The 112,901-nt window shown below is 52.8% G+C and overlaps 4 protein-coding genes and 1 long non-coding RNA gene across 5 annotated transcripts; 3 read left to right on the forward strand and 2 right to left on the reverse strand.

Moving 5' to 3' along the window:
- The first annotated feature begins 7,901 nt into the window (after positions 1-7,901).
- Positions 7,902-23,235, forward strand: OPN1LW (opsin 1, long wave sensitive). The gene is made up of 6 exons (XM_033178506.1): positions 7,902-8,090; positions 13,127-13,423; positions 16,116-16,284; positions 18,062-18,227; positions 19,769-20,008; positions 22,291-23,235. The coding sequence occupies exons 1-6, from the start codon at positions 7,934-7,936 to the stop codon at positions 22,399-22,401; spliced, it is 1,140 nt and encodes a 379-aa protein (XP_033034397.1). The 5' UTR covers positions 7,902-7,933; the 3' UTR covers positions 22,402-23,235.
- Positions 22,681-47,737, reverse strand: TEX28 (testis expressed 28). Its single transcript, XM_033178443.1, is given in 6 exon segments — positions 22,681-23,201; positions 23,817-23,952; positions 39,763-40,039; positions 40,042-40,489; positions 44,102-44,201; positions 47,653-47,737. Coding segments are annotated over 5 exon segments (1,230 nt in total). The 5' UTR covers positions 44,114-44,201; positions 47,653-47,737; the 3' UTR covers positions 22,681-22,844.
- A 464-nt stretch (positions 47,738-48,201) lies between these two features.
- On the forward strand, positions 48,202-79,621 carry TKTL1 (transketolase like 1). Its single transcript, XM_033178605.1, is given in 14 exon segments — positions 48,202-48,507; positions 55,215-55,332; positions 59,228-59,325; positions 60,703-60,894; positions 60,977-61,083; positions 61,086-61,103; positions 62,445-62,638; positions 65,289-65,453; positions 70,670-70,826; positions 73,064-73,194; positions 75,150-75,233; positions 77,405-77,501; positions 77,656-77,775; positions 78,799-79,621. Coding segments are annotated over 14 exon segments (1,788 nt in total). The 5' UTR covers positions 48,202-48,373; the 3' UTR covers positions 78,972-79,621.
- A 16,193-nt stretch (positions 79,622-95,814) lies between these two features.
- Positions 95,815-112,737, reverse strand: FLNA (filamin A). The gene is given in 40 exon segments (XM_033178577.1): positions 95,815-95,842; positions 96,006-96,182; positions 96,880-97,012; positions 97,555-97,670; positions 97,858-97,994; positions 98,153-98,419; positions 98,525-98,646; positions 98,742-98,894; positions 98,971-99,174; positions 99,266-99,427; positions 99,540-99,611; positions 99,614-99,712; positions 99,899-100,027; positions 100,133-100,273; positions 100,362-100,464; positions 100,598-100,693; positions 100,807-101,054; positions 103,220-103,243; positions 103,403-103,592; positions 104,781-104,937; positions 105,025-105,148; positions 105,550-105,720; positions 105,812-105,972; positions 106,047-106,209; positions 106,295-106,468; positions 106,557-107,154; positions 107,828-108,090; positions 108,215-108,332; positions 108,523-108,692; positions 108,786-108,876; positions 108,962-109,122; positions 109,205-109,328; positions 110,291-110,434; positions 110,528-110,641; positions 110,834-111,027; positions 111,128-111,264; positions 111,435-111,558; positions 111,647-111,784; positions 112,303-112,503; positions 112,587-112,737. Coding segments are annotated over 34 exon segments (5,172 nt in total). The 5' UTR covers positions 112,385-112,503; positions 112,587-112,737; the 3' UTR covers positions 95,815-95,842; positions 96,006-96,182; positions 96,880-97,012; positions 97,555-97,670; positions 97,858-97,994; positions 98,153-98,398.
- On the forward strand, positions 99,172-112,737 carry LOC117064596. The gene is made up of 3 exons (XR_004429572.1): positions 99,172-99,197; positions 108,708-108,712; positions 111,852-112,737. It is a non-coding gene; the product is annotated as an uncharacterized LOC117064596 (long non-coding RNA).
- Positions 112,738-112,901: the final 164 nt, after the last annotated feature.

Below are 112,901 nucleotides of genomic sequence, written 5' to 3' on the forward strand. Positions count from 1 at the left end.
AAAGGGCCCCAGCGGTCCTGACCAGGATCCACCCTTTCAGGACATGGCCCAGGCCAGCGCAGGATCGCATGGGGGCAGATGCGAGCCCCAGGAGAACTCCCGGGGCCCCGCGGCGGCCGCGGGGGGCTTCCTGACGCACGAACTGTGCGGCGGCGCCAGAAGAGGGCGCCCGGGAGCCGAACAGGAGGCCAAGCTCCGGGCCTTCCCGCGTTCCCGGGGAAGGCGGGGGGGCGGTCCCCGTGCTAAGGCAGACAGAAGACGCCCACCTGTCAGCAGTGAGAACCAGAATCCACAAAGGCCAACGTGCGGCAGACACTGGGACAAAGCAAAGCGACCCACAGAACAAGAGGACCCAGCTGCCGCCGCCGCCGCTCACCGGAAAAAGCATTGCACAGGGCCCGAGGCAGGGGCTTCGCAGAGGCGTTCAGCTCCTTCCTGCTGGGAGCTGTTCTGGGTCTCCGGGTCCCACGGCCGTTTGCCCAGCCGTTTCCGAAGCCGCAGCCTTGCTCCGGATTCGCCTCACACTTTTTTTTTTTTTTTTTTGACAGTGCTAGGAAACATGCGTTTAATAAAGAAATCTAGGCATGCAGTTTTCAATTAACATGGCCCATTATTGTCTCTCTCCTTCCGCTTACACTGAAGATCAGGACCAAGAAGTGAATTTGAATTTCTTTCTTTTCTTTTCTTTTTTTCTTTTTCTTTTTCTTTTCGAGACAGGGTCTTGCTGTATGGCCCAGGCTGGAGGATCATGGCTCACTGCAGCCTCCACATCCTGGCCTCCAGCAATCCTCCCACCTCAGCCTCCTGAGTAGCTGTGACTACAGGTGTGCACCACCACGCCCAGCTAATTTTAAAATTTTGTTAGTAGAGGTGGGATCTCACTATGTTACCCAAGCTGGTCTCCAACCCCTGGGCTCAATTGATCCTCTCACTTTAGCCTCCCAAAGTGCTGGGATTACAGTCATGAACCACCGGACCCAGCCACAAATTCCTTATTTTCTTTGTCCTACAATATGAGCAACCAGTGAAAAGAGAAGCCTGCCACGGGGAGGGGAGCGCAGACCCAGCAGGCAGGCTCTCAATGGGAGGTTCAAGGCGAGTCCCGCTCCCACCCACCTGCTCCCAGCTGAGAGTCCATCTGGGCCTCTGGTGGGCAAGGACAAAAAACTCCATTTGGTTGAGAAGACATGACTGGCACTGGCTCAAAGCCAAACAAATACTTGGTGGGCCTGCTTGGAGTTTAGCTCATACTTTTTGATTTTCTATTCATTGAATTTCACTGCTGTAGGAGCCTCATATAAATGGAATCAGATAGCATTTGTTTTTTATGACAGGCTTTGGGGGATGTATCTTTTTGAAGGCTCTTTATCACTAAACACTAAATAGTTTAATTACAGTGGAAATTCTCTGGACTAGATTGTAAATGTGGATCAGATTTGGAAATAAGACTTTTTTCTTTTCTTTTTTTGAGAAGGAGTCTTGCTCTGTCGCCCAGGCTGGAGTGCAGTGGTGCGATCTCCACTCACTGCAAGCTCCGCTTCCTGGGTTCACACCATTCTCCTGCCTCAGCCTCCCGTGTAGCTGGGACTACAGGCGCCCGCCACCGCGCCCGGCTAATTTTTTTTTAATGTATTTTTAGTAGAGATGGGGTTTCACCGTGTTAGCCAGGATGGTCTCGATCTGCTGACCTCGTGATCCGCCCGTCTCGGCCTCCCAAAGTGCTGGGATTACAGGCATGAGCCACCGCGCCCGGCCAATAAGACTTTTTTCAAGTCAAAGAAGAAAAACCAATTTAAAAATACAAGGCAATGGCCAGGTGCGGTGGCTCACGCCTATAATCCCAGCACCTTGGGAGGCCAAGGCAGGTGGATCACCTGAGGTCAGAAATTCGAGACCAGCCTGGCCATGATGGTGAAAACCTGTCTCTACTAAAAATACCAGAAAAAGGAAAATATTAGCCAGGCATAGTGGTGCATGCCTGTAGTCCCAGCTACTGAGGACACTGAGGCTGAGGAGGATTGCTTGAACCGGGAGGCAGAGGTGTAGTGAGCAAAGATTCTGCCACTGCACTCCAGCCTGGGCAACAGAGTGAGACTCCACCTCAAAAAAGAAAGAAAAAAAAAAAAAGACATGTCAGAAACAAAGAAAGAAAGACACAACAGGCTCAGAATCAATGTCAACCTGGGCAAAGGTCAGAAATGGAGCAAGGACCCGTCTTTGTGAGCAGGTTGAAATGATAGGTTCAGCAACTTCAGCTCTTCTGGTCCTCTCTTTCTTCCTGAGTCCGTTTTGGTAAGTTGTGTTTTCCTGAGAGTTTGTCCACTCCATCCAAATGTTCACATTAGTCGGGATCTGTGAAGAATGTCAATGGCTGTGAGGCGAGGGCCCCTTGCCCGTCCCCATGTTCGTTATTTATGGATGCCTGATGCTCACAACCTCGACTTCTCAGCTGAGGGCAGCTCCTCCCGTCCTCTCACTGCTTCCACCTAAGCCACCAGGAAATCCTATTGGCTCCACTTACAAAAGCTCTCCAGAGTCTGCTACCTCTCACCACCCTACTGTCGCCTTCCTGACCTGGTCTCCCTGCTTCTGCCCTGGCCCCCACAGCTCGCAGACAGCTGCCAGAGGAGTCTGTCTGAATCAACTTCAGATTGCGTCACTTTTTTTTCAAAATCCGACAAAGCTCCCCATTCCATTCAGAGTGAGAAGGGCCCTGCCATGCAGCCTTTCCTCCTCCTCCTCACCAACCCCGCTCTCACTCCAGCCATCCTGATCTCCTTGCTGGTCCCGGAGCAGGCCAGCCATGCTCTTGCCCCAGGGCCTTTGCACTTGCTGCCCCTCTCCTGGGATGCCCTCCTGGATCTCTGGATGGCTCCCTCCTGCCCTCCCTCCCTCGAGTCTTTGCTCACATGTCCCCTTCTCAGAGGGGCTCACCCTGGTGCCCTTTGAAAGTGGGCATCTACCGCCTTCCCACCCTGGCACCTGCACCCTCATGTCTTCCTTTTTCTGTTCTCCATCCTACTCATCTCCCCCAACTAGAAAGGCAGCTGCAGATGTCAGAGCATGGGATCTCCATCTGTTCGCAAATGCATCCTGGGACCTAGAACAGTGCCTGGCCCACAAAAAGTACCTAATAAGTATCTGCTGAATGAATAATTGGCTGAGTTTTCTGTACCAAAGACTGAGCTAAGACTCTTTAAAAGGATGATCTTATTTAAGCCTTACAGCAAGTAAATGTTATCCCCATCTTCCTGATGAGGACACAGTGACCACCACGCTCAAGGACACAGAGGGTGGACGTGCCACATCCACACTCTTGACTTAGAGCGACTGGATGGACAGGGACTTAGGAAGCCTGCAGCAGCCAGCGTGAGATTATGAGGCTGAGCTGAGAATATCAAGACTGTACCAAGCAGGGGGCCTTGGCAAGTGCGGAGAGCCCGGCGGCTGAGGAAGAGGTCGGAGTATGGTGTGTGTTTACAGACCTCTTCAAACGAGGTAGGAAGGCCAGAAGTCAAAAAGGAAACAAGTGATATTTAGCCACATAAAAATGAAAATCCAGTGGTTGGAAATCCATTCCAAATACACAAAGGCAACGGATTAAGTGACCCAGGCCAGGCACAGAAGGCCACGCACCTGTAGGATTGCACTCTGAGCTCCCAAATGCATAGGAATAGAAGGGCAGGTGCCAGGGGCTGAGGGGTTGGGAAAGGGCACAGGTGTTTCATGGGGACAGAGCTTCCGTTTCATGAAGTGAAAAGAGTTTGGAGACAGATAGTGGTGACTGGACTGTACACTTACACATGGTAGTGATGGTACACTTTGCATTATGTATATTTTACCAAGATTTTAAAAAATGTCAAAGGCAATGACCAAATGGTTCCTGTCCTGTAGCTGTAGCAGCCATCGGCTATTAGTGACAAAGCCCCTGAGTCAAGATGACAGCAGCCCCCATAACTCCTAATCGGCTCTCCCGCGTGGAGTCATTTAGGAGTAGTCGCATTAGAGACAAGTCCGACATTTAATCTTCCACCCTGGCCAGGGCCCCAGCTGGCAGCGAGGATGGGAGACTCCGGGCAGAGCAGAGGGCACTGACAGTGGGGCCTGGCCTGGCTTGGGTCCCTCTGGCCTTTCACCAGGGGCCACCTTACTTGGGGCTTTCTTGGGTCGCCGCTGCTCCCGCTCCTCTCCCCCTATCTTACCCCTCACCCCCTCTTTCTTCACATCCTTCTCTAGCACTCCCTCCACTTTCACCCACCCTTCTGCAAGAGTGTGGGACCACAAATGAGTTTTCACCCGGCCTAGGGACAAACATGCCCCCACAGGTGCTGGGTGACTTTCCAGGACAGTAATCTGCTTTAGGCTAAAATGGGACTTGATCTTCTGTTAGCCCTAATCATCAATTAGCAGAGCCAGTGAAGGTGCAGAACCTACCACCTTTTCAGGCCTCCTCCCACCTCTGCCACCTCCACTCTCCTTCCTGGGATGTGGGGGCTGGCACACGTGTGGCCCAGGGCATTGGTGGGATTGCGCTGAGCTGGGTCATTAGCGTAATCCTGGACAAGGGCAGGCAGGGCGAGCGGAGGGCCAGCTCTGGGGCTCAGGCAAGGCTAGGGGTTTCCCTCAGACACCCCGCTCCTCCTCTGCCGGACCCCCACTTCACAGGGCACTTCGTGTTCTCAAAGGGCTTCCAACAGCATGGTGGCTTGAATGCCCAGGGAAACCTCCGAGTTGCTTATCTCCCTCTAGACAGAAGGAGAATCTGGGTCAAGAGGGAGAAGTTGCCCTGTCCAAGGTCACCCAGCCAGCTCATGGTGGTGCTGGGACAAGGCTGGCCAGCTGTCCCATGCTCAGAAGGGACCTGGTGGGGCAGGTGATCTCAGAGGAGGCCCACTTCTAGGTCTCACATTCTTGTATCCTTGGATTCTCTGACTCTGGTGGGGACAGGCAGACCAAGCTCTCTTGGACCTGGGAAGAGGGACCCTTGGAAGTCCCTTGGGATTGAGTTCTAGAGACTTGACACTGTTTCAGCAAGTGGCATTGTGAGGTCTATGCCTTGAACACACCTCAGGCATCTCATCCACAGAACAGGGACAATGACCATTCCATCTTGCCAAGGAGTGGGGGCACACACCATACTGCTGGCAGCCAGAGTAGAAAGTCAAGGGGTCCCAGCTGAAGCACCGCCACAGAGGGGACTTCAGATCAGGGACCCAAGGCCAAGGCATCAGGGAGGTCTTTCTGCAGGGGGGATCTCTTTAGGAGTTGGGCCCTAAAAACAAATAAGAGGAGGAAAGGCACTTGGTGGTTTTGGTTTATTCACGGTGCTGTGTAGCCATCACCACCATCCAGCCACAGAACTCGTTCATCTTCCCAAACTGAAGCTCTGGCCCCGTTCAACCCCAATTCCCCACCCCCCAGCCCCTGGCACCCACCCTTCCACTGTCCGTCTCTATGGAGTTGACCACTCTAGGCCCCTCGTATAAGTGGTAATTTTACAGTATTTGCCCTCCTGTGACTGGCTCATTTCACTGAGCAATGTCCTTAACAGTCGTCCATGTTTGAGCATGTGTCAAATTTCATTTCTTGTTAAGGGTGAATCATATTCCATTGTCTGTATAGACCACAATTTGTTTATCTAATCATTCATTGATGTTTGTTTCTTTGTTTGTTTGCTTTGAGACAGAGTCTTGCTCTGTCACTCAGGCTGGAGTACCCTGGCGCCATCACAGCTCACTGCAGCCTCAACCCCCAGGCTCAGGCAATCCTTCTACCTCTCCACCTCCCAAGTAGCTGCAACTGCAGGCGCCTGCCACTGTGCCCGGCTAATTTTTGTATTTTTTGTAGAGACAGGGTCTCACTATGTGGCCCAGGCTAGTCTCAAACTCCTGGGCTCAAGTGATCCTCTCACCTTGGCCTCCCAAAGAGCTGGAATTACAGGCATGAGCCACCATGTCCAACCCAATTGTCCGTTGATGGACACGGGTGGCTTCCATGTTTCAGCTGTTGTGAATCATTCCTGCAATCCCAGCTCTTTGGGAGGCCCTTTCAGACCCTGCTTTCCACTCCTCTGGGCCTATACCCAGCAGTGCGGTTGCTGGGCCCTATGAGAGTTCTAGGTGTAACTTTTGGAGGAGCTGCCAAACTGTTTTCCACAGTGGCTGCACCATCACAATCCAATTTCAGAACATTTTTATCACCCATAAAGCATCCCTGTAGCCATTGAGAAGTGACCCTCCGTTTCCCTCCCTCTGCTGTCCTGACACCCATTCCTCTGCTTTCTGTGCCTCTGGATTGGCCTATCTAAGCATTTCACAGAGAGAGAGCCATGTGCTCTGTGGCCTTGTGTGTCTGGCTTCACTCACCGAGTGTGCTGTTCTTCAGGTCTGTCCACGTTGTAGCGTAGGTCAGCCCTTCATTCCCTGTTATGGCCAAATGATACTCCATTGTACGGACAGGCCACTTTTTGATTACCCACTCATCTGCTCCTGGACTTCCAGGTTGCTTCTACCATGTGGCCTGTTGGGAACAGTGCTCTGTTTGTACTCACGTATGGGTTTTCGTGTGGACACACATTTTCAAGTCTCTTGGGTACACAGGCGTAGAAGTGACGGAGTCAGGGAAAAAAGCTCACGGTGCCGCTGGGCATCGAGCCAACCTTTCTAGGCTGTGAATGGACCCTGGCAAGTCTGTGGTCAGGACTCGTCTTCTCTTCCACATGGGGCCCCTAGCTTGGCACCTAGCACGTGGCAGGCAGCGACAGACGTTAAAAGCCATTCTTGCTATGGGTAGCCAGGCTGGGGCTCCATGCAGCCCTGGCCTTCAGCTTGGCAGCCAGGGCCCCCCTGTGCCTGCAGCAGAGGCTATGCTGCCAGGAGTGTAAGTGTGAGCCAGGAATGCTGGAGAATCATGGCTCCGAGAACAGGGACAGGAGGCCACAAGCTCACATCTTGGCTTTCCTGAGCTTAAGGAATAAACCCAAAAGGAGGTAACTGAAGGGAGCTGGATTTCGGGGCTGAGCTGGGAGCTGGTGTAAGCTGTGAAAGGGGATGTGCTCCGCTGGGGAGCGCTGGGATGGGTGGGCTGTGGAGAGGACAGGGCCCCTTGGTAGGAAACTGAGGCAAGGCTACGAAGTTGGGCACTAACAGGTCATCTGTGCCCCTGCCAAGCAGGTGACAGAGGGACAGCAGACACAGCCTGTCTGAATACTCTGTCAACAGGGGGCCTGTGGTTGGTAAAGCCCAAGGCAAGCCTCTGAACTCAGGGCAAGGGAGACCTGAGCAGGCGCTGCCCTGGGCTGGTGGGGGCACTGCATGAGCACCCTGATGGCTGAAGGACCTGCAGCTCATGGGGGGAAAGGGGGAGGAGGGAAGCCAAGAGCAGGATGCGCGCAGTCAGCCTGCACCATCCCCCACCCTGGAGGAGGAACCCCCACTGGCACAAATCTCGCCCGTTTGGGCCCACGGAGATGGCCAGCCTCGCAAGGAGGATCTGGTTCCAGGCCTCGACCCTGAAAAGTCTCCCTGGGCTTTCAAGAGAACCACATGAGAAAGGAGGATGCAGGCTCTGGGCAGCCTCACCACCCACCCCCCACTCTGTAAATCCTGACCCTTGAGTCCACCTGCCCCAAAGCGGGCACAAGACAGTAAGGGGAACAGAGGACACATAACACAGAGAGGGCCACAGAGGCTCCCACAGTCACCTCCACCTGCCTGGCGGGGATGGGTGGGGCGTCTGAGTTTGGTTCCCAGCAAATCCCTCTGAGCCGCCCTTGCGGGCTCGCCTCAGGAGCAGGGGAGCAAGAGGTGGGAGGAGGAGGTCTAAGTCCCAGGCCCAATTAAGAGATCAGGTAGTGTAGGGTTTGGGAGCTTTTAAGGTGAAGAGGCCCGGGCTGATCCCACAGGCCAGTATAAAGCGCCGTGACCCTCAGGTGATGCGCCAGGGCTGGCTGCCGTCAGGGACAGGGCTCTCCATAGCCATGGCCCAGCAGTGGAGCCTCCAAAGGCTCGCAGGCCGCCATCCGCAGGACAGCTATGAGGACAGCACCCAGTCCAGCATCTTCACCTACACCAACAGCAACTCCACCAGAGGTGAGCCAGCAGGCCCGTGGAGGCTGGGTGGCTGCACTGGGGGCCACCGGCCACCCACCTGCCCCGCCCAAGGGAATCTCTCTTCTGCACATCCCCACCAGCAGAGGCTTTCTCCCATAGCTTTTCAGACGACATGAATCCAGGGGTCCTCTCCGAATCTAGAAGGACACCATAATATCGAATATGCATTCGCAAGCCACACAGGCTTCCCAGCCTCTTTGAGAATCCATGGCTGGGGAAGAATTTATGTGCTGTTTCTTTCTGGCCCGTAGATGAGTGTGTTCACTGCTAGCAAGTAACCTCTCATTCCACGGAGTCCCTCAGCTTCCTGGGGAAGAGTCGGGTCTGTCTTTACATTTGAAGCCAAAGGGAGGCAACATACTGACACACCAAGGGAGGCGGGAGGGTGGGGAAGACAGCAGCAGAGGGCAAGAAACTTCTAGAACTTCAGGGTCGGCAGAGATTGTAGCAGTCATTTTGTTGAACTCTATGATGGGGCCACACAGCTTCTGGCTGCACACCTCTGGGGGAAGAGGCTAGATTGGCGCCCAGGGCCACCTTTCCGTTTGGAGCAGTCCTGGCAGAGAGGGCTCAGGCCCAATAGAAAGCTGAAAGCTCTCATCAGGGCAGCCCGAGTTCTCCCATTGGCGGTTGCCCAATCCAGAAGCTGCGCGCAGGCCCTCAAAGAAGCTGAGGACGCCAGTGACCTCCCTACTCCTGGCCCTCTCCCCTGGCTCCTCCTCTAAACCAAATTCCTTTGGTGCCTTCAAGAACATCGTGAAGGCAGGGCGCGGTGGCTCACGCCTGTAATCCCAGCACTTTGAGAGGCGCAGGCGGGCGGCTCACGAGGTCAAGAGATAGAGACCATCCTGGCCAACATAGTGAAACCCCGTCTCTACTAAAATTACAAAAATTAGCTGGGCTTCATGGCACACACCTGTAGTCTCAGCTACTCGGGAGGCTGAGGCAGGAGAATCGTTGAACCCGGGAGGCGGAGGTTGTGGTGAGCCAAGATCGTGCCACTGCACTCCAATCTGGTGACAGAGCGAGACTCCGTCTCAAAAAAAAGAACATCATGCAGGCTAGGGGGCTGTGGTTTCCAGAAACCACGCCAGCTCCTTGGTTGCCAATAAATATCCCACTGTGGGGTGGCCAGGACCGAGTGCCAATTAGTGACAGAGTGCCCAGACAAAATCGGCTGAGGATCTTGCAGTTGTTTGACCTCAACGTGACTGTGCCCAGAATTTCCTTGGTGGCAATGCAACAGTCTCTTCCTAGATGTCCCCAGACTTCATCAATGCATGATGCTTCAATGCACTCTTTTCAAATGTCCGGGTGGGTTTTTTTTTTTTTTTCCACAAAACTTCAAGCATCTACTAAAGTAGAAGGAAGAGTGTAATAGAGCGTAATGAACCCCGGTACCCATTACTCAACTTCCACAGTTTCATCTCATTTCATCTGTAACCCCTCCACCACCCTTTCTTCCTGATTCTTGGAAGCAAATCCAAGCCCTCACACCCTTCCCTCTGTAAATCTTTACTATGTTCCTCTAGGAGAAAAGGGATCTTCTCAATACATAACCACAAGTCATCATCACACTGACGAGTGTAACAATATTTCCTGAATAGCTTCAAATACCTAATAGTGCTCAAAAAATGTCATACGTGTTTTCAGTTTGCTTGAACCAGGGCTCAAATGAGGTCCACACATTCAGACTGATTGATAGGCCTTTGACTATCTTTGAATCTAGAGGTTCCCTCTCTATCTCCCTGCAATTTATTTCTGGAAGAAAGCAAGTCGTTCATGACGTAGCCTGACAGGCTCCTCTGACGTCGTTCATTATGATTTTTCTGTAAACTGGTAGTTGATCTGAGGGTCTGACCAGAGGCAGGTTGGATTTGTTGGTGTGTCTTGGCAAGGAGAGTGTCTCTTTTCAGGGGTGTTGGCGGCTAGTGAAACTCAACGCCCAGACCAATTAAACCACTGCAGTGCGGATGGGAAATGATGGCATTCGGACACCTTACCCTGTCTTCACCTATTGGTGACCAAAACGTTCACATCTTCACAGGTCTTCTTCCCGGGAGGGTATATGCCACTAGGTCGTGTAGTAAACCAGTGTATTTCAAGTCCCTTAGAACAGTCGTTCTCTAAGTGATATGCCACTCAGTGGATATGCATTTAGCTTCATTTCTTTTGTTGCTGATTTTCAGAGATTGGTCTTTCAATTTAAATTTTTATTTTATTTTATTTTATTTTATTTTATTTTATTTTATTTTTTCAAGACACTCTCACTCTGTCGCTCAGGCTGGAGTGCAGTGGCGTGATGTCAGCTCACTGCAACCTCCACCTCCTGGGTTCAAGCGATTCTCCTGCCTCAGGCTCCCGAGGAACTGGGACTACAGGTGCCTACCACCACGTCCAGCTAATTTTTTTATTTTCAGTAGAGACAGGGTTTCACCATGTTGGCCAGGCTGGTCTCAAACTGCTGACCTCAAGTCATCCGCCCACCTCAGCTTCCCAAAGTGCTGGGATTACAGATGTGAGCCACCGACCCCAGCCACTTAAATTTTGTTTTATAATTATGTAATAAAACAGTTAAAAGTTTCAAATTAAAATCTAGAAAAGAAGGTGTACTTGAAGAAGTCTGGCTTCTCTGCGCCTCTGCGTTCCCCTCTCCCCCCGCTGCCGCCTTCCCTCTCTCCCTGTATTTCCTCGAATCACTTTGCCTGGGAGTTGACTTTGATTCTCTTGCTCGTTGCTTCACGAAATCAGTTCCAGAACTTTCACGAGGGCGAGGCAGGCCATTACACCAGCTCTAGTTGCACTGGTGGCAGCTCCTGTCCCCTCCCCCACTGCTGCTGGGACCTGTTCTCTCCTTTGCCTCCTTGTCCCTGCACTGCCCAATTTGGACCGCAAGGGTTGCCAGGGAAGAGAACTGGCTGCCTTGTTTTGAGAGGTCACAGCACCTAGATTGCTGCAGCCCCTTGCACTTGCCTACAGGCCAGAGTGTCCCAAACCCTCCCAGTCTCAGCTGCTCTTCCCCAGTTCACCCCAGGTACTTCCCAGGGAACAGCTGCCGACAGTTTGGGGGTTCTCTGTTCTTAGGTCCATCAGCAACCCCATTGTTTCCCTCTGCTTCCTTCTGCACGGAGACTGACACCACGAAGGCCTTCAATTGTCAATGGTCTGTCCCTACTGCTCATACTGGGGGTTCCTGGGGAGCCAGTGCCAGGTATCAGGATTGCAGACATTGTCAGTGGGTTTCTGGAAGCTCCTTGTGTTACGAACAAATGGGGCCCGTGCACAGAGGGCAGCAGAGGCCTTGTGGGATCCAGCTGTGCTAGGGGTGAGATTTATCTGTCTCTCCTGGCCGGAGCCAGGAAATCCCCATTTTCCTTAAGCTAGCTTGAGTTGGACTTTTCTAACACACAACTAAAGAATCTCTTGATAAATCTTGGGACTCTCCATGGGGCCTTATATAGCAGCAGGTCTGTGGCTTGCAATCCCTTCAAGTAATCTACCAAAAACAATGTTACGACAAAGGTCCTTCCAACAAAAAAGGTGTAGAGCCCTAGCAAACTCCTACAAATAAAAAGGAGAAGTAATGCATTTGTAGTCCCAGCTACTTGGGAGGCCGAGGTGGGCGGGTCACTTGAAGTCAGGAGTTCGAGACCAGCCTAGGCAATATAGCCAGACCCCATCTCTACAGAAATAAAAAAAATTAGCCATTGCGGTAATGCGCACCTGGTAGTCCCAGATACCTGAGGGCCTGAGGCAGGAGAATCACTTGAACCCGGGAGACAGAGGTTGCAGTGAACCAAGATCACACCACTGCACTCGAGCCCGGGCGACAGAGCAAGACTCTGTCTCATAAAACAAAAAACAAAACAAAAAAAGAAAAGAAAAGAATAAAAGAGGAATGACCATAGATTGGGTGGCTTTTAAATGACAAATTTATTTCTCACAGCTCTGGAGGCTGGAAGTCAGGGTGCCAGCGTGGTGGGCTCTGGCGAGGAACCTCTTCCTGGCCACAGATTGCCAACAGCTTGTTGTATCCTCACAGGGTAGAAAGACAGCTAGAAAGTGCTCTAGGGACTCTTTCAAAAAAATTAAAAAGTTTTAATTAAAAAAAATTTTTTTTTACATGAGGTGTTGCCATGTTGCCCCGGTTGGATTTGAACTCCTGGGCTCAAGAGACACTCCTGCCTCAGCCTCCCAAAGTGCTGGGATTACAGGCATGAGCCACCATTCCCAGCTAATTTGGACTGTTCCCAAAGGCTCAAGTGATCCTTCCATGTTGGCCTGCTGAGTGGCTGGGGTTACAGGCCTGAGCCACCATGCCCAGCTTCTAGGGCCCCTTTTATAAGGGCACTAATCCCATTCATGAGGGCCCCACTCGCTCTGCACACATGAACTGAATGACCTGCCAAAGGCCCCACCTCCTAATACCGTCACCTTAGGGTTAGGGATTTCAACACAGGAATTTATGGGGGACACGCACATTCAGATCATCATGAACAGTAACTCCTATATGTGACAGAAGGTGACAGAGGTGGGTAGTGGTCTTCCCCTCAAGGGGGTGAGTTACCACTAGTTGGGGAATCTGGAAAGGCTTCTAGAAGGCAAATGCATCTGAGCTGGGCTTTACACGAGGAAAGCGTCTGTCTGTGGAAGGGCAGAGGACTCTGGGAGGTAGGAGGTGGAGCTGAGGCGAAGGGGAGAGGGGAGCAGGGAAGCGGGGTGACTGCACACTGGGAGCAGGGAATCAGATGGGGGAGATGACGAGGAGTTCCGTTAAGTTCAAGGTGCCAGTGCCGGTGACCAGCAGGCGATGGTCTCTGGCTTGAGCGACAGGATGGAGGGGAGGCTGTCGGTCTAAGGATGGGCAAAGCTGGAGGGAAAGAGCCAATTGCAAAAGCAGGGGGGTGGAGGGGGAGGGGAGGCCTTGATGGGGCAGGAAGAGGTGAGATCGGCATTGGTATAGACAGGCGGGGCTGCCCCCCAGCTCCTCTCTCTCCTCTGCCTCCTGCCGCCAGGCCCCTTTGAAGGCCCCAACTACCACATCGCTCCCAGATGGGTGTACCACCTCACCAGTGTCTGGATGATCTTTGTGGTCACCGCATCCGTCTTCACAAATGGGCTTGTGCTGGCTGCCACCATGAAGTTCAAGAAGTTGCGCCACCCGCTGAACTGGATCCTGGTGAACCTGGCGGTTGCTGACCTAGCAGAGACCGTCATCGCCAGCACTATCAGTGTTGTGAACCAGGTCTCTGGCTACTTCGTGCTGGGCCATCCTATGTGTGTCCTGGAAGGCTTCACCGTCTCCCTGTGTGGTAAGCCAGTCGGGGCCCAAGCTCAGCAGAAACCATTCATTCACTCTGCAAGCCCCTCCAACCACCTCATGATGAGCTGGGCCCAGCTTCTCCTGTGGGTCTGTTTCCCTCCACATCTGTGCCTCACATCCATATAATGAAGGGTTCTGGAGGTTTCTATCCGGACAGTCACATTAAATTCAGCTCCCTTCAGTCCAACATACCCTGAGTTCCTACTCTTGAGTCAGGCTCTGCCCGAGAACAGCCAGTTTGGAGCTATGGGGTTGGTGTGGGGGGAGACAGATACAGAGCTAGACAACTCCAGAACAGTAGGGGAGTGGGGACTCTGGGCACCCTGGACAGAACTCCCCTGCAGTTAGGGATGCCTGCCATTTCAGCTCACCGGCATCTGCTTTTCCTGGAGGAGACACAATTCTCAGATCCTCTCCCCATCCCCATCACTAATATATCTGTGGGCCACGATTCCGCTCAGGTCAGCAGACAGTGGCCGAGAGGTACCAGTGTGCCAGGCTCTGTGCTAAGAAGAGGGCCCTACACCCAGACCGCGACCACACAGTACTGTCATCAGTCCTCTCAGACAAGAAGGGGCATGGGGCAGGTGGTGGAGGAGCGAGTGGGAGCAGTTGGTGGTTCTAGTGGGCAGAGTACCACCAAGCAGCCGTGGCTGCCAGACACAAGGTGGCCAGGCCCAGGTCTTGGAGGCCTCAGAGGTCACACCCAGCCGCTGGAACTTTATTTCAGGAGGACGAGACCCCACATCCAACAGGAGCAGCTCCTGCTCTTGCCTCCCCTCCTCTCTCTTAGCAGCCTCCCCACCCCGTTAACTGCCTTGAATTGTACCCACGATGGCCCAGACCAGAGAGGGCGCTTGTCCAAGTCCCGGCACTACCCTGACAGTCTAGAAGGGGAGCCAAGGGAAGGTCAGGCAGAGAAGGTCCATCCTCAGGTCCAGTGCTCTCTGCAGCAGGCATGGCCTCGGTGGTCACACGACCCTTCCTGAGTGCCCCCCTGCATCGCCGCCCACGTCTGTCTCTGTTTCTGCCAGGGTCTCCCGCTCACCCTTGCCTCTGCTCATGGTCTGTTCCTGGGTGAGTCAGGTGCCAAGCAGCCAGCACCTCCCCACCAGTTTTGGTCCACGGATGACCTTGGCCATCTGGGAAGCCTATGGACCCCATCTCAGAGGAATTTTTGCAAACACATAAAATGAGACCCCTAGGATTACAAAGGCAGCAAATTATATCGAAAACCAGTTATCAAAGTATTAAACATTCATCAGTAGCACAGTCTTTCGTTAAAAGCATTTATTGGCCAGGCTCATGCCTGTAATCCCAGCACTTTGGGAGGCTGAGGTAGGAGGACTGCTTGCCTCCAGGAGTTTGAGACCAGCCTGGGCAACATAGTGAGACCTCTTCTCTACAACAAATAAAAACAGCTGGGCGTGGTGGCACACCAGTAGTCCCAGGACTACTCAGGAGGCTGAGGTGGGAGGATCACTTGAGCTCTGGAGGTCAAGACTTCAGTGAGCTGTGATGGCAGCACTGCACTCAGCCTGGGCAACAGAGTGAGATTCTGTCTCAAAAAGTAAATAAAAATAAAAGCATGTATTAAACGTATTAGTGACACCACTCAGTACTAAAGTATTAAATAACAGGATCCCGCCTGACAACCACTGTTATTTCAGAGTAGTGATGAACATAAGTGATGTTCGAACTGTCTGCCACCTCTATGAATTGACAGAAAAACATCTGTGACCTCTCTCGCTGACCGAGTCACGGGTACTGCTAATACTGTCACGTTCATAATGGAAGGAAATGCCCAGTGTCTGTTCGAGGTAGATGGAAAGAAAGATGTCGTTTTTTCCACCTCAGTTTGTGGAGCCCTGAATTCTGTGTGCACACGTTTGGGGTCTAAGCAGGACAGTGGGAAGCTGTCTCCACCTACTGCAGAGAGGGAGCCGGGGAGAATCTAAGGCCTTTACAAACGCCTAAAGGAACATGGGTGTGTACCGGAAGGAGGAACGCCGGGTTCTACACAGGGCCTGATTCCTTGCTCTTGGCTGGGACAACAGCACCTCAGTGTGGCTATGCTGCTCTGGACGTGGCCATCAAGAGTTCTGTCATTAGAGGAAGGGCTGGTGGCCAAGAGGGCAAGAAGTGGTAACAGGGCTCCTGTGGGTGAACAGGCACCGGCCACTGCGTCTGTGGCTCTGGCTTCCCTTTTGGTGCTGGATGTGTGGAGGTTGAGGACAGAGCTCCCTGAGTTCTGTTCCCAGATTCGAGATTCTAAGACTGGGTTGGCAAGAAACCCACTGGCCAAACTGGGAGCTCTAAGCTCCTGCTCCAGAGGGAGAGCAACAGAGGTTTAAGAGGAAAGAAAGAAAGTGGGGAGGAGAGGAGGAGAACAGAGGAGTGGAGAGTAAGGCACTGGGGTCAGTGGGGAAGCAAGGCGGGAGGAGAGGCTGACTGAGATGGGGAAGGAAGTGGAAAGCAGGAGTTAGGGAAACAAGCTGACCCAGAGGCCTGCTCACCCTGGACCTGAAAACACTCTTTGGAGACTTAGGTTTTACAGCTGGGTGGGAGGACACCTCCTGATTTTGAAAGCTTTCGGCTGGTCGGGGAAGGGAGCAGTGACATTGAAGGCTGTTCCACCGCTGCTTCCGCACAAAGCCCTCATCTGTCTGGTCTCCCTGTAGGAATCACAGGTCTCTGGTCCCTGGCCATCATCTCCTGGGAGAGGTGGCTGGTGGTCTGCAAGCCCTTTGGCAACGTGAGATTTGACGCCAAGCTCGCCATCGTGGGCATTGCCTTCTCCTGGATCTGGTCTGCTGTGTGGACGGCCCCGCCCATCTTTGGTTGGAGCAGGTAAGGGTGCAAGGGTGCAAGATGGAGTGGGCAGGGTCAGACTCTGTGACCTTAAGGCAAATCACTTCCTTTCTCTGGGCACCTCTGAGCGTGCAAGGTCTATCAACGTATGAATGTGGCTGCAACATAGAAATGGATCTGTGGTCCCCGAACCTCTGGAAACATATTTGTCCCAAGCACGATCGGGTCACAGGAGCACACGGAGCTCGGGCCATCGACACAGCTGTCAGTGAACAGACAGTGTGTTTGCATTCCAGGTCTCTTTCTTGCATATGCTGCCCCCCCGCCCCCCACCTTTCAGAGGCTGCTTGGGTCATAGATCCATCTGGGCGTGCAGAGGACATGTCCTGGCCAGGCCAAGCAAGTGGCTCAAAGGTTTGATTGGGAGGGACTGGATGGGACAGCATTTCACTGTTTTATCAACAAGCTCGTGAATAAGTTCTCGTGGTGTTTGGAGAGCGAACGTTCTTTCTTTGGGAACGTTCCATCAATTCTGGGAAACAAACGTTGTGAAAGCCTGTCTCTGTCTCCCACCCTCCTCATGCCGCCATGCCCCACACAGTTGCCTGTTATCAAACATGTGTGGCGAGCTGACCCTGGTGGAGGCTCTCCCGCGGGTTATCTCATTTAATCCTTCAGGCCACCCAGTGAGCAGGGCCTTTTATTTCAGTCATGGCCTAGCTGACCTCAGATAAAAGACTCAGCTCTTCACGGGTGTTCTCAGAAGGTCAGGGCAAGATGGAACCTCACACTCCGTTTGTAAAAAGGGGGAGTGATTGGGTAGATGAAAATGTTCTGGAAGCAGATAGTGGAGATGTTTGCACAGCATCGTGCATCGTGAATGTACCAAAGGTCATAAAGGTACTTTTTTTTTTTTTTTTTCAGACAGGGTCTCACTCTGTCACCCAGGCTGGCACAGTGCAGTGGTGTAATTATGGCTCACTGCACCGTCGACCTCCTGGGCTCAAGTGATCCTCCCACCTCAGCCTCCTGATGAGCTGGGACTACAGGTGCACCACTTTACCCGGCTAATTTTTTTATTTTTTGTAGAGACAAGATCTCACTGCGTGTTCCAGGCTAGTCTTGAACTCCTGGGCTCAAGCAATCCTCCTACCTCTGCCTCCCAATATGTTGGGATTATAGGCGTGAGCCATTGTGCCTGGCCTATAATGGTACATTTTATGTTATGTATATTTTACCAGAATTTTAAAAACAGGAAAGGCATGACATCTAAAAATGGACAAGGATTTACCAAAATCGTACCCAATGGTTTCGTTTTGGGTTGATGCAAATGTTCTGGAAGCAGAGGTGGTGACTGCCGCAGACTGACCACTTCAAATTGGGAACTTCATGCAAAGTGAATTTCACCTCAATTTAAAAAACAGGCTGGGCACAGCGGCGCAGGCCTGTAATCCCAGCACTTTGGGAGGCCGAGGCAGGCGGATCATGAGGTCAGGAGATGGAGACCATCCAGGCTAACACAGTGAAACCCTGTCTCTACTAAAAATACAAAAAATTAGCCAAGCGTGGTGGCGGGTGCCTGCAGTCCCAGCTACTCGGGAGCTGAGGAAGGAGAATGGCATGAACCCGGGAGGCAGAGCTTGCAGTGAGCCGAGATCACGCCACTGCACTCCAGCCTGAGTGACAGAGCGAGACTCCATCTCAAAAAAAAAAAGAAAAAAGAAAAAAAACCCACCCGACTCAGCACCATGCCTGGATTGGGAGTCCTGGGTCACCCTACCCTGTCTCAGGACTGGCTGCTGGCCCTTCTCTCCAGGTACTGGCCCCACGGCCTGAAGACTTCATGCGGCCCAGATGTGTTCAGTGGCAGCTCGTACCCCGGGGTGCAGTCTTACATGATTGTCCTCATGGTCACCTGCTGCATCATTCCACTGGCTATCATCGTGCTCTGCTACCTCCAAGTGTGGCTGGCCATCCGAGCGGTAAGCCCCCCGATTCCTCCTGGCCTCACCCCCTCCTGCCCCTAAGTTGCTCTGCCCCCAAATCAGTCCACTGAGACTCCTAAACTATTTTTTCAAAAATCATTAGAGAAGAGGATTCTACCCCATAAGAAAATATTAAGATCCAGCGATGAGAATCAGGCGATTCCTTTGGGGCTTTACCACTGCCTGCAGGTTCAGCCCCAGCCCCATTGTTCCTCAGCTCTGTGAGACGGAAAGCACTGCCACTCCCTCCCTGGAGGAGTCCACTAAGGGAACAGAGGTGTGTCTTTCCCCGACCCTGGACAGTTGTCCCCGGGGTGGAAAGGCTGCCTTTCCCACAGAGTAGAGTGGAGCAGCCACGTCAGCAAATGACACCTGCAAATCAAGGCATGTTTTTATGAGGCTGCCGCCGGAGTACCCTTGTCCCTTTCATAGGCTGTGGGGCCGACCAAGAAGTGGACCCGAGTGTGCCATTTGACCCCCGACCCACTCTCCACCCTCCATGTCTGGCCCTCTGCCTTGGGAAGCTGATCCTGTCCACAGCCACCACCCCGTACCCCTAGACTAGGTTACCACTGGGAGCCCCCGCGGGACATCAGGCAAGCGAGGAGAGCAAGGCTGGTTCTTTCTGTTAGCAGTGGGAGCCCTTTCAGGGTGGTGGGCTTTCCTATATGAAGCTACCTGTGCCCACAATTGGATGGGCATGCCTGCTGAGCTCTCCCTAGAGGAGTCTGTGAGCCTGTGAAAGGCCCCCTTACCCCACCACCTTGGGCTGAAGGCTCCCACATGTACCCAACCATAGCTTGGGCTGTATTAGTCTGGGATGGTGGAGCCCCAGCTCCAGAATGTGACCCCAGCGCTGCTATCTTGGCCGTCCCCGCATTCCAGCCCTCACAGTCCCTCTCTCATCCCCACTCATCTGCCTGCCATCAGTCCCCCATCCCTGGCAGCCGGTTGCTGGCCTTTGTGGCCTCCCCCACAGTGCTTCTGCCTGGAGGTCATTCGTCTCCTTCCTCCCAGGCATGAAGGTGTCACCCCACCACAGCTGCCCTCAGCCGCCTCACAATGAGTCCAGGGCAGGATTTAGCCCACAGAGGGACCAACCTGGCCTAGGAAGCCTGAGGGAAGTGTATGCATTGCTCTGAAACTCCCACTGGGCACCCCGCCAGCCACGGCTTTCGCCTCCCCCGTCATCTCCAACTTGTTAGCTCCTTCATTCTCCACACCCAGTGATCAGGTCCGGCCTCCATGCTCAGGCCTGAGCGCAGGACAGGACAGTCTGTTAAGGGATCAGGTGAAGCAAAGGAGCTTGTTAGATCCGGCTCTGAGGTCGTCTTAGGCCAGGCCTAGCTACGTGCCACCTCCAATTCTAAAACTCCCCCAGGGCCAGCCTGAGGCCACCATGTCTGCCTGGGACCGGCTTATGCAGGGCTGGAAGCTGGCTGCTGGGCTCCTCTCCTCCTCCACACAACTCCCTATGCCTGGGGCACCTGCCTCTTGCTGCTCCCCAACCCCCGACTCACTGTCCCTGTCTCCCTCAGGTGGCAAAGCAGCAGAAAGAGTCTGAATCCACCCAGAAGGCAGAGAAGGAAGTGACGCGCATGGTGATGGTGATGATCTTTGCATACTGCGTCTGCTGGGGACCCTACACCTTCTTCGCATGCTTTGCTGCTGCCAACCCTGGCTACGCCTTCCACCCTCTGATGGCTGCCCTGCCAGCCTACTTTGCCAAAAGTGCCACTATCTACAACCCCATTATCTATGTCTTTATGAACCGGCAGGTAAGCAACGCCATCAGCAGATCCCAAATACTCAAAATACTGTGTGGCCTAGAAGGACAGAGTGATGGCCCCACCTGGAATCATGTCTCTGATGAGAAGCCCGTGGAGCATCTGGGGGATCCCCCAGGGAAATGACCGGGAAAGGCTCAGCATGTGACCCAGCCCCAGTCAGAGCTCCAGCTGGCCCTTAGCAGAAGGCTTAGGTACGCCCTCTGGAATCCTTTATAGTCTCAGCCTGAGGGTGGCATTTCCCAAAGCGTCTGTGTGCCGTGTGCTCTTCCTTTCCGGTGGCCCTAGAACTATGGCTGCTGAGCTTCAGGGGCTCCCCTGGCGTTCAGACGCTCTAGGAGTTGGTGAGCCCTAGGTATATCCACCCTACGTGTGCCCCTCTTCTGTTCAGACTCAACCCTTCTCAACCCTCATCTCTCCATTTTCAAACCATAACCTCTGGAATTTGTCTTCCTATAAGAACAAAAGTCGGCCCTTCTTGGCTACACTGACCAAGAGTTCAAGAGCTTTCATGAGTTCGTGGGTTAGTTCAGTGGGGAAGTGCTGTGGTCCTGCCCAGAGGCAGACTCCTTAGCTGACATATTGGGCCTCAGCAGCAAGCTGCTCACACGCCTAAATCCCCCCACCTCCTGTAGGTTACAAGCTTCATTAAAGCGCAGCTGTGATGTGACTCGATGGTGGCCAGAAAGGTGCGCAGGGGCCTCCCATTTCATCCCTTCCAGTCCATCCCTTCCACGCGGCTCTTCCTTGCTCCTCCATCTGAGAGCCACTCAACGGCTCCAGCCCCTTTGGCTCGGCTTTGACTCATACAAGCCAAGTCTGCAGAGTTCATTAAGGGTTCATTCTCTCTGGTAACTTTTAAACAGTAAGTAGGCCCAGGCCTGCAGTGGATTTCCGGGAACTCGCTGTAGCACACTGATGCCCAGAGTGTAGTTCTATCCCTGACCCCCGTTTCCTGACTTTCATGAGGATCTTTTCTAGGTTTCTGGAATCCTAAACTATCTTGCAAAGTACTGTCTTTACTGGATTATTTCCATTCTCCCTTCCAGAACTCCCCCCTCCTAGACAGATGTCGGCACTTCTGGACCTCACCAGGCCCCCAACTTTGCTTTCACCCTTTCCACATAATTATCCTGTCCTGCCACATTCTGAGAGAATTTTCTGGAGCGCAGTTCCAAGAAGACAGGAAATTATGCTGAGGACAGAGTCTGGCACACAGTGGGTGCTCAAGCAGCAGCTGCTGGACGGACTCCTCAGCCCTATCTCCCAGCTCTTCAGTGGAGCTGATTCTGCTGTTCATCCCATGTCTTATGTTATTAATTTCAACCATTATATTTTTTTAATTTTGAGAGTTTTGATGATAGAGGGAGGTAGAGCTAGTCAAGAGGAGGCCTGAAAGAGTTAGAAAATGCCTTTGGTCTGGGTCCTCAAAGCATTGCGGTTACTTCAGTGATGACACAGGACATGATTTGAGACATTCATATGGCCCAGATCTCTTTGGGGTGAAGCAGCAAAGACAGACCCCCTCCTGGTCCCGGAAGACGCTTGCCTGGAGAGATGAGGTAGGGGCTAGATTGTCATTACCTAAGCCTCACCTTGCCCCAGATCCATGGACTGGAAAAAACATGACAACCACATGTCTTTTCATTAACATTCCTCTGAGCCGCTCACCAGACAGTCTGGGGACAGGTCACCACTGCCCCTTAGCTGTCACTGTGGATGACTGTCCTGGGGCTGCCGTCACAAACTACCACAAACTCGGTGGCTTCAAACCACAGAAGTGGATTCTCTCACGGTTCTGGAAATCATGAGTCTGAAATCAGGGTGTTGGCAAATGGAAAGGTTTCCCATGGAGGCCGAGAGGGAGAAACAGCTGCAGGGCTGCCGGCAGTCCTTGGCGCTCCTTGACTCCAAGGTGTGTCGCCCCAGTCTCTGCCTTCATCTTCACATGGCCATCTTCCCTCTGTCTGCGTGTCCGTGTCTAAGCGTTCCTTTTCTTATGAGGACACCAGTCACTGGATTAGGGCCCACCCGGCTCCAGTGTGACCTCGTCTTAACCTGAACACATCTTTTGGGGGACACACTTCAACCCAGTGTAGTCACCATCAACTGCTAAGTCGGATGACATCCCGGCGTGTGAGGGAGAAATAACCCAAGCCTTCCTCCATCCCCCATGGCGTTCGGAATGGGTGAACGGAAGGCTCGGGCACGTATGTTCAGCACAGGGCTCCACCCTTTCCTGCTCTGCTCAATAACACTTTCTGTCCTTCCAGTTTCGAAACTGCATCTTGCAGCTTTTTGGGAAGAAGGTTGACGATGGCTCTGAACTCTCCAGCGCCTCCAAAACGGAGGTCTCATCTGTGTCCTCGGTGTCGCCTGCATGAGATCTGCCTCCTACCCATCCCGCCCACCGGGGCTTTGGCCACCTCTCCCTTCCCCTCCTTCTCCATCCCTGTGAAATAAATGTAATTTATCTTTGCCAAAACCAACAAAGTCACAGAGGCTTTCACTGCAGTTTGGGACCACCTGAGCCTCTGCATGTGCAGGCACTGGGTCTCGAGAGGGTGCAAGGGGGATAAAGAGGAGAGAGTGCTTCATAGACTTTAATCTTTCCCGAGCCTCATGTCTATCGATGGCGTGAAAGGACCCTGACAAAACGGAAGTGTGAGGCAGGTGGGCGTCTATATCCATTTCGCCAGGCTGGTGGTTACATAATCGGCAAGCAAGAGCTGTGGAGGGGCTGTCTGGGGAGGGCTTGCTGGATGCCCTCGACACCCAGGAGGAGGGAGGGAGCTAGCAAGCTAAGGCAGGTGGCCCTCCTGGCCCCTTAAGGTCCATGTGCTGGAGGCCCAGAGTTCTTGGAGTACAGTCTACACCTGGAGGAGACCCATTCCGGCCAGTCTGTGGCAGGGATGGCGTGCCGCCTCTGCCAGGCCAGTACCCCAAGCCCAATCAGCATCAGGGTGGTGCAAGCGCACAGGCGTGAGGTGATCAGTGATGAGGGGCAGGCACACAAGGTGGAGACAACGACCAAGAGGACGGTTGCCAGTGAGAGGAGCAGACTCACGAACTTGAACAACATCTTCAGGGGACGGCTTTGGAGGTGCTCTGCTGCCTCCAGTTGGGTGACTTGCTGTAGCATCTCCAGCTTGGATATCCGGCTCTTGAAGGTCTCCATGATCTCCTGCAGGAGACGAAAATGCACGCACCAGAAGTCAGCACGGAACTGTGGTCGTTTACTGAGTTCCTAGGGGTGAGCAGCAAGCACTGTGGGGTGGGTATTCGAGGAGGCAAGCAGAGAGCCTAGAGCACATCCAGGGCAGAGGGGAGGGCGCAGGCTCTCCAGCAACTGGGAAAGCTTCATCCGACCCAGCCGCACTCCCCCATCCACTGTCTCCCGAAGCTGAGGACCTGGTCAAGACACAACTACCCAGGGATGGGGGTGGGCGCTATGGAAATGGAACAGTGAGGAGAGGGAAGCCAGGTCTAAGGAGGGGTTCTGAGAGGGTGCTCCCTACACCCACAGCCACAGCAGAAGCAGCTCCACCCCAGATCTCCCGAGTCAGAGGCTCACGGGTGAGCACTGCAGCACCAGAGTGGCAAAAGCAGCTAAGCCAGATGGTGGGAAGCGGAGCGTGCGTGTAAAGGTCAGATGCTGCTAGCTCTGAAACAAATGTGTATGTGGCCATTGAACACTCAGGAGGGGGCAGCTCGAGTGTCTTGCTTTGGTTTGGGGGTATCAGAATGGATTCGCTCATCCCTCCAGTCTTCTCACAAGGCTCCCCCAGGAGGTTCGTACCCATATTTCCTTGGCTCTCTCATAGGATAGATAGGCCATTCTCTCTTCGCTGCAGGCCAGATTGTGTTTGAGGTTGTAAATCTCATTCAGGTGTCCCTGCAGGCGATCATTCACCCGTTCTTCCATCAACGCTTGTCTTGGGAGCAAAAGAGAAAGTAAGATTCCTTCAGTACCTCACCCAGAGTTCATGCCAACAGCGAGCGGCCCTGACCTAGACTAGATTCGGGTTCAGCTTCTGCCTTCCTCCTCCCCCGCCCCAGGCTCTAGGGAAAGACTGCCTCCCGCTCCAGGTCTGCCTGGGAACACCCCAAACACACACCAGCCACACGCACACCAATATTCATATATGTTTTGTATGTAGTTACTCTTTTGTAACAGCTTTACAAGAATAGCCATAGACTAGAAGTTGTAGAAATGACAGTGTGAACTATCCGTGGGTGCTCGTCAATTCCGCAAATCCCCCAGGACCAGTGTGGAGTACGAAGTTTAGCCTGCAGTTACTCTATAGAAACATGGTGACTATAAGGATTGAAAAGTCACAAAAGACCACAGATTCCAGTACGATTCCACTAATTACGAAATGTCCAGAATAGGCAAATCCATAGAGACAGAAAGCAGATTAGTGGGTGCCAGGGGCTGGGGGTGGGGGATAGGCAGTGGCTGCTAATGAGTACAGGGTTGCTTTGGGGCTGATAAAAATACTGTGGAATTAGATAGTGGTGATGGTTGAACAACTCTGTGAATATACTAAAAACCAGTGAATTGTACGCTTTAAATTGGTGAATTTTATGGGATGTGAATTATAGCTCAATAGAGCTGTTATTTAAACAAAAAGAAAAAAGTGAATCATGGCAATAGTTGCACAACTCAGTAAATTTACTAAAAACCATTGAAATGGCCGGGCGCGGTGGCTCAAGCCTGTCATTCCAGCACTTTGGGAGGCCGAGACGGGTGGATCACGAGGTCAGGAGATCGAGACCATCCTGCCTAACACGGTGAAACCCCGTCTCTACTAAAAAATACAAAAAACTAGCCGGGCGAGGTGGCGGGCGCCTGTAGTCCCAGCTACTCGGGAGGCTGAGGCAGGAGAATGGCGGGAACCTGGGAGGCGGAGCTTGCAGTGAGCTGAGATCGCGCCACTGCACTCCAGCCCGGGCGACAGAGCGAGACTCTGTCTCAAAAAAAAAAAAAGAAAGAAACCATTGAAATGTAGTTATAACGGTGCATTTTATAATATGTAAATTATATCTCAATAGAGCTGTTAAAAAAACACAAGCAGGCCAGGTACAGTGGTTCACAGTTGCAATCCCAGCACTTTGGGAGGCCAAGGCAAGAGGATTGTTTGAGGCCAGGAGGAATTCAAGACCAGCCTGGGCAACACAGTGAGACCCTGTCCCTACAAAAAAATTTTTTTAGTTGTCTGGGTGTGGTGGCACATGCCTGTAGTCCCAGCTACTCTGGAGGCTGAGGCAGGAGGATCTCTTGAGCCCAGGAGTTCGAGGCTGCAGTGAGCTGCCATCACGCCACCGCACTCCAGCTTGGGCAGCAGAGTGAGACCCCATCTCTAAAAGAAAACAATCACTACCTGTTGTGTATATAATTATATAAGTAGTAAAAGTATAAAACCATGCATGGAAAAGATAAGCACCCAAATGAGAATGGCAAGGCCGGTATAGCAAGGCCAGAATAGCAAGGAAGGAAGATGGTGCTGGAAAGGGGTAATGAGGACTTCAACTGAATATTTTCAAGTTTTATTTCCTAAAAAAAAAAGTAAGATTTGAAGTGAATATGGCAAATGTTAAGATTTCAGAAAGCTGGGGCTGTTAATTATGTTATCCTGTACATTTTCCCTGTGCTTGAAATACTTCATAATTTAAAAACTCCTTCAAAGTTCCTCTTTTGGCACCACAAAGAACAGGCCAGAAGGACAGAGGCCAGGGGGCCAGTGAGGGGGCTCTGGCACCACCGCTCACGTAGAAGAGAGAAGGCACCGGAGAGCGATGGAACCCATAGACTGGCAGGGCTGCTGCCCCAGGAGGCCCAGGAGGGTGGCGGCAGGCCTCAGGTGCAGGAGGTCTAAACGGTGGTGCTGACAGTGACGGGGAAAACGGTGATGACTTCTATTTGGTCCCACTCCAAGGACTTCACCAACACCCACACGGAGAAATCCCCTGGGCACTGAATAAGCTGGCAGCTCATTTGTTGAAAGCCAATTTGTCAAAAGCTGGCTCCTCGCAGCATTTCAAGGAATGTTCCATATGCCTCTGCCCCAGGTCCCTGTTAAGAAGAGAGTCGGTGGACAACATGGACTAGGCTACTGCTCACAGAGAGGGGGAGTGGGTCGGCAGGATGGTCACCCCGAAAATAGATTCCTCATTCCTGTCTTTCCATTTACCTGAATGATCTAGCTGCGAGAACATTCAAGATTTTAAGTGTCCTCAGGAATATGAAGTCAATCTTCATCAATGTGTAGATAAAGACACATGAAGATATTTTTGAATGCATTCCTGAATAGCCTATTCAGATGTTAATAAACAATATTTTCATAAGGATATTCTCTCAGTCTCCCCTTCTCCCTGGCCCCCATCTCCTGGCCCTCTGGCAGCCACGCTCCCTTCTCTTCCTTGGTCAAGGACCCCTCTCTCTCCAACTCCTACAGTCACAGAGGCAAATGGACAACTCTGGAGAATGCTCTTATGAAGACAAAACGATGACCAGTCAACCCAGACACCCTCAAGACAGACCAAAGGTGTTAAGACCACCCTCTCCAACAAAAAGTGTTGTAAACTTTATTTTTTTTCAAAATAGTGTATTTTTATTTTTATGTTTTCAGACGGATCTCCTTCTGTTTGCCCAGGCTGGAGTGCAGTGGCACAATCTTGGCTTACTGCAACCTCTGCCTCCCGGGTTCAAGTGATTTTCCTGCCTCGGCCTCCTGAGTAGCTGGGACTACAGGCACGCGCCATCACGCCCGGCTAATTTTTGTATTTTTAATAGAGACAGGGTTTCACCATGTTGGCCAGGCTGGTCTCCAACTCCTGACCTCTGGTGACCCGCCTGCCTCGGCCTCCCAAAGTGCTGGGATTACAGGCGTGAGCCATTGGGCCCAGCCAGAAAGAGTATATTCTTGATCATTTCTGAGAATTTGCTTTTGGCAAATTGAGCTACAACCTAATCATGGCCCGCAACTTGGAGGAAAAGTCTGAGATGGAGAAACAGCTGGAGGAGGGGTCAATAGCCCGGGGGCAATCGACGCATGTGGCCAGGATGGATGAGCTCGCTCTGAGCAAATGTGCCAAAGCAAGGGGCCCTAGGGAGCTGCGGGAGGAGCCAACAAAACAGAAGCCAAAGTGGACGGAAAATCACCAGGACGGCTCACACAGGAACCCAGGGGATGTAGGGATACAGTGGAAAGGTCGAACATACATGTAACTGGGGCCTCAGAAGGGGAGAAATGAGAGACTAGGGCAGAATAAACATTTGAAGACACAATGGCTGAAAATTTCCAAAACTGACAAAAGACATCAAGCCATAAACCCAAGTAGCAATGCGAACCCTAAGCAGGATGAATGCACAGAAAATCACACCAAGGGGAGAGTCAGCGGCACAAAACACGAGAAAGAAAATCACACCAAACATCATCGTAGCTAAACCACTAAACAACAATGAAACAGAAAAGATCTTAAAAGGAGCCTGAGGAAAACAAAACTGTGATCCGAGGAGCAACAAGAAGACTGGCAGCTGCCTTTTCAACAGAAACCATGGAAGTCAGAAGGCAATGATTTGTTCAAAATGCTTATTATTTCCAAAAATTAAGTGCCAACTTAGAATTCTATGTCCGGCAAAAAATACCCTTCAGGGCCGGGCGCGGTGGCCCACGCCTGGAACCCCAGCACTTTGGGAGGCCGAGGCGGGCAGATCACGAGGTCAGGAGTTCAAGACCTGGCCAATATGGTGAAACCCCGTCTCTACTAAAAATACAAAAATTAGCCGGGCGTGGTGGCACATGCCTGTAATCCCAGCTACTCGGGAGGCTGAGGCAGGGGAATCGCTTGAACCCGGGAGGCAGAAGTTGCAGTGAGCCAAGATCTCACCATTGCACTCCAATCTGGGCGACAGGGTGAGACTACGTCTCACCAAAAAAAAAAAAAAAAAAAAAAATTCCTTCAGAAATAAAAAGGAATGATGGCATGTGTGAGGCAATCAGGTGACAGTGACTCCATATTTAACATTGTGGACTTGTTTTAAAACATCTTTGGTATGGTATTTAGGCTACATTAACAAAATGATCCGTATTTCAGGTTCACACTGAAATATTTACAGATGAACTGATGTAATGTCTGTGCTTTGCTTCAACACAATAGGGATGAGAGGAACCAGTTCAGAGAGCAGCTCAGACCTTAGGTCAGACCTCCTCAGAGATCCAAAGATGCAGGATGCTCTGACGTGGAGGAGAAGTCGGGGGAAAAATGGAAGTTCTTGTGCCTTCAAGTTAACACGACCTGAGCCTGCAACAGAGGCCTAAGCAGATACCTTGAGGAAAGTCAGCCTGAGACTGGATCCCTGGGGCTGAGAGGTCACAGAGCAACAGTGAAGCCTCTAGTAACCGTAGCCTGTTATCTCCAAGCCTTGTCTGAAAGCAAAACATACCAGAACATTCTTGGGAGAGAGGAGCTAGGGTCTGGATGCCCGCAAGGACCTGGTGTCCGGAAGGGAAAAAAAAGCATGGAGACCTGGCATATTCACTTCAGGGCATTTTCAATATGGCAGGAGGCTATAAGAAAATTTCACGACTGCCCACTTGTGGATACAGCCAGGAATACAAAGCAAGAGTGAAACTTTTGCCTACTCGGCACCTGAGCAGCTTCTTTTTTATTCAATTTTTATTGAGGTAAATTTCATGTAACATAAAATGAATGATTTTAAGGTGAACAATTCAGGGGCATTTAGCACATGTGGTGTTGTGCAACCACCATGGCTATTAATAGTTCCAAGACATTGGCCGGCTGCAGTCACGCCTGTGATCCCAGCACTTTGAGAGGCCGAGGCGGGCGGATCATGAGGTCAAGAGATCAAGACCATCCTGGCCAACATGGTGAAACCCCGTCTCTACTGAAAATACAAAAATTAGCTGGGCATGGTGGTGCACGCCTGTAGTCCCAGCTACTCGGGAGGCTGAGGCAGGAGAATCGCTTGAACCTGGGGGCAGAGGTTGCAGTGAGCCGAGATCACGCCACTGCACTGCAGCCTGGCAACAGAGCAAGACTCCGTCTCAGAAAAAAAAAAAAAAAAAAATAGTTCCAAGACATTTTCATCACTCCCTCAAAAAAATACCGTTTAGCAGTCACTCCCCATTCCCATCACCCCAGTCCCTGGTAACCACCAATCTGCTTTCTGACTTGAGCAGCTTCTTATCTCTGAACCTCTACCAGCAACTTATGAATGAGAGATGGACAAGACCATCAGATGTGTGGAGCCGTCCTAGAGAAGCTGCTAGAAAACGACAGACAACCAGAGTAAGGGGTAGTGGGGCATTGTAATGCTGTGGAGAGGAGAGGGCAGCAGGAATGACAAGCCCAGGAGGCATTGACTCAGGGAAAGAAGAGGAAGGCAGGGTCAGGTCGAGATCTTGGCCAAATCCCCGAGCTCATCAACCTAGGGTGCTCCTTTGATGAATTTATCAAGAGTCATTGGCCGGGGAGTGGTGGCTCACGCCTGTAATCACAGCACTTTGGGAGGCCAAGGCGGGTGGATCATTTGAGATTAGGAGTTGGAGACCAGCCTGGCCAACATGATGAAACCCTGTCTCTACTAAAAAACACAAAAATTAGCTGGGCATGGTGGTGCATGCTATAATCTCAGCTACTCAAGAGGCTGAGACAGGAGAATCACTTGAATCCGGGACGCAGAGGTTGCAGTGAGCTGAGATTGAGTCACTGCACTCCCTCCAGCCTGGGCAACAGAGTAAGACACCATCTTGAAAAAAAAAAGAAAAGAAAAAAGAAAAAGCCATTAACAACTTTTTTCTTTCCTTCTTTCCTTTTTTTTTTTTTAATTGAGACAAGGTCTCACTCTGTCCTCTATCACCCAGGCTGGAGTACTGTGGCACAATCATACCTCACTGCAACATAAAACTCTCAGGCTCAAGCGAACCTCCTGTCTCAGCCTCCCAAGTAGCAGGGACTACAGGCATGTGCCACCAAGTCCAGTTAATACTTTTAAATCTTTTTGCAGAGATATGGTCTCACTTTGTTACCCAAGCTGGTCTCAAACTCCTGGGTTCAAGCAATCCTCCTGCCTCGACCTCCCAAAGCACTGGGATTGCAGTCACAAGCCACTACATCTGGCCCAATTTTTCTTTACAATCTATCAAGGACTTAGTTTGCAGATAGGAAGCAGAAAGGAATTGTAAATTCAGTTCCATCAGCATCTACTTGGGGCTTACACACAAGTATTAATTAATACTCACAACAGTTCCAACAATAGTGGGATCATTATTACCTCCATGTTACAGATATGGAAACTGAGGATTGCAAACTTGAAGCACCTCGTCCCAGGTAATTCAGGAAATACCTGGCAGAGAGGAGGCTGGGTCAGGCCTAAATCCAGAATCAGCCCTCCTGACCCTGCCCTGATGTTCCCAAGACACAGCAGATAGAGTTCTGGCATACGTGGAGGAGGAAAGCAGCCCAGAGGGCGAGCTGGGTCCCTTCAGGAAAGGAGGAAAAGAAGCACCCAGATTGATCCATGAAACAGGTACTCACAGAACAGCCATCATGTGTCAACATGTCTTTGGGCAGTCACTGGGACACACTGGCCAACCTGAATGTGCTGATATTTTGACGAGAACAATACAACACAAATGAATACCTACACAAGGGAGAGCAGTTTGGGCGGTGAGTGGTGCGAGAAAGGAAAAAGTAGGGGAGTGACAAAGGTTGGTCCAGAGTATATAAAGAGCTCTGACAACTCAACAATGAAAAAACAATCCAAGTTGAAAACAAGCCAAAGACTTGCTGGCTGATAAGCACATGAAAAGAGGTTCAGCACTATTAATCATCAGAGACAGGGTCACACCCACTAGTTTCATGGGCTAGGATAGTGGTTCTCAACCAGGGGCAATTTGCTCCCCTCCGCTCCAAGGGACATTTGGCAATCTCTGGAGAGACATTTCTGGTTGTTACAAATAGGTGGGGCATGGTAGGCTAAAATTGCCCCCCTGGGCTGGGCACGGTGGCTCACATCTGTAACTCCAGCACTTTGTGAGGCTGAGGTGGGCAGACTGCCTGAGCTCAGGAGTTCAAGACCAGCCTGGGCAACATGGTGAAATCCCGTCTCTATTAAAAATATAAAATATTAGTTGGGTGTGGTGGCACGTGCTTGTAGTCCCAGCTACTTGGGAAGCTGAGGCAGGAGAATTGCCTGAACCCAGGAGGTGGAGATTGCAGTGAGCCAAGATCGTGCCACTGCACTCCAGCCTGGGTGACAGAGCGAGACTCTGTCTAAAAAAGAAAAAAAAAAAAGGCCCCCTGCAAAAGATATCTATGTCATAATCCTTGGAAACTGTGAATGTTACCTTCTATGACCAAAAGAGGGGGCTTTCCAGAAGTGGTGAGTTTAAGGGTATTGAGATGCAAAGATTATCCCAGATTATCCTGGTGGGCCCTAAATGCAATCACATGTATGAGAGAGAGGCAAAAGGACATTAGACAGGCACAGAGGAGAATGTCATGTGAAGACAGAACACAGGTTTGAAGATGCTAGCCTTCAGGACTGGAATGATGTGACCACAAAATTAAGGAATTTGGCAGCCACCAGAAACTGGAAGAGGCAAAGATCAGTTTGTTCCCTAGAGCCTCCAATGAGAGTGTGTCCTCGCCTGATTTCAGCCCAGTGAAACTGATTTCAGCCTTCTAGCCTCCAAGACAGTGAGAGAATAACTTTCTATTATTCTAAGCCATGAAGTTGGGGGCAATTTGTCACAGCACCATCAGGAAATTAATTCACCGCACCACTGGCATCAAGTAATTGGAGACCAGGGATGCTGCTCATCATCCTAGAATATACCGGACAGCCCCGCCGAACAGAGAATCATTTGGTCCAAAATGTCAACAGTGCCAAGGTTGAGAGAACATGGGCTAGGGTGATGAAATTTTGGAGTCTAATTTCACCAAGTTGTGGCTGAACTTAAGAGGCTGAAATTTAAAAGACTGATCTTGCCAAACGTTGGCAACTGGAACTCTTACACACTCCTAGCGGGACTGTAAGATGGTATAACCATGTCGGGAAACTGTTCCTCTGGTTGTTTTTTTTTTTTTTTTTTTTTTTTTTGAGATGGAGTTTCACTCGTTGCCCAGGCTGGAGCGCAATGGCACGATCTCGGCTCGGCTCATTGCAACCTCCGCCTCCTGAGTTCAAGCGATTCTCCTGCGTCAGCCTCCCGAGTAGCTGGGATTACAGGCATGTGCCACCACGCCCGGCTACTTTTGTCTTTTTAGTAGAGACGGGGTTTCTCCATGCTGGTCAGGCTGGTCTCCAACTCCCAACCTCAGGTGATCCACCCACCTCGGCCTCCCAAAGTGCTGGGATTACAAGCGTGAGCCACCGCGCCCGGCCTTCCTCTTTCTTAAAAAGTTAAGCATACTGCTATGGTGTGCATGTTCCCCCCAAAACTCATGTTGAAATTTAATGGCCATGTGATGGTGTTAAGGGGTGGGACTGGTAAGAGGGGATTGATATTAATATTGTTATCGTGAAAGTTTGGCCCCCGCTCGCTTTCTCACGCCCTCTTGCCCTTCTGCCTTCTGCCATAGGATGATGCAGTACAAAGGTCCTCACCAGCTGCCAGCGCCTTGACATTGAACTTCCTTTCTTTATAAACTACCCAGCCTGTGGTACTCTGTTACAGCACCAGAAAGTGGGACTAAGACACATAACACTTCCCTGTCATCGAGCAATTCCATATATGAAAGCATATGTTCACAGAAAGACTTGTGCGAGAACGTTCACAGCAGCTTTATTCACTCGCCCAACTGGCAGCGGACCAGGGCATAAGCAACCTGCGGTGTCTGCATGCAATGGAATGCTGCCAAGCAATACGAAGCCATGAGCTACTCACACAGCTTGGGTGGATCTCAAAACAATTCCACGGAGCGAAAGCAGCCAGACGCAAAGCACTGCGTGCCGTGCGACTCCACTTACATGAGGTTCAAGAGGAGACCAAGCTAGAGTGACAGAAACCAGAACAGTGGCCGATTATGGGAGACGGGTGTTCACTGGAAGAGGGCGTGAGGGTACTGTCTGGGGTGGTAGCAAAGCTCTTTATCGGGATTTTAGTTGCCCAGGTGCAAACCTTTGTCAAAACTCGTTAAACTGTATGCCTAAACTTAAATGCAATTTCACTGTATAAAATTCACCTCAAAAAGGCCAGGCGCGGTGGTTCACGCCTGTCATCCCAGCACTTTGGGAGGTTGAGGCGGGTGGATCACCTGAGGTCGGGAGTTCGAGACCAGTGTGACCAACATGGAGAAACCCCATCTCTACTAAAAATACAAAATTAGCCAGGCGTGGTGGTGCATGCCTATAATCCCAGCTACTCGGGAGGCTGACGCAGGAGAATCGCTTGAACTCAGGAGGCAGAGGTTGCAGTGAGCCAAGATCGCGCCATTGCACTCCAGTCTAGGCAACAAGAGCAAAACTCCGTCAAAAAAAAAAAAAAAAAAAACTTTACTTCAAAAAACCCCACCTCCAAAAGAATAAAAGAAGAGGCCATTTGAACGTGGTAGCCTGGGAAGTCCCTTTGAGGAGAGGACATCAGAGCAGAGCCTAAAGGACAAGCTGAGTGTGGGAGTTTCCTGTGGCTGCCATCACAAAGCGTTACAAACTTTGAGTGGCTTTCCCAGCAGAGGCGGCCTCTCTCCTGGCTGGGGGTCCAGCAGTCCGAGAGGAAGGCGCAGGCGGAATTGGGCTCCTGCTGAGGACTGAGAAGGCGCCTCCACTCGGGGCCTCTGTCCCAGCTTCTGCTCTGCTGCCCATCTGCGGGCTTCCTTGGCTTCTGCCGTGGCAGGTCAGCCCCGGCCTCTGTCTCCATGTGGCGTTCTCCCTCTGCGTGTGTCCGTGTCTCCGTCTCCCTTTTTTCTTTCAGGACACAGGTCACGTTGCATTAGGGCCCGCCCTTCTGCAGAATGACCTCATCCAAATCTCACTCATCACATCCGCAACGACCCTGTTTCCAAATAAGCCAGTTCCTTGTCACCAAGAGGAGCCTACAATGAAGTGATGCCAAGGCAGGTCTAGGGAACTAGAAATGGGGTAAGAAGCAGTGTCCTCCAGCCAGGTGTGGTGGCTCACGCCTCTAACCCCAGCACTTTGGGAGGCCGAGGCGAGTGGATCACTTGAGGTCACGAGTTCGATACCAGCCTGGTCAACATGGCGAAATCCCATCTCTACTAAAAAATACAAAAAAGTAGCCAGGCATGCTGGGGGGGGCGCCTGTAATCCCAGCTACTCGGGAGGCTGAGGCAGGAGAATCGCTTGAACCAGGGAGGCAGAGATTGCAGTGAGCCGAGATCGTGCCGCTGCACTCCAGCCTGGGGGACAGAGTGAGACTCCATCTCATAAAAAAGAAAAAAAAAGAAGCAGTGTCCTCCTCACCATCGGGTTTTCTCCTGGGACCATTTTACTCATCCAACAAAGAACAAAGATGTCCCAGCAACCCATCTACCCCAGGCATTGACCACTAGGGCTACAAAGGTGAAGGAGGAGGGTGGGGCTGGGCAGGCTGGGACTGGCTATGGACCCCAGAGACTAAAGATGGTTTTGCTGGCACCACACCCCCAACTCCAGGACTTGTCCATGCCCTGTCTACGGGGCCAAGCCTGAAACCTGACTGCCTTTCACCATCAAGCAGAAGTCAGCTGCGCATCCTGCAAGAGAGGGAGAAGGACTCCCAGACCCTCCCAGAGTCCCCTGGCTCATTAGGAGGCTAGAGGGGGCCTCCTGCAACTCTCCACGCAAGGTGCCCAGATGAGACCTGGCCAGTCGAGACTTTCACTTGAAGGCTCCACATGCCTTCCTTGGGTGCCATCTCTTCTACCAGTGAACATTTTCTGAGTTTCTCAAGCCTTCTTTCCTCCTGACCCACAGAGACGCTGAGGAACCGGGGCCTTCTGGTCCCCCAGGTGACTGGCTTGTGCTGAGGAGACAGGCCACTCATTGTGCATCTTCTTGGAGATCTGAAGCTCCCCCTATTTCCACAAGAAAGAAAGAGAAGCTTGGCAAAGACCCTTCCATCCAGAATCATCAAGTTCGCGACGCCCGTGCTTCTCCTCAGCACACAGAGGGGAGAGATACCAGGGGCCTCAAGCAACTCCAGCAGAAGCAGTCACAGTCCTTCCCGGGCCCAGGAATGTCCTCTGCAAGGACCCACAAACCCAGACCTCATGAAGGAGGAGACCCCAGGGCCACTAGCCCAGCCCCAAGCCTCCTGAATCTAATTGTTGCTGTGATAGAGACCCTGCACGTTGCAGAATCAAAAAGAATATATTGTGTTGCCTTTTTTTTTTTTTTTACCACAATCAATTTTAAAAATGCATTAAAAAGTAAGAACTGGCCAGGCACAGTGGCTCACATCTGTAACCCCAGCACTTGGGGAGGCCATGGCCAGGTGTTCAAGACCAGCCTGGGCAACTTAAGCAAGATCCCATCTCTACAAATAATTTTTTAAAAGTTAGCCAGGCATGGTGGCACATGCTTTGTACTCCCAGTTACTCGGGAGGATGAAGCAGGAAGATCGTTTGAGCCCAGGAGTTCAAGGCTGCAGTGAACTATGATTGTGTCACTGCACTCCAGCCTGGGCAACAGAGACCCTGAAAAAAAAAATGAACGAAAGAAAGAAAGAGAATAAGAGAGAAAGAAAGAGTGGAAAAGAAAAAGAAAAAGAAAGAAAGAAAGAAAGAAAGAAGAAAGAAGAAAGAAGAAAGAAAGAAAGAAAGAAAGAAAGAAAGAAAGAAAGAAAGAAAGAGAAAGAAAGAAAATGAACTTTTGCCTATCCAAAGACTCAGGAAAAATAAAAAAGAAAGCCAGCCCTCATAATGAGATACCACTTCACAGTGACATCTGTTGGGGAAAAAAAAAAAAGGATAACGACAAATGTTGGCAAGGAGGTGAGGCAACTGGAAGCCTTCAGCATTGCTGGTGGGAAGGTGGAGCGGCGCGGCTGCTGTGGGAAGACTCCTCTAAACGTTACACCTGGAGTCACCACAGGGTCCAGCAATTCTACTCCTGATTATAGACCCCAAAGAATTGAAAACTGGTGTTCAAATAAGTGGCATGTATGTGAGTGTTCAGGGCAGGGCTTCTCACAATAGCCAAAAGGTAGAAACAACTCAAACCTCCATCCACCGACGGACAGATAAACAAAATGTGGTCTACCCATGGACTGGAATATAAGTCAGCCATCAAGAGAATGAAGTACTGATACATGCTACAACATGAACGAACCTTGAAAACAGTGGAAGAAGCTAGACACAAAAGCCCACATATTGCGTGGTCCCATTTATATGAAAAGTCCAGAAGAGGCAAATCCACGGAGACAGAAAGCAGATTAGGGAACGCCTGGAGCCGAGGCTAGGAGTGACTGCACAGTGAGTCTGGAGGTCTCCTTCTGGGGTGATGAAAAGGGTAGACAACTGTACAGATGTGACGGTTGGCCCACACTGCAGATGTACTTAATGCACGGAATTACATGCTTCCATATGGTTAATTTCACATTATGTGAAATTGTGTGAATTCTACATCAATTTTTTAAAGTGTTTGTCATAAACGTGTTTAATACAGTTGCTGCCTCAGCATCCAACTTTAGCAGTTGTACCCTGTCACCTTTGCCCCAGATAACACCCATCCCTCCCTACCATGTGATTGTTTGCGATATAGCCCACGTGGTCCTCACCTCACTGACCCAAAACCCCACACATTCCATGGCTGCTGACCACGATAAAACCTAATGCTCAACACCAGAGTCATGTAAATCAGTTTCCTCCTTTGCGCATGTTTTCTTTAAACCAGCCAACCACAACCCCTGCAGGAAAGCCTGTGGGATCCCTTCACACCCTGCGATCTTAATACAGGCACAGCCCCGGAAGCTCCCCCGCCCTTCGTTCTGGGCTTCGCTCTTGCACAACTGATGAGCTCAATCAGCTCCCTGCTGCATCCAGACTTCCCCTCTGCCTCCCATCAGCACACCTAACGTCTCTGCGATCTGAGTCATACATTTCTTTTTTCCGTTTTGTTTGTTTGTTTGTTTGTTTCTTTGTTTTTTGACACAGGGTCTCGCTCTGTCACCCAGGATGGAGTGCAGTGGTGCAATCATGACTCACTGCAGCCTCAACCTCCCAGGCTCAAGGGATCCCCGCTCCCGCTCAGCCTCCTGAGTAGCTGTGACTACAGGCACGCGCCATCACGCCCAGCTAATTTCTTTGAATTTTTTGTGGAGACAACGTCTCGCTATGTTGCCCAGGCTGGTCTCAAACTCCTGAGCTCAAGCAATCTGCCCACCTCAACCTCCCAAAGTGCTAGGATTACAGGCGTGAGCTCCCGCGCCCAGCCCATGTCGCTGTTTCATGCATTTTCATCTGCCTCCTCATTGTGGCTCCCCTGACACACACATCCGAACCTAACGATCCCACGGGTCAGGGATCTCCTAGAGACTGGGTATCTCGGCTATGGCCACTCTCAGTAGAGACATGCCAAGACCAAATTAAAAAGAAACCACAATGGTAAAAACCGCTACAGCCCTCTTGAAAGCAAACGGATTTAACTGTGATAAACAGCACAGGACTTGCAGTGTGGATTCTCAGTTTGTGATGCACCAGAGGGGACGCAACAGTCACAGGGGGCCTGGCTGGTTGAAACACTTCTGCATCCAGCTCATGTAAAAGTAAAATCTTGAAGAAGATTTTACGGAAGTATATGTTTTTATAATGCCATGAATTCCTGTGTCCCCTGCATCTAACTTAGCCACACAGCCAGGGTGTGGTGCAACGCTCTCAGGTCCGCTCTCACTATCCACATAGGCTGCTTGTGCCTCTGTGAGACTCTGCTTCCCCAACCATAAAGTAGGCGTCTGAGGGCCAAAGAACAATGCTGCTTAACCTGGTGCCCCAGCTCAGTTACCAGCCCGTGACAACAGTGAAAAATCATTGTCAGCCCTTTCTCCTCCTAGTAAATTTGGGCCCTGCAGACCTGCTTTTCTGCTCGCGATGAACATTAGTAAGGATAGGCTCGCTGCTGCAGCAAACAACCAGAAATCCCATGTCACAGTCCAATCGGGGGTACTGGGTCAGAAGTGCAGGCTTCTGGAATTTGCAGCAAAAGTCTGAGAGGGGGAGAGAGAGGTATTGCCCTGCTCCCCGGTAGTCACCCCTGTATCAAGAGGGGGTGAAAGACTCGGATTTGAGAGGGGTTAAGAGTTTACCCGAGCACAGCATTCTCATTGACCCATACGGTTTGGAAACATACGAGGAAGTTTGTAACTGCCACCAAACGCTGTTGTTGCTTAATAGAAAGCTGACTGGGTAAGTGTGATTTTGACAAAAGGGTCTTTAATGCTCCCAAGATTTTAGATTTGGTTGTCATGTCCTATGAAAATAACCTCCAAGAGACACCTGTGACTGACTAGTCATCTCATTGATAGTGGTTGCCCTGTAATATTCTTTGACTATCCTTTAACAGATTCTTAGGCCATGTAAACACCGGCAAAATTTCCCTGGGGAAACTAAAGAGGATGATTCCCACACGCCTCTTCCCCTGCATCAGGCACTAAAAGGACTGCGGAGTTCTTCTTTTCATGCAAATGCTGAGAATCTGGGCTCACCTAAGGGAGTCACTGCCTCCCTAGCCAGGATTCTGGAGGGACTGGCGTTAATTAGCCACAGACTGCAGCGAGGGGGACAAAATGTGGCACCCCCTGAGGGCCCATGGAAACCCAGAGAACGGTCCCAGTCGGAATGGAGAGAAGCCGTTGAGAGACTGAGTTTGCCTTTTTTTTTTTTTTTTTTTTTTTTTCCCAATTCGTAGGCCCTAGCCTTATCTTAGAGGGAAAGAAAATCGAGCTAGGGCAGGGCACGGTGGCTCACGCCTGTAATCCCAGCACTTTGGGAGGCCGAGGCAGGCGGATCACGAGGTCAAGAGATTGAGACCGTCCTGGTCAACATGGTGAAACCCCGCCTGTACTAAAAATACAACAAATAGCCGGGTGTGCTGGTGCACGCCTATAGTCCCAGCTACTCGGGAGGCTGAGGCAGGAGAATCGCTTGAACCTGGGAGGTGGAGGTTGCAGTGAGCCGAGATGGTGCCACTGCATTCCAGCCTGGCGACAGAGCGAGACTCGGTCTCAAAAAAAAAAAAGAAAAAGAAAAAGAAAATCGAGCTACTGCACGGCACAGAGAAAGCACTCACTAGAAGGCAGTCATTTTTGAAATAAGTATCTGAGACCCGACCTGTGCCCAGCTCAGCTAGGAGCACGGGTGAAGAGACCAGAGCTGGCGAGGCGACTCTGGTCCTGACTCCCACCTTCCCGGCAGACTGGGACCAGAGGACGCCACCTCCCTAACTAGTGCCAGGTGTCTACCGGACCCTTGCCACCCCCATGTTGTCTCCTGCCACCACAGAGTCAGGGCCAGCCGCTGTGCCGCTGCAACCACCTGGCAGGGGCTGTCGACCTGGAGCATTTTCGTCAGCAAGGGTCAAGGCAGGTGTGGGCCTGCAGGGAGAGGGCTGGTCGCCCCACGGCAGGGCCCGGTCGCTAAGAGAAGCCTGGACCTGCTCTTCCAGCTGGCCCCTCACCCTGGCTCTCCAGGCTCATGTCCTGGCTCCCTTTCACCCTCCCAGAGGTGGCTCCCGGGAGCGGTTCCTCCTCTGCTTCCAGTCCCCAAAGCCAAGGCCTCACCTACACTTCTCCTCCCCAAGGGACTCCAGCAACAGCTGCAGGTCAGTCAGAGACCTCTCTTTTAGGCTGTGATAGGACGCCTGGAGGCTGATGTGGAAGCTCTTGGCTTCTTCCAGCTCTTCCTTTACCTTCTGCAATAACAGGTTTTGTTGCCGGGCCACATCCTCTGTCTCTAAGCGCGTCCCCTGCTGTGAGCTCTGGAAGCGACTCTCCTCGGTGAAGGGTGTGCTGACATCGGGCAGGTTGACGGGCCTGTCTTCCCCACTCGGCATGGGTGCTCTGAAAGCAGGGCCTTTTCGCTGGGTGGCTCGCAGTTGGCTGGGTCGCTTTCTGCCATCAGCAGTAAGCCCTTGGGCCTGCAGCCTTCCTCCAGCTCCTGGAGCTGCTGGTGACACTGGCGGAGCCTGTGGTCGATCTGGGCGATGGTGGCAGAGGCGCGCTGGTTCGCCTTCTTAAAGGCCTGCCGGATGTGCGGCACCTGGTGCCGGTCTGCTTTGGACACCAGCTTGAGGTAGCTCACGGCGTTGCCATCCGGACTGGCCTTCTCCACTGTCAGCTGCTCCGAGAGGTAGAGGATGCGGTGCCTGACACTACCCTGTAAGTTGTGGGCTAGGCCCCCATCTGAGAGGCTGGAAGGGCCACTGGGGCAGTCTTCGCTGGATGGCAGGGACCGGCATGAAGGCACATTGGAGGGGAGGGTTGCGCTGGGGCTCCTGGTGTGTTCCGCCTACATTGGGAAACAAGAAATCACAATACGGTGCTCTGTGAGCCGCAAAGTGTGAGAGAATTGGACACGTTATGACTCCATAAAATACTTCCACATACGCATGGATACTTACACGCGCAAGATTTGTGCGTTCGGCCGGGCGCGGTGGCTCAAGCCTGTCATTCCAGCACTTTGGGAGGCCGAGACGGGCGGATCACGAGGTCAGGAGATCAAGACCATCCTGGCTAACACGGTGAAACCCCGTCTCTACTAAAAAATACAAAAAAACTAGCCGGGCGCGGTGGCGGGCGCCTGTAGTCCCAGCTACTCCGGAGGCTGAGGCGGGAGAATGGCGGGAACCCGGGAGGCGGAGCTTGCAGTGAGCCGAGATTGCGCCTCTGCACTCCAGCCCCGGCGACAGAGCGAGACTCCGTCTCAAAAAAAAAAAAAAAAGATTTGTGCGTTCAAGATGGGCCCGACGCAGACTGGGGAGGTGATGCTCCTCTCCCCTCCTTTTCAGCGTCTGACTCCTTGCTCTACAAGTGTGCCTCACTACGACCGACAGGTGGCCAGATTCCCTTCTACATCTGCCTGTTTTTGTACTGCACTCCTATTTTCTCTTCCAAAAATTACCAATTGTGGGTCTCACTTATAAAGAGCTGTTCTTGTAAACTATGGAATAAACTTATTCCCGTTAACCCTTACAGCTTGCTGTATTGCTACTCCCAGGGAGACGGGAAGGGTTAGGCAGAGAGATTTGCCTCCTAACAGGTTCATTCATTCATCCAATCACTCATTCAGCACATATTTTGAATGCCTACCCGGTGGTACAGAAGCCAGATACATTCCTTGATCTCATACAGCTGACAGTCTAGGGTAGAAAATTTTATTGCAACACAAAAGAATGAGTCTCTCACATGGTGAGGGGGTTAACGTTGCCTTTGACAAAGAGCCCAGTTCAAATCCTGGCTCTACCACTCTGAGACCTTGAGCAAGTTAATAAACTGCTCTGAGGCTCAGTTTTCTTACCTCTAAAACAAAGATGGCAAGAGAAGCATAGCTGGAACCCAGCCCACCAGGGCAGACTGGAGAGCAAGGAGCTAGGAGACGGAGGTGGGGGGCAGCTCAGGTGCAGCCTCTGTTCTGTTTCTACTTTTTTTTTTTTTTCTTTTTTGAGATGCAGTCTCACTCTGTCACCCAGGCTGGAGTGCAGTGGTGCAATCTCAGCTCACTACAACCTTCACCTCCCGGGTTTAAGCAATTCTCATGCCTCAGCCTCCCGAGTAGCTGGGATTACAGGTGTGCACCACCACACCCAGCTAACTTTTGTATTATTAGTAGAGACAGGGTTTCACCACGTTGACCAGGCTAGTTTCCAACTCCTGACCTCAAGCGATCCTCCCGCCTCAGCCTCCCAAAGTGCTGGGATTACAGGTGTGAGCCACCGCGTCTGGCCTATACCTCAATTTTTAAAACGCAAAGTGGTACCACTATGCACCCAGTAGATTGGTCAAACTCAGACAGACTAACAATGATGAGTGTTGGCAAGGATATAGAGCAACAGGAACTCTCAATCATTACTGGTGGGAAGCAAATTTGTACTACCACCACCTTGGAAAAGCACTTGACAGTATCACAAAGCTGAAGACATGCATACCAAATGATCCAGCAACTGCATTCGTAGGCAATATTCCCAGGAGACAAGTACACTGATGTTCCCAATATCCAACAACTAGCAACAAACCACCTGCCCAGAAAGTGTACGTAACTGTAATATATGCAACAATATACTACTGTACGGCAATGAGAATGAACTACAGCCTTGAAAAACATGAATGCATTTCACAAGCATAATGCTGAACAAAAGAAACCAAACAGAAAACCCGTACTACAAATGGTTCCATTTACACAAATTCCAAGAGCAGGCAAAACTAAACAATATTGTGTAGGGATGACTACGCAGGCAGGAAAGCATAAAGGGCAGCATGGATGCTGGCAACAGAAACCCCAGGATGGTGGTTCCCACTAGGGCGGGAGAAGGTGATTATGATGGGGGTGACAGTGGAGGCTGCGGTGCCTGGCCTGAGTAGTGGTTAAATGTGTGTTCATCTTATCGTTATTTCTCAAGACATACATCATCGTTTTCTGCACCTTTATATACATATGCCAGATTTCACAGTTTTAAAACTATTTAAATGTTCAATATAGGCCAGGTGTGGTGGCTCATGCCTGTAATCCCAGCACTTTGGGAGGCCGAGGCGGGCAGATCACTTGAGGTCAGGAGTTCAAGACCAGTCTGGCCAACAGGGTGAAACCCCATCCATTCGAAAAAAATAAAAGCCTGGCATGGTGGCTCACACCTATAATTCCAGCACTTTGGGAGGCCGAGGCAGGCGGATCACCTGAGGTCGGGAGTTCAAGACCAGCCTGACCGACATGGAGAAACCCCATCTCCACCAAAAATACAAACTTAGGTAGGTGTGGTGGCACATGCCTGTAATGCCAGCTACTCTGGAGGCTGAGGCAGGAGAATCGCTTGAACCCAGAAGGCAGAGGTTGCAGTGAGCTGAGATTGCACCACTGCATTCCAACCTGGGCAACAAGAGCAAAACTCCATCTCAGAAAGGAAGGAAGGAAGGAAGGAAGGGAGGGAGGGAGGGAGGGAGGGAGGGAGGGAGGGAGGAAGGAAGGAAGGGGTATGCAGAATGCAGCACAGAGGCACAAAGAAATAGAAAACTTGAAAAATAGAAGACATGGAAGGTAGCGTGAGTAGGTCTAACAAAAATGCAATTGTCACACCAGAGAGAGAAGACAGAGAGAATGAAGCAGCAGCAATATATATATAATTTTTTTAAATTTTTTTTATTGAAAAGGAGTCACACTCTGTCGCCTAGGCTAGAGTGCCATGGCACGATCTCGGCTCACTGCCAACCTCTGCTGCATGGGTTCAAGCAATTCTCGTGCCTCAGCCTCCCGAATAGCTGGAACTACAGGTGCGTGCCACCACGCCTAGCTAATTCGTTTGTATTTTTAGTAGAGATGGGGTTTCACCATGTTGGCAAGGCTGTTCTCGAACTCTCAAGCTCAGGTGATCCACCCACTTCGGCCTCCCAAAGTGCTGGGATTACAGGCATGAGCCACCATGACCGGCCGCAGCAGCAATATTTTAAGAGATAACTCCCTAAGAACTTTCCAGAACTGAAGAAAGACACAAATTCACAAATTCAAGAAGCCCAATAAATCCTAAGCAGGGAAGACAGAAACAGGTCCACACCTAGGCACAAGATTTTTTTTTTTTTTTTTTTTTGAAACAGAGTTTCGCTCTTGTTGCCCAGGCCGGAGTGCAGTGGTGTGATCTCGGCTCACTGCAACCTCTGCCTCCCGGGTTTAAGCGATTCTCCTGCCTCAGCCTCCCAAGTAGCTGGGATTACAGGCGCCCGCCAATATGTACAGCTAATTTTTGTATTTTTAGTACAGAGAGTGTTTCGCCATGTTGGCCAGGCTGGTCTGGAACTCCTGACCTCAAATGATCCACCCGCCGCGGCCTCCCAAAGTGCTGGGATTACAAGCATGAGCCACCGCACCCGGCCGACACAAGATGTTAAAAGCAGCCAGAGGAAAAAAGCTGATTACCTTTAAAACCATGACTTTTAGACTGCAGGCTGCCTTCTCAATAGCATCAATGCAATCCAGAAGATAGTTGACTGATACCTTCGATACGCTGAGAGAATAACTGCCAGAGAGAAAAAAATAGGTCACATTCAAAGAATCAGAAGTCAGAATGGCTTCAGACTTCAGCAACAGTATGGGGAACTAGAAGACAATGAAGTACTGGCTGGGCACGGTGGCTCACGCCTGTAATCCTAGCACTCTGGGAAGCCCAGGCAGGCAGATCACTTGAAGTCAAGAGTTGAGACCAGCCTGACCAACATGAGGAAACTCTGTCTCTGCTAAAAATACAAAAATTAGCCGGGCATGGTGGTGGGCGCCTGTAATCCCAGCTTCTCGGGAGGCTGAGGCAAGAGAATCACTTGAACCCAAGAGGCAGAGGTTGCAGTGAGCCGAGATCACGCCCCTGCACTCTAGCCTGGGCGACAGAGCAAGACTCCATCTTAAAAAAAAAAAAAAGACAATGAAGTGCTGCCTTTGAAATTCTGAGGGAAAAATGATTTCCCAGCCTAAAATTCTACACCCCAACTGTCAACTGTGGGGTTAGACTAAAGACATTTTTAGACATGAAAGAGTTCAGTACACCATTGACAAATCTAAGAATTCATTAACTGTTTAAAAACCAAGTCTTTTCAGGGCAGTGGTGTGCACCTGTGGTCCCAGTTACTCAGGATGCTGAGGCAGGAGGATCACTTGTGTCCAGCAAGTAGAGGCTAGAGTGACCTGTGACTGTGCTACTGCCCTTCAACCTGGGCAACAGAGTGAGTGAGAACTTGTCACAAAAAAAAATAAAAATAAAAAGGTAGCGGGACGTGGTGGCTCACGCCTGTAATCTCAGCACTTTGGGTGGCCAAGGCGGATGGATCACTTGAGGTCAGGAATTTGAGACCAGTATGGTCAACATTGTGAAACACTGTCCCTACTAAAAATACAAAAATTAGCTGGCCTTGGTGGCACACACCTGTAATCCCAGCTACTGGGAAGGCTGAGGCAGGAAAATTGCTTAAGCCCGGGAGACGGGGGTTGCAGTGAGCCGAGATTGCACCGCTGCCCTCCAGCCTGGCTGACAGAGTGAGATTGTCTCAAAAAAAAAAAAAAAGTAATCACTAGAAAAGAAGCTACATATGTACATAACCTCCAAATAACCAAGGGGAGAAAAAATGGGACTTGAGTAATAAAAAAAATAAAAATAAAAATAAAAAAACATGAAAGAAAGGGGAAACAAAACAAAACAAAAAAAAACAAGGGCTGGGTGTGCTGGCTCATGCCTATAATCCCAGCACTTTGGAAGCCAAGGTGGGTGGATCTCTTGAGCCCAGGAGGTCGAGACCAGCCTGGGCAACATGGCGAAACCTGTCTCTATTAAAAAATAATTAATACAAAAATTATCCTGGAGTGGTGGTGCACACCTGTAGTCCCAGCTACCCCGGAGGCTGAGACGGCAGGATCACTTGATCCCGGGGATGTCGAGGCTACCGTGATCGCACCACTGCCCTCCAGCCGGGGTGGCAGACGGAGACCCCATCTCAAAAAATAAATAAATAGGCTGGACACGGTGGCTCACGCCTATAATCCCAGCACTTCGGGAGGCCGAGACGGGCGGATCACGAGGTCAGGAGATCAAGACCATCCTGGCTAACACGGTGAAACCCCGTCTCTACTAAAAATACAAAAAATTAACTGGGCGTGGTGGCAGGCACCTGTAGTCCCAGCTACTCAGGAGGCTGAGGCAGAAGAATGGCATGAACCCGGGAGGCGGAGCTTGCAGTGAGCCGAGATCACACCACTGCACTCCAGCCTGAGTGACAGAGCGAGACTCCGTCTCAAAAAGTTAAAAATAAATAAATAAATCATAAATAAATAAAAGCAAAGAAATAAGAAAAACAAGGCTTGAAATATATCTAATAGATAAAGGGCTAATCATCACAATATATAAAGAACTGCAAATCAGTAAACTAAGAGCAAATAACCCCATATAAAGACATTAAAGGGTGGCCACGGACATCTCAGACAAGATGAAAAACGAAAGGCAGTAAAACCTATGAAAAAACGTGTAATTGCAAGGTGATCGGGGAATAGTAAATGAAAAGCAACGATTAAATACTATTTTCTCATCCACCAGAACACCAAAAATTAAAAAGCCTAACAATGTCTAGGGCTGGTGAGAATGTGGCAGAAGGCGATGTCACATACTCTGCAAGTGGGAATCTAAACAGGTTCAGGGTTTTTTTTTTTTTTATCGCAATTAGGTGGCGTGTTCAATTTTTCTCTTGAGACGGAGTTTTGCTCTTGCTGCCCAGGCTGCAGTGCAATGGCTCGATCTTGGCTCAACGCAAGCTCGACCTCCCAGATACAAGTGATTCTCCTGTCTCAGCCTCCCAAGTAGCTGGGAGTACGAGTATGCGCCACTATGCCCAGCTAATTTTTTTGTCTTTAGTAGAAATGTGGTTTCACCATGTTAGTCAGGCTGGTGGCAAACTCCTGACCTCAGGTGATCCACCCACCTTGCCTGTCTCCCAAAGTGCTGGGACTACAGGTGTGTGCCACTGTGCCCAGCCACTTTTTTTTGTTTGTTTGTTTGTTTTTTTGAGACGGAGTCTCGCTCTGTCACCCGGGCTAGAGTGCAGTGGCCGGATCTCAGCGCACTGCAAGCTCTGCCTCCCGGGTTTACGCCATTCTCCTGCCTCAGCCTCCCGAGTGGCTGGGACTACAGGCGCCCGCCACCTCGCCCGGCTAGTTTTTCGTTTTTAGTAGAGACGGGGTTTCACCGTGTTAGCCAGGATGGTCTCGATCTCCTGACCTCGTGATCCGCCCGTCTCAGCCTCCCAAAGTGCTGGGATTACAGGCTTGAGCCACCGCGCCCGGCCTTTTTTTTTTTTTTTTTCAGACGGAGTCTTGCTCTGTCGCCCAGGCTGGAGTGCAGTGGCGCCATCTTGGCTCACTGCAACTTCTGCCTTCCGGGTTCAACCCACCTCAGCCTCCCAGTAGCTGGGATTACAGGTGCCCACCACAGCCTGGTGCAGTGGCTCACACCTGTAATCCCAACACTTTGGGAGGTCGAGTTTGGCAGATCACCTGAGGTCAGGAGTTCGAGACCAACCTTGCCAACACGGTGAAAGCCCGGTCTCTACTAAAAATACAAAAATTAGTCAGGCGTGGTGGAGGGTGCCTGTAATCCCTGCTGTTCAGGAGGCTGAGGCAGGAGAATCGCTTGAACCCAGGAGGCGGAGGTTGCAATGAGCTAAGATCGAGCCACTGCACTCCAGACTCGGCGACAGGGCGGTACTCCGTCTCAAAAAAAAAAAAAAAATGTAAACGCACATTCCCTTTAACCATGGGAACCCACTGGGCATTCAGCCTGTGGCGCGACCAGGCGGCCTGACTTGAGCTCATGTAGAAATCCAGCATTTTTGAACCAACAGACAGCACTTGGGATCCCGAATGTCTGGAGTTGGGCACGGCACTCTGGAGCTGGGGCCATCGGGAGCCAGGCTAGTTCTGGGTCGGTAGGTCACCTCAGAGGTGGGGAGAAGGTTCTCTGAGACCGACATGGGGGCTAGCGCAGGCACCACCGGACATGGGGCATTTCAGACAGAGGGCGAGCACATTCCCTAGTTACCAGGATTCACTCGAGTCACAGTCACGTCACAGGCTGGCAATGGGCTAACCCCACCTCAACAATCACATGCGGCTTGCCTCACAGAATGTTCTAGAAAGAGAAAGGAGGCTGGCACAGGCACCACTGGTCTCAGAACCGTGAGCATTCCCTCCCCCCGCCCGCTCCCGCCACAGCCCGGGCTGTTGTGGGGGAGGGGTTACCATTTAAAGCAAAAAAAACTGCGCCACAGCACCTCCCCCCTTGCTTTACGGTTGCAGCTGCACGTGCCACGTGCAGCATCACCCCGTGACACATGCGGCACCACACAGCTAGTGCCGGAACTTTTTGCGCACAGAAAGAAGACCCTGCACCTGCGCGGAGGGAGCCCTTTTGACAGTGCTGTCATAAGAGAGATGAGAATGGGACTATTTTCAATAACTTTGCACATGCAAGTCACAAACATTCCAGATCTCTTGAATTGCTTGCGGAGGGAGCGGCACGCGGAGGGGGTGGCACGCAGCACGCGGAGGGAGCCACGCCGACCTCACATAAACGCGCTGGGCAGCACGCCCGCGCCATTTGCTCTTCAGACGCTGAAGGATTGGACTCGGTCTTTGGACACCTAAGGGATTGGAATAATGGCGGATGCTGAGGCGAGTGCTGAGTTGCCGGAGGAGGCCAGACCCGACGGGGGCACCTTGCAGGTGCTGAGAGATATGGCCAGCCGCTTGCGAATCCATTCCATCAGGGCTACGTGCTCCACGAGCTCCGGGTAAGTTCCCCTCATTGAAGTCTGGGTCATGCAGGGGCCATGGGCCGGTGGCCATGAGGCCGTGTGGTGAAGGGAGAGCCCTCAGAGGCGCAATGGGCTCTGTCGTAGATGCCCTGTCTTGGGCTGTTGGGGCCAGCCGAGCACCCTAGATGGCGGCGAGGCACTCTTCCCGCCAGCCCAAGGGTCAGTCGGTCGGCCACAGGCTCTGGAACCCGCCCCTCATTTACCCCCGGCCGAAGTTCTGGAGGTCCCCAAGATCCCCAGTTGGGAGACAAGGATCCAGGCTGGACCGAGGTGGCGGGGGGATATTGTTGAGATCAAATCGGGCTAGTTGTGGTTTTCATTTTAGCGGGGAGCACAGCTTCCGGTAAGCAGTTGTAGTGGATCCCCGAGGGTGAATGAGCAACCCTAACCCATTATGTGAGGAGAAAAAGCAATTAAAATTCCAGCCTGGCCAACGTGGTGAAACCCCGTCTCTTACCAAAAAGTAAAAATAAATGAGTTGGGTATGGGGTGCACGCCTGCACTTCCAGCTATTTGGGAGGCTGAGGTGGGAGGGTTGCTTTTTGTTGGGTTTACTGGTATATGCGGTTGATGGTTATTGCATCAGTTTGAGGGATATTTGTCTCTAGTTGTATTGTAGTATTTGGTTTTGATATCAAAGTGTAATGCTGGCTTCATAGGATGTTTCAAAGTGTTCATCTTAAATTTTTTGGAGTGGCCGGGTGTAGTGGCTCCCACCTGTAATCCCAAGCACTTTGGGAGGCCGAGGCAGGCGGATCGTGTGAGCGTAGAAACTAGTTCGAAATCAGCCTGGGCAAGATGGCGAGCCTCTGTACAAAATGTTACAAAAATTAGCTGGGCGTGGTGGCACGTGCCTGTAGTCCCAGCTACGCGGGAGGCTGAGAGGGTCAGGTTGCAGTGAACTGAGATTGCGCAACCGCACTCCAGCCTGGGCGAGAGCGAGACCCTGTCTCAAGGAAAAAAGGTTCAACCTAGATGAGCACGGTGGCTCAGGCCTGCAGTCTCAGTACGTGGGGCCTGAGGCAGGAGGATCGCTTGAGCCCAGGAGTTCGAATTCAGCTTGGGAAACAGTGAGACCCTGTCTCAAAAAAAAAAAAAATTAAAAGAAACTGGCAATTGAGTACAAATTGGAACAAAAATGAGTGTTGGATTTGCTAGTATGCAGTTGATGGTTTTTGCTTCACTATAAGGGATATGGTCTGTGGTTCTTTTTGTTTTGTTTTTTGTTTGTTTTGAGATGGAGTATCACTCTGTCCCCCAGGCTGGAGTTCAGTAGTGCAATCTCTGCTCACTGCAGGCTCCACCTCCCGGTTCACACTATTCTCCTGCCTCAGCCTCCTGAGTAGCTGGGACTACAGGCACCTGCCACCACGCCCGGCTAATTTTTTCTATTTTTTAGTACAGACCGGGTTTCACCGTGTTAGCCAGGATGGTCTCGATCTCCTGACCTCGTGATCCGCCCACCTCGCCTCCCAAAGTGCTGGGATTACAGGCGTGAGCCACCGCGCCGGCCTGATCTATGGTTTTATTGTAGTGTTTGCTTTCGGTATCAAAGTGTAATGCTGGCTTCATGGGATGAGTTTCAAAGTGTTCCATCTTAATTTTTTTGAAAGGTTGGGCGTGGTGGCTCCCACCTGTAATCCTAGCACTTTGGGAGGCCAAGGCAGGAGGACTGTGTGAGCCTAGAAAGTTCGAGATCAGCCTGGGCAAGATGGCAAGCCTCTGTGCAGAATGTTACAAAAATTAGCTGGGCGTAGTGGCACGTGCCTGTAGTCCCAGCTACGCGGGGGACAGAGTTTGCAGTGAACTGAGATTGCGCCACTATATAACAGCCTGGGCAATAGAGGAAGCGAGACATTGTAGAGAAAAAAAAATTTTTTTTTGAGGAGTTTGAAGAGGATTGTTGTTAATTTTTCTTTAAATGTTTGGTAGTAATTGCCAATGAGGCTTTTATTTATTGAGAGTTTTTGTTATTACTGCTTTAGTCTCCTTACTAGTTAGTTGTAGGTCTATTCAGATTTTCTTGTGCTGATTAAGTCTTGTGAGGCTTTCTGTTTCTAGGAATTTATCTATTGTAGGTTAACCCATTCGTTGGCATGCAATTATTCATAGTACACTGTCACCTTTTTTATTTCCATAGAAGCGGTATTAGTGACCCCACTTTAACTTGATGTACTTTTTTTTTTTTTTTTTTTTTTTGAGGCAGAGTCTTGCTCTTTCACCCAGGCTGGAGTGCAGTGGTGCAATCATAGTTCACTGCAGCCTCAAACTCTCCTGGGCTCAAGCGACTCTCCTGCCTCTCAGCCTCTTGAGTAGCTGGAACTACAGGTGCACACCACCGTGCCCTGCCCATCTATTAATAGCTAGTTTTGTTGACCTTTTATAAAGAACCAGCTTGGCTGGGGGAAGTGGCTCATGCCTGTAATCTCAGCACTTTAGGAGGCCAAGGCAGCTGGATCGCTTGAGCTCAAGAATTCAGGACAAGCCTGGCCAACATGGGGAAACCCCGTCTCTGCCAAAAATACAACAATTAGCTAGACATGGTGAGCACCTATAGTTCCAGCTACTTGGAAGGCTGAGGTGGAAAGATTGCTTGATGTTGCAGTGAGCCATGTTTGTGCCCTACACTCCAGCCAGGGTGACAAAGTGAGACCCTGTCTCAAAAAGAAAAGAAATATTGGTTTCATTGATTTTTTTCTATTGTTTTCTTAGTATGTTTTATTTGTGCTTTGATCTTTTTAATTTCTTTCTCCTGCTAGCTTTGAGTTTAGTTCTTAAGTTGTAAAGTTAGGTTGTTGATTTGAAGGGTTATTTATTTATTATTACTTTTTGAGACAGAGTCTTGCTGTGTCACCCAGGCTAGAGATGGAGTTTCTCCATGTTGGCCAGGCTGGTCTCGAACCCCTGGCCTCAAGTGATCTGCCTGCTTCGGCTCCCAAAGTGTTGGGATTACAGGTGTGAGCTACCACACCTGGCCAGATATGAGGGGTTTTAAAAAATGTGTTTACAGCTATAAATGTCCCACTTGGCACTGCTTTTACTGAATCCCATAGGTTTTGGTATTTTGTGCTTCTGTTTTCATTTGTCCCTAAAGGATTTTTGTTTTTGTTTTTGTTTTTGTTTTGAAACAGAGTTTTGCTTTTGTTGCCCAGGCTGGAGTGCAATGGCGCGATCTAGGCTCACCGCAACCTCTGCCTCCCAGGTTCAAGCAGTTCTCCTGCCTCGGCCTCCTGAGTAGCTGGGATTACACGCATGCGCCTCCACGCCCAGCTAATTTTGTATTTTTAGTAGAGACGGGGTTTCTCCATGTTGGTCAGGCTGGTCTCGAACTCCCGACCTCAGGTGATCCATCCACCTCGGCCTCCCAAAGTGCTGGGATTATAGGCATGAGCCACTGCACCCAGCCTTTCGTTTTCTTTTTTAAATTTTAATACTTTTAGGGGTATATGTGGTTTTTGATTATGTGAATAACTTCTATATTGGTGAATTCTGAGATTTTAATGTACCCATCACCCAAGCAGTGTACACTGTTCCCAATATGTAGTCTTCTATCCCTCACTTCCTTCCTACCCTCCCCCTTTACTCTCCTCCCCAAAGTCCATTATATCACTCCAAAGCTTAGCTCCACTTACAAGTGAAAACATACAGTATTTGGTTTTCTATTCCTGAGTTATTTCACTTAAAATAATGGCCTCCAGCTCCACCCAAGTTGCTACAGAATACATTGTTTTTTATGGCTGAGTAGTATCCATGTTGTATATATACCACATTCTTTATCCACTCATTGGTTGATGGGCACTTAGGTTGGTTCCTTATCTTTGCAGTTGTGAATTGTGCTGCCTATAAACATGTATGTGCATGTACCTTTTTCATATAATGACTTTTTTTCCTTTGGGTAGATAGCCAGTAGTGGAATTTCTGGATTGGATGGGTAGATAGATGGTAGATCTACTATTGTTCGTTTTTTTGTCTTGTTTTTTTGTTTGTTTGTTTTTGTTTTTGTTTTTGTTTTGTTTCATCTTGAGATGGAGTCTTGCTCTGTCGCCCAGCCTGGAGTGCAAGTGGCCCAATCTTGGCTCACTGCAACCTCTGCTGCCCGGGTTCAGGGGATTCTCCTGCCTTAGACTCCCAAGTAGCTGCAACTACAGGCACATGCCACCACTCCCAGCTTATTTTTGTATTTTTAGTAGAGATGGGGGTTTCACTATGTTGGCCAGGCTGGTCTCGATCTCTTGACCTTGTGATCCGCCCACCTCAGCTTCCCAAAGTGCTGGGATTACAGGCGTGAGCCACCGGGCCCAGCCCGATGGTGTATTTTGATGTGAATTGCATTAAATCTGTAGATAGCTTTGGGCAGTATTGCCATTTTCACAGTACTGATTCTTCCTATCCATGAGCGTGAGATATGTTTCTGTTTGTGTCATCTGTGATGTTTTTCAGCAGTGTTTTGTAGTTTTTCTTGTAGGTACCTTTCACCTCCTTGGTTAAGTATATTCCTAGGGTGGGTTTTGTTGTTGTTGTTGTTTACAGCTGTCGTGAAAGGGATTGAGTTCTTGATTTGATTCTCAAGCTTGATTGTTGTTGGTCTAGTAGCTACTGATTTGTGTACATTCATTTTGTGACCTGAGGCTACTGAATTTGTTTATCAGATTTAAGAGTCCTTTGGATGAGTCTTTAGGATTTTGTTTGTTTGTTTTTGACGGAGCTTCTGTCACCCAGACTGAGTGCAGTGGCACGATCTCAGCTCGCTGCAACCTCCACCACCCAGGTTCAAGCGATTCTCCTGCCTTACCCGAGTAGCTGTGACTACAGGTGTGTACCACCGCACCCAGCTAATTTTTGTATTTTTAATAGAGACAGAGTTTCACCAGACCATGGCCAGCTTGTTCTTGAACTCCTAACCTCAGGTGATCCGCCCATCTCGGCCTCTCAAAGTGCTGGAATTACAGATGTGAGCCAACTGCACCTGGCCTAGGGTTTTCTAGCTGTCTGATTGTATCATCAGTGTTACAGCACTAGTTTGACTTCCTCTTCTCCAATGTGGATGCCTTTTATTTCATCATTGCTCTTACACAACGTAAGAGTGTGTTGCTTAATTTTCACAAATTTGTGAATTTTCCAGTTTTCTATCTATTATTGATTTCTAACCTCATCCCATTGCGGTTAGAGAAAATATTTAGTACATATGTCTTTAAATATTGTTGGCCGGGTGCGGTGGCTCATGCCTGTAATCCCAGCACTTTGGGAGGCTAAGGTGGGGTCGATCACCTGAGGTCAGGAGTTTGAGACCAGCCTAGCCAACATGGTGAAACCCTGTTTCTACTAAAAATGCAAAAATTAGCCGGGCGTGGTGGTGCACGTCTGTAATTCCAGATACTTGGGAGGCTGAGGCAGGAGAATCACTTGAACGCAGAAGGTGGAGGTTGCAGTGAGCCAAGACAGCACCACTGTACTCCAGCCTGGGCAACAGAGTGAGACTGTGTCTCAAAAAATAAGTAAATAAATCTTGCTCCAGAGCCTGAGCTAGATAGTAAAAGGACAGTGTGGATGCAGTTAAAAACCGTATATTGTCTGAATTTTTTGTACATGTTCATTTTGTTCCTTCACCTTCAAAATTAGTAACAGATGGCTGCATTTTCTCGAGGGATCTGTGTGGCCTTTAAATCTAAATCATCCACTTAGAGGATGTTTGCAAAGCAAGAGGTTTTAGTCCCATTTTCTTTTTTTTTTTTTTCCGAGATGGAATTTTGCTCTCGTTGCCCAGGCTAGAGTGCAATGGCGTGATCTCGGTTCACCGCAACCTCCGCCTCCCGGGTTCAAGTGATTCTCCTGCCTCAGCCTCCCAAGTAGCTGGTATTACAGGCATGTGCCACCACACTTTTTTAGTAGAGATGGGGGTTTCTCCATGTTGGTCAGGCTGGTCTCGAACTCCCGACCTCAGGTGATCCACCCGCCTCGACCTCCCAAGGTGCTGGGATTACAGGCGTGAGCTACTGTGCCCAGCCTAAGTCCCCATTTTCTTAATGGGGACTTTCTTAGTGAGATTTGAAATGAGAGATTATTAATATGAGCTGGGCCTAACATCTTTTTTTACTTACAGTTGGGCAGAGCTCCAGGGAGTTGGTTTTCTCCCCTGCTATCTTGTCCCCTCCCCCTTTTTAATTAATTAGGACCTGGCTGGACTCACATGCAGGCCGCTTTCTAAGAGCAGCAGTTACTTTGCCAGCACTCAGAAAGGTCCTCAGTTACTCTACCATGACAAATTTCTCAGTATGTCACCATTCACTTCCTAAAAGAAATTCATTGTAGAAGGTAGAATGGGATCTTCATGGTATTTCTGGTTAGCAATGCTCCTGAAAGTTCCTCGGCATGTGGAAAGGCCACAAATGAATTTAAGCGTGTGAAAGAAGACTCATGTCAGAGGCATGAAGGAAACTTGCCCTGAGTCCACAGTGCTCTGCTGTTAGGAGCTGGCCTGGCTGTGCGCAGCGGGAGGGGTGGTGAGGCTACTGGACTTTATTTAAAGCACCCTTCCAACCCGTGAGCCCTGCATTCGCCACCCTTGGCTGGATTCTTCCTGGGCTGGGAGAAGTGACTGCTTCTATGAGGAGACCATGTGCCAATGTCATGTGTTAGGAAGTCAGTTGCTGTGAGAAATGACCAGTGTCATGTCTGTCTTTCAGCCACCCTACATCCTGTAGCAGTTCTGCCGAGATCATGTCTGTGCTGTTCTTCTACATCATGAGGTACAAGCAGTCAGATCCAGAGAATCCGGACAACGACCGATTTGTCCTCGCAAAGGTATGCCAGTGGGGAGCCCAGGGCTGCTGTGCTGCTTGCTGGTTAAGCCCAGTTTGAACAGCCACCATGTGGGAACAAGGCCTGAAATGGGCCTCGTTGATCATTTTGGTTCTTTCTTTGCGTCTTAAAGCTTTAGTGTTCTAGAGAGGGCCACTTGGAGCCCTGTGATGGCATGGTAGGAAGGGTGGCTTGGGAGAGCTGGCTGTCCTACCTTTCCTTTGGTCATACCCTACCGCGCCCCACTTAGCATGAAAGCTTCCTCCGTGGCAGGGTTATGCTGCTCCACCCTCTGTGCTGCCTGAGCAGAGGCAGGCAGCCTCAGTGAATCCCACTCACTGAGTCTGGGGGAAATTGAGCGTAACTGGGAGGGACATCCCACCCCTGTCAGTCAGCTTCCTCTTCTTCTGTGTTTCTGCAGATCTGACCTGAAACTGATGGGGCACTTCTCATTAGATTGGGCGCACTACCAGCCACCTCATGATGTTGGGGGATAGGAAAGAAAAAACCTTAAGGTCAATCTGTGTGGCTGGTTTGATGCCATGTCAAAGTACACTGTGTCCCGAAACAAATTAAAACCTGTCTAGGGGCCGGGCGCAGTGGTTCACGCCTGTAATCCCAGCACTTTGGAAGACTGAGGTGAGCGGATCACTGGAGGCCAGGAGTTCGAGACCAGCGTGGTCAACATAGCAAAACTCCGTCTCTACTTAAAAATAAATAAATAAATAAATAAATTAGCTGGGCGTGGTAGCACATGCCTCTAATCTCAGCTTTTTGGGAGGCTGAGGCACAAGAATTGTTTGAACCTGGGAGGCAGAGGTTACAGTGAGCTGAGATCGTGCCACTGCACTCCAGCCTGGGCGATAGAGCGAGACTCCATCTCAAAAGAAAAAAAAAACTCTGGCTGGGTAGAGTACTGTGTCTAAGTAGAAATGTCAGATTAGCACAGTGGAAAGTAAAGACAAAAACTGGGCGTAGTTGAGGTGCCTAAAGTTCATAATTGTGACCCTTGTCTTGGTGTCTGAACCATAATGTCAAAAGGTTTGGCAAAAAATAAATAGAATTTACATGTGTACACACATGTGTGGAGAGAGAGAGGAAGTAAATGCCTTCCATTGCTTTTAGTTGGTTATTGGAGGTAAGCAGTATACAGGAAGGAATCCATTGTGCTAGTCTTTAAACATTGTCTGTAAACTTGAACTTTTTTTACGTCTTTTTTTCTTTATTTTTGGGGGGAGATAGAGTCTCGCTTTTGCCCAGGCTTGAGTGCAGTGGCTCAGTCTCTGCAAAATGCACCCCTGACCACCTGGCCTCAAGCAGTCTTCCCACTTCAGCCTCTTGAGTAGATGGGATTACAGGCATGCACCTCCACGACCGGCTAATTCTTGTATTTTTTGTAGAGACAGGGTCTCACTGTGTTGCCCAGGCTGGCCTCAAACTCCTGGGCCCGAGCACCCACCTCTGCTTCCCAAAGTGCTGGGATTACAGGCAACAAGCCACCACTTCCAGCCCCCTTTACAATGAAAATTGAAAAAAAAAAATTAGATATATAAATGCAATATGGGTGTTTAGATTTCTGGTTTAAAATAAGGAAAGGCTGGGTACAGTGGCTCACGCAGTGCTTTGGGAGCTCTGGCAGGAGGATCTCTTGAGACCGGCCTAGGCAACATAGCAAGACCCCAATCTCTACAAAAAATACGAAAATTAGCTGGGCATGGTAATGCATGCCTGCAGCTACTCAGGAGGCTAAGGTGGGAGGATCACTTGAGCCTGGGAGACAGCGCAAGACCCTGTCTCAAAAAAAAAAAAAAAAAGGTCTAGTCATGTAACAGCTATCAGAGCCATTGGCCTTAGGGGATGAAGAGGCTTTCTATTGGGCAGCAGCACACCAGGCACTGTTCAGCTGCCAGAATTTGTGTGTTCATCAGATTTAGCTGGTAGATTAAATGGAAACAAAAGAGAAAACACGTGAAGCATTAGTCCATTGTGGTTTGCCTGGGGACGGGACAAACAGCCATCCTCCAGGCAGAGCAGATCTGTATTCCAGCCTTTCACCTCCCTGAATCGTCTACCCCCACAGCATAAGGGTTCTTAAGAAAGACAACACCCACGTGGGAGCACTTCTGCCATAACAGGCATCATACTGATGCCTCACCATTTTCTCAATCTATCCTCACTTTATCCTTAACCTCCTGTCACCTAAGGGGTCTCTGGTCTCTATTGCACCCATACAGTCTTTGAGATGGGCCCACTGGCCTCACACTTCACAGCTAGAGGGAAGCAGAGTTGGTCTGTACTGCTGAGCCCTGGCTCGGTCCATTATTTTGTAGGACTTCCAAGGCATGCAAGGCGACTGGGAGCCAGAGCTTGTTACGTGAGTGTGGTGGATGCCATAGGAAGGGAGACGTGACTGGAGACATAGTCAAAAGAGACTTGAGTTGAGTGGAACAGTTGTGCTGGGCTGGTAATGCAGAACCAAAAGGGAGTCTCTGGTGGGCACAAAGCATGCAGAGAATGCCGGAGAAGGTCAAGAGTACCCAGGGAGTAGCAGAGGGTAGGAGGCAAGAAGCAGGAGATCTAAGAATCATAAATACCATCCATCCATCTACAGTAGTGATGACCCTGCTCTTCTCTGCTTGAAAGGCACTGACGTTTGAGCAGAGGAGGGTGACAGGCAGGAAACAACTTGTAAGTCAATAGATGGAGTGTCAGGTGGGGCCAAAGCATCTGGGATCAAGTAAAAGTGGAGGAGGTAGGAGGCACTGGTTGAAAAAGAATGGTCCAGAAAGACCTCAGTGCTGACGCTTGTGTAGGGATTTGGAAGAGGCAGGAGAGTGAGCTGTGCCCACATCCAGGCACAAGCACTCCACTAGTGGGTGCCATGAGTGCTAAGGCCCTGAGGCAGGTGTATGCCCACTGTGTTCAAGGAACAGCAAGGAGGCCAGGGTGCCGGAGCAGTGGGAGGGAGAAATGGAGGTGATGGGGACTGGGGTGGGCAGACAGGTGCAAAAAGTTGAGCTCTACTTGGTCGGAGGTCGGAAGACCTTGGAAAGTTAACAGAGATGTGATCGGTCAACTTCAGTTTTAACAGGCTCCCCCTGGTGGCTAGATTGAGAATGGCTGTGCGGGAGGCTGGGAGGCCACTGCGGTGACAGAGGCAAGGGATGTTGAAGACCAGGTCGAAACGGTGGCTGCAGAAGCTGTTGGGTAAATTCAGTATGCTTGCAAGTTGGGCCTCTCCAGTCAGTGGAGCAGCTCTTTGGCTTGACCTTGTGGCCCACAGAGGGCCACATTTTCTGCTTGGGATAGTGATGGCCCTGTGCCCACTGCAAACAGAACGTTGGGGGTGGGGTAAATGCTAGTAGAAAGGGATTCATTTGTAGCATGGGCACTTCTAGATGACCACTTTAAGATCTCAGTTGACCTGAGTTTTATAAACCAGGGAACCAGAATAGTCTGCTTTCTGTTTAAGAATCCATATCCTCCATAGGATTGAACATCTGATTTGTACATGATCGGGAAAGGCCATGGGAAAATGGCAAAAATCATACTTTACGTTTTCTGCTTTGCACTTAGGCTCCAGCCACCTTTGCCATACTGTATGGATTAGCTATTGACTCCCTGGCAGGGACAGTGGATGTCTTCGCCACCTTAGTCACCTGAGTTTCCAGCCCAGGCTGAGCCCTGGGCTTGACCCACTGTCCCCTTGTAACGTTGATCGGAAGCTTGGGTTACATATGGGTGTGGGGAAGAGGAATTCACCCAGCGGGGCGGGAGGGGCCGTTTGGATGGAACACTGCTGCACAGCTGACAGGAGCAGCCTGCACTCAGTGCGTGAGTCCACCTGATACCATGTCCTGCAGCTGCATCAGGGTTCCCTGGGTCCCTTCTCTTACAGAGACTGTCGTTTGTGGATGTGGCAACAGGATGGCTTGGACAAGGACTGGGAGTTGCATGTGGAATGGCATATACTGGCAAGTACTTCGATCGGGCCAGGTAAGGCTCTTACCCAGAAGCCATTTAACTGCCCTGCGTCCCCCTTCCTAGAGTCTCGGGGACAGCCACCTATCTCCGTGAGGTGGAGAGCCCTAAAGGGCTAGTCCCCATCATATCCCGTGGTGACCCCTCTGAAAGGCTTCCCTGTGCCTTCTCCCCTCCTCGGGCGGCTGCCCCGCTTCCTATCCCACAGGTCTGTTGAAAGGTTTCAGCTGCTGTTGTCTTTCTGTTCTATAGCTTTTTAAAAACTTCCAGCACTTTAGTGGGGTCTGGGATGTGTGGTTTGTTTTTGAGACTGAGTCTCACTCTGTGGCCAGGCTGGAATGCAATGGCACGATCTCAGCTCACTGCAACCTCTGCCTCTCAGTTTCAAGTGATTCTCCTGCCTTAGTCTCCTGAGTAGCTGGGATTACAGGCATGCACCACCATGCCCAGGTAATTTTTGTATTTTTAGTAGAGATGGGGTTTCGCCATGTTGGCCAGGCTGGTCTCAAACTCCAGACCTCAAGTGATCCGCCTGCCTTGGCCTCCCAAAGTGCTGGGATTACAGGTGTGAGCCACTGTGCCTCGCCGGATGTGTTTTCTTGATGGGAACACTCACATCGTTGGCTGTGGAGGAATTTACTTCACAGCAGAACACGTTTCCAAGTGGGGTGTTTTGATTGTGATTATCGTAAATAAGTTGTAAGAACAGAACTAGAAAGTGGTGGCTGGGGGTGGTGACTCATGCCTGTAATCCCAGCACGTTGGGAGGCCGAGGTGGGCGGATCACCTGAGGTCAGGAGTTCGAGACCAGCCTGGTCAACATGGCAAACCCCCTCTCTGCTAAAAAATTCAAAAACTAGCTGGGTGTGGTGGCGTGGGCCTGTAGGCAGGAGAGTCACTTGAACCCGGGAGGTGGAGGTTGCAGTGAGCCAAGATCACGCCATTGCACTCCAGCCTGGGTGACAGACACTCCTGTCTCAAAAAAAACAAAACAAAAACAGAAACCAATTAGAAGATGGCAATGCTTTAAAAGGGAACTTACCAGGAAAATGAATGTGTAAATGTTTGGGAACTTAAGGGTGCTACTTTCTTCCCCTTCCCCTCTGGCCCTGTTTGCTTATTGATAAGGAAACGTGGCAGAAGAACCTAAAAGTTCCTTTACAGTTAGAAAGAGAAAACTAGCCAGAGGCAAAGCCTGTTTGTGAGCCCCAGGCTCTTCAAGCTCGGCTTCCTTAGCTGCTGGCTGGGGCAGAGTTGATGACGGAAATTGTGGGAAGTGGATGGTCCGGAGCAGCTGCTCCAATTGCTTCCATTTCTCCTCCTGAAACGCATTTGCTTGGTTGGCCCAGATGAGCCCCCACAGGGTCCTAAACCTCTCTTGTCTTGCTCCAGCTACCGGGTGTTCTGCCTCATGAGTGACGGCGAGTCCTCAGAAGGCTCTGTCTGGGAGGCAATGGCCTTTGCTTCCTACTACGGCCTGGACAATCTGGTGGCGATCTTTGATGTGAACCGCCTGGGACACAGTGGTGCATTGCCCGCTGAGCACTGCATAGACATCTATCAGAGGCGCTGCGAAGCCTTCGGGTAACTGTATTCTCTTGTGATTGATTTCCTTCTGTCCTGCCCCCTTCATCTCTTGTAACCCAGCCTGCTCCTCTGTTGGCAGGTGGAACACTTACGTGGTGGATGGCCGGGACGTGGAGGCGCTGTGCCAGGTGTTCTGGCAGGCCTCTCAGGTGAAGCACAAGCCCACTGCTGTGGTGGCCAAGACCTTCAAGGCCGGGGCACACCAAGTAAGCAAGCGCTTTCCTCTTGCTCCTGGTTGTTAAAAGCATCTGTCCGCTCAGCAGCAGAGGCGGGGAGAGGCTTAGATGGGCCTAGGAAGATGACTCATTTAGTGAATAGCAATTCTGCCTGGAGTATATGCTGGAGGCTCCTGCTCTCTTATTTTCACTAGCTAGTGTCTGCTTAGCGTAGGAGGGGACATCAAAAGCCCTAGCAGGTGGACAGTGATGTACTACCTGCACGAGGGAGTGGCTAGGAGTACAGCCCATTGGAGGACTGACGGGGAACAATCTCTGTGGTTAGTAGAATCAGAAAGTGTGCTGTGTGTATGAGCAGGTGCAGAATAAGAGTGCATACTTAAACACGTGCCTAGGTCCACACTTTTCTGGAAGAACCCTGGGAGTTGGGGAAGAAGGGAGCTTGGAATCACCAACTCTCACATTTCAAGGCTGACAGCTGAAATTGTTTATCTCAATTTAACTCATTACAAAGAGTGTGGTTCCTGGATTTTTTTTTAAGACTATAGACATTTTAGAATAAAACCGTTCTGTGACTCCTACCGAAAATATAGTTTTACTCTGGTACCCTCCGTTCAGTAACTTATTTTGCCAGTGTGCTCCCGGCAGGACCCTGGGTATTGGCCTTGCCTCTGCCTCCCCTCATAGGCCCCACATACACCCAGTCCCCTAGATTACGTATCTTGGACCCATTCACTCCTCCCCGTCTCTACTACCATGGCTGTTGCCACACACCCATCATCTCTCCCAAAGTTCCAGCTGGCCTGCCTCCGCACCAGTCTCTACACTGCCACCACAGTGATCTTTCTATAATGGATCTGATCAGTCACTTTCCCCACTCCAAACCCTTCAATGGTTTCCAATCTTGGTTTAGATAAAACTCAAACTTCTCATACCCACAAGACCCACCCTCCATGGTCTGCCCTACCTGTCTCTCCAGCCTTGTCATCATTCTCCCTTCCACTCACCAGTGGCCCTCAGGGGCATAGCTAGGTGCAGTGGCTTGCACTTATAATCCCAGCTACTTAGGAGGCGGAGGCGGGAGGATCACTCGAGCCCAAGGAGTTGGAAGCTGTGGTGAGTTATGACCACCTGCTGCACTCCAGCTTGGGGAGGAGTCATAGCGTGAGACCCCTGTCTCAAAACAGAAAGCCTCAAGGCCTTTATCCAAGGTGTTCTCTCTGGCTGCAGCAGCATCCCAGCCCTCCGTGTCAGGTGTTCCTCCTGTGAGTCCTTGGGTGACGTCTTTTTCATCAGGGTCTGTTTTTCAGGTGACCTCATAGGCACTCATTCAGTATTTAGGATGGATGTCTTTTATTTGTTTCGTTACAGGTATTGAGGATGCAGAAAGTTGGCATGGAAAGCCAATGCCAAGAGAAAGAGCAGATGCCATCATCAAATTAATTGAGAGCCAGATACAGACCAGCAGGAGGCTTGACCCACAGCGCCCCATTGAGGACTCACCTGAAGTCAACATCACAGATGTAAGGATGATCTCTCCACCTGATTACAGAGTTGGTGACAAGGTAGGCAGAAAGGTGGATAATTGAATAAATAAGGTATGTCAACTGCTTTGTTCTCTAATGTTGTTCATATATACACAGGATTCTTCATTATTCTGGTCTCACGGACGAATAATTATTAGAGTAAATATAACAGTTTATAAGCAATAAAGAGAGGTTTGCCATTTTAAAAAATAGATTTGGGGTACAAAGTGCAGTTCTGTCACATGGATAGATTTTGTGTAGCGGTGAGGTCTGGGCTTTCCGTGCACCCAGCATCAGAGTAGTGGACATTGCACCCAGTAGGTACTTGATCCTTCACCACTCCTAGCCCCCCTTCTCTTTTTAGGTCTGATTTTTATTTTTGGCTTTCACATGTGCGTCTGAATTTTCTGATTGGTCCATTGCTATTTATTAACTCCTGGTGTGGTGTGCCTTTTTATTGCTTCCTAACTTTGGTTTGTGCACGAAACTGCTACAATTCTGTATCTCCGCTAAGAATACTGGTCCTAGGCGGGCTGATCTTTTGAACTTACTCTCTGAATACACAGAGGAGCAGGCCAATTCATCAGAAACCTCAAAAAGGAATAAAATTATGCACAAAACTCTGAATATCAAGTCCTTTTGGTTTTTAGCATGTTTACATCCTGCCTTCTGGTATAGCAGACCTGACATAGGCGAGTTCTCTATGGCCTAGAGGAAGTAAGATGGCGAGCCTAGGGAGGAAGGACACACTTTCTGACCCTTCTTTATTTGGAGAAATTTTGAGTGTTGTTTGTGTTTTCTTAGCCTGGTAATGAGGGTTAAAAATAAATGAATTTTGAATACTTGAGAAATCAGAAGATAAAAACCAGAAGAAGAAAAAGGTGTATCAACAAAGGGGTGGCCAGGCACAGTGGCTCACACCTGTAATCCCAGCACTATTAGGAGGCCAAGGCAGGAAGACCACTTGAGCCCAGGAGTTCAAGACTAGCCTGGGCAAAGTAGTAAGACCATCTCTACATACAATTTAAAAATTAGCCAGGCCATAATGTGATTCCAGCTACTCTGGAGACTGAGGCAGGAGGATCACCTGAGCCCAGGAGTTTGAGGGGATAGTGAGCTATGACTAGGCCACTGCACTCCAGCCTGCGCAACAGAGGGAGACTCTGTCTCAAAAAAAAATATATTTTTTTTAAGAAAACTGTGTAATGCCATAGTTGTATAATTGGTATGAAAACATGTGAAGAGGGGAGCATTTTTAGGAATACATAAAATATCAAAATTGACTAAAAGAGGTATAAAAAACTTAAATGGATCAATAGCCCTAGAAAAAATGGAGAAAACTATCCAAGGGCTATCCCCCAAAGCTCCAGGCTCACCAGGTTATATAAGAGTGACTCATTTTTACCTTCACGAAAAGAGTAATTCTTTTTTTTTTTTTTTTTTTTTTGAGGCGGAGTCTCGCTCTGTCGCCCGGACTGGAGTGCAGTGGCCGGATCTCAGCTCACTGCAAGCTCCGCCTCCCGGGTTCCCGCCATTCTCCTGCCTCAGCCTCCCGAGTAGCTGGGACTATAGGCGCCCGCCACCTCGCCCGGCTAGTTTTTGTATTTTTTTTAGTAGAGACGAGGTTTCACCGTGTTCGCCAGGATGGTCTCGATCTCCTGACCTCGTGATCCACCCGTCTCGGCCTCCCAAAGTGCTGGGATTACAGGCTTGAGCCACCGCGCCCGGCCGAAAAGAGTAATTTCTAAACTGTTTCACATTTTTCCAAATACGGAGGAATATGAAAATGTCATCGCGATTTATTTATGAGGCGAAAATGTGACAAAGCTAGCCTAAAGAAAACGGTAGAGCAACTTTATTTGTGAATAGCAATATAAGAATTCTAAATAGAACATTAACCCATCTCAACTTCATTAGTACATTTAAAAAGTTAAGTGAATCAGTGAGCTCAAACTAGTAATGCAGATGATTCATGCCAGGAGATGTTCTAGTATAGGTCAAAGGAGGGGGGGAAGTGTGATCATCATACACACTAAACAAAAGCAATTCATAAAATTCAACTTTTTTTTTTTTTTTTTTGGAGATGGAGTCTCGCTCAGTCACCCAGGCTGGAGTGCTTGGCTCACTGCAACCTCTGCCTCCTGGGTTCAAGTGATTCTTCTGCCCCAGCCTCCCAAGTAGCTGGGATTATAGGCATCCACCATCATGCCCAGCTAATTTTTGTATTTTAGTACAGATGGGCTTTCACCTTGTTAGCCAGGCTGGTCTCGAACTCCTGACCTCAGGTGGTCCACCTGCCTCAGTCTCCCAAAATGCTGGGATTACAGGTGTGAGCCACCACACCTGGCCAAGTAATTTGAAAAATAAAATGAGAACCATTGATGTTGGAAATCTCACTCCTGAGCTGTGGAGTGTTTACCTGCTTAGGAAGTGTGGGGGTCTGGGGGGGATGTTAACTAAAAAGAGCACAATTTGAGAAAAACTTGGGTGCCACATCAGCTATTTAGTATGGATTTAAGATTGGCTAGTAATCCATGTTTATGACATGAAAGGAATTTTTGGTGAGTCACGAATTTACTTTCTTCAAGATAGATGATAATTTGTCATTCTACGATATGGTACCTTCCTTCTGTAGTCATTCCTTCTAAATGCATTTGAAGAAACTCTACCACCTGATTCTTTCTTCTAGATAGCTACCCGGAGAGCATGTGGTTTGGCTCTGGCTAAGCTGGGCTATGCAAACGACAGAGTCATTGTGCTGGATGGTGACACCAAGTACTCTTACTTCTCTGAGATATTCAACAAAGAGTACCCTGAGCGTTTCATCGAGTGCTTTATGGCTGAGCAAAACATGGTGAGTGTGTAGTGTCTCTCAGGGCTTCTTACAATTGCCCACTGGACACAGGAGGCCAGCCTGTGCTAGTTTTTCTTTCCATTTATGAAAGCAAAAGGACTGGAAAAAAAATTCCAGGGAAACAGGAGGCAAGTAGCCAGGTAGAGTCTGAGAGGTAGCTTCTAGGTCTGCTACAAGGGCCGTAATAGACTACTCGGCACTCTCTGGCACCCTCTCCAAGTTGGCTGAGGGCAGCAGCCCAAGGCCACAGACAGTGGGTCCTCTGAGCCTAGAACCATCTGAACCCAGGGCTCTGGGCCTGAAGCATCCCAGTCTCCCTAGTAGCTCCTTCTGCCCAATTCTGCAACCACCCAGAGGCACATTGGTTGAGGAGTCACAGGGAATGCAATTTCTTTCTCTCCACTGTAGAGGGGCCTAATATATCACAGAAATGCAAATGTTGTACTTACTGCAATCACAGAATATCAATACTTAGAGCTGGTGCCTTAGGCAAAGCCATTCTGCTTATCTGTGCCTCAGTCTCTCCCCAGAGTGGTACTAATGCAGCGAGTATCTCAAGCACATGCACACAAGCACACCTCTCTCAAGAGAGGAAGGAATTACTGCCAGTAAACCCTTTGAACTCTAAAGCTCTGTGCGTCATAGATGTTGCCCATCTCCTGTCATTATGCCAGAAAACCACAGGCCAGCAGGTCTTATGTGACCACCAGTGACTTTATGTGGAACAAGTAGTATTTAAAATAAATTTTTTTTGAGACGAAGTCTCGCTCTGTCGCCCAGGTTGGAGTGGAGTGCTCAGCTCACTGCAAGTTCCGCCTCCTGGGTTCATGCCATTCTTCTGCCTCAGCCTCCCGAGTAGCTGGAACTACAGGCGCCCGCCACTACACCTTGCTAATTTTTTTGTATTTTTTTGGTAGAGACGGGGTTTCACTGTGTTAGCCAGGATGGTCTCGATCTCCTGACCTCGTGATCCGCCCACCTCAGCCTCCAAAGTGCTGGGAGTACAGACATGAGCCACCGCGCCTGGCCAGTGTTTTAAATTTTTTAAAAATTAGTTGCCAGCATTTAAAAATCAGATTATAGGTGTGGTGGCACAAGCCTGCAGTCCCAGCTACTCAGGACTCTTAAGGCAAGGGGGATGCTTGATCCTGGGACTTTAATGCTGCAGTGTACCACTGCCTTCCAGCCTGTGAAACAGCGAGACCCCATCTCAAAAAAGAAGAATCAGGAGGTCTTATATAGAATACACATTTCTGGATTCTTTTGAAAAATGGGAAGAACTGCTACCACAGGGTGGCATTCCCTCCTGACGCCAGTTGACTGAAGCCAAAAAGCACCCCTATTGAGATGGGTACCCCCACAGCTCCCCATGCTCTGCTGGGCCATTTGGTTTTTCTGTTGTTTTTTGTTTTTTCAAGATGGAGTTTGTCTCTCTCTTTGTCATCAAGGCTGGAGTGCAGTGGCACGATCTCAGCTCACTGCAACCTCTGCCTCCCAGGTTCAAGCGATTCCCTTGCCTCAGCGTCCCAAGTAGCTGGGATTACAGACATGTGCCACCACGCCTGGCTAATTTTTGTATTTTTAGTAGAGACAGGGTTTCACCATGTTGGTCAGGCTGGTCTCCAACTCCTGACCTCAGGTAATCTACCTGCCTCGGCCTCCCAAAGTGCTGGGATTATAGGCGTGAGCCCCCGAGCCTGGCTCATTAAGCTATTTTCATTTTGAATGGAAAACAATGCAGTCTATAATTTTCTGGATTGATGCTCCTATCAAAAAGTTTGCTCCCCACCTCACTGATTCCCTCAGCACACAGCCATGTAGTCTTCTCCCTGCCTGCTGATATGTTCTCATAGTTGGAAAAAAGTTGTAAAGAAAAGGCGAGCAGGCCAGGCTTGGGATGTTTGGAGTGCAGAGGGAAGGCCAAGTGGTAGAAGCATGGTGAACACAGAAAGGTCTCCAGGGCCCAGGTCATACGGGCTCTTATAGAGGCCCTGTTCAGTATCTGTGGTTCTCTTGCAGTTTGCTGGGAAGCAAGTGGAGGGCTTGAAGCAGGAAAGCAACAGCCTGCATTTTCCGAAACTCTGAAGAGTGAAGAATGGCTTCACGTAGGAAAGGGAGGAGAAGGAGACGGTGACTTGGACTAGGGCAGTAGCTGTGGAGTCGGAGGGAAGCAGACTTGTCACATATTGCCTTGGCAGGAGAGCCAGCAGGATGCCAACAGCAGGTGTCAGGACAGGAACCAAGGCTGGCACTTGAGTGTGGGCGACAGCACCTGGGGAAGGTGGTGTCACCTCTTGAGATTGACAAGACTGGGGGAGAAATGGACTGGGGGGCACCAGCAGGAAGGAGCTCTGTGTCGGCCTAGGGGGTTGGGGCACCTGTTAGATGTACGGAGGGGAGACAGTGGTATCAGATGGCTGGGCAGTAGATCAGTCATTTTCACATGTGGCTGCTCCACACTGCTAAATGCAGTTTTCTAAACTACCTATCCCTTGGCGTAGTTTTTAAGCTAACATCATTTTTTTATTTTTGTTTTTTGTAGAGATGGAGTCTTGCTCTGTCAGCCAGGTTGGAATGCAGTGGCATAGTCATGGCTCACCACAGCCTAAACTCCTGGGCTCAAGGGATCCTCTGGCCTCGGCCTCTTGAGGAGCTGGGACTATGAGGATGAGCCATCATGCCTGGCCACATCTAAATTTTTAATCACAAATTTAAATAGTTGCAAAGGACGTAGTTGTTCATATATTGACATTTTTGATATTTTAATACTCAAATCATGCCGTTAAAGATGACACTGGCTGGGCATAGTGGCTCACCTGTAATCCCAGCACTTTGGGAGGGTGAAGCTGGAGGATTGCTGGAGTTCAAGAGTTCAAGACCAGGCTGGGCGTGATGGCTCATGCCTGTAATCCCAGCACTTTGGGAGGCCGAGGCGGACGGATCACGAGGTCAGGAGATTGAGACAATCCTGGCTAACATGATGAAACCCTGTCTCTAATAAAAATAAAAATAATAATAATAAAAAAATTAGCCAGGCATGGTGGCGGGCGCCTGTAGTCCCAGCTACTCGGGAGGCTGAGGCAGGAGAATGGTGTGAACCCGGGAGGCGGAGCTTGCAGTGAGCCGAGATCGCGCCACTGCACTCCAGCCTGGGCAACAGAGCGAGACTCCATTTAAAAAAACAAAGAGTTCAAGACCAGCCTCAACAACATAGTGAGACCTGGTCTCTAATTAAAAAAAAAAAAAAATCATGCTAAGCCACTTCTCTTTGTCAGAAATTAAATCCCTTTTTCTACTTGATTTCCAATTTCCATTCCATTTATTTCCCCAATATATCTTTATGCATGAAAGCTTTGATTGATTGTCCTGTCATTTTTCTCTGCAACAAAAATATGCATATAAATTGAGAGCTTTTTTAAAAAAAATTATAGGCCTCTGAGCATTAGGTTGTTTTTTTTCCTGGACTGAGATAGAGTTTTTATTATTATTAGCTAGTATGTTAGTGGATGAATATACTTGTAATTTGAATGTGATAGCATTGAGAACAGATTCTGTTCCTGTTTTTCATTTTAATGATGTGCTACGAAACCTTACATGAATAAGTAGATGGGAAGGGAAGTTTTGTTGGAGGAATGTCACTCAATTCTTTGAATTCCTTCCCAGTTATAAGCCAAAAAAATCACATACTGATCTTTCATGTAAAGTTGTTTATACAGATTATTTGCAGAGTTGACAGTTGCATTAATGAAGTTCTTCGCTTTTTCTCCGCCAGCGGAGTTATTTCAAACTGTCCTTTTTGCTTGGGTCTGGAGGTTCTTCACTCCAGGATGATCCCCCTGTAAGAGTCAGGTGACTGAGAGCATGCCCTTTGGGGATCAGGTTGCTAGGAAGTGATTGTTAAAAGAGACAGTGGGAGACCTGGGGCAGTGGCTCACACCCGTAATCCCAGAACTTTGGGAGGCCAGCCGAGGTGGGTGGATCACCTAAGGTTAGGAGTTCGAGACCAGCCTGACCAATATGGTGAAACCTCGTCCCTACTGAAAATACAAAAATTAGGCGGATATGGTGGCGGGTGCCTGTAATCCCAGCTACTCGGGAGGCAGAGGCAGGAGAATTGCTTGAACCTGGGAGGTGGAGGTTGCAGTGAGCCAAGATTGTGCCACTGCACCCCAGTCTAGGTGACAGAGCAAGACCCTGTCAAAAAAAAAAAAAAAAGACTGGAAGGGAAGCACGGACCCTCCTTTTGGCAGATGAATGTAGACAGAGTTGATGTGGAGTTTGGGATCTTGAGTGTAACACCCACAGCCACATCCCCTTTGGAAAGCCTGTGTGTAGCCCCAGAGAGGTTTGTATTCTAGTTTGAAGCCTACTGGGGTATTTGAGCCCAGACTTCTGGGGAAGTGGGGTAAGGAATGGCAATGTAAAGTGGGGGTCATTACCAGAATGCAGATCAGGGGAGCATTGGGCCAGATGCGACTTCCCAAGGATGCGCAGGGCCCTGAGGACTTGCCCCAGCAGCGCCCATGAGGCGACAGCACCGGGCCACTGCCACACTGCAGAAACCGAGAGGAGGAAATGTCTTGAGATAAGGGGTCAAGTCAAGTCACAGGCCAGCCAAGGTCAGGCAGCCTCTTGGTTTTGTGGCTTCGAGGTACCTTGTGGGGATGGTAGCCTAGATGAAGTTGGCTGGGAAGAGCGTGGAAAATGAGAAGGAAGGGGCAATGACTCTAGGCAAGTTTTGAGAAGTTTGCTGTGAAGGAGAACACAGATGTGAAGGCAGGACAAGGCAGAGATGGGGGTGTGCAGATAAAAGGTACTGGCACACACCTGAATGGAAATGGAATGATCCAAGAGAAAGGGAGGTAGCACAAGAGGGGAGGAGGAGCTGCATGGCTGGGGACCCCTGTGAGAAAGGAACAGTATGGATTCAGGATGTCCTGTCAGGGCGTGGACCCTGGAAGACTGCGGGCACCAGGAGGGCAGGCAGGAGAGACTCATCTCTTGCTCTCTAGGAGCTATGAGCTGAGGGCACCATCTGAGCAGGAGGGACAGACGGGTGCCCAGGGTTTGAGGAAAGAGGGGCGTGGGAAGGACGCATGCTAGAATTTCAGAGCAGTTCACCAGGTGCAGAATGGGGGTTATCGTGGGGACTGTGGGGGAAGGGGCAGTGGGGGCAGTATCCAGGGATGTTCTGATTCATGTTCTCTGTGTTGCAGGTGAGCGTGGCGCTGGGCTGTGCCTCCCGTGGACGGACCATTGCTTTTGCTAGCACCTTTGCTGCCTTTCTGACTCGAGCATTTGATCAGATCCGTATAGGAGGCCTGTCTGAGAGCAACATCAACATTATTGGTTCCCACTGTGGGGTATCTGTTGGTAAGGGTTCTAAATGCCATCGTCTTGATAGCCTTCCTCCTTCACAGAGAAAGATAAGCATGTGATTGGTTAAACCATGAATTTCCTTATGGTTCCATGAAGTTTGATTATTCAAGTCTTTTTCTTGAAAGAGCCATATTGTTCTTTAAAAGTGTCAGACACTCAGGGCAACTTTTGAAGTGCATCTCTCGGTGGTACTGTAGTTTCAGACAGTGAGAAACAGTTGCCTATCCTGAGTGCCCCTTGTGTGTGGAGCTGTGTGCAGGTTATGGACAGGACTGGCAGAGTCATAGAGCCTTTTCTGCCCTCGCTGTGGTTGCAATCTAACAAGGTGAACAGCATCACAGAGGACAAGGAGCATTCTGGCTGGCTGCACAGCCTGCTCAGGTGGGAGGGGGGCTGGGACCACCACTCCCTCCTTCCTGCCTAGGGCAGCGAGAACCCTGGAGCATGACACAAGGCAGGAACTCTTACAAACACGCCCTTTTCAGAATAGTATTCACCTGGCAGGTGGGCTAGAAGGAAACCACAGGCAACGGAAAGCCGGAGAGGGATTGAAAGAAGGTGTGCAAGGTGGGAGAAAGCCATGGGGTAGGGAGGGGGTCTAAGAGTGAAGAGAGAGGTGAGTGTGCCTCCTAACAGATGGAGCACTCTGCGATGGTGTGAAGAGCAAAACACACCGATCTCCAGGATTCCTCACTTGGGAAACGTCAGGGAGTCATTTTCATGAATGACAGAAATGACATGGGAAGATGAGCCAGCTGGCGTGCCTGTGGCAGGCAGATGGCTCAGTAGATATGGCTGCACACACTTCTAGAATGCCAGAGGTGCACATTGGGGAGCCATCTCAGGGACTCCATGGGAGAATGAGGCTGGACGAGATGGCTCTAGATGGAGCTGGAGTCACGGCTGTCTGGGTGAAGCTGGAGGCACAGGTGGTAGCCAGGGAGAGGAGGCGTGGTAGTGTTGCAGGGACAGAGGGGCCTAGGTCCTTGAGTCCACCTGTGGCTGTGCTCAGTGTCAGTTTTGAAATAGTCGCATGGAGAAAGTGGCGCTAGGTTCCATCCAAAGAAGAACTGAAAGGCTGGGCGCAGTGGCTCATGCCTGTAATCCCAGCACTTGGTGAAACCCCATCTCTACTAAAATTAGAAAACTTAGGTGTGGTGGCGTGCACCTGTATTCCAGCTACTCAGGATGCTGAGACAGGAGAATTGCTTGAACCCAGGAGGCAGAGGCTGCAGTGAGCCAAGATCACACCACTGCACTCCAGCCTGGCGATAGAGACTTTGTCCAAAAAAAAAAAGCCAGGGCAGTGGCTCACACCTGTAATCCCAGCACTTTGGGAGGCCGAGGCAGGTGGATCACCTGAGGTCAGGATTTCGAGACCAGCCTGACCAATATGGTGAAACCCTATCTCTATTGAAAATACAAAACTTAGCCAGGCATGTTGGCACATGACTGTAATCCCAGCTACTTGGTAGGCTGAGGCAGGAGAATCACTTAAACCTGGGAGGTGGAGGTTGCAGTGAGCTGAGATCGCCCAGTGCACTCAAGCCTGGGCAACAGAGCGAGACTGTCTCAAAATAATAAGTTAATTTAAAAAAAAAAAAAGCTGGGCTGTTGAGGTTAGACAGTGGTCCTAGGCAAGGCAGCGTGCATGGTGACAGTCCCCTTCCTAGCTGAGAGGAGCTAAGCCACCCAGTGCACAATAAGATTTCTCTCACATTTCTGGCCAGAAACTGCGTTCCCACATATACCCTAAAGTACCCTGTAGCACCCTCAATGTGCCTTAAAGGTGTGTTAACTACTTGGAAGGCCTGGAGAAATGAAAAAGACCACTTTGGTATGTAAAACCCGGTCTCTGGATGTATAAAAGGTAGAGCAGAAAAGGTAGAACAAAGCCCGAGGACCTTCCTAAAGAGCATGGGTTCAGAGGCTTAGCAGGCCAAACTCAGGCCAATTCTCAGCCATTGTGGACAGTAGCTTGGAGAGACATCTGAAAAGTCAACTGGGAGCCTAACCCGAGGCATCACAGTGAGTTCTCAAGGGAGACAGGCGTGCAAGAACACAATGTAAATGAGTTACAAGGATGCAGCAGGACCATTTATGGGGCTCTGCTAGAACTTGGGACATCCAGTGGCAATAGGAATGATTGCTTCTTCAGAGCTAGAAGCGCGTGGAGGGCAGGTTCCTAATGGGGTTATGCTCATGTTTTCATCGGGCTGTGGTTCTCTCAGGTGAAGACGGTGCTTCCCAGATGGCCCTGGAGGATATAGCCATGTTCCGAACCATTCCCAAGTGCACGATCTTCTACCCAACTGATGCTGTCTCCACAGAGCATGCTGTTTCTCTGGCGGCCAATACCAAGGTATTTTTGAGGGGATACTAGTTTCAGACAGAAAATGCTTCTGGACTCTGCTGCTAGTTTCATACTGATGACTGGACTTTTTTTCTCAGCAAAAAAGTGATAATTCATTTTAGAACATTTGGTGATAGAATTTTTTATGAAAAACAGGTGATTATACACACAAACACATTTGCTTTGTAAAAGAGTCAAACAGTACAGGATACTGAACAGAGCCTGACAGCCTGTCTCAGTCAGGGCTCAGCAGAAGATGCAGGGACCATTCTGGGTATTGTAAGCAGGAGAAGGTGTTTAACAAAGGGTGCTTAAGAAGCCGCAGGAGCAAGCCCCAGGCAGAGTCCCAGACTATAGTGTTAGCCCCCAGTGGCTGCAGCCAGAGGTGAAGAAGCCACTACAGACGAATCCATGTTCCCTGGCCCTGGCTTGCCTTTGGAACAGCTTAGGGTGCCAAGAGTGTGTGGGACCTCATGAAAGGGCATCAGATGGACAGAATCAATTCCTGTTTAGAACCTAGCTGCACGGGAGACAAGGCAGTGTGGCCTTGATATTTCCAGCCTGTCCTGCTAACATTCAGCAGGCTCCCCTTGCCACCCTGTACCTCGCCCATGCCCCATACAGGTAACCCCTGGCACAGTTGGGGTGGGGACTGTACGTTCCCTTTCCAAGCACTCATGGGTGTTTCTTTGATTTTTTTTTTTTTTTAATATAAGTGGGCTCCCACTTTACATATTATTATGTACTTTTCTTTCTTTTTTTTTTTTGTTTTTTTTTTTGTTTTTTTGAGACAGTTTCACTCTGTCACCCAGGCTGGAGTGCAGTGACATGATCTCGGTTCTCTGCAGCCTCTGCCTCCACCTCCCAGGTTCTCCCGCCTCAGCCTCCTGAGTAGCTGGGACTAGAGGTCGGCTCCACCACGGCCGGCTGATTTTTGTATTTTGGTGGAGAGATGGGGTTCACCATGTTGGCCAGGCTAGTCTAAAAATTCCTGGCCTGAAGCGATCCACCTGCCTTGGCCTCCCAAAGTGTTGGGATTACAGGCATGAGCCACCGTACCTGGCCAATTGTATACCTTTAAAATTAGTTTATCTTGGAGATTGTTCTGTGATTTTACACATGCTATAGGATTTCATTTCTAGAAAGGTCAAGAGAGGCGCAAAACAACATTAGGTGATAGAAATTAGAGTAGAGGTTGCTTCTTAGTGGGTGGAGACTGACTGGAAAGAGGCACAAGGCCTGTGCTGGCGGAAACGCTGCTGGGCTTGGATGAGGGCTCCACAGTGGATGCAGCATTCAGGAAGTGCTGAACTTAAGATGTATGCATTTCACTGCAGCTGAGTTATGCCTTGGTGAAGACACTGAATAAAGATGGGTCATGGCGTATGAATGAACAGTAGTGACGTTTCTTGCTATATTCGTTTATAATGCATCCATTAATATGTATATAAATTAACAAATACGTTAGACATACAAGTGTTCATTTATACTGGTAAATGTTTATGTGCTCAAATTGGTCATAAAAATGTATTTACATCTGATCGGAAAAGGGGCGAGTCATCTTGTATTCAGATAGATGTTTATGGTCTTTCTAAGGATGAAGCATTACAAGCTATTGTGGCAAAAGTTAATGTTTTAACATTCTTTTCTGGGCTTTCTAGTCAATGTGAGTCAGTGCTCCTGCTGTGAGTTAATGTTCTGTGCAGACAGAACAAGTCAGTGAGTATTGGGGAATCTTCCAAGGGGATTGGTGTGATGGCACGGGGAGCTTGTCCTTCAGGGCAGCCCCAGGGCCCTGCTGGGACGTGTCGTCCACTGGCTGTATATGGTCACCCCGTGCTCCAAAGCCTACAGTTTTAGTAAAAAGAGCTGTCCTGTTCACACCCCTCGCTCAATTCTTTCAATGTCTGTTGTTGGAAATCCATTGTTTGCTTTTCTAAACCATGGCTCCATTTATGTCCTAGGGGATATGCTTCATTCGGACCACCCGACCAGAAACTATGGTTATTTACACCCCACAGGAACGCTTTGAGATCGGACAGGCCAAGGTAAGGGCTTCAGCGCTCCAGCATTATTCAGTATCATCTCCTGTAAAAATAACACTTCTGAATCTATCACCAGGTATCTTCAAGGTTGAGACATCATCCTTTCTTTGCTGTCACTTTTTTGAAAAACAGTTGTGACCTTTACCTGCTTTTCCTTGGGAAGGAACATTCTATGAACTTCAGCTTAGCCTGATCTTCTCTGCTTTCCAAATGGAGTCTTTTGTTGTTGAGCTCAAAGATAATAACATGAAGCCACTTGAGCATCGTGGCTGTAATTTATCTTGGCCACAAGCTGAACAAAACAGAAGCCAGCACTTTGGGAGGCCAAGGTGGGAAGATTGCTTGAGGCCAGGAATTCCAGAGCAGCCTGGGCAACATAGTGAGATTCCCATCTCTACAAAATTTTTAAAATTAACTGGGTATGGTGGCATGCACCTGTGGTGTCAGCTACTCAGGAGGCTGAGGAAAGAGGATAGGGGAGCGCAGAATTCAAGGCAGCAGTGAGCTATGATGGATTGCACCACTGTACTCCAGCCTGGGTGACAGAGTAAGACCCTGTTTCTAACAACAAAACGAGACAAAAAATAGTAGAATCACTTGAAATGAATAATCTGTTAGGTTCAGATTTTACAGATCTGAGACCAGGAATAAAAGGGAACATGATCTCTGGTATTCTTACAAAAGCCCTGAGAAGTTAGGTTATCAGCCCTATCTTTAGATGAGGATTGGAGAAGTTAAGTGTCTTACTTAAGGGTTTACAGCTTGTGAGTACCAAGACCAGAATCCAGGCCTGAGTGGTGAGCCCAATCTCCCCAGGCCTACCTACCACACTGACCATCCCCTGCTCAGCCTGCCTGTCAGGGCCATGCATGGGGAAAACCAGAAACCTCGATGGAGAAAATAAGTGACTCTGCTCATCACCTACGGAGTGGAGCTTGCAGACATTTTGGCATGCTTCCTTCCTTCCTTCCTGTCTTTGTTCTAGACATATATGTATATTTTACACAGTTGGGATCGTACTGTATAGAAAGGTTTGCCCATAGCCACTCTTGAAAGAGCAGCAGGTAACATCCGATTTGGTTGCTAAGGACTAGGCTGCTCCAGAATTCACAGTTGCAAGTGCTCAGAATGGCCAGAGTGCTGCCATAAAGCAGATGTTTCCAGAACTGTCCACTGTGTGTCATGAGGTAGCTGGGAAACGCCACCGAATAGAAAAGTCAGTGTTCACCTTTGGTGTTAACTACAGGTTCTGTTTCTATGGGGAGGGTCTCTTGACATTCACATGGTTTGCAGAGCTTGCTTATTTCTGTCATCTTTTTTCTAATAATTTTCCTGTCCTGACAAAAGCAAGTAAATTTACTGCTAGTAAAGGATGTGAGTTAAATGTGTGTGATAACATGCATGGCATGGATCGTTAGAGGGCTGGGCTTTGCAAAGAGGACATGAATATGTGTGCATGCGTGTATATGTATTTTAAGAGGCCAGGGCATCCTCAAAGAATGGGGTGGCTCAGAAACCCTATCTGTACTATCAGCAATGGTTCTTAAGCTACAGGGAAACCTATACAGAGAGGAAGTGGAGAATAATTCCAGATGCCTCCGATGGGTAGCTTTGGAGGCAACTAAACTATGAAAGAAGCCCAGGAACTCTGTCTTCGCTTGCAGAATAGTATGTTACTGAGAGCGAGGGCTTTGATGTCAGCCCCGCCTGGCTGTGGGTCCCAGCCCTGCCCTGGGCCACTTCCTCCTGCTTTGAGATTTGCTTTCCTCAGCTGCAGAATGGTTGTGCCACTGAACAGATCTTACAGGGAGGCTGTGAGGGTTCTCAGAGCTCAGGCACACAAGATCTTAGCACTGAGCGTGTTTCCAGTGCCCAGCATGTTCCCATTAACGTGTTAGTCATTGGAGTCCAATATTTGCGTGCCATAGTGAGCTCTCAAACCAGACTCCTGATGGGTATGTGGCATATCTATGCTCCAGGACAGCTGGAGCAGTGTAATTGCCTATCAAAAAGTATGTGTCCTGGCTCGTAAATGCATCTGATTTTTTTAGTAGCAAATTATTAAGGAGTGAAATTGTTAGAATTGGAGGATAGCAGCATAGCAAAGTGCCTTCCACTTGGAGATGCATTCTGTGTAGTAACCACGGTGTTCTGTTTTGCTGGCACTATACCAGGTCCTCCGCCACTGTGTCAGTGACAAGGTCACAGTTATTGGAGCTGGAATTACTGTGTATGAAGCCTTAGCAGCTGCTGATGAGCTTTTGAAACAAGGTCAGTTGGTTGAGTCTGAGCATTGAAGTTCAAACTGGGAAGAGGTAGGACTAGAGCTACCTCCAATGCCCTGAGTGCTCTTTTTATTTTTATCCCTGCATGTTAGTTAGCTAAGTCTGTTTCTTGTACCAAGCTGGTTTTTGCTGTTTTGCAGATATTTTTATCCGTGTCATCGACCTGTTTACCATTAAACCTCTGGATGTCACCACCATCATCTCCAGTGCAAAAGCCACAGAGGGCCGCATCATTACAGTGGAGGATCACTACCCGCAAGGTGTGTGTGGGCATTGGGAATGCTTTGGAAGGTTTGGTGTTTTTGTTTTCCTTGATTGGCCACGTGGCATGCTCTCAGGCATCACCTATAGTCTACCTCTCACCCAGCATGCCTTTGTTGTTTGGTGTTCACTAAGCGTGGGGCCACGCTCATCCACATCTGTGTGTCCCCAACAGAGTGCACAGTGCCCGGTCACCAGGTTGGGTCAGTGGCAACACAGAGGAGTGGCTATTGCAGGCAAGCGAGGCATCATGAAAAGCATCACTTTCTTTAGGTTTGGAATGACGAATAGTATGCCCCAGGCCAGGCATGGTGGCTCACACCTGTCATCCCAGTGCTTTGGGAGGCCAAGGCAGGTAGATCGCTTGAGGCCAGCCTGGTCAACATGGTGAAACCCCAGCTCTACTAAAAATACAAAAATTAGCTGGGTGTGGTGGTGCACACCTGTAGTCCCAGCTACTTGGGAGGTGGAGGCAGGAGAATCACTGGAACCCAGGAGGTGGAGGTTGCAGTGAGCTGAGATCATACCATTGCACTCCAGCTTGGGAAACAGAGTAAGACTCTGCCTCAAAAAAAAAAAAAAGTGTGCCCTGATGAAAGAAGCAGGAATAGTGCCTTGCAAGCAGAGAACACAGCAAGTGCAGAAAAACAGTGTGTCAGGGAGAAGGGACTGGGCAGTGTTTGCGCCTGGAAAGGTTAGGTGGGACAGATGATGTGTTGCAAGGAAAGCATCATGTGTCCACGCGGCAGGGGCCCTGAGCCTGCACAAGTGGTGCCTGATTCTCTTGAAGGACTCCTGGGACCCAGCACACAGTTGCCCTCACACCTGAGGTTGATGACAGGGAAAGGATGCAGGGCGGGATCCACCAGGGCAGGAACAAAGAATCCTGCCCCAGCCTTCCCCTGGTCCCACAAGGGGCATACTGAGAAGTGCCTCCCACGCATTCAAAGGCCTCTATGTGGTGAGGCTTTAAGGCTGAGGAGCTGCTTTCACGAAAGGGCCTAACATCCTTGTTTTCCCAGGTGGCATCGGGGAAGCTGTCTGTGCGGCCGTCTCCATGGATCCTGACATTCAGGTTCATTCACTGGCAGTGTCAGGAGTGCCCCAGAGTGGGAAGTCCGAGGAATTGCTGGATATGTATGGAATTAGTGCCAGACATATCATAGTGGCCGTAAAATGCATGATGTTGAACTAAAATAGCTGTTAGCTTGGTCTTTTGGCCTCTTTACCCTTTGTTTGTGTTTGTTCCAAAACTCATTTAAATCTATACTGTCAGGCTTTGTTTCTTAAAAGCAAAGCCAGTTAACACCTTCTTTCATCCCTAGTTCGGAAATTCAAGCTAACTACTTATCCTTTAAACAGTGACTGCGGATGCAAGTACCACTGTAATTTTTGAATCATTAAAGGGAGTTACACAACTTTAAGTGAAAAAAATAGGTAACAAAACAACCACCTGATAGTAAGTTTTCTGATAAGACTATAGATAAGTGGTAGAGGTCATCAATTCTTCAAAAGTGTTTCCTTCGTAACTGGTAGAGGTAATAGTTTTTTCAGTGTATTTCCTTCATGAGTAAAGAAAATGTGAATTGAAGTATAGATTGCAGTAGCCTAGGTTCCACAGCACAATAACACCATGACACCTACTGCTGTTCCCACCTTGGAATTCTGTGCCATGCCACCTGCAGCCACCCTGGAATTCCCTTCACTGTTTGCCTTAATCTTCCCTCCACAGTTGAGAGGCTGTCAGGCAGCAGCGAAAGCTTGTTAGGATGTCCTGTACTGCTTGTGATGAAGGTCTCTACACTGTACTGTTCAAGTCAATGTTAATAAAGCATTTCAAAACCAGCTGCTTTATTCAGCACGTGCCTTCTGTGTGAATCAGTTCCTCAGTGGTCAGTTCCTAAATAAGGAAAGAGCTTTTATCTAAACCAGAAGGAGAATGAGCCGTGGCCCCCACCAGTAAACCTGGGAAAGAATAACGGGCTGCAGAGGAAGCACTTGCTCGAGAACAACACATGGCCTGAAAAGCTGTCCCTGAGCTGATGCCTTGCTGTCAGCTATAAGCACATAAAGTATGTGGCTAGAGGGCAGGTGCAGTAACTCACCCCTGTAATCCCAGCACTTTGGGAGGCCAAGGCAGGTGGATCACCTGAGGTCAGGAGTTCAAAGACCAGCCTGGACAACATGGTGAAACCCCCTCTCTACTAAAAAATACAAAAATTAGCCAGGCATGGTGGTGCGCACCTATAATCCCAACTACTCGGGAGGCTGAGACAGGAGAATTGTTTGAACCCAGGAGGCGGAGGTTGCAGTGAGCTGAGATCCTACCATTGTACTCCAGCCTGGGCAACAGAGCAAGACTCCACCTTGAAAAAATTTTTTAAGTGTGTGGCTAGAATCAGAGTGCCAGCCAGAAAAAGATGAACCTGAGCTTCAAAACTAGATTTAAAATTCTACTAGATGTGTCTGCTGTGTCACATTCCTGTTTTGGCTTTGCTTTTGTTTTGAGACAGGGTCTTACTATGTTGCCCAGGCTGGTCTCAAACTCCTGGCCTCAAGTGATCCTCACGCCTGGACCTCCCAAGGTGCTGGGGTTGGAATTATAGGCATGAACCACCATGCCCAGCACATTACTTATTTTGCCCAGATTAAGTGATCAGAGATCTTTGGTGTCATGACCAGTGTGACTGAGGAGTTGTTCCAGAATGTGCGGGATAGAGATGGAAGTACTGGCCTGGGGCTTGGAGTCCTCAGGAGCTTTTCCTATTCCTGCCCTTGTAAGTCACTGAGCTGGTTTCCTGGCCTGTAAAATGAGCATGATGCTGCTGCTTATTTCATAAAATTTCAAAATTTATTTTGTAAAAATAGTTTCTATAGGGTGATTGCAGAAAATTTAGAAAATGCAAAGAAGCAAAAATTTTTTTACCTCACTTATCTCACTACTTCAAGGTAATCACAGCTTCTCACACTCCGGACAATTTTACTCAAAGTATACTAGTGGTTTTCATTCCTTTTTATGGCCACATACTATTCTGTTGTACAGAGATAATACATTTTCTTCTTCCATTCAGTTGATGAATGTGGATTAGTTCCACTTCTGTCTCTTGTGAATAGTATTCTGACAATTCACATATTTTGTGAAGGAGTAGATGTCACAAAATACGTGAAAGATTTTGTGTAGATGTAGATTTTCCCTTCTTAGGGATGTGTATACTAGGAGTGGAATGGAATTGCTGTGTTGCAGGATAATTCTGTGTACCCTTTCAAGTGTGTGGTGGGGGATGGTGTTTAAATACCGTTTTGTAAGGAGTAGATGCAGTGACACTGAAGGTGGCTGTAAAGCATTACTTTAGAGGAAGGCATTCTTAACAGACAAGCCATGCTTGCTTGTATTCAGGTGCAAAGTGTCGGATTTGGTGAGACAACAGGACGCAGCGCACTGTGGCAACAAATAGAGCAACAAATTCCATGATTAAAATGTGCAATTTCTAAACACGAAAGAGCCCCCAAAGCCTCACGTCAGTCCCCTAGAAGGTTCTGGGCAGAAACAGTAGGGCAGATCAAAGTCATGAGCACAGGAGCCATGATCGCCCAGCGAGGGGAGTGAGCCCTGTTCCCAGCTTGGCCTGGCTGTGGCTTCTGAGTAGACAAGTGTGTTTCTTAGCTGTTACGAGACTGGTAATGAATACTCCCTGGAAGATGCCATGGACCTTGGCCTCGGGCCAGCCCCCTCGCCCTTGAGTCCTCCAAACACTTTGCTGCCCTGATTACTTCCCATGGAGAAGCCACCCAGCAGGGACTTGGGAACCATGTGTCCCCAAACCTGGCTTGAATCCCCAATCTGCTTCTTGACTGTGGGGCCTTGGGTAGCTGTAGAAGGGGATGATGGCACTGATGACGGGGACAGTATGTATCCCACGGCTGTGGTCAGGATGCTGGTGCCATCATTTTGGAACACCCATGCAGGCCTGTCCTGCATACCTGGCAGCTTCCTAGTCCCCAGCGCACCCTTGGCTGGCCAGCCCCATTGGCCCCTCCGCACGCTCCTTCCCCGCCTCACTGGGGTTATGTTGGGGTTGGCAGCAACCAACCCACCTGCCCATTCCCGGGCCAGCCAGCCCTCTGCAACCCGGGCTGCTCCCCTGTCCCCGTCGTCCCACCGCCCTCCCTGGACACCAGCTACCCACTATCGGACACCACCTCGCGCCAGCCCCGCGCACCCTCCCACCCCGTCGGCTTCAGGTGCTACCTGGAGGGCGTGGCTCCTACTCGTGGGCCAAATGGCGGCGGAGGGAACGGAGGTGCAGGTGCGGCGTGGGCGGAGGCGTGCAGCCCGGGCCCTTCTGGACACCAATGCAGGGAGGAAAGTCCAAGAGAGCCAGGCACTCGCCTTCCCCTCGGAGCCTGGCCTCCCCCGGGCAGCCAAGAGAGGTTCTACCGCTTCACGAGGCCTCCTCACCCTGCCAGGCCGAGGTTGGGGTTAGAGAAGCTGGGTCGTTAGATTCGGGAGAGCTAGAATGATCCGACGTGTCATTCCGTACTTGGGTGAGGAAGCCGAGCACACAGAGTTACCGCTCAGGGCAGGACCTGGGCTGCACCTGGGATCAGGGCCCATCTGAGACATTCCCTCCCTCCCTAAGTGTGTACCTGACACTAGTTCTGGGTCTAACGACAACAGTCTAGTTGTAGAGGGTCTCCTGGATGATACAAGTGAGTGTCCCCTGGCAAGGCTCCTCCCCAGGTAAACTTGCAACAGAGTTCTCCAACAAAGAAACACCAGTCCCCCAGACACGGGAGGTCGAACCACCTCCACTACCAAGGGAGGTACAGAGGGACTGGGGGCTTCTCGAGTCTCAGCTTCAACCAAGGCCAACCAGATGGCCCAATTCCGGGTTTCAAGGTCCCATTCTTTCTTCCCAAATCACTGCCCACGATTCATGTGTGAAATGTAGCGAGGCTGGGAATTCATCACTTTGGGACTCTGTAACTGGCACAATCAAATGTGATTGTCAGAACTGTTAGCCCTGCAGGTACAAGGAGTAAGGGAATTTTGAGGCCTTTCCTGGAAGCACCCTGGTTCTCTCACTGTGGCCTGAGCTGAGAGGGAGCCTGAGCCCATCATGTCTTCATAGTACATAGTCAGGGCCACTAAGGATCATCCCATACCACAGCCTCATAGCCATCCGCGACCACCATGACAGTCAGGTGCAGCGAGGACTTGAGCTCCTGCTGCTTGCTTCAGTTGGCCCATCATGCCAAGCAACTGAAGTGACAGCTCGATTAACTGTGAAGCCACTGCAGGGCATGGATGGCTCGTGCCCCACTTCCCACTGGGAAAATGCTCAACCCTGCACTCCAGCCCAAAGGCAGGACCAGACCAATCCCCAAACTCCGTGTACATAGGCCTTTTCTTCTAGAACCTCACCCAGGGCCAGTTGTGGGTTAGTCAGGAACCAGTTAGGAGACAAAAATACATACCTAGTATCTCAAGAAAGGGAATTGAAAGCATGTTTACTTGGGTTTTGAGGGCTGAAAGTGCAAAAGGGACACTGAAGTAACAGAGTTGGTGAAGGAAGAAGATACAACCCCGAGCTGGGGGGGGGGGGCAAAAATAAAAACGTTGGGGTGACCAGGAGTCTAGTAGTGAGCCTGGGAGCATGGAAGGCCTAGGGCTCCGGACTCCAAGGAGGGCTGCTGCAGTGCATCACAGAAGTAGAAGCCACATCATCTGCTAAGACGGGGCAAGAGGAAGTGTCTTTGGTATCATCTTCCAGGTCACTCATTCTGTCTTTAGGGGCATCGATTTGCTGTTGAGTTCATCAGATGAGATTTTTATTTCAATGACCAGGCTTGTGTATGTGTTACTTTTCAAATCTCCCTGGACTTCTAAACTAACTTATCCCTTTCTTTCTACCTTTAGGGGGTTGTGTCAGAGAGACTATTAGAGATCTGAGGAGTCAGTAGCTTGACATCACAATAATGCAAACATCTATGAGAACTGCTCTGTGATCTGCTGAGAATTCTAAGCTGGTCAGTCTGTGCTTGCAGAGTTCACCCGATTAGGCCAGAGAGGAGAACAGTGGTTCTCATTTTACCCTCCTCTGTTTTTCGTGTGATGACCCGAGGCTTGTGAGATACTGAGCCAGACTTACCTCCGATTCCTTCCTTCCACATGCACCACAATCCACACACCACATACCAAGGGGAATCTCAGAGGGCAGGAGCGGGAGTGAGTGCAGCAAATCCGAGAAAGGGCTCAGGCTCTGGAGCCCAACTTCATGAGTCACATTTCCCTCCTGTTCTTGTCTGAAAATGGGGGTAACACTGCCACCAACATCCTAGGGCTGCTGTGAGGAGGGGGTGGATGCTCCCAGCCATTGCTGACAATGATGTGATCGGGGCTCTTTGATGATTCCACCCCAGAACCGTGACAGGTCCAGCCTGACAGGTCCAGCCTTGCTCTTTGACCTGGCCACGGATTCTCCATGATGGTGGCCAGTGCTGTCATTGTGAGGCTGTGGGCCCCACTTCAGCTTTACCTCCAAAAGTCCTGTGGCAGAATCCTGGGGTGATGTGTCCCCTCTAGGGAAGGTAAGTTTGTCTCTGCCAGGATCCCAGCAGTATGACCTGAGCCCTTTCCCCGCGCCTGTGGGCAAGCAGGCCATGCTAGAGGATGCTCAAGGCACCTGCTGGGAGGCGGGCAAATTCCTCCTCGCCTGCTCACACAGACCCAGGCTGACGTGGACCTGCTATCCCTGAGCTCCCTGTGCTGAGGGAGGGCTCACGCCATCTTTCCTTTATCCCGGAGGTAACCCTGCAAAAACACTGGATTGAGCTGAGGGGCTCCGTTCAGCACACTCACCACCTGAAGGCACAAAGACTCCTGTCCCACAGCAAGCTGCCACTGCACGGGCCCAGCCTCAGGTCCTGCTTAGGCCTGTTTTTTCTTTGTTTGTTTGCTTCTTTCTTTTTTTCTCTGTATTTAGAGACGGGGGTCTCGCCTTGTTGCCCAGGCTGGTCTCCAGCGATCCTTCCGCCTCGGCCTCGCAAAATACTGGGATTACAGGTATGATCCACTGAGCCCCGACCCCTCTGTGTTTTCATATGCCCTTTGTTTCTACCCAGGGACTGCCCTGACTCACCTGTGCTCAGGTATGCTTGAAATGACACAACTACAAGTTGTATCATTGCTCCTTTCCTTGTCTTCTCCCAAATTCCACTACGGATGCATGGAGGACAGGCAATGAGGTCTGACAGGTGCGACACTCATGCCAGCCTAGTCAGCACTGGCTCATGTACCCTAGACCGCAGGCCATAGCCAGACAGGGCTGGTGCGGTGACCTGCCCAGCTTGGGTCAATCAGGAATTTGTAACAGGCACTCAGAAATCCCACCTACAGTTGGGAGAGGTGGCTCACACCTGTAATCCCAAGACTTTGGGGAGGCTGAGGTGGGCGGATCACGAGGTCAGGAGTTGGAGACCAGCCTGGCCAACGTGGTGAAACCCCGTCTCTACTAAAAATACAAAAATTAGCTGGGCATGGTGGCGCATGCCTGTAATCTCAGCTACTCGGGGGGGCTGAGGCAGAGAATTGCCTGAACCCTGGAGGCGGAGGTTGCAATGAGCCAGATCACACCACTGTACTCCAGCCTGGGACCACAGAGCAAGACTCCTCTGTCTCGGAAAAAAAGAAAACAAAAAATAATTCCACCTACAGTCTCCTCACTCTCTAGTGGGTGTTAAAATGAACTTTCCGTAGCCACTTTGGGCAGAGAGAGGATACAGTCTAATCCTGCATGCCCTAGAAGGTCGTGCAGGCTGTTTTCTGCACAAGGACACCTTCCTGGGGAGTGAGAGGGCTGAAATCCCTCCGTGTCCTCGCCTCCAGCTGACTACCTGCCGGGAGAGCAGAGTGCCTCTTGCTGATCCGCACACAAGCTGCAGGGGCGGGTGGGGGCCCTGGAGCCCAGACAGGCACCAAGCAATCTTGCAGCCCTACACGGTGAGGACAGGGGAACTGGTGGAGTTCCACCTGTTGGCTCCTCTCCCTCCCCTTCCCATGGAATCCTTCCAATACATGAACCGTTGGCACAAAGAATTGAAGTGGGTTTCTCCATTGCTACCCTCACCATCTAGGACTCCACTGTCCTTTTTTTTTCTTTCTGAGACAGAGTTTGGTCTCTTGTTGCCCAGGCTGGAGTGCAATGCCACTATCTCGGCCCACGTAAAGGGCATGGCGGCACGCACCTTTAGTCCCAGCTACCCGTAGGCTGAGGTGGGAGAACTGCTTAAACCCAGGAGTGAATGTTGCAGTGAGCCGAGATTGTGCCACTGCACTCTACCTGGGTGACAGAGTGAGACTCTATCTCAAAAACAAAAAAGTTGAAATTATAAAAAAGCTTTAAAAAACAACAAAAACAGAAAATCACTACAAAATGTGTAGCACAATGGATTTTTTTTTTTTCTTTTGAGACAGAGTCTCACTGTGTCACCCAGGCTAGAGTGCAGTGGTGCGATCTCAGCTTGCTGCAACCTCCGCCTCCTGGGTTCAAGTGATTCTTCTACCTCAGCCTCCCCAGTAGCTGGGACGACAGGCACATGCCACCACACCCAGCTAATTTTGTATTTTTAGTAGAAACGAGGTTCACCATATAGGCCAGTTTGGTCTCGAACTCCTGACCTCAGATCCACCCGCCTCAGCCTCAGAAAGTGTTGGGATTACAGGCGTGAGACACCGCGCCCGGCCAGATAATGGGCCTTAAATTGTTTAACTATGTGGGTGATTGCACAGAAGAATAGTAAAATAACTTTATACTACTTTATACATGGGATAACTTGCTTCAAGTTGTTTCAAAAACCGTTTTTTTTTGTTTTTTTGTTTTTTTTTTTTGAGACAGAATCTTGCTCTGTCACCAGGCTGGAGTGCCATGGTGCCATCCTGGCTCAGTGCAACCTCTGCCTCCTGGGTTCAAGCGATTCTCCTGCCTCAGCCTCGTGAGTATTTGGGATTATAGGCGAGGGCGCCACCACGCCGACTAATTGTGTTATTAGAAACGGGGCTGCACTATGTTGGTCAGGCTGGTCTCGAACTCCTGACCTCAAGCGATCCACCAGCCTCGGCCTCCCAAAGTGCTGGGATCACAGGCGTGAGCCACCGCGTCCGGCCTCAAAAACCTCTGGATGATTCGCTTGAATATGTGTAAAGTGATGCACAGGCCACCCTGAAGACTTTGGTGGTTTCTACTGAAACTACACATCAGGCCGGGCGTGGTGGCCAGTGGCCAGTGCCCCAAATCCCAGCAAATCCCAGCACTTTGGGAGGCTGAGGTGGATCACCTGAGCCCAGGAATCCCAGACCAGCCTGAGCGACAAAGCGAGACCCCATCTCTACAAAAGTAAAAATTAGCTGGACGTGGTGGTGGCGTGCGCCTGTAGTCCCAGCTACATGAAAGGCTGAGGTTGGAGGTTGAAGCCCTCGCTGGGGTGGAGAGGTCAAGGCTGTAGATGAGCCCTCATCGCGCCACTGCACTCCAGACTGGGCGACAGAGTGAGACCCTCCCTCAAAAAAAAAAAAAAGAAGAAGAAGAAAACGAAAACATTACAAATAAAGCTATACATCCACTTCTGCACTTCTGCGTGGACTCGAGCGTTCAAGACGGGCGTGGCAACCCGATGACAGAAACCCTGCAAGTTCGTGCTCCCAGGAGGCTCTTCCGCAAGGGCCACCAGCCACGGGAAACCAGGACCTTGTCCCTCACCAGGAAAAGCTCAGCCTGTGGCTCCGCGAGCGTGGACCGTTCCGTGGCCATGAGCGGGAAGAACCACGGACCCCCGCCCAGAGCTGGGATGGATCTCGCGGGCGGGAGGCGGAGGTACGGCCCACCCCAGCGGAGGGCAGCGCGTGGGTCCGTTGAGATAACGCTCCGCGGACTCCATGACTCCTGGAGCAGAGCCCTGGCTGCGCTGCACCGCAGGAGGGAGGAGCTGCGTCTACTGCGGGGCCATGAGAGGGAGGAGCCGGTCCGGGGATCGGGGATGGGGGGTGGGGGCAGAGACTGGAACCCGCGCAAGCGCGGAAATGCCCACGGCCGCGCCCTCCCGCGCGAACCGCGGCGACACCCGGGCCGCCCTCGGAAGGCACGGATGTCACGCCGCGCTCCCGGGGTGCTTCAGTTGCGCCCACGGCCGACGCCCGGCAGCGCCGGGCAGGTGCCACGACCTCTGGACGTTTCTCGCCCCTTCTCGGGAATGGAACGCTTAGAGAAGCGCAGGTCCGCACCCAAAACACAAGGCGGCAGTGTTGCGTGTGCACCGACGACTCTGCGGCCAGCGCCCTGGCTCTCTCCCCGGGAACGCCTAGGAGCCAGAGAGCGCCGCAGCAGCGCGCACGCGACACGGTGTCGTCCATTGGGCAGCAGGAGCGTCCGTCAAGGGCGAGGGGCGGGAATTCCGTGCAATCTGAGCACGGTCATTGGCGAGGACAGGCGAAGAGGAGGATGGCTAGGCGGGTCGGGGCGGGGCTTCCTGTGGGCGCCTGGAGCCTACGGGGAGCGACCGAGGCGGAGGTGGGGAGCGAGGCAGCTGTGGGCCCCGGCGGGCGGAGACTAGGTCTGTCCCTCCACGCCCCGCCCCGCCCCGCCCCACCCCACCCCACCCCACCCCACCCCACCCCGCCCCGCCCCACCCCACCCCCCGCCGCCGCCGCCGCCTCGGCATCGCCTTCCGAGCCTCCCAGTCCTGGGCCGGCCCTGCGGGGCATGCGCCGAGTCCCCTTCCCGTGCAGACCGGCGGTCACTGTCCTCCCCCGGGGACGAGGCGGACGGGCGTCCCCCGAGATTAGGGCCCGGGAAGCCCCGTGAGCCGCTCTCGCCTGGGCGCCGTCGAGGGGCCGCCCCGCCCTTCCCACTCCACTGTGCTCCGAAAGTGCCTCGGGGCGCGTCTGGGGAGTCGTGGGGAAGCAGGGCCGTCCCCACCCGTCCACCCGGCAGCGTCCAGGGATAGGTGGGCAGAGCGGGCGGGCGGGCGTCCCGGAGGAAGCGGCGTCTGGAGGTGTCTGTGCAGCGTTCCGCGGTGGCGCGCGGTGGGGTAACAAAGTCTTGCCCGTCCCTTGACAGCGGTGGCCGCCGGGGAGGGAATCCTGCTCTGCTGCGGGCGGTCGTGGGCTGGGGCGCTTCCTGGCCTGTCTCCTGGGGGGTAGGAAAGGTGAGCCCCGCAGAGAAGGCGGTGGCTTCCCTCGACGTGGGTGCCAACAGGAGCCATCCCTCCAACCGGTCTTCCCGCGGGAGGGTGCCTGGCTGGGAACACCCGCAGGGCTGGTTCCAGCACCCATGGGGCCGCTGGGTCCAGCCCAGTGTGTTTCCGGGGAAGACTCGCCTTACCCGCCAACCTTCCCGCACCGGGAGGGTTCCCAGCTGCTGGTGATGCTGCTCAGGCGGCTCCCCACAGCGCCACCACCCACCCCCGGAGCCGGCCGCTGGGTTTGGCCCGTCCGCCCTGGTTCCTCTTTGCTGGGCTCCGAGGCCTGGCGGGACTTCCCGTCTCCGCGGCGGCTCTGGCGACCCAGCATCCCTTTGCCTTGGGGTCAGACGGACTCCCAAGGAATTGCGTCCCGGTGGAGAAGACGCTTCCTTCCCTCTCCCTTCCTCTCCTCCGCCCCCTTTTGCTCTCTTGTCCTTGCACTTTGCCTTGTCCGTGTGTCCAGCTCTGTGTGTGTGTGTGTGTGGTGTGTGTGTGTGTGTGTGTGTGACTGACGCGAGCCCTTAGTCACCTCTTGCTACTATTTTTTCCCCATGTTATCACTTGTCTCTTGACTGTGCGGTTTGCGGGTTGTGCTTGGTCACACAGGGGATTTTAGTTTTCGTGTCATCAGAATCTCCAGGCTTTCCTGATGGCTTCTGGGGGTTCTTGTCGGTTTGTTTCCTTCTGGCTCACGCCGTGTCTTGCCCCCTGGACGCTGAGCACCAGTTCCGACTGCTGGGTAACAGACGACTCCACGTTTCGGTCCTTCCCCACCTAGCGCTCCTCTCACCCCCCAGAGTTCTGAGGGACAGGCTCTGGGAGGGCTCTCGGGGAGCCAGGACTGTGGCTCAGGGTCCCTCTCAGGCTGCGGTCAGGTGTCCACCGGGGCCCAGTCATCCTATCTGACTGGGTGGGGAGCCCTCATGATGATTCTCCCTCTGGAGGCTGCGGCAGGAGACCTCAGTTCCTCCCGACCTGGCCTTCTCCCAGGGCTGCTCGGCTTCCCCCGGACCTGCAATCCAATCGAACCAGCAGGAGAGGGCGCCCCAGACCCGGCCACACTCTTTATGACCTGGCCTCCTGAGTGACTCGCCTCACCTCCGCTGTGGTTTTTATTGGTCTCACAGGCCCACCCTGGAACGTGCTGGAGAGGGCGCCACGCTCAGGTGGAGGCTGTTCCTGAGTGCTGCAAGTCAGAAGCGCCCTTGCGCCTGTAGAGCTGTGTGGGCTGCTGGAGACCCCGAGCGGGCCGCCTCAGGGACGTGTCCTTGGTGTCAGCGGGAGCAGGAGGCCACCTCCTGGGGCTGACACTGGCTGGGGTCTGCATTTCTGAGGGCGGGGCGTGCTTTGACATCCTGAAAGGGTTGCAAAACCCATCACAGAGAACCCCAAGAAGGGAGACTCTGCCCCCAAGACCCAGTGTGCCCCGCAGGGTCTGTGCCGTGTGCTCTCTGGCTCTGCATGGAAGCCTTTCCCAGCCCGGGTCGGGGACCCCTGGTCCGACATCCCCAGGAGCCCGCGGGAAACCCGTTCTAGTCACCACAGCCCCTTTTGCATGGCATGAGTGCCCCCACGCCAGCCTGCATGGCATGTGCCTCCCACTTCCAATGCCCTCCTCCCAGGGGCTCATTCCTGCCCCTGCCCCCTCTCTGCCCCAAGTGGGGCGACCTCTCTCTGCAGACAGGGGAGGCCTCTCCTCCCGGCATGCAGCCCTGAAAGGGGAGGGGCCGGGGCGGGAGGGGGTGTGCCGCGCCATCATGGTGAAGGCAGAGCAGCTCCTTTTTTCCGTGATGTGTCAGGCTGCCGGATACTGGGCTCCAGGGGCAGTCCCTGGCCTGGGGGGTGGGATGTGGAGGGCCAGGTGGGTCCCGGAAGGAGCTTTCCACTGGGGCCCCAGGAGGTTGCCCCATCCTTCCCACTGGGACTGGCAGGTGACTTCCTGATGACGCTCTCCGTGGCTCTGAATTTGTCACAGAGGTTCCGTGGGCGATGAGTGCTTTTCCTGTTGGCCGGTGCCACCTCTGGGCAATGCAGGGACCCTTGATGACAGCTCCTGGCCCCTTCCAAAGCCCCCTGGCCCTCCTTGAACCCGACGAGAGCAGGTTGCCGGGCCTTCCCTGAGGATGTGTTCCTGGCAGGTGGGGACAGCCCCTCCCCCAGGGTGTTGGGTACAGGGTCCTGGGGCGCCTCAGGACACGGTCAGGCCCACTGAACCCCCACACTCCTGGGCCACCTGCCCGCTGGCTGTCCTCTGTGACCCTGTCTCCCCTGAGCCAAGGTGCCCGGCCTGGTCCCCCAGGAAGAACAGTGAGGAGGTCTGGCTCTCCCTGCCATGGGGGCCTCGGGGGCCTGGACAGGGACGGTGTCCTCCCTCCCCAGGCTGCCCGGCGCCCTCGCTCAGGGAGTGCTCTTCTAGCGGCCTGTTCGGCAGACGGGCACAGTCACGACGGCAGCCAGACCCTGTCCCGGCCCATGCACCCACCTGGACAGATCGGCGCCCTCCTAGACTCACTGGCTCCATTGAGGGTCCCAAAGGGGCTGCCCCAGAGCACCCTGGGGTCTCCAGACCCCTCGGCCCACAGCAGCTACCAGCAGCCCAGGCGGGACCCAGGGGCTTCCGGGCACAGAGGCGCCGCTCCCTGGCTTGTGAGCCCGGGGCCTCTCCAGCCGTCCCCTGTCGGGGGCCTCCACTCCTGCTCTGGATCAAGGTCCTGCCCCCAGGGAGAGCTAGTGCCTTTGGGGGACCGGGCCCTGGTTGCAGTTGGAGAGTGCGTCCAGGGATGGTGCTCTTCTTGGCTGCCGCCCTGCCTCCCAGGGGCCTCCCCAGACACCCGGCTGCCGTCAGCTGGGGCTGGGGGGTCCTCTGGCCTAGGGGTCATCCCGGTTTGGGAGTGCCCTGCCCTGGACAACCGCGTCCAAGAAGGATACATGCTCGCCCTTTGTTGGGGGCCAGGCACAGGGTGAGGGGACACACGGCCCCACCACCCCTGTCTCCGGGAGCCCTGGCTGGGTACGGTGCCTCTTCCGAGAGATCCTGCCCGGACTGGTGCCGCCTGCCTCGGGCCTGCCTCCCACACAGTTGGGGACCCTGGCCGGGCACCTCCTGCCAGCCCCCTGCTTCTGTCCTAGCCTCAGCCGGGCCCTGCAAGCTGTCCATGTGCCTGCGACACCCGGTCCCTCTGCGGATGTTTGCAAACACCCCTGCCCCCACAGTGATGTCTGGGGGCCTCTCTGGGCCTTTGTGTGCCGAGTTGGGGTGGGTGGTGGAGGGGGGTCTTTCCATAGTTGCCTACTTCCTGTCCTCCTCGCCCCAGGTCCAGGGGTGCCCTGCCTGCTCAGTTTCCAGCCTGAGCCCTTCCTTGAGCTGGCCCAGTCCCCTAAGCTTCTGCAGCGGTTCCCAGATCCACCCGAGGGACTCCTGGCCAGTGTTCCCAATGGTGTCTGAGTGCTAGACTCAGTCCCTGGCCATAGATTTCAGGAACCCCGCTCTGAGGGGCCGCTGCTTCCGTTTCCTCTCCAGGTCCCCTCCCAGTTGCCTCGGAGAGCGGGGATGGGGCTGTCGGGAGGCAGAAGGGAGGGTTGGGGTGCAGAGGTGTGGCTTAGGGGAGGGAAAGTCAACTGGGCTACCGCCCCTCCCTGCCCTCCCTGGACTCAGTCCAGACATGACCTGCGGGTTGGAGGCCTGTGCCACCCTGTATCTCCTCCTACTAGCCTGGCGGGTCCTCCTGGGTCTTCCTCAGTGTGGCTGGTCCCCAGACCATAGGCCCTAGCAGGGTAGGGGCCCGTGCTCTGCTCTTGTTTTTGCTCCTACTTGCCCGCCCTTCCCGGGGAGCCCCTGGCCACGACCATGCCAATCTCTTTCCCTGCTGCCTGCCTGCCTGCCTGGGTGGCCTCCAGCTCACCGCCCTGTGAGGCCTGTGGCCTCCCGTCAGGGCTGTCCTCGGGGCCTGGATCCCCCTAGTGTATCTACCGCCCTTGCGGCCCCACCTGTGTCCCTGCAGCCTGGGGATGATCCGGAGGGTTGGGGATCGGTGCCCTTGGTTCACCTAGCCCAGCCCTAGGGCGTTCCCCCGGTCCCTGCCAGGTATGGGGCTTGGGAGAGGATACGATGGAGCCGGCACAGGGAGGGGGGCAGGAGACTCTGGGTGACTCGGGGCAGGAGGGGGTGCCCCAGAGGTTCAGAATCCCGGGCACCCAGTGGGCTGAGCGGACAAGTCGCAGCTTCCGGGGACCTCCCGTCCTCCCCGCCGGCACTGGATCTTTCTGGGCCTGGTTCTGCTGCCTCCCATCCCCATTCAGCTGGTGGCTTCTAGATGCTTCCAGAGTGTGCTTGGCCCCTTTGCCTCTGTGCCATTGGGCCCAGGGGGAGCAGTAGAGTGGCTGGGGCTGGGGGTGGGACTTCCCCTTTCTGTGTCTTGCTTGCCCCGTGTCTCCCAGTGAGTGGCCGCCCTGAGCCTGGGGCCGGCCGCCCAGCCCCAGTGAGGAATAAAAGTAGCCATCCTGTCTGAGCTGCCGCTGCCTTTTCTACCCTGCCCTCTCAACAGGAGTCAGGAGGGCACGCGTGTGTTGAGGTCTCAGAAGACCTGGGTTTGATGTGTGCCATGGCTGCAAGCTATGGCCTGGTCCTTTCCTTCCCGTTGCTCATGTGCCTGGCCTTGAGCTGTGGGCTCCCTAGGGCTTCCTGTCAGATGCTGTGGCGCTGAGGGAGGATGTGGCAAGAAAGCTGCGTGTTGTCCCTGAGCCTTGCTTCCTGGCCCTTGTCTGCAGATGTCTGAGGTGGCGGCGTGCTTGTCAAGGGTTTGATCTGGGCCAAAGCCACTTGAAGCCCTTGGCCCACGGAGCAGGCAACTTTGTGTGCTGCAGTTGGCATGTCCCAAGAGCATGCAGGCAGGACTAGGAGCCAGGACGACTTGGGATGTGTGTTTGGGGGCAGTCTTTAACAGTCGGAGAACATAGGTTGGTGTGGGAATCCACGGCAGGGGTACCAATGAGGAGATATTCAGCAGGGTACCTGGGATTGGCACCTGAATGCATCCACCTACTGGCACCTGTTAACCAAAGGGCCCTGTACCGAGCCTGGGGGAGGGGGTCTCATCCCAATCCCTTGTTCAGGGAATGGTGGCATGTTCAAGTTACCTGGCAGATGGCCAGGGCCTGCTGCGATTTTGAGGACTGCTTAGAGGGTCCTTGACTATCTGGCCACCTCTACCGGAGCCTTCCTGACATCACCCTACCCAGTAATGGGCTCTTCTCCCCAGCTCTTTGCCTCCTTGCAGTCTGGGCTGCATTCCGGTTGCTACATGTCCCTCGCCTTGCGTTGGCTCGAACTCAGGGAGGCAGAGGAAGCAAGTATAGATCGAGCCTTCTGGAGTCAGGGTGGGGTGAAGCAGGAGCCCCGGAGGGAGATGACCTGTGGTCGGCCCACACTTTGATATGCTCATTGGCACCCCTGTCAAGTTGCCCTTGACCGGTCCCCCAACACCAACAAAGCTACAGCCACCCACAGGAGAATGGAAGCAAAACTTTATTCCTCTTGGCTGGAGAAGAGAACTAGTGGGTGGTCGTGTACAGGACCCCCATCCCTCACCCCTCCCAGAACCAAAGAAGACAAGCAACGCCACCAAATGGCTCCCTCTGCCCAAGTGAAAGCCGAGAGGTCAGCGGCTGGCTGGGGAGGCAGGTGAGCGCAGCACGGCACAGGGCAGGGGCGGCTGCAGTGACAGGCGGGCGGCCAGGGCGGCCGGGGCCAGGGCTGAGGGGAGGAGGGCGGGGCTGCTTGGATAGTGGGGCAGGCTTGGGGGCTGCCGGCTGGCACGGGCCCCAGACTCAGGGCACCACAACGCGGTAGGGGCTGCCTGGGATGTGCTCGTCACCCCACTTGACCACCAGTGTGTACTCCCCCTTGTCCTTGAGCAGGTAGGACACGCTGTAGAGCCGGCTACCCACGTGCTTCACCAGGATCTCCTCGCAGGGGGTCCTTGGGCCATGAACCCCCACCAGCAGCATGTTGTTGCCTGAGGCAAGAGGGGTCCTCAGTCACAGATCCCAGCCCCCTTCCTCCCGCTGGTGTCCTCTCCTCTCCTGTCCCTAGCCAGTTCTGGGGTGACAGTCTCTCTTGCTAAAGAGCTGCCAGCACCTCCCCAACCCAGGGCGCTTAGCAGATTCCGGTTCCTCCCTGGCCTTTGTTTGAGGGTCCAGGAGGTGGCTCTAGAAGTGACAGCCATACCCCAAAGGCGGTCCCCGCTCTCTCAGACACTGGCCATCCTGAGATTTCTGGCCTCATTTTGGTGGGAAGGTGGGCCGGGGGCCCGGGTTTGCCCACCTGCTTTGCTGCAGTCTACTGTGAAGCTGCTCTTCTGGCCTATGTAGGCCTTGCTCAGCCCCAGGCCCTTGGCCACCACCTTCGTGGCGTCAGCAGGCCCAGGACCTGGGACCCCATGCTGGGGGACGCAGGTGGCCTTGGTCAGAGAGTCTACAAATACTGATGATGTCTCGTGGAGGCTGTGGTTGCTGACGAGACGGGGGCCTGCAGGGCAGAGTGGGTGGGGCTAAGAGGTGGCCATGGTGCCAGGCACTGGGCAGCTGCCAACAGCTTGGCCCCAGGCTCACCTGTGACTTTGGCCTTGAAGGGGCTGCCCCCAATGTGATAGGGGCCACCATACTTGATGGAGATGAGGTAGCTGCCAGGTGCCATGGGGGTATAGGTGACGCGGTAGCCCTCAGGGCACTCCTGGCAATCCATCTTCACCTTGGAGGGGCCGTCAATGGTCACCGACAGGGCACCAGCTCCTGCATTGCTCGTGTTCACGATGAACTCAGCTGGGCTCCCTGGGAGCACAGGAGGTCAGGCAGAGCCAGACTGGTCTGCCTCCCTGTCCTCGGCCACCCAGCACAGGCTTGTCACCTCCAGATGCCTCCCGTTGTCACCAAGAGCTTAGAGGCAGGGGCGTAACAGCTGCGTGCACACCTGCAGCCGCACCCACAGACTTACCTGTGACACCGCCTTCCAGGCCTGCTCCGTAAGCAGACACCAAGCCTGGGTCCCCTCCATGCCCGGGCTCCCCAACTCGGATCTTGAAGGGGCTTCCAGGGATGTGGGTGCCATTGAACTTGACGTCAATCAGGTAAACGCCATTCTCCCGAGGGATGAAGCGCACAGCATATTTATCTGAGGAGCAGGGAGCCATGCTGTGGGCCTGGGGCCCCTCCTCAAACCAGCAAATGGTGTCTGAGGAACAGCCTCAACCCTGGCCCTACCCGTTTTGCCGGTCCATCAGTGTGAGCCCAGCCATGCTGGGCACCTGCACCCTGCAGCAGACCTCCTGAGGGCCGAAGCTTTAGACACTCAAGCTGCCCACTGTCAGGGTGCATTGGGACAGAAATCTTTTACAAGCCAACCCAGGCCTCACTGCCTCCTAAGAAAGGTTACCGTGAACACCATACCCCTGCATGTTAACGGGCTCAGAGACAGGCAGGGACTTGCTTCAGGTCATGCAGCTGGAAGGGCAAGACTAGGCCGTGAAATGAAGCCCACTGGGCTCCTCCTACCCCCAAGGTTGCCCCAGGCCTGTGCACAAGTACCATGGCCGTGGCTAAAGGGCTGAGCAGCACTGAGGCTGGACTTTGAGTCTTTCCCTGTGGAGACAGCATGGTACTGCAGGGTAGAAGGCCTTCCTAATAGCTGTGGGCGGTGAGCCACATCCTCAATGGCTTGGGTCACCAATTGGGAAAGGGTTGCTTGGCTTAGCGGGGGCCAGGAGATGGGGCCCCGTCTTGGCTGCTTACAGAAGCGGTACCTTCCTTTTGTACTCTCAGCCTGCTTCCAGCCAGCAGGGCAGGGCGGCCGGGCGGGGACAGGGCCTCACCTTGGTCAATTTCTGTGACATAGCACTCCTCCAGGGCTCCTGAGGGGCTGTGCACCTTGGCATCGATCGCCCCCTTGGCCCCATTCAGGCTGACTGCAAAAGAGGCTGGCTGGTTGACCTTTAGCCCTGACTCCTGGAAGCACAGCAGACATGGTTAGATGGGGCGCTTGGGCCAGGGCAAGGGCAAGGGAGGAAGGAAAGGCCCCAGGAGCAGGAGGCCCGCGGGTCGCACTTACCCATCTGGCGTCCAGCTTGGTTTAAAGAGGGAGAGCCACTGATTTGCAAGGGGCAGCAAGCCACAGGCACACATCCCCGCGCCTGCCCCCACACTCTGCCATCGCACACACCCAGGTGGCAGGAAGGGAGGGCGGCCCCACCCTGTGGGCAGCACCCAGCCTTGGCAGGCTGTCCCTCTTTAAACCGCAGCCCTGGTGCTCAAGGGGCACAGGCTTCTGTTCAAAGCCTTTAGACCTGAGACACGAGAAAAACTCCACGTGGTGGGCAGGATATTTCCTGCCGACCCCAAGCGTGGGCTGCACCCGGCCAGAGCAGAGGCCTGGAACCCAGAGCTGGGCCAGGGGCTCACTGGACACAGGGCCGAGGCTGCTCTCTGCGGTGGCTCTGGTCTGTCCGGGCCCAGGAGCCCCAGGTGGGCGGTTTCTCTCAGTGCCTCACCTGAAGGCTAGAAACAGTGAGGCGGCGGGCATCGCCAGACGGAGAAGCCACAGGCACCACGAAGGGGCTGTCGGGAATGTGTTCCTCGTTGAACTTGACTGAGACTTCGTAGTCACCTGGGCAGGGAAAGAGCGTAAGACCGGTTCATCAGCCTTTGGGCCTCCCGCCTCCCACGAACAGCCTGGGTGGCCCTGGGACCAGAAAGTGAAGAGTGAGTGCCACGCAGGGCCATCTGTGCGATCCCTGGGTCCAATACCCACACTCAGGCCCCACCTCCTCCAACCCCAGCCGGGTTCCCAGTACCTGGCTCCTGGACCACATAAGCCACACCACAGGAGCCGTCCTTGCGGTCCTCGAAAGAGATCTCAGCCTTGCTGGGGCCCTCGACAGCAATGGCCAGGCCTCCGGCACCAGCTTCCCGGGTCCAGATACTGAATTCGCTGTGAGAGAACAGTGTGCCCTCACTGAAGGCTGCTTCACCAGCCTTGGCCCCCTCCAGGCATAGCCAAGGTAGACATGCCTGCCAGCTCCTTCCTCCACCCCCAACCCCACCCTGGCCAACGCAGGAGAGCAAGCGCTCAGAGTGTGGCAGGCCTACCTGGCATTCCAGCTTCAGCCCTCTCCAGGCCAGGGCCCCCAGCTCGGACCTTGTGGGCTCCCCCTTCCCCTAGGGGCCCCACGGTGAACTGGAAGGGGCTCCCAGGCACGTGCTGGCCCTTGTACTTGACGCTGACTGTGTGTGTGCCCATCTCAGCAGGAACAAAGCGGATACAGTAGGTGTGGTTCTCCCCTTCCACGATCTCGGCCTCATGGCTCTTGCCCGATGGGCTGGTCACCTGGGCTGTCATATCCTGGATGCTAATTTCTGCAGGGTAGGGATGGGCTAGTGAGCAGCAGCCCTGGGCTCCACCCCTCCTCTTGGGGCTGCTTGAGCCCCAGGACCCCTCCCCAGGCTCCCCACAGCCCCTACCAGGATCTTTAGGCTGAGATCACAATGACTGCCAATGTTGGCCACTGAAGGAGCCCGACGCCTGCGGGTGATGCTCTCTTTCACCCGGCCCTCACCTGTCACCTTCACAGAGAAGGGGCTGCCTGCAGGAAAAAAGCATGGCCACGCCCCTCCGGTCACACACCGCATGTGGGCCCTGGTGTAGTGACGGGGGCTGCCGAGGCACTGCTGCACTCACCAGGCACATGCTGGTCGGCAAACTTGATGTTGATGATGTAGTTGCCAGGCTCTGTGGGGCAGTAGGTGACCCTGCAAGTCCCGTCCTCCAGGTCTTCTGTGTTGATGTCCACCTTGCTGGGGCCCTCAATGGACAGGCTGAGCCCACCATAGCCTGGGGAATGGATACCCCTGAGCTTCGGTGCTATGCAGAGTGTGCCCACCCCAGCTGGTGGGCAGCCACTGCCTACCTGCATCTCGGGTATCAATGATAAACTCCGCAGGCTCAAAGGTGTGGCCTTCATGAAGGCCCTGGCCAGAGACCCGAACGCGACTGGCATCCCCAATTTCCGACTGGCTGATCACCACCGGGATGGGGCTGCTGGCCACGTGCTGGCCGTTTTTCTTCACATGCACCAGGTGCTCCCCTGTCTCCTTGGGCACGAATGAAATCCCTGGACACAGGGCAGGGCTGTCAGTCAGGGAAGGCGTGGGTTCCCACAGACGGCTGCCTTTCTGAAAGCCCTGGACCCTTTGGCTGCTTACCCACGTGGCCATTACGCAGCCGCTTCAGCAAGCAGGGCTCCTCCCGGCCTGAGGGCGGGACCACAGTGGCTGTCAGCAGGCTGAGATCCGTCTCTGAGATGTTGATGGGGATGTCGGCAGCAGAGCCCACCTTTAGGTGGGACATACGCATGGAGTCGTCACCTGGCGGGGGCAGGCCAGCCATCACTGTGTGTCCAGCCATCACTGTGTGTCCAGCCATGGGAGACCATGCCCATCCTGCCACCCGTTTGTCACTGCTCCCAATGCCACCCACCTGTGACCCGGGCCGTGAAGGGGCTGCCTGGGATGTGCTGTTCATTGTACTTGACTAGGATGCTGTAGTCACCGGCAGCACAGGCAGGTAGGAGACGCTGCATGTCCCATCCTGGTTGTCGGTGCAGCTGATTTCCGCTTTGGACGGGCCCTCGATGGCCAGGGACAGGCCCCCTGGAGAGAGCCGTGGGTGAGCATAGAACTATGCTGGGGACACTCCAGTTGGCCTACACTGAGGAGCCCTGACGGCCAGGGCAGCAGGGCAGGGAGCCCCATTCAGGAGCATCTCCTGAGTCCAGCCCTTAGCCCGGTGAGGGCATCCCGGGCACAGAGCAGGTCAAGACCGGAGCTATTGCTCACCCTCTCCTGCATCCTTGGTGTTGACGGTGAAGGTGGCAGGCTTGTTCACTACTCCGTGGGTGAGGCCAGGCCCATAGGCAGTGACATGGCCGCAGTTGACATAATCCACATAGAACTGCAAGGGGCTTCCTGAGGCAGGAAGAAGGGCCTTGTGGAATGGCAGCCTCATGTGTCCCCGCCCCATCTCTGTGAGGTGGTGGGGCAGTGGATTGGGCAGAGGCAGGGCAGACCCACCTGGGATATGCATGTTGTCATAGCGGATGTCCATCTCGTGCAGGCCAGCCTCGCTGGGCGCATACCGCACGGTCACGGTGCCATCTTTGTTGTCAGTGATGGCGGGCTGCGCCACCTTGCCTGAGGGCATCCGAACCTCCCCTGTGGGGCAGTGGGGCTGAGGTCAGGGCACCTCATTGGCACAATCTGGCCTCCTTGGCTCCCGAGCTCCTTCCTAGTCCCCACTCACCTGTGATCTCGCCCTTCTTGATGGTGAAGGGGATGACAAGGTCAAAGGGCCTCAGGCTGGTCATATCCAGCCCATTGACACCCACCAGAGGCCTCTCTGGGGCCTGCAGTGGAGACACAGGGCATGGGTGAGGGGCAGTGGGAGGATCTGCGGGTCCCTCCTCACACATGGTAAAATAGGGCCTCACAGAACACCCAGCTGGCTAGCCCCAGTGTCCCTAGCTGGCCAGGCCGTACCCAAGTCTGCTGACCGCCCTGGGCGTAGGTATACTGTGGGGCCAGCTGCTGAGACCGTAGCGGGGGCTGCACCGAGGGCTGGTCCCCAGCCAGAGCCTGCAGGGCAAAGCAGAGAGCTGCTGGAGAGTCTGTTGTCACAGAGGGGCCCCAGGGGAACAGGCCAGGACCTGCCAGATGCCCCTGCTGACCTACCCCCCACCCCTCCTCACCGTCACTTGGAAGGGGCTGTTGGGCACGTGCTCGCCACCAAAGCGCACACAGATGACGTATTTGCCCGGCTGGGGGGCCGTGTAGAAGATGTCGAAAGTGCCGTCCTCATTCTCCACCACGTCCACATCCACCTCTGAGCCATCAGGCGTGCACACAGTGCACGTCACTTTGCCTTTGCCTGCCGCCTTAGTGTCCACGGTGATCACCGTCTCCTCCCCAATCTGGATGGTGGGGCCGATGCCAGCACCTGGTGGGGCAGGGTGGGTCCCCAAAGGGGGGCCAGTGTGTGAGCCTGGGCTCAGGTTGTTCCCATCCGCCTGCCGCCCACACAGGCCTCTCATTGCCACCACCAAGCACAGCCAGGCCGCCAGGCCTCTTGCCCCACCCTGCCCCTCCAAGCTGGGATGGCGAGTGGTTTCTCAGAAGGCAGGAAGGGTTCTCCTGACCACCACAAGTGCCCGTGTGGGAGGGACCCGACGGTAGCACCCAGGTGCCTGGGAGGAAAAGGAAGGGCCCACTCCAGCCTAAGTGTTGACAGCCACTCCCTTGCCTACTCAGCCTCATCCAGCACCACGGCCCACATTGCTGAACGTCAGCATCTGGCTGGGTACACGGCTGCCTGCACGCACCCCTGTGGCCTGGCCCCGGCCCCCATTGCTGTGTGTGGACGCGGTGAGGCAGAGTCCTGCTGCAGCGTGGGGGGACGTGACACTTGCCTCCCCACCCCCCAGGCCTGATGGTGAAACCGGAGTTTCCTGACAACTGAGAAGGCTCGCGGTGAAAAGCAGCCCGGTGCAGGCAGGAGTGGGAACGGGGAAGCGGAAGGCAGTGGGGTTAGCACCCGAGTAGCGCAGTGCAGCAGGCTTGGCAGAGCGGGGACAGCACCCAGGGAGACAGAGAACAGGAGGCCCAAGCTACAGCCACCACTGCTGGGTTGCGAGGGCAGAGCAGCTGAGCAGGCTCCAGGGCCCCAGAGTGCCCAAGGAAAGGGGAGAGACAGTGACGTTATGATCTGGAGCTCCGCCGTGGAGGCTTGGGGGGCTGTGGGCTGTGAGGCCTGGCAGTGACAGTGTCCCCTGCAGCCTGGCCTCCTGCCAGGGAAGCAGCCAGGAGCACGAAACCCACTTGAAGGCCAAGCTCGAGGGCTCTGCCACCAAGTCCCACTATCGGCCAAGGGCTCCTGCTGCACTAGGCTCCATGCTGCCTGCCTGCCGTGGCCAGGCAGCTCTCCCGAGCTCCAAGACCTGGCTGCCTGCTGCCCACGCTGCCCTGGAGGCTTCATTCATGCCACCCCCATGCCATCTAGTTAGTGTCTTGGACCCCAACTTCACAGGTACCCAACTCTCCCCACTTTCCCTGCCCAGCTCCCAGCTGGCCATCCGCAGGTCTGAGCCACTCCATCCTCCAAGTATGCCCCCTAATTTGGCTGTCACTGAAGCCCCCTGGCCACCAAGCTTGCCGGAGAGCAACTTCAGCACCGCCCCCTCCCTGTCTCCATTCTGCAAACAATAGCCAGGGAAATGAGTTACTGAGTCTTGCTCCCACCCCCAAAGCCCCCAAGGCCCTGCAATCAGCACTCCCCAGCCTCCCCAGCCCTGCACATACACGCCTGTCACATCAGATCCTACCTACGGCCTGTTCTATAAAGCCATCTCGCTCCTGCCACAAAACTCTAGCCACCCTCTAACCCTTTCCTTAGCCACCTCGCCCAAATGCCAGGCCTGTAGCCTCTCATCAGCATTCCCGGGTGTCCCTGGCTGGGGCAGGTGACCCTCCATGCCTGTTGGGGAATGTCTGAATAACGTCACTGCTGGGGGATGGGGGAAGGGGGAAGGAGGGAGACGGATCACAGAATGCACTTTGGGGCTCTGAGGCTGGGCCGGGCCCCGCCATGCTGGCCGCCCAAGCAGTCGATACTGGCGCTACTGCACTACCAGCCAGCCCCACCCGCTCATGCACCTCCCCCAGCCCGGGACGCAGAGGCCCCTGGAAGGTGGGGTTGGGGGTCTGTGGATCTGGCCAGGGCTGGGGCTCCCACTGAGTCGGGGAGACCGCTTGTTCCCTCAGCCCACACAGGAGCCCTTGTGCTTCCCTGGGTGCCAAGATCCCGAGACCCCAGAGTCCCCAGTGGGGTGCCTCTCAGGATGCACCTCACCCCAAAGCTCTCAGCTGCAACCCGAGTTCTCAGATGGGGAAATAAAGGCCCAGAGAGGGGGAGAGCCGGAGCGGTCATGCTCAGCTCCGGAAGCCTCCCTGGGCCCTCGCCCTCCAGCCCACGCCTAATCTTCTGCGCCCCCCACTCTGTCCCTGCCTAGAGCTGCAGCTGGAACTGTCCTGGGAATCGGCTCCAAGAAAGGAAGTCGCCCCTCTGGGCAGGAGGGGCATTGGGAGTGGCCCCAGCAAGCAGCTTACCTAGCCCGTGACCTCCGATTGACACTGAGGTGAGAGGGCAGAGAGCAAGGAGAAAGGTCAGGTGAGTCACTCAAGGGGGCAGCCCCCACTCCCACACGCCGCCCCAAGCAGCGAGCCCTTGCACACAGGCACAACCCAAGCCCCGTGCCGAGCGCCGCAGCGGCCAACAGCAGGCTGGCTCACCTGTGACTGTGCACTTGCTGGCGTCCCCGGTGGGCACGGCACGCACGCGGTATGGGGAGAAGGGGATCTCGTCACCACCATACTTGATGAGGATGGTGTAGCGACCTGTCACATCTGGCACATAGGCCACTGTATACGTGCCGTCATGGTTGTCTTGGATGTGTGTCTTCTTCGGCTTGCCTTCCGGATCCTGTGTGGCAAAGGCAGGGGAGGCAGTTGGCTCAAGACCAAGTACTGCCGGGCGCGGTGGCTCAAGCCTGTAATCCCAGCACTTGGGAGGCCAAGATGGGCGGATCACAAGGTCAGGAGATCGAGACCATCCTGGCTAACACGGTGAAACCCCGTCTCTACTACAAAACAAAAAACGCTGGGCGCAGTGGCTCAAGCCTGTAATCCCAGCACTTGGGAGGCCGAGACGGCGGATCACGAGGTCAAGAGATCGAGACCATCCTGGCTAACATGGTGAAACCCCGTCTCTACTAAAAATACAAAAAAAAATTTAGCCGGGCGTGGTGGCGGGCGCCTGTAGTCCCAGCTACTCAGGAGGCTGAGGCAGGAGAATGGTGTGAACCCGGGAGGCGGAGCTTGCAGTGAGCTGAGATCGGGCCACTGCACTCCAGCCTGGGCAACAGAGTGAGACTCCGTCTCAAAAAAAAAAAAAAAAATACAAAAAACTAGCCAGCGAGGTGGCGGCGCCTGTATTCCCAGCTACTCGGGAGGCTGAGGCAGGAGAATGGCGTGAACCCGGGAGGCGGAGCTTGCAGTGAGCTGAGATCCGGCCACTGCACTCCAGCCCGGGCAACAGAGCAAGACTTCGTCTCAAAAAAAAAAAAAGACCAAGTAGCCCCAGGCCTGCCTCAGGCGCTCCTGGAAAGCGCCCAGCGTGGCTGCTACAGGGACAGCCTCTGGGCCTCAGGCCTCTCAACTGCTATGGCCCAAAGGGCTGCCTGCACCTGGCAGAGTCCAGAATGGAGACTAAAACATCCCACACTCCCCACATGACAACAGGCACGGCCAGGGAGCTTGGCACCCATCCTCAGCCCCAGGGCCTGTCCAGCACTAGGAGAGCTCACCCGGTGTTCTCAAGTTTTTATCCTATACCTGCCCCATGAGAATATTTCAGGTGGGGAAACTGAGACACAAAAGGCTTTGGTGACGTGCTCAGAGTTAACAGCAAGTGCATGTTTGGGGAGCCTGTGCCTGTCACCACTATCCTAAGGTAGTCACAACCTTAGCGAACCAAAGACAGGGGCCCTGTCCTTCCCTGCCCTCCTTGGTGCAGCTCCCAAGGGAGATCAGACACTGGCCACCCACAGCCCACACTCCAGCCGCCCAGGCCCAGGCCCCCTTGCCTCCCCTGCTTGTTCCTGGAGCTCACCGTGATCTGGACAGCCAGCAGGCCCTCCCCAGCATCTTTTGCATCGATGGTGAACTCCACAGGCAGGCTGGCAGGCACACCAGTGGTGTTGAGTCCGGGGCCACTGGCCTTCACCTTGCTGGCATCATGAGTAGGCAGCACCTTGACCTTGAAGGGGCTGTGGGTATGGGTGTTGTGAGCAGTCAGACAGGTTCTCAGCATCCAGCCTGGGCTACTCCCCACAGGCAGCAGGCCTGCCTCTTACCTCCGGGGCACCTCTTCATCTCCATACAGTACTGAGATGCTGTAGGGCCCTTCTCGGCTGGGCACGTAATTGACGGTCTGGGTGCCATCAGCGTTGTCCACCACGTCCACTGGCTCCACCAGGCCTGGCCCCAGACCCAGGGACAGAGCCTCAGCTAGTCTCCTAGGTCTCCATTCCTATCCCACCACACTGGACAGCCAGGCCTAGACCCCAGGCCTAGACCTCGCTTTATCCCCATCCGCCCGACCCTGGGAATGGCCTGGTCCCCTCTGACACAAAAGACACACATCTGGGTACCAGCTGGGAACCTTGCCCGCCTGCCTTCCTGCCACATCTGCTCAGTGACCAAGTCCCATCTGTTCTACCTCCGCTAAGTCCCCCTCCTGGATGCACTGTCATCTGAGGCTTTTCCAAAAACACCTACACACTTGCATCACTTCTGCACTCTGGGCCTCCAGTCTCCTTTCCCAGCCCTCAAAGAGGACACTGCCCTCCGACCCCGGCTCCAGGCACGCAAACACTCACCTTTGGGCCCTTGCACTTTGACCTGCAGTGGAGCCACACCAGCCTTGCTTGTGTCCACCTGGAAGGACTGAGGGAGGTTGGCACGAACCATGCCTGGGCTCAGGCCGGGCCCAGAGCACTTGACCTTGGACGCATCTGTCACATCATGCACAGGGACCTTGAAAGGACTGCCTGAGGGTTGGGGCAAAGGTATGGCAGCGGTATGAGACAGGGTGGGGAGAAGCAGACAGTCCCATCCCTGCCCTGGCCGCCACCGCCTCACCTGGCACTTGATGGCCACCATAGGTGACATTGAGGCTGTAGGTGCCAGCCTCATAAGGGATGTACTCGACCGAGCAGCTGCCATCCTTGTTATCCATGCAGGACATCTTGGCCTCGGAAGGGCCCTCTACAGCCAGGCCCAGGCCGCCCGTGCCAGCTCCCCTGGTCCAAACAGAAGCCGGTCATCCTGGGTTCCCAGGCCTACTGGCCACCCAGGCTCCTGGGGGCTCCCTCACCTGGTCTCCACAGTGAACTTGTTGGGCTTGTTGGTGGTGCCACTTTGGATGCCTGGCCCATGGACACGCACCCGGGAGGGGTCACAGCCCTCGGTCACGGGCACCTGGAAGGGGCTGCTGGGCACGGGGCTGCCGTCGTAGGTCACGTCCACCGAGTGCAGTCCTGGAGGAGTGCAGGCCGGGTCAGGAGGAGCCCGGGCCACCCCACCCACCACCGTCCACCAGCCTGTGGGAGCCCCAGCACGCACCCTCCTCGTAAGGCGTGTACTCCACTTTGTACGTGCCGTCGCCTCGGTCCTGAACATAGGTCTCTGTCAGGTTGCCTGAGGGGTTGGCCACACGGGCCTTGACGTGCGGCCCTCCGGTCTGTGTCAGAGCCCGGGCGTCCACACTGAACTCCGTGGTGGCCTCACGGAAGACACCTGCAAAGGGACACAGAGAGGAGGCTGGGGCTCTGGGGTTCTGGTCCCTGTGTCCCCACTGCCCATACCCCACGGCAGGGCAACTCACCCTGGCCCTCAATCCCAGGCCCGTAACATTGGATGCCGGAAGTGTCCACCGCAGGCTCCACCTGCAGCTTGCTGGGGAAGTTGGGCACAGGCTGGCCGCCGTACTTGATGGTGACAGTGTAGGCCCCGGGGCAGAGAGGAATGTATGTAATGGTGTGCGTGCCGTCGCCGTGGTCCTGGATGTACACCTCAGCCGGCAGCCCCGCCTCGGAGCAGATCTCAATGGTTAGCTCCGCGCTGCCCGCACTCGAGCAGTCTACTTGGAATTGGCCCACTTCCCCCGCGGTGGCCCGCTCCAGCCCAGGGCCTGAGCACTTGACTTTGGATGCGTCAAAGCAGGGAACCACGTGGGCCTTGAATGGGGAGCCAGGGATGTGGGTGTCAGCGAAGAGGATGTTGATGTTGTAGTCCCCGGGCTCGGTGGGCACGTAGGACACGGAACATGTGCCATCCCCGTTGTCCAGGCACTCGAGCTGTGCCTCGCAGGGGCCCTCCACTGTCAAGCCCAGGCCACCTGTGCCGGCGCCCTTGGTGTCAATGGTGAAGCGGGCGGGGGAGCCTGCACTGCCTCCCTGCAGCCCCGGCCCAAACGCCTTCACCTGAGGGAAGAAGGGGTCAGGAGCCAAGGCCATGCTATGCCCCTGACCCCAGACCTCCTGCCTGAGTCTCCACCTGCCTCCCCTTGCCCTGGCTTCCTGCCCTCACCAAACAGGGATGCTGGTGGGCCAGGCTGCCTGCCAGATGGGCCATCCATCAGTCACAAGGACAAAAAAGGAGGACGGGCGCGGTGGCTCACACTTTAATCCCAGCCCTTTGGGGCCAAGGCGGGTGGATCACCTGAGGTCAGGAGTTTGAGAACAGCCTGGCAACATGATGAAACCTCGTCTCTACTAAAAATACAAAAAGTAGCCAGGCGTGGTGGCCGGCACCTGTAATCCCAGCTACTTGGGAGGCTGAGGCAGGAGAATCGCTTAAAGCCGGGAGGCGGAAGGTGCAGTGAGCTGAGATCGCGCCAGTGCACTTCAGCCTGGGCGACAGAGTGGACTCTTTCTCAAAAAAAAAAAAAAAAGGCTTTAACCCGATGACTTTTTGTGGGTTTCTATTTCCCTCCTCCCCTTTACTCTCACTTAAACAGGGTCAAGGTTAACAGTCTGCCTCAGAAAAAAAAAAAAAAAGGAGGATTGAGGGCAGGTCTGAGAAGATGGGGTGCCCTCCTGGGCCCTCAGAGAACACAGTAGGTTCTACCCTTAGGGCCTCCCATACCCCAGTTACCTTGCTAGGCTTGGTAGGGGCTACAGCTTCCACAGGAAAGGGGCTGCCAGGCACAGGCACGCCGTCATAGGTCACCTCCACCTCATAGGGCCCTTCCTCACGAGGCACAAAGCGCACCACACTGTTGTCAGCCCCTAGGCCTGGCTCCACCTTGCAGGGCACTGCTGCACCCGAGGGGCCCACAATCTTGGATGCCACTTTGCCTTGACCACCAGCACCCTTTGATTTGACTGTGAACTCCTGGTCTTTGCCAACGTCCACCTCTGTAGAAACGATGAAAGGAAGGAGAGAGACATGACACCTAGCTCAGTCAATCCCTGGGACGACACTGGGGCTGGGGGTGCCTATGTGACAAGGGCCTCTGCGACAAGGGCCCCAACTACTTACTCTCTCCCAGGCCAGACACCTTGATCTTGCTGAGGTCCAGGCTTGGAGATACTGCCACCGAGAAAGGGCTCTTAGGGATGGGGTCCCCTCCATAAGTGACATTGACGCCTACTGGACCCTAGGAAGGGTGCAGAAGGGAAGGGGGCATTTAGAGACACCAGAATTGCTCCCCACCTCCTCCTGGGCCTCCATGCCTGCCCTTTCCCAGGTAAGGAATGAGGGTGGGCAGTAAGTCCCTCGGAGCTGTCCCCCAGGCTGCTGCGTGAGGAGGCTGGGGACTCAGTCACTGTAGTGGAGGGCGTGGCTACCTGCTGCACAGGCGTGTACTTGACTGTGTAGGTGTTGTCATGGTGGTCGATGATGTCCACGTCTCGCACTGCATCCCCCTTGGTGAGTCCTGAGAACTGGACGTCCAGCTTGCCTTTGCCAGCAGCTTTCGCATTGACTGTGAAGTGGGTGGGCTTGCCAAGCTCGACACCTAAGGAACACACAGGGACTGTGTAGGGGCACCCTGCCATAAGCCCTCCTACCTTTGATGCCCCACAACCTGCCATGGGGTACCTGTACTCACCAGTGCGACTGAGGCCAGGGCCCTCAGCCTTCACCTTACTGGCGTCATGAGAGGGCTCCACCTTGACTCGGATGGGGCTGGTGGGCGTGGCCTGCAGGCAGTGGGAGGAGAAGGCCTTAGAGGAGGGCAGACATTATCTGCAATGACATCTTAGCGGTCAGGAGCACAGCACTCACCTGGTCAGCAAAGAGGACCATAATGGTGTAGCTGCCAGCCCCCCGGGGCGTGTACTTGACCGTAAAGGTGTCATTGTCGTTGCGGATGATATCGAAGTCGATGTCAGCTTCAGCGGGACCTACCACTCCAGGGGCACACTTGATACCGATGCTGACATCCCCTGCGGCGGGGAGAGGAGCAGAGGCTGAGACCTCGCAGGGACATCCCAGCCACCTGCCCTCCCACCTACAGCCAGGCCTTACCCTGGCCAGCCTCGGCGCAGTCCACAGTGAAGTAGGTGGGCTCGTGGGCCTTGAGCCCTGTCTTGGCCACTCCGGGGCCATATACTTTGACCTTGTTGGGGTGGCTGCCAGCTCCCACATTCACCTGTAGGGCACAGGGGCAAGGGTAAGGGCATGAGCAGCCTGCAGGAGACTCAGAGGCTCCCTCGGCGACACTGGCAGGCACACAGAATAGTCCAGCTGCCTTGGGAAGAGTCTGCCAGTTCCTCAGTTGACCACAGAGGGACTGGGTGATGCTCCAGGTCACTCTGAGGCAACTACCCAAGAGAAATGAAAGCAAACGTCCATGCAAACACCTGGACCCACTGTTAACAGCACTGTTCATGATCACCAAAGGCAAGCCCATCCTCAGTGTCTGTTAGCAAGTGAACAGACAAATGGAATGTGGTCTGGCCACACGATGGAGTATTATGCAGCCATAAAAGGGAATGAAGCGGCCAGGCATGGTGGCTCATGCCTGTCATTCCAGCACTTTGGGAGGCCAAGGTGGGTGGACCACCTGGGGTCAGGAGCTCGAGACCAGTCTGACCAACATGGAGAAACCCTGTCTCTACTAAAAATACAAAATTAGCTGGGCGTAGTGGCGCATGCCCAGCTACTCAGGATGCTGAGGCAGGAGAATTGCTTGAACCTGGCAGGTGGAGGTTGCAATGAGCTGAGATCACGCCAGTGCACTCCAGCCTGGAAAACAGAGCAAGACTCTGTCTCAAAAAAAATAAATAAAGAACAAAAATTAAAAAAATAAATAAATAAAATAATAATAAAGGAACGAACCACCAAGACATGCTAAACGTGAATAAAAACACGGTAAACTTCGTGGTGAGCGAAAGAAGCCAGACACAAAAGGCCATGTGGCACACGGTTCCATCTATAGACACAGCAGAAAACAGGTTAGTGGTCACCAGGAGCTGTGGGACAGAGGAGTCAGGATGGCGTGGAGTTTCCTCCTGGGATGATGTGAATGTGCTCCACCCTCTTGAAATGGATGAATTGCGTGCTATGTGAATGCTATCGAGATGGACTAAAGGCTGCTGGAGGTTGACTCACCCTGAAGGGGCTGTTGGGGATGCTGACGCCTCCCCAGGACACCATGGCTGTGTGCTTCACTGGCTTCCTGGGCACATAGGAACAGCTGTAAGTGCCGTTGCCATTGTCCTTGACCAATGCTTCCACAGGGCAGCCTTCGTTGTCCTGTTAGGCAGGTAGGAGCAGGTGGCCTGCTGGTCAGTGCCCAGGCCTGGGTACCCACACCTGCCCTGCCCCCAACACCCGTGGACACTCTACCTGGACTTGGACCCGGAGTGGGGCCTTGCCACCGTGCTTGGCGTCCACTGTGAACTCTGCTGGCTTGTTGACGGCAACACCTGTCTTCTCCAATCCAGGCCCACGTGCCTTCACCTAGTGGAAGACCACCCAGCTGTCAGGGGACCAGGTCTAGGCTGCCAGAGCCACAACCCAGGCAGGGTGGCCAGGGACACAGAGTGCCAGGAACACTGCTGGGGATACCAGCCCAGGACCCGGGCCCACCCCCACCGGACCCCAAGCAGGAGCAGCAGGGTGAGACTTAGGCCATCGCTGCCTGCTCTTTACCCTGTCTGGGTGGAAGTCCTGGGGTGCATCACGGATGTCAGCCATGAAGGGGCTGAGGCGGATGTCTTCGCTGTTGCACAGCACGTGAACGGCATACTCGCCAGCCTCCTGCGGCCAGTAGCGCACATCACAGGAGCCATCACCCTTGTCGTCACATTCGATCTTGGCCTGCGATGGCCCTTCCACCGAGAAGCCTGACAACAGCCACCAGTCCCCTCAGTGCCCTGGAGCCTCAGGGTGGGTTGTCCTGCCATCGTCTGTCCCCAGGTGCCCATGGTGCAGCCCCCAACTTACCCAGGGTGCCCACGTCGTCCCCAATAGCCTCCACCACAAAGTCTGCTGACTTGCCAACGACGCCGCCCTCCAGCCCAGGGCCCCATGCCCGCACCTTCTGATTGCCACACTCGGTGCCCACCTTCACCTCGAAGGGACTGCGAATGGGAGACCACACAGGAATACCAAGAATCACTACACGAGCCAGCCTGGGCCCCACTGTGCGGCCAGGCAGGAAGAGCCCGTGTGGCCCCTCATCATCAGGTGGGGAGGCAGGAGGAGAGGCAGAATGGGCAGAGCTGGGAGAGAGGATGCCTGGGGGCCTCACCTGCGCCCAATGTTCTGACCGCCCCAAGTGATGGTGACGATATAGGTCCCAGGGACCGTGGGGTAATACTCGAAGCCATACACGCCATCCCCCAGGTCCTTCTGCTTCACGCGCTCCTCTCCCTCTGCAAAGACAAGGAGGGCCTCAGGCCTGCCCAGCAGTGAACCTGGGGCTGCCGCCACCCACCCTGGCCTGGCTCCAGGCCAACTTACTAGGGCCCTTCACGGTGACCTTCAGCTCCCCACTGCCAGCGCCCTTTGTGTACACCTTGAAGTCGGCTGTCTCCTTCACCCGCACACCCTTGGGCTGGAGGCCCCGGCCGACTGCCCGGCAGGCACTCGGGTTACAGGCTGTAGGCAGAGGGGCCAGCTGAGCACCAGCAGCTCGGCTGGGTGACCCCTCCCTTGCCTCCTGCAGGGCGGGGCTGCCTCAGAGCTTGGTTGGAGGGGGACATGCAAGAAAGAACTGGAAGGAACCATGACCCCAGCAACTGTGGCCTGGACCAGGACATGGCGGGCCTCCTCCCACCTGCTACACACCAGCCCAGAGCCCCCCGCCCTCCCTTCCAAGAAGAAGACAGATCCAAGTACCGTTGACCCTGTGGGCAGAGCAGAGAGCAGCAGGTTTCTAGACAGCTGGAGCGAGCTCTTCCAAAGGTGAAAGCGTGAGGAGAGAGATGGAGAGGGGCGAGGAGAGGAAAGGAGGAAGGGCCCCCAGGGGAGGAAAGACAGCAGGTGCCCAGACAGTGGAAGCTCCAAGAATAGGCGCCCTGGGGTGGGCTGCAACGGGACTGGCCCAGGGGGCTCCCCCTCCTGTGGGAGGCCCAGACTGCAGTGCCTCAGCAGAGGGCGGTCAGGGCCGGGCCTACCTTGGCCAACAGTGACAGTGTAGGGGCTGCGAGGGATGGGCACGCCGGCAAACGTGACGTGCACGGTGTGGACACCTTCCATGGTGGGCTGGTAGGTGCAGCGGTATGTGCTGTCGCCCCGGGCCTCCAGCTGAGGCTCTACCGTGCCCTTCTGTCCCGCGGGGTCCTGGATCACAACCTCAACCTTGCCCGTGCCAGCTCCTGCCACAAGGCACCTGCTCAGCTCCCTGGCCCCAGTGTGGCTCTCCCCACAGACCAGCCGGGCCTCGGCAGCCCCCCCTTACCTGCTGTAAAGATCTCAAAGTAGGTGGTCTTGTTGGCGATGTTGCCACTGGGCTCCAGGCCGGGGCCTTGGGCTGTCACTTTGCTGGCGTCACCCTGTGACTTATCCACGTACACCTCGAAGGGGCTCTTGGCGATGTGCTGGCCAGCAAATAGCACAGTGACCTGTCCCCAGAAGGGCGGGCCGTGAGGGTAGGCTGGGGACCTCCAGCCACCGCCTGAGGTCGCAAGCCTCCCCACTGGCCAAGGGCTCACCTTATAGTCCCCCCGTCACCTCGGGGACGTACCAGACGGAAAAGGTGCGGTTCTTGTCATTA

This window comes from Trachypithecus francoisi, unplaced genomic scaffold (genome assembly GCF_009764315.1).
Source record: "Trachypithecus francoisi isolate TF-2019V2 unplaced genomic scaffold, Tfra_2.0 Contig00133, whole genome shotgun sequence".
NCBI lineage: Eukaryota > Metazoa > Chordata > Mammalia > Primates > Cercopithecidae > Trachypithecus > Trachypithecus francoisi.

Excerpts from the sequence above, each read along its gene's own strand:
- OPN1LW (XM_033178506.1), top strand. The coding sequence starts at position 7,934 with ATGCGCCAGGGCTGGCTGCCGTCAGGGACAGGGCTCTCCATAGCCATG. Across the intron at positions 13,424-16,115 it reads CTTCACCGTCTCCCTGTGTG|GAATCACAGGTCTCTGGTCC; the intron begins GTAAGCCAGTCG and ends GTCTCCCTGTAG. Across the intron at positions 16,285-18,061 it reads CCCATCTTTGGTTGGAGCAG|GTACTGGCCCCACGGCCTGA; the intron begins GTAAGGGTGCAA and ends CCTTCTCTCCAG.